General features: G+C 34.9%; 4 protein-coding genes across 4 annotated transcripts; 2 read left to right on the top strand and 2 right to left on the bottom strand.

Annotated features, from left to right (window-relative positions):
- Positions 1-1,721: 1,721 nt before the first annotated feature.
- On the bottom strand, positions 1,722-28,124 carry LOC136024859 (V-type proton ATPase subunit e 2-like). The gene is made up of 4 exons (XM_065700372.1): positions 27,947-28,124; positions 21,883-21,930; positions 18,597-18,687; positions 1,722-1,839 (listed from the first exon to the last, which is right to left on the bottom strand). Exons 1-4 carry the CDS (start codon positions 28,042-28,044, stop codon positions 1,822-1,824), a joined length of 255 nt encoding a protein of 84 aa, XP_065556444.1. The 5' UTR covers positions 28,045-28,124; the 3' UTR covers positions 1,722-1,821.
- A 4,882-nt stretch (positions 28,125-33,006) lies between these two features.
- Positions 33,007-64,642, bottom strand: LOC136024858 (peroxiredoxin-like). The gene is made up of 7 exons (XM_065700371.1): positions 64,480-64,642; positions 50,238-50,292; positions 49,157-49,298; positions 43,665-43,800; positions 38,205-38,333; positions 35,101-35,206; positions 33,007-33,234 (listed from the first exon to the last, which is right to left on the bottom strand). Exons 1-7 carry the CDS (start codon positions 64,492-64,494, stop codon positions 33,140-33,142), a joined length of 678 nt encoding a protein of 225 aa, XP_065556443.1. The 5' UTR covers positions 64,495-64,642; the 3' UTR covers positions 33,007-33,139.
- A 6,413-nt stretch (positions 64,643-71,055) lies between these two features.
- On the top strand, positions 71,056-79,703 carry LOC136024856 (uncharacterized). The gene is made up of 3 exons (XM_065700370.1): positions 71,056-71,188; positions 78,402-78,574; positions 79,587-79,703. The coding sequence occupies exons 1-3, from the start codon at positions 71,179-71,181 to the stop codon at positions 79,641-79,643; spliced, it is 240 nt and encodes a 79-aa protein (XP_065556442.1). The 5' UTR covers positions 71,056-71,178; the 3' UTR covers positions 79,644-79,703.
- A 7,784-nt stretch (positions 79,704-87,487) lies between these two features.
- LOC136024855 (protein Vhl-like) lies at positions 87,488-104,043 on the top strand. Its single transcript, XM_065700369.1, has 4 exons — positions 87,488-87,779; positions 95,069-95,215; positions 99,370-99,468; positions 102,994-104,043. Exons 1-4 carry the CDS (start codon positions 87,630-87,632, stop codon positions 103,093-103,095), a joined length of 498 nt encoding a protein of 165 aa, XP_065556441.1. The 5' UTR covers positions 87,488-87,629; the 3' UTR covers positions 103,096-104,043.
- Positions 104,044-104,245: the final 202 nt, after the last annotated feature.

The raw sequence follows: 104,245 nt of genomic DNA, 5'->3' as shown, positions 1-104,245 counted from the left end.
TTGATACAAATATACTTAAAATACATGTAAAAAATTTTTATAATTAAATCATCGAAAATAAAAAATACTGTTGATTAAAATTTTGAATTTAGCCAATAAGCTAAATTTTAGGATAGGGGGGGGGGGCTTCCCTGGTCAAATCGGCACTTCCAAAGCTGTATAATATAAATCTCAAAAGAAAAATATAAAAATACAAGGCAGAGTCATTCAGCAAGGGGACTACCCCCCCCCCTTATGGACGCCCATGCTCAGATTTAAATGAATAAATACCATTATATATTAAACGTTCAGTTGTTTTCATTAGTTATTTACAGTCATTTTGTTTATTATAATGATTTGTGTTCTTCACTTATGTTTTGAAAAATTAAAGCTTATAATTCAAAATACGTAACCACAATATAACGCAAATGAGGCAACAAACTTTAGAAGGTTTATTGTTAGGGGGGAATACTCAAATTTCTGTTTGTATCATATTCTATTCGTTTTAAGTTTGACTTGAGTACTAATTTTAATTTCTACTCGTTTCTAGATTCATTTTATTCATTTGGTTGCATATGTAATCTTTATATTTGATGTTATTGTCTATCATAATTTCGGTTCGTTTTGGATTTCATTTATTTTTGCTAGAATTCATCTCCTTTCTAAGATTGAATACACTAGAATTTTGTTTCTGCTCGTCTTAGGATTTAATATAGTTCTTTATTTTTTTGAAAAACTCCTTTTTCGGGATTTTTTTTTTTAATAGCAAAACTAAAGAGTAGTGCGACTATCCCCTCCATTCAACAATCTTTCTGAATATAATGGTCGCTATCGTGACACTTGTCCTTTCTCTCATAGATTCGGTCATAAATAGCACTAGGCTATACACAAAACAGTAGTCCTGGATGAAGACCTCTTCTGAGAAGGATACACTATAATAACAAAAGAGTCGTACAATTTAATTCAACATTCGTTACAAATATAATCTTATCTACTCTGTCAATTGCACCTTCCTCCTTAGGGACACAGAAAACACCATTTGAAATGAAAAATAATTTCCATATTAACGGGTCGACCTAGGTACGCAAACAGAGTGCCCCCTTTTACCGAACATCATAAGATTCTTATGAATTACCCAACAATTTCTTACATATCCCACATTTTTCGCTTATTGTGTACGTTTTTTTTAGTTGTCCCCTCTTCGAAATCCTGAACCCCTTCTGAAACAACTTTACGTGCACGTGTCTGGCTGGGACTCGCGGAATTACAAAAAAGAAAAAGAAATCAGATGCAGCCAACTAGGACTGCATTTACTCCAAGGGATACCCAGCATCTCAAGAAGAAGGGGTAAGGATAGCGTGAAAACACAGATAAATTTATTCGAAAAATGAAAAAATTTGGGAAAATCATTAGAAAAATATCGATATCTAGAGGGCGAGTCCACATCAAAGCATATGCCTGCACACACGCTTCTTCAGACATGTCCCAAGTTTTGTTGAATTCACTGCCGACCCCTCAATCATTACCAATAAAAAGATCAAACAGGTATGAATTTTAGAAATAGAGAAATGAAGTATTAAAAAAAAAGAAAAAAAATCCTCGACTGAAGAATTTCTAAAGATTTTCTAAGTCAATAGGCGTTAATATTTTATTCTTTCTTTTTTTGGTGTAGTGTTAAGCTTTCGAAAGTACTTCCTGCTTAAGATCTATAAATATTCAAGACCTATAAAAAATTTATCAAATATTTTTAAAAGACATTTATTCACGACAATAGCGAGCAACGAGATAGACAAGACAAAGTAATTTATTATATTTCTGGAATGTCACAAGGTTCTATGCTGATTACAGATGCTCCACACCCTAAAAAAAAGACAAGGATGTAAATATACAGTTTTGTCAACGTTATTTTCTAAATCCTACGTTACAATATATATGGAAGAACAGGAAAAATTAGCCTATATAGAACACATAAAATTAAAAAGGAGTGGGTTCAGGATATGGGACAGACTACACATTCCCCTCCTCCGCACAATTGTCTGTATTGAGCCACAGTATATTGCTAATACATGGCTTAGAGAAAATAAATGTTGCTTTTTGATCGCACAATTTTTTATTTATTTGTTTTTAACCTAAGGGGGTCAAATAATAATCGACTATTACAGAATGGGATAATGTGAAAAAAAATCACATAGGAACGGCTGAGGATATTCAGTTTAGACTCTCAGGGCATGGTGAGGGGATGTTGAAAAGGGATCAGAGGGCAAACACCCCCCATCCCATGCCCTTTTTAGCTGCCCTCCCACCAAAGAAATTTGATCAAAATTTGAAATAGCCACCTTTTCCAAGGTAAAATAACTATTCCTACGGGGATGCCAAACTCCTCCCAGCCCCCAGGTAAAGCTTTGTAAGTAAGATGAAAAAAAGGGGCACTGAAAATGGAAATTGATGTTTTGAACAGGTTACATGAAAGCTTACAGAGCAATATTAGTCTTAAAAAAGGTATGATTCCCCTAAGTAGCCTAATCAAGTAGCTAGGGAATTTTACTTAGGTTTCTTCACACTGGAATTTTACCGTTTGCACTGGAACATGAGTACTATTTCCGAAAACAACATAAAAGATTAAGCAAACAATCTGAATTTATATTTAAAATTTCTTATAATTCTATTTGGTTGTAACGTAGTATCACCAGTTGCTATAATGACAAAGCTTTCATTAATATTTTTTAGCGACTGAAAGAATACCAATGCATGATCCGTAAAATTCTGTTTTGAAAAGATTTTAGAATTCCACACTTTTCATTTATCAGTTTAATACTGATAAATGCAGAACACCATCGTAGTAGAATCCTCTATACGAGGACAACTGTGGCAGGGCTTAAGATCCGGATCTATGGACAACGGCTTCAGCAAAGGGCGGCCTCGATCCTTTCGGGGTACCAGCAAGACTGGGTACCTTGCGGTCAACTCTACTCCCACTTGAGGAATGGCGTCTTTTGAGGGAATTACAGCCTAGTAAACGACACAGCATTTGCGCAGGATTATGATTAAAAGATAATTCTTCTGGGGGTAGAGTTTTGATGTCTGTTTTGACGGGTGTTTTCGGGCAGAAAAACTTCTTCCTAGTTAATTTATCTACCATAGGTCACCTCCCCATAGTAGTATAATATTTGTAGGTATGAATGTATAATGAGTCGGTCATAATAGGCTTGGGACTGTCTGTGCAGGATTTTAACTCTTGTTGATAGAAGAGCGTCGCCAAGTGCTGAAAACGATGTCGCAACCAAGATGGACCCAAGATTGCACAAAGCCTCCATGAGGTCCCAGGGACTTCTTGCTATCCGGTTCTAACCCGGCTTAAGCGTAGACTTGAGAAGATATGTTGATCCTGTCCTGCACTGGCACCCGGGATCATTGCTTTTCCTGAGTCCAAAATAATCTCAATGATTCAGAGAACGTGAAAATTGGAACTTGGAATGTTACGACGTTAAAAAATGATTATTGCATTAACATTTTGACTGAAGAATCCAGATGATTCGAACTGGACTTATTATAGGTTTCAGAAACTCATATCCAAGGGATAGAAAGCATGAAATTAGGTGATATAGAATTTGTTTCCTCTGGCAGGAAGGATGGGGTACACAGACAGGGAGTAGAGCTCATGATGAACAAGGAAGCTGCTAAGTCTTGTTTAGACTGGGAGGGTAATAATAATATGATACTAATTGCTCATTTCATGACTAAAAAGTCCAAGATATCAGTCATAGTAGTATGTTGAACAGACTGGTGGAGATACTAGTGACTCAGATGAATTTTACTTACAGTTACAGCAGCAAATTGACAGGGTCCTAGGTGGAATATGGTGCTTTTACTAGGAGATTTTACCACCTAGGTCGGTAGAAATATGGATATATGGTATCCTAGCCTTGGTATATTTGGTGTAGGAAAAGAAAACGATAATGGCAACACATTTTTGCAATTTTGTAGGTATAACAATCTAGTTATAACCAATAGGATGTTTTGTCATAAAATGACCCATAAGTTGACATGGTATTCACGTGGTGGTAAGACAGCAAACCTTAAAGATTATGTTATAATAAACCAAAGAATAGCAGGATCAATACAAGATACTAGGGTATATAGGAGTGGTGTTATTGATGTTAAAAGTAAAGATAACCATCTAGTAGTGTCTAGGGTTAATTTAAAGCTGAAATTTCAGAAGGGGTAACTACCTACCGGGAAGTTGTGATGTTCGTAGACTCCAGGATGAGAATTTGAGAGAAGCTTTCCAGGAATCGTAAACTTGACAGTTACAAAACTTGACAATGTGAAGGATGGTTAGAATAATTTTAGAAAAACAATTTGTGATGTTGCTGATGGTGCCTTAGGGAAGAAAGTTAAGACTGCAGCTAGAATAATAGTGAAAAAGCCTTATGTTTAATAGAGAGGAGAAGGAGTTTGTACAAGAACTATCTGAGTGATAGATCATATGAAAAAAATGAATGTAAAGAAAGTGGAGATAGTATTAAAATATGAATTAAGGAGGTGTGAAGTGAAGGCCATGGACAAAATTGCTGAGGATATGGAAGATGCAGCTAGACAGCATAATAGTAAAATACTGTACTGGTATGTTAATCAATTGTGAGGGAGTATTCAATCCGGACTTGTCCCAGTTAAAGAGAGGAACGGAGCCACAATTAGTGATAAGGAAAGACTTAAAGAGAGATGGCAGAACATTTTGAGAATGTGCTAGACCGAGATACAGTTGCATGAAAAGATATAGAGGAAAGTAAAAAAGTTTGTGGCACCTAGGATATGAAGGAAAATCTGTTTTGTGAGGAAGAATTAGCGGCACTACTAAAAGGATTAAAAAATAATAAGGCTTCAGGTGCTGATAGTGTGGTAAATGAGTTTCTTAAATATGGAGGCTCTGAGGTTAGAAATAAGTTACTGAAGATTATGAATATGATTTTTGAAAAAGAGGAGTCACCGAACGATTTTACATTAATTAAACTACTGCATAAGAAAGGCGATAAGATTGGTGTCGAAATTATCGAAGCATTAGTCTGGTCTCTGTAGGTAGCAGACTACTTAGTAATATGACACTTTTTAGACTGAGTGATGCTGTAAACAATGTTTTAAGAGAAGGACAGTGCGGTTTCAGAAAAAGTAGAGGATGTGTTGACCAAATTTTCACTCTTAGGTTAATAGTTGAGAAGTGCCCTAATTGTCAACCACCTTTGGTCCTCAGTTTTATAGATTATGAGCAAGCGTTCGATTCTGTTTATAGAAAAGCTTTAGCAAAGTTCTTATCCTTATATGGTATACCAGACATATATTCATACAGTGATTAGTGTTATGTACAAGAATGATATTGCTGCGGTTAAGTTAGGAAATGAGGTTAGCAGCTGGTTTTGTATTAAATCAGGAATTAAGCAGGGTTGTGTTCTATATCCCTTTCTATGAATTATTTTGATAGACTTCGTTTTAAGGAGCAGAGGAAAGACAATGGGAGACCACGGAATCAAATGCGAAGGACATAGAATAGGTTTGAAAATTAATGGTAAGAAGACTAAGTCACTAAGGCTAGGACTAAGTGAAGATGAAAAGGCGACGTTGAGTAACGAAAAGATTGATCAGGTGGGCAGCTAGACTTACCTTGATAGTATTATTAGTAAAGACGGTGGGAGCAGTGAAGATGTTAAAAGTAGAATAGCCAAGGCTCAAGGTGTTTTTTTCTCAGTTAAAAAAAGGTTGGAAGAACAGGACGATAAGTCTGCAAACCAATATGAGAGTATTGAAGGTACAGTGATGATAATGGTCAAACATGGCTCTGAAGCATGGGCACTCCGAAAAGCGGATGAAGATTTACTAGATGTTTTCCAGAGAAATTGCCAACGGATTGTTCTGGGTACCTGACTGACTGACTTTATTTCAAACAGTAGGCTGTACAAAAAATGTGGATCAACCTTGCTTTCTAGGGCTATAATTAAAGAAAGGTTGAGATGGCTAAGACTCGTTCTGCGGATGAAGGATGAGAGATTGCCGAAGATTGTCCTCCTCGGCCAACAGCCTGGTGCTAAACGAAAAGCAGGTTGTCCTCGTCTGGGGTGGGAGGATGTCATAAAGAAAAATTTAAAGGAAATGGGAACTTCCTGGGAGGGTGTAAAGAGGGAAATTTGAATAGATTGGGAAGGAGGAGGAGCGTGCATGACTCTGTTGGCCTCCGGTGGCTTGGTGCTGCAGTAAGTTGTTAGTAGTAGTAATAGTAAGATAGGTCCTTAGAGGTATTTTTTTTTATTCACTTAGTCCTTCAGAATGCTATGTGTTTTCCCTGACTTTTAACGTTAAAATGCAGAAAAGCATATAAATCAAAGTCAAAAGCAGAAAATTAAAATTGCAGGAATTGGTTGGAAATGCTTGTATCAACAATAATCTATTTCCAAATAATGCCTTTTAATACTATGTATTACAACATTGTATATTCATTTTACATATACTAAAAATGTATGTTCTAAATTCAGATTAAACTAAAGTTTTAAGTAAACTGAAGTTTTATCCCAAATTGATGCTGTATCCAAATTGATAGAGAACACATGTGCTGTTGTTCCAGCGGCAATTTTCCAAACCTTTTCAATAATCTCGATAAGTTCTGGAGAGCATATCTAATCTGACAGGTTTGTTGTCTAAGGTAAGAACCACATTGGTTCAGTTAATTGCACATCACTTGCATAGGTTTAGAAATACCAAAGCTTTGAAAAGAGAAAACTTTCCATTTGACCTCCCAAACAAGGAATTACAGATATATTTTTTTAGCCTAGCACTACATAGTGTCTTTTGATTTGCCTCACTGCCCAACTTAGAATAGATTTTAAGTCCCGTAAGGACTTACAGTATGCACAAACTTAGGCTGACGGGAGAAAGAAAAGCACTCCCAACACAAAATCTATCCCTTTCAAAGATACACAAAATCAATCGGCGAATATTTTATTAATTCAGCAATTCAAAATATTGCGACAGCAAAATAAACAGATTGCTTAAAAATAACTAATTGATATTTAAAGTTTGTATTTGGACAATACTTTCTAATTTTTTTTTTAAGGAATCAAAAGGAAAAATAGAAGAAAAAAAATCTGCCTTTCCCAATAGCGAAACTAAATTGATGTTGTTTTTTTTCCTCTTCTGCAAATCTGTGTTTTTATTTGTTTTGTTTTTTGTGACAAATAAAAAACACACCTTTCAAAATAAATATTAGTGATACCAGTTCGTCTGAAGTTTAACTTGAGTACCATGCTCATTTTAATTCCCAATGGTTTTAGGCTTCATTTATCCATTCATAGCAATAAAAAGGATAAAGATCCTCCAGAGCCCCTGATAGCGCATAGGGCGTCAAATCGACATATCAGTTGCAGGGTCTTTTTTTTTTTATAAAGGAACAGGTAGCAACCGTGTCACCCAGCCTTTTGGCAGGAATCCAGCCTTGGCATCGTATAGACAATCAGAGTCTCCATCTACTATGGTACCATAGCGTCAGTTAATTTTAAGTTTGACTTATTACATAATTTCATTAATGTTCAGTTTAGGTTTTAATGTAGCTATTTACTCTTCCTTTGATTGGTTTTTTTTCAGATAATTTTTTTTTTAGAAATAATACTGTGAATACATTTGCACGCTTAAAAAAAAAAAAAAATGTAAATTATATTAATTATAGAGCTATCGTGTCAATGCGATAGCTCTGCTACTACTAACAAACGAAGGGCATCGCGATAGCTCTGCTACTACAAACAGACCCAGGGCCTTTTGACTATATCAAGAGTCAATTTACTCCCTACTAAGCGGATTAGTGCGCAGCTGCAAGATATTTGTTCCCTTTGCAAACTAATTGCATGTTGGGCCTAAACGAAGGCTACTTTCCGTTTAGCCTTCCTTGTTATTTGAATTTACTATATAATAAAACAATGTCTTTAGTTCACTTATACATATTTTTTTTTGGGGGGGGGGGTGTACCAGAAGCTCAGAGGAAAAATCAAAAAGATGCTGTTATGCATATGACCATCATGTAACAAACAGAGCCAAGTGTAAGAATGGATACAAATTAAAAAGAGATTCTTGACAGTCTTTAAAACCGATCTTTGAACGACTGTCAACATGGAACAATTACAGCTTTTAACCAAAGGAGAGTGGGGGCCATGCAATCCCCAGAGGGAAGTTAATTGGACCTTTGAACTATTTTGAACAGAATGTCAATCTCAACACCTTGATCAAAAGTCACGGATAGAAATAGGGGGGGGGGGGTAGAAAAGGCAAGGAAGCAGGGCTTGTTGCCACCAAACCCTTCGCAAAAAGCAAATTAGGAGTTCAGTTTCCAAACGATTGAGTCCTATACCGAATTTCTAAAACCGCTACTTTCATATGAAGTTGTTGGGGAACAACTTCATAACTTTAGCGTTTTACGCTAAAGTTTGACTCTCTCTCTCAATTCTTCTTTTTAAAACAGTAAAAAACTTTAGCGTAAAGAGCGGGGCGTTGATGAGGAAGCAGCCTCTTTCATATACGAAGTAATTTCTGTGCGTTTTAAGTTTTAATGTCGCTCCTTACTTTCAGTTAAAAAAACTTGTTTTTTTTTATTTAATTTCTGAACGTTTTTGAATGAATGCATGTTTTGATTTTGGCTCTCCGCAGAGGAATAATCAAAACGAAATTTGCATATTTTTTTTTTTGGCTTAATGGCTTTCTCATAATTTTGATCGAATGATTTTGAGAAAAAAAGAGCGGGGGACGAAACCTAGTTGCCCCCCGATTTTTTGGTTAATTAAAAAGGCAACTAGAACTTTTAATTTTTTACGAATCTTTTTATTGGTAAAAGATTTACGTAACTTATAAATTAGCTTACGTAAAGAACTTTTGTATTCTCATGTTTTTATTACATATATGAGGGGATTCGCCCCATCGTCAGTACCTCGCTCTTTACACTAAAGCTTAAATTTTATCCCAATTCATTATGAATGACCCCCTGAATCACAAAAGCCGTAGAATAAGTAGTTGAAATTACTGAAAATACTTTAGCGTAAAGAGCGAGGTATTAGAAGGAGGTGAGCCCCTCATATGGGTAATAATTTCTGTTTGTTTTAAGTTTTATTGCTGTTCCTTACTTCCAGCTGAAAAAGCTTTTTCACTTTTATTTTTTAATTGTTTTTTTTTAAATAATGCTAGTAGCCTACATCCTGCTCTCCCTTCATGGAAATTTTCTTCTCCCATTACAAATTCTCTAAGGAAAGTTCCCCCAGCATATCCCCCTCTTCTCAACCCCTCCCCCAAACCAAAAAAATCCTCCTGAAAACGCCTGTATACTTCCCAATAACCATTACTATATGTAAGCACAGGTCAAAGTTTGTAACTTGTTGCCCCTCCCACGGGGACTGTGGGGGAGTAAGTCGTCCCCAAAGACATAGTTATAAGGTTTTTCGACTACGCTGAATAAAATGGCTATCTCAGAATTTTGATCCGTTGACTTTGGGAAAATAATTAGCGTGGGAGGGGGCCTAGGTGCCCTCCAATTTTTTTGGTCACTTAAAAAGGGCAATAGAACTTTTCATTTCCGTTAGAATGAGCCCTCTTGCAACATTCTAGGACAACTGGGTCGATACGATCACCCCTGGGAAAAAGAAAAAAAAAACAACAAAATAACAAAAAAACAAATAAACACGCATCCGTGATCTGCCTTCTGGCAATAAATGCAAAATTCCACATTTTTGTAGATAGGAGCTCGAAACTTCTACAGTAGGGTTCTCTGATACGCTGAATCTGATGGTGTGATTTTCGTTAAGATTCTATGACTTTTAGGGGGTGTTTCTCCCTATTTTCTAAAATAACGCAAATTTTCTCAGGCTCGTAACTTTTGATGGGTAAGACTAAACTTGATGAAACTTATATATTTAAAACCAGCATTAAAATACGATTCTTTTGATGTAGCTATTGGTATCAAAATTCCATTTTTTAGAGTTTTGGTTACTATTGAGCCGGGTCGCTCCTTACTATAGTTCGTTACCACGAACTGTTTGACAATGTCGTAATTCAAAAACGTTTTCTTTTTATTGGCTTAGAATGTTATACAAAAAACAGGTTATACATATCCTAATTTACGGCATAAAGATAAAACAAGATAATTAAAAGTCAAATTTTTAAATGTAAGTGCAGGACAATTAGCAGGAGCTTTTTCATCTTAAAAAAAAATTAAGATGCAAATACAAAATTGTTTCTTCAAATCTAGAAAGGGAGTTCAAGGCTTGCTAGGCATCGTGGTAGGAAATGTCTGTACTACTCTGAATGATCCTGGTTGCCCGTTTTTGGACTGACTCCAGTTCCTGCATTAAATTGACGGTTCTTAATACCGCGGGCCCCGGACAGGACAGGTGTTTTTGCCATTGGATCAGGAAGCATTTTCAAAAAAAGCGATCATGGCATTTGGAAGCAACATAAAATGAGGAATCTAATGGTGCTGCTTTTATTTTACTAGAATCTTTGCTTTAGATGTGGGCAACCGCAACAAATTTGTCAAAAGGGTTGAGTTGAACTTGGGTTGAGTTAAGCGGGGGCTTGAGCTTCGTTGGACTAAATTAGAGGGAGGTTTAGTCGAACGTGGGCTTGGCTAGATGGGATCTGAGTTTGATGGGGGTTGAATTGGGCAAGGGAAGGAGTTGAGTTGAAGGAGTTTAAGTTAAACAGGGTTGAGTTACTCGCAAAAACTGAATAACTGTTACGGAGTTATTTAAGTAATATATTTACTTTTCTTAAAAATTTTATATTTTTCTATAGTATAGCCATAATTAAACTTTAACTAATTAGGTAAGCGCTAGCAAATTGACCGAGAATAACAAATATTAGAAGCTAAGGCATCTACAATGGCACCTTTTGAAACTAGCAGTCGACAAATCTCCACATTGCCTTTGCATCTACAGTGGCACCTTTTGAAAGTAGTAGATGACAAATTTCCAAATAGCCTTCCGAAGCAGCAAAATGTAAGGCTGTCCTATTTTCCGAGTCTAAGGCATCTACAGTGGCACCTTTTGAAAGTAGTAGTTGACAAATCTCAAAATAGCCTTCCGAAGCAGCAAAATGTAACGCTGTCCTGTTTTTCAAGTTTAAGGCATCTACAGTGGCACCTTTTGAAACTAGTAGTTGACAAATCTTCAAATTGCCTTCCAAAGCAGCAACATGTAAGGCTGTCCAGTTTTCCAAGTCTAAGGCATCTACAGTGGCCCCTTTTGAAAGTAGTAGTTGACAAATCTCCAAATAGCCTTCCGAAGCAGCAAAATGTAAGGGTGTCCATTTTTCCGAGTCTAAGACATCTCCAGTGGCACCTTTTGAAACTAGTAGTTGACAAATCTTCAAATTGCCTTCCAAAGCAGCAACATGTAACGCTGTCCTGTTTTTCAAGTTTAAGGCATCTACAGTGGCACCTTTTGAAACTAGTAGTTGGCAAATCTCCAAATTGCCTTTCAAAGCAGCAACATGTAAGGCTGTCCCGTTTTTCAAGTCTAAGGCATCTACAGTGGCACCTTTTGAAACTAGTAGTTGACAAATCTCCAAATTGCCTTTGAAAGCAGCAAAATGTAAGGCTGTCCTATTTTCCGAGTCTAAGGCATCTACAGTGGCACCTTTTGAAACTAGTAGTTGACAAATCTCAAAATTGCCTTCTCTAGCAGCAACATGTAAGGCGGTACATTTTGCTGGTTTTCCAGAGGAGAAGCCCATGTTCCAAATTCTATTGGGGTGAAAATAAATTCCGTTGCATTCTAAGAGATTTTCAATAATTGGTGATGTTGGTCTCTCGTCACTATATGAATATAGAGGCGACAAATCTTTGATAACTACAGCATTTCGATCCATTGGACAAGAGCCTTTTACTTGTAGCCATTTCTTAATGCAATAGCCACAAAATACAAGCTTACATTTTAAAGTCCGAAGAGGATCCTTCAGTTCATTTAAACAAATCGGGCAAAAGAGACTCCTTTCCATACTCTTCGATACTTCTTATGAAATTAGCTTTTGATACTGAGATGACTTGGTTTAAAGCGTATTTTTATATTAGCTCATGACATCATGGGAAATGACGTCATAATGATAATACAAAGGGAAGTTCAAATAACTAGATTTTTTGTTTTCGTTTGACATCATTGATGGTTGTAACCCACAGTAAATGGCGTAATTCACGTTTTACATCATATAGGGGCCAACCCAAATGCAAAGCATCATGAGTACGTAACAGTCATATGTTTAGCTGCTTGGAAAGGCAATTTTGAGATTTTTCAAATATTAGTCTCAAAGGGTGGCACTATAAATATCTTAGATTCGTTCTCTGTACAACACCCCAGGAAAAAAAACAAAAAATAAACACGCATCCGCGATCTTTCTTCTGAAATAAAACACAATTCCACATTTTCGCAGATATCAGCTTGAAACCTCTTCAGATATTTTTGATTGCATCTAGAATTTTATTATATATTGTCTATCTACAGAAATTCCATATTTTTGTAGATAGGGGCTTGAAACTTTTATAATAGGGTTCTCTAATACGCTGAATCCGATGGTGTGATTTTCATTAAGATTCTATGACTTTTAGGGAGTGTTTCCCCCTTTTTCGGAAATAAGGCAAATTTTCTCAGACTTGTAATTTTTATGGGTAAGACTAAACTTATATTTTTAAAATCAGCATAAAAATCCGATTCTTTTTATGTATTTGTACTACTACTACTACTACTACTATTAACAACAACTCACCGCCGCACCAAGCTGCCTGAGGCCAACACAGCTATGCATGCTCCTCCTCCATCCCAATCTATTCAAAGTCTCCCTCCTTACACCCTCCCAGGAAGTTGCCAATTCCTATAAATCTTTCTTTATGACGTCCTCCCACACAAGACGAGGACAACCTGATTTCCGTTTGGCCTTGAACGGTTGGCCGAAAAGGACAATCTTCAGCAATCTATCCTCCTTCATCCGCAGAACTTACCCTAGCCATCTCAACATTCCTTTCATTATAGCCCCAGAAAGCGGGATTGAACCACATTTTTCCTACTGCCAACGGTTTGAAATACGATTGGTCAGCCGGGCACCAAGAACAATCTGTTGGTAATTTCTTTGGAAAACATCTAGTAAAATCTTCAAGTTCTTTTCGGAGCACCCATGCTTCTGAGCATGGGTGCTCCATGCACCCATTATTCATCAATGATGAATAATATTTCATCAATGTCATCACTGTACCATTAAATATTCTAATCTCCAGAGCCCTGACTATTCTGATTTTAACATCACGGCTCCTACCACCTTTGCTAATAATTAGACTAAAAAAACAAGTTTTTTTTAAATGAAAGTAAGGAGCGACATTAAAACTTAAAACGAACGAAAATTACTCCGTATATGAAAGGGGCTTTTCCTCATCAACGCCCCGCTCTTTACGCTAAAGTTTGACTCTTTCTCTTAAGTCTACATTTTAAAACAGTAAAAAACTTTAGCGTAAAGAGCGGGGCGTAGAGGAGGAAAAGCCCCTTTCATATACGGAGTAATTTTTGTTCGTTTTAAGTTTTAATGTCGCTCCTTACTTTCATTTAAAAAAATTTGTTTTTTTTTGTCTAATTTCTGGACGTTTTTTAATTAATGCATATTTTTTTATCTTGGCTCTCCACGCATAAATAATTAAAACGAAATTTGCATATTAATTTTTTTTTAGGCTAAATGGCTTTTTCATAGTTTTAATCGGAAGATTTTGAAAAAAAGGAGCGAGAGAGGAGGCCTAGTTGCCCTCCAATTTTTTGATTACTTAAAAAGGCAACTAAAACTTTTAATTTTTTACGAACGTTTTCATAAGTAAAAAATATACGTCACTTACGAATTAACTTACGTAGCGAACTTCTATATTCGTATGCTTTTATTGCGTATATGAGGGGGCTCATCCCTCGTCGATACCTCGCTCTTTACAATAAACTTAAATTGTGTCCCAATTCCTTAAGAATGACCCCTGAATCACAAAGGCCGTAGAATAAATAGTTGAAATTACTAAAAATACTTTAGCGTAAAGAGCGAGGTATTACGAGGAGGTAAACCCCTCATATGCGTATTAATTTCTTTTCGTTTTAAGTTTTAGTGCTGCTCCTCACTTTCAGTAGAAAAAACTCTTCATATTTATTTTTTCATTGTTTTTTTTAAATAATGTTAGAAAATCCTGCGCCCCCTCCATTGAAAGTCTCTTCCCCAATAAAACGTTCCTCCATTGAAAAATCCTCCCACGTAACCCCCCCCCCCTTCAACTCTCCCCCCAAACCAAAAAATCCCCCTGAAAACGTCTGTACACTTCCCAGTAACCATTACTATATGTAAACACAGGTCATAGTTTGTAACTTGCAGCCCCTCCCACGGCGACTGCGGGGGAGTAAGTCGTCCCCAAAGACATAATTATTAGGTTATTCGACTATGATGAATAAAATGGCTATCTCAGAATTTTGATTTGGTGACTTTGGGGAAAAAATGAGCGTGGGAGGGGGCCTAGGTGCCCTCCAAATTTTTTGGTCACTTAAAAAGGGCACTAGAACTTTTAATTTCCATTAGAATGAGTCCTTTTTCGACATTCTAGGACCACTGAGTCGATACGATCACCCCTGGAAAAAAAAATAATAAAAAAAATAAAATAAAAACGCATCCGTGATTTGTCTTCTGGCAAAAAATGCTAAATTCCACATTTTTGTAGATAGGGGCTTGAAACTTCTACAGTAAGGTTTTCTGATACGCTGAATCTGATGGTGTGATTTTCGTTAAGATCGTATGACTTATATGGGGTATTTCCCCCTATTTTCTAAAATGAGGCAAATCTTCTCAGGCTCGTAACTTTTGACGGGTAAGACTAATCTTGATGAAACTTATATATTTAAAATCAGCATTGCAATGCGATTCTTTTGATGTAACTATTGGCATGAAAATTCCATTTGTTAGAGTTTTGGTTACTATTGAGCCGGGTCGCTCCTTACTACAGTTCGTTACCACGAACTGTTTGATACTACCAATACTACCAAGGTAACTTAAGCTGTCCACCAGATCAATCTTTTCGTTACCCAGCGTCACCTTTTCACATTCACTTATTTCTGGCCTCAGTGACTTAGTCTTCTTAGCATTAATTTTCAAACCTATTCTAGCACCCCGAATTCGAGAAACCTCTAAAAGTTTATCCATTTTGCTCACACTTTCATCTAGGATGTTTAAATCATCAGCATAATCTAAATCCAGGAGAATTTTTCCTCCCTATTTGATTTCGTGGTCTCCCATTGCCTTTCCTGTACTCCTTAAGACGAAGTCCATCAAAGTAATCCGTGTAAAGAGGGATATAACACAACCCTGATTAACTCCTGATTTAATACAAAACTAGCTGCTAACCTCATTTCCTACTTTAACCACAGCAGTATTATTCTCATATATAGTACTAGTCACTTTGAGGTTTATGTCTGGCATACCATATAAGGATAAGACCTTTACTAAAGCTTGTCTATCAACAAAATCAAAAGCTTGCTCATAATCTACTTAATCTCTTAATCAAACAGTTCGTTAACACGAACTGTTTGATTAAGAGTGATAAAGACAGGGTGAGCTTTTAAGGTACTGAATCCCCTAAACGACACTTTAAAGTTCTAAAGATTGGTCTTTAATTCCTCCCACCCCCCTTTCCAAATGTATCTTCAATCTAGGTACAGAACATAAAGAAAGAAAGAAATAATTTTTGAGATCACACAGGCTAAGCAAAACAAAACGGAAAAAAAAATTGAGAACAAAAAAGGATAATTCCAGCCAGTTAAAATTATTATTTATCCTTTTTTATATTTTTTTTTGAATATATGGTTCATTCTTCGTTGTAATATTTTTTATTTCAACTTGCAAAGAAAAAAAATGCTTCTGTATAATTTTTTTATCAATTTTATGAGACTAATGAAGCATTCCAAAATAGTAAAGGAGAATTATCGGCGCAGAATTTCATTAAAAGGTGTTTCTGAATGTTTCAAAATGTAATTTAAATATTTTTTCCCAAAAGCGATGAATGCCACTAAAGGAGGGCGAAATGGCTATACCCATAGGCACATATATAAGGATTTGTTTCGGAGGAGACAAAACATTTACGACAGGGGATTCAAATAAAAACAAGAGCTAAGAGCTCATATGGCACTTGTGACGAGGCAAGAAGAGCTAAGAGCCAAGAGCTCATATGGTATGAGCTCTAACAAAATTCTAAGAATCAATAGATTGATTTAAAAGGAAAATCAGAGGCTTATTGCCGGCCAGGATTTAAAATAAGACCTCTGAGTCCCGATGTCCTTCTAAATATCAAAATTCATTAAAATCCAATCACCCATTCGCAAGTTATAAATACCTCATTTTTTTCTAATTTTTCCTCTCCCTTTAGCCTCCCACGCCTACCAATTTTCATCGTCCTAGCACGTCCAGAAGCACCAAACTCGCCAAATCACTGAACCCCTCCCCCCAACTCGCCCAAAGAGAGCGAATCCAGTACGGTTACGTCAATCACGTATCAAGGACATTTGTTTATTCTATCCACCAAGCTTTATCCTGATTCCTCCACTCCAAGTGTTTTCCAAGATTTCCTCCTCCAACTCCCCCCAATGTCAAAAGATCTGGTCGGAATTTGAAATAACAGCTCTGAGACATGAATTCCTTCTAAATATCAAATATCATTAAGATCCGATCACCTATTCGTAAGATAAAAATACCCCAACTTTCACGTTTTCCAAGAATTCTGGTTTCCCCCTCCAACTCCCCCCAATGTCACAGGATCTGGTCGGAATTTAAAATAAGAGCTTTAAAGCACAAGATCCTTCTAAATATGAAATTTCATTAAGATCTGGTCACCCTTTCGTAAGTTACAAATGCCTTATTTTTCCAAATTACCCCCCCCCAACTCCACCAAAGAGGGCAGATCCGGTCCAGTTATGTCAGTCACGTATCTTAGACAGGTTTTTATTCTTCCCATCCAGTTTCATCCTGATCACTCCGCTTTAAGTATTTTCTAAGATTTGAATATGAAGTTTCATGAAGATCCGATCACTCCTTCGTAAGTTAAAAATACTTCATTTTTTTAATTTTTCAGAATTAACCCCCTCCACCCAATAGAGCGGATCCGTTCCAATTATGTAAATCACGTATCTAAGACTTCTGCTTATTTTTCCCACCAAGTTTCATCCCGATCCCTCCAATCTAAGCGTTGTCCATGATTTTAAGTTCCCCTCCAAACTCCCCCAATGTCACCAGATCCGGTCGGAATTTAAAATGAGAGCTTTGAGACACGATATCCTTCTAATTATCAAATTTCATTGAGATCCGATCACCCGTCCATAAAGTTAAAAACACCTCATTTTTTCTAATTTTTCAGAATTAACCCCCCCCCAACTACCCCAAAGAGAGCAGATCCGTTCTGGTTATGTCAATCATGTATCTAGGACTTGTGCTTATTTTCCCCACCAAGTTTCATCCCGATCCCTTCACTCTAAGTGTTTTCCAAGATTTTAGGTTTCTCCCTCCCAACTCCCCCCCCCCAATGTCACCAGATTCGTTCGGGGTTTAAAATAACAGGTCTGAGACACGATATCCTTCGAAACATGAAATTTCATTACGATCTGATCAACCGTTCGTAAGTTAAAAATACTTCATTTTTTCTATTTTTTCCGAATTAGTGGGCCCCCACTCCTCCCCCCAGATGGTTAAATCGGGAAAACGACTATTTCTAATTTAATCTGGTCCGGTCCTTGATACGCCTGCCAAATTTTATCGTCCAAGCTTACCTGAAAGTGCCTAAAGTAGCAAAACCGGGACCGACAGACAGACAGATCGACAGAATTTGCAATTGCTATATGTCACTTGGTTAATACCAAGTGCCATGAAAAGCGCAAAGAAAGGAGAACTATACCGAAAAATCACAAAATAAAATAAAATACTTCAAACAGACAAATAAAATAATTCAAACAATATAATAATTCAAACGGACAAATAATACAAACAAAATAAAATACTTCAAACGGAGAGGGGAGGCTCAAAGGCCCTCTATTTTCAATTCTAATTCTACAGCTCAATGCTAAAAGTCGTCAGAAGCAACATAAAAACAGCAACAAGTAAAACAGTAGAAATAATTTTATTTTAGTTTTAAAGAGGGCATTCAATAAAAATTATATTTATATTCAATTTATTTATATTAGTGCTGTGCTGAGGACGACTCTTGGATATGTTCCAAAATGTTCATGTAAGGTTTAAAAAAAATCCCACTCTTATATAATTTCCCTGTTGCTTTATTGGAAAGGTCATTTGGCTTCAGTCCCTATTTACATCTAATGCAACCAGATCCACAATATGATATAACAATATTTTGCTTTTCATAAACATGTTCTTTATTATCAAATATTGGCAAACGTTTTTAATAGGCAACGTTATGTGTTTTCTACACAGAGAGGAAAAATACAAGAAGATTGACTAAAATAGCGGTACATGGTGTTTATAGCATTCTATGATCTCTACAAAAGATTAATTGTATTTGGTCATTTGTGCTAGCTAAAAGACATTAAAATAAAACTTACCCCCCATTCCTTGTATACTAATAGCATAGTTGAGTTATGCAACACTGGACCAATTAATGGGTTCATTTGGCACATGTAGGCACATAACCAGCTACAAAAAAAGAGACAATTTTGGTCACTTAAACTTTTTTTTACCTCTAACTTCTCTTTTTTATCTGTTTAATCTAGGAATGTCTTTTAAATGAATAAACAAAATTATAGCTTATAATTGATTTTAAGTCCCCTCCTAACAAAATCATATCTTACTTTTTAGACGGGGTGCCATTAAACTATTATGATTGGTTTTCTTGAGAACAACGAAACTGAAGGTTTTTTCTAAGCATCTTAGATCTATATAAATGAAATCGAGAAAATGGCTTAGTTAATTATGCGTTATAATTATGCCTTACAGAAAAGCTACAGTTCAAATTATACAATAGCTTCAATCTTCAAAGACCTGGTTTTGCTGCCTCTTAGTAGGAAACAGCTTAATTGATAACTTATGGGGTACAACTCAGTTCAATGTTGGAGCGGTTAACTTCACTTAGCCTTCACAAAGGGGCAAGGTTGTTTGAACTCAAATATTTTATCAACGGATTTTCACAAAGGGGCAAGGTTGTTTGAATTCAAATATTTTATCAACGAATTTTGTCTCCCTTTAAAACATTGAAAATTCACAAGTAAATAAATAAATGTAAAATTAGATAGTCTATTTTTTGTAATCACTATAATTTGATAAAAGCTTCTATCATTTTCTTGATAGATACCAAACTATTTTGAAATATATTTTGAAGATACCAAATGTATCTTCAAATGGTGCTTATTGCTTCAAATGGTGCTTATCAAATGCTTCAAATGTATCAAATGTATCTTCAAATGGATACCAAATGGTGCTTATTTTGAAGATACCAAACTAGACAAAAGATGATACGTTATTTTTCCGCATCAGTAAGAAAGAAACCGGATCAGAAAGAGAAAGAGTCGCAGAAATAGATAGATAGATAGACAAATAGATACAGAGCGAAAGAAAGAAAGAAAGAGAAAGAGATTGTTTTAATGAACCAGTGGTGGCTTCAGGGGGAGGGGCGACTGCCCATTGGCCTAGGTGTATTTTGTCCAAACTAGGTCCAAAAATTATCAGACAGTTATTCTGTTTGGAATATCAAAAGAACTTGTTTAAAATACAACAGTTTCGAATATCATGCTCCATTGCAATGGTTCTGTTTTGTTCCGATTGTTGTGTTTTGTTCTGATCAAATAAAAAAAAACAAGTTATTTTTTAAATGAAAGTAAGGAGCAACATTAAAACTTAAAACGAACAGAAATTACTCCGTATATGAAAGGGGCTTTTCCTTCTCAACGCCCCGCTCTTTACGCTAAAGTTTGACTCTTTCTCTTAACTCTATTTTTAAAACATTAAGAAACTTTCGCGTAAAGAGCGGGGCGTTAAGAAGGAAAAGCCCCTTTCATATACGGAGTAATTTCTGTTCGTTTTAAGTTTTAATGTTGCTCCTTACTTCCATTTAAAAAAAAACTTGTTTTTTTTTATTTAATTTCTGGACGTTTTTGAATTAATGTATGTTTTGATCTTGGCTCTCCGTACATAAATAATTAAAAAGAAATTTGCATATTAATTAATTGCAATTAATCGGAAGATTTTGAGGAAAAAGTAGCGAGGGAGGAGGCATAGTTGCCCTCCAAGTTTTTGACTACTTAAAAATGAAACTAGAACCTTTCGTATTTTTTTATTGCGTATATGAGGGGTTTCAACCTTCGTCACTCTTTAACACTAAAGCTTAGATTTTGTCCCAATTCCTTAAGAATGACGTCTGAATCCCAAAGGCCGTAGAATAAATAGTTGAAATTGCTAAAAATACTTTAGCGTAAAGAGTGAGCTATAACGAGGAGGTAAACCCCTCATATGCGTAATAATTTTTGTTCGTTTTAGGTTTTAATGCTGCTCCTTACTTTCAGTACAAAAAACTTCATATTTATTTTTTCATTGTTTTTTCAAATAATTCTAGAAAATCCTGCGCTCCTTCATTGAGATACTCTTCCCCCATGAGAAGTTTCTCCATGGAAATATCCTTCCACGTAACCCCCCCCCCCCAACTCCCCCCTAAACCAAAAAAAAACCCTGAAGACGTCTGTACACTTCCTAGTAACCATTACTAGGCTATATGTAAACACAGGTCAGAGTTTGCAACTTGCAGCCCCTCCCACGGGGACTGCAGGGGAGTAAGTCGTCCCCAAAGACATAGTTATTAGGTTTTTCGACTATGGTAAATAAAATGGCTATCTCAGAATTTTGATCCGCTGACTTTTGGGAAAAATGAGCGTGGGAGGGGGCCTAGGTGCCCTCCAATTTTTTTGTCACTTAAAAAGGGCACTAGAACTTTTAATTTCCGTTAGAATGGGCCCTCTCGCGACATTCTAGGACCACTCAGTCGGTACGATCACCCTTGAAAAAAAACAAATAAACATGCATCCATGATCTGTCTTCTGGCAAAAAATGCGAAATTCCACATTTTTGGAGATAGGAGCTTGAAACTTATACAATAAGGTTCTCTGATACGCTGAATCCGATGGTATGATTTTCGTTAAAATTGTATGACTTTTAGGGGATGTTTCCCCCTATTTTCTAAAATGAGGCAAATTTTCTCAGGCTCATAACTTGTGATGAATATAACTGATCTTGATGAAACTTATATATTTAAAATCAGCATTAAAATGCGATTCTTTTAATGTAACTATTGGTATCAAAATTCCATTTTTTAGATTTTCGGTTACTATTAAGCCGGGTCGCTCCTTACTACAGGTCATTACCACGAACTGTTTGATTATGCTGTAATTACGGAGCTTAAAAACAGAGAGAAGCTGATTGGAAAAAAAATCACACAAAAGTAAAAAGCAAAGGCAAAACACATTGTTGAATCGTAAGTTTTTTATTTAGATATTGGCTTGTAAAACATTTTAACTGAAAAAGTGGAAAACCTATACATTAAAACGTATACACTTAAACGTAAACGTAAAATGTATGCATTATAACACATTTATTGTTGAAGCACTGTGACAAAAAAAAACACAAATTTTAAAGAGTGGAAGCATAAATTTTAAAAATTTTTCAATAAGATAAATTTTAGTTAGAGTGACGATATTTCTCCCTCATTTATGATGATTTCTGTTCTTTTAAGTCTTAACAATGTTCTTCACTTTCATGTGAAATTTTTTTTTTTTTTAGATTTATTACATTAATATAAAAACTACGCATGAAAATCTAAACATAAAAGAAATAAACATTACTCACAAGATCCAGACACATGCTCCAGTTGTTATTAATACAGTTTGGGTGATCCTAAAATAAAAATAAATAAACAACTAAAATCAACACAAACACACAGCACATTAGGGTAAGGGTCATGACTAATATCTATTATGGGCTAGAGGGGAGGGTAAGATAACTTTTATTTTTACAACGTATACTATGGCACTAGGTGCATCATGGGCAGGAACGTCCGTGTAAATTAGTTCGGTAGGAGGTGGGGGAGTGGGCAATAGCTCAACTGTTATTTAGGGTAATTTGTGTTTGTTATACTTGATCATTAATTTTTGATTTCTGTTAAATGTGGCTTCTTTCATTCATCCATAGCTATTTCTGTTCGTTTTAAGTTCGAATTATTATATGACTTAATCTTTGCTCGTTTTTAATTTATAAAATTTTATTATTGGTTAAACTCAAAAGCATTTTGAAGTATTTTCTCAGTCTTTCTATATAGGAACTAAAATGTTGGATTGTAATTTAAATTTCAGGCAACGATAGAAAATGAAGTCATAGTTTTGTGCAACAGTTTTAAGCCATATTTTTACTATACGGATTTACAGTGGGTAGAGAAGGCAATTTTTATGCATATGGATTGAAAACCTGCACAATTTTTGGTGCCCTATAGGGCAGAAGCCATTCTGAGCAATATCCTATAGATATCCGTAATATACTCATATATTAATCTATGATTTTGTGTTTTAACTGTTTGTTTGTCAAAGTAGATAAATTTGCAAAAAGAAAGTTTTATCTTTTTTTAATAAGAATACACAAAATCAGCACAACTAGATTTGTTCCTTCAGATTTATGCCTCAATGAAGGTTCCCTTTGCCCAGTCTATATGACCGGAAATTTCCATGCAGATCAGCAGGAAAAAAATAAAATTTTTTTGCTGAGCATTATGGCTAAATTTTTCTGCTAAAGTTTGTTCCATTAAGGGCATTGTGGCTCAGTCAACCTACCCTGAAAGTTTCAAGCTGATTGGAGAAAAAGAAAGCTTGGTCCGTTATGGGATCAGTCTTAAGGATCAACACAGTGCAATCTTTGTCATATATTTTCTTCCATTGAGACTTATTTTTCCTGGTGTAACTTTTAGTAGGTTGCAAGCCAATCAGAGACGAAAAAAAGCTATTTTAGGCATCATCATACAACAACTTGTCCCTGATTAGTTTTGCCTTTATTGAGGTCTACTTGTCCCTACATACATCCCTGGTAAGTTTGAGTCAGTCAGGTGAAATATAGTTTTTTAGTCCAGTTTTAGGCGTCACATACCAATACAGAAAAAAAAACTTGAAATGTTTTGTTCTCATTGAGACCTACCTGGCCGTAATAGCTTCAAGCCAATTAGCGGCTAAATAAATTTTAGGTCTATTTTTGGCATCATAAATTAAAATTGACATAACTATTTACTGTTATTTCCAGCATAGGGATACTTGCCCCTAGAACTTATGAATGTAATTTCCTAGCAAATTGGATATACAAAACACATAGCCCCATTTCCATAGATTTCTTAGTCTTTTGGTTTGGGATGAGCAAACACATTCATAGTCTAGTGAGTTCTTTTGGTCTGGGCTGAAACAACATGTTAAAAGTCCTGGACAATTAGAAAAACATGAAAATCGTCTTCAATTTGACATACAAAACATATAGCCCCATTTCCACAGATTTCTTAGTCTTTTGGTTTGGGATGAGCAAACACATTCATAGTCTAGTGAGTTCTTTTGGTCTGGGCTGAAACAACATGTTAAAAGTCCTGGACAATTAGAAAAAAACGAAAATTGTCTTCAATTTGACATACAAAACATATAGCCCCATTTCCACAGATTTCTTAGTCTTTTGGTTTGGGATGAGCAAACACATTCATAGTCTAGTGAGTTCTTTTGGTCTGGGCTGAAACAACATGTTAAAAGTCCTGGACAATTAGAAAAACACGTTGGTCATTTTTGGGTGAAACGAGCTTATTTTTAAGTTTTATTTGTACATAGGGGTTTCTCTGACTCAGGGACTTATGTATAAAGGTTTTAAGCTTTTCAAAAAAACTTGTTACCCCTTTTGTGGGTAAACCAATATTTTGAAGACAACAATATTTGGCCCTCTCATGCCATCCCCTTAACATAAAGTCTGAAGTCACTCTCCCTCCTCAGAACACCCTTAAAGTTTCAGCTCAATTCCTCAAGCTGTTCACAAGATATTACAAATACACAATTTTGTACCCTGGCTACATTTAATGTCTTTTAATTTACCTTGCTAGTTCACCATGTGGTCCCCTTGACCCCCTAATACCCACTGGAAGTCTTGACTTGATTCCTCAAACTGGTTCTGAGACACAGCAGATGCTCGTTTGATAATGAGGGTATATATACTGTGAACAGATTCTAGTCCCACAGGAGCTTATTATGCCAAACCTTTTAGGTGGATTATAGACCCCTTCCCAGAGTCAAAATAGTTCACCGTCCTAAGAAAAAAAACCTTGGAAAATTCAACTTAGTTCCCCAGCCATTGCAGATATAACATACTTTTTGTACAGTCCAACAAGACATAATGTCTTCAATTTATGTTGCTGCTTAACCAAAAATACATTTGAGGTCCAGTATGGACTCAGAGTTACATAAACATTTAGGTTGATTGGAGACAAACTTTTTTAATCCCTCCCTAAGCAAAATTTCAAGTCCCCTTGCCCCTTTCCTTCTGTCACAAGCTCTGAGTCACAAGGTCCTTCTAAATGTCAAAATCCACTAAGATCCGATCACCCATTCGTAACTCAAAAATACCTCAATTTTTCCTCTCCCTTCAGCCCCCCATATGGTCGCATCAGGGAAAATGATTTTATCAAGTCAATTTGTGCAGCTCCCTGACACACCAACCAATTTTCATCGTCCTAGCACGTCCAGAAGCACCACTTGCCAAAGCGCTGAATCCCAAGCCCTAACTCCCCCAAAGAGAGCAGATCCAGTCTGGTTACGTCAATCACGAATCTAAGAAATTTGTAAGCGTTTTCCAAGATTTCCGGTTTCCCCTCCAACTGTCCCCAATCTCAACAGATCTGGCTGGGATTTGAAATAAGAGCTCTGAGACATGAGTTCCTTCTAAATGTCAAATTTCATTAAGATCTGGTCAACCGTTCTTAAGTTAAAAATACCTCAATTTTTCTAATTTTTACAAATTAACAACCCGCAGCTCCCCCAAAGAGAACGGGTCCGTTCCAATTATGTCAATCAAGTATCTATAACTTGTGCTTATTCTTCTCATCAATTTTCATCCCGATCTCTAAACAACATGATCAGGTACCATGACCATAATTTAATGGACCAATTTACAAAAGAACCCTCTATAAACTCTCTCAAAACCCTTTTCTGATATAATTTTAATGGATTTTGTCATGTGGGCAAATAATGACTAAACTGATAGAAATCAATAAAAGACAAATGATCAACATCTTAGATAATTTGAAGTGCATTAACTAAGTCTAATTTATCCCTCCTGAGTTTCAAAGATGGTAGGCTCAAGCATTTTTATCTATACTCATCATAGGCAAGGACTTGAAATAAGGAACAAATTTTGATGCTCATTTTTGTACTTTTTCAATCAGCTGTGGATCATATTTTCTTGTTGGATGCCTTGGGCTATACGAAACCAGGAGAGGGGACCAGGACAAATTATCAAAGACACAGACAAAACCATAAAAATTCAGTTATCAATTCAAAAATGTATCTCTTTTTGTTCTAGCAGGTATCCTGCTGTACAGCTGTTATTCAAAACCTGTATTGACAACAGAAGTGACAATAAAAGTGGAAGGCCTACCATTAGCCTATATTCTCTATTTTAGGTTCTTCTCAATATAATAGTAATTCCTTAGATAAAACAATGTTCTCACACCCCTGATGGTCATATATATCATGCTGACTACTTCTGTATTACTCATGTATTATTATTTACAATGGGTTTGCTGAATTTTTGATTTTCAAACACTAGCCTACTCTATCTAATTGATTTTAATAAAAATAATTGAACTACGTGTCATTTTAGGGTCTATTCAAGGGCTTTGGATAAATATTTAGTTTTGTTTCAAGTGCTAATTCTAGAAGTTTACCCATTTCTGGTTGACCCTTATCCTCCATGGGGCAAACTAAAAATGTATAAAGTGGGCTTGCTTACAGGTAACATTACCTATAGAGCAAAGCATATTAGTCCATGAGACATGTGGGCAGTGGGGCAAGGTCTGTATTCTATTATCAAATAAGCCTTGTTTGAGGGTTTTTTTGGTCAATGTTGGTATTACCTGAACAATTCTTTTGGGTCATGAAACTATTGTTAATAGATACATTTTGACTTTTTTGACATCTTTTCTCTCTTGCAAAACAGCCACAAACTCACCATTATGGATTATTCCAGCCTGAATATTCTTTTATTTATACATATAGAACTGCAATCATTTCTGCTCTCATTGATTGGATATTTGAAATTGCAAATCTGTAATAGTTCAGGTAATACCAACATTGATCTTTTTTTTTAGTTTATCACTCTTTTTTGAATAAAAATAGAATATAGACCTCACCCTGCTGCCCACAGGGCTCATGAACTAATATGCTTTGCTCTATAGGCAATATTACCTGTAAGCAAGCCCACTTTATACGTTTTTAGTCTTGTTGAAAGGGGACTTTAGAAAGCTAAAAAATGGGATAAAATTCTAGTCAATTGGCTTCTTGCTATCTCAGAAAGGGTTTAGGTTAGGAAAATGAAACTTGCAGGGATGAATCTACAGACTAAAGTATGTCCCAGGAAGGTATTTTGAAGCAACTACCTCTACTCCTTCTCCCTCTAGAGGGCTCTGACCTTTAAAGATATGTGTGTTATAAAAGTGAAACCTTGCAAAATAGATTTTCTGCTTAATTGATGTACAACAAAATTGTTTTCAGCTTCATAACTTTGCTCAATTCCATTTTATAAGGTTTTAAAGATATTCAAATACATTTCCTAAATTTTGATAAAAAAAAACATTGATATGTCTCAAAATTCTACTCATATAATAGGAATTGCATTTTCAGAACTAAAGGCAACTAGTAACTGAACATTAAGGTAAAGTGTTGTTTTGTCAAAATTTCAATAGGTATAGACCTGTCATGTAGGCAAATTTCAGGGCCCTCTAGAGGGAGGAGTGGAGCTGGGTACTTCAAAATACCTTCCTAGGATATACTTTAGCCTGTAGACCTATCCCTGAAAGTTTCATTTTCCTAACCTAAACCCTTTACCCTTTCTGAGATGGCAAGAAGTCAATAAACTAGAATTCTACCAAAAATGGATACACTTCTCTAATAATGACAAAAAAACTATGTATAATCATCAGAATCTTGCTATATGGACTAATACACACTTTAGAACACTTGGAATGAAACTAAACATTTACTGGACTTTAAATTGGATTTGTGAGTGAAATGATTATTGCATAGTGTATGTCCATATATTCAGAAATAGCATAAAATAAATAAATAAAGACATTGAGTAGTGTGCCCAACCATATTTAGACCTATGTAGGCCTAATAGAATAGTCTCCAAATATACCATGTAACTACTTATTCATTGTAGAAATGGGGCTGAATCCTGGAATTTGGACCTTATACCAGTAATAGTTATAAGCTTCACATACTGGGGAGGGGCAGGCAAGGTGTGTAAGACTTACAATTGTCTATTAAGTACCCTAGGAGCAAAAATTAGTTATAAAATAAAGAGAACTTATTGCCTAATGTCAAAAAACTACAGGAACAGATGCTTCCCCTCCCAGGCCTGCTGCTTTGCTCAGCCCTCATGAAGCAAAAACCTCACTTTGCTTGGACACAGCAGGATTTTTGCCATCCTAGATACAGGGACTTTTGCAGGCCTAGATACGCTGGCAGCTTGGAATTTAGCTAAATATTTAAAATCATTTTTTATTTGCCAGTAGGTAGCCTACCTGACTATAACTAGCCTAATGGACAAAGTATTTGGAAAGCCTAGTAAAGATAGAATGTCCTGGTAGCCTACTAGAAATTTCATATAAAAATAACGCAAATTATACCCCTGATTCTGTCCTTTAGGCGCAAACCATGGTAAAACAGCACCAATAATCAGGCAAATGCCTGTCATAACAGCAATGGGAACTGCTGATGCACCCATGGTCTAAAATTTTAAAGAATCTGCGCGAATTTTCCAAGGAGATCTCGTGATTTAGGCTGGTATCACATTGCACGACAGCATTTGAGGAAAGATAGTCCCGAAAGGGTAAGATCCTCCGGAGCTATTGATTGCGCGTTGGGCGTCGAATCAAAGTTTCTGTTGCTGGGTTCTTTTTTACGTGGCCTGATAGAAAGCCTGTCATATTGTCTAACGTTAGCGAGGATTGATCTTTGGTGCCTGTATTCCCGAGAAGAGCATTAATCCCTTGCGCTAGTACGAGTTTAGCCCTAGAAGCCGTGCCACAAATGACTTGCATAGTAACATAGACCATATCTATGGCAACAGCATGCCACTTGTGCACAAAAGCTTTTTGGTGTGTATAATTGGTGTTTATGGCGTGTTGCCGATAACAAATAATAAAAGAATACTCACATCCTGGGTTCCTATATATTTCATTATTCGTTTACAAACACGGTTTTTCGGCCAGATATGCGAATATCGCAGCTGTGTGTGAATTTTGGCTATAATCAATCTGTTTTTCCAAAATATCATATAAGTTTATGAATCTCAACTTCTCCGATAATTTTGGTTAATAAATCGCATTGAATCAAAAGGTCGGGCAATACCAAAATGGATTTTGAAAAATTGATTTTGTCATTCAGAAGTTATAGAATATCATACTCTAAAGCTGATAAAGACCATAAGAATAAGTTGCTAGTAATGAAAGAATGGGAGAGAATCTTAGAAGAAGTTAAAGTAGAAGGCAAAATTAGTAAGCCAACTGTGATGGCTAGGCCTAATCTGAAAAATACAAGACAGTTTGTTTCGTTTTATGCGGTATAGCCTGGGCTTTACGCAAAAAGGCCTTCACTGAACATAGCAGCTAAATATTTAGACTAGCATGGGGTAGGTTGATTTTAGCGGTAGTACTCTTGCGTAGTCAATTTGTTTCTGAGCTAGAACAATATCTTTGGACCTTGCTCTAGGCTATTTGAAAAAGATGAATGAATATACTGTTTTTTTTTTCAAATTGGCTTTATTCCTATTACAATCTAGTTATTGGTAATAAACCAGCTTAAGAAAATAAGGGCAAACCTATAAAATCAGTGAACTTTTGTTTATTGCCCAGGCTACGCCCCAAAAAGTTGTATTTATCGAATCCAAAATGGTAGCCAAGGTCGAATCCAGGATTCTTTTCCGGGGAGGAGGGAGTTACAAAAGAATCTTTGAAGGAGGGCGGGGGGTACGAACAACATTAAAAAAAACGCATTGAAAATGTGTTCATATCCACTTTTGTTTTATATTTTTACGAGTCAGACAAATAGTCCAGAATTAAGGCCCAGTTTCTCTGGAGGTTAAGCCCCAGAATCTTGTCTAACATTTTCAGAATGGGATTAGTGATGAATACTATAGAATTTGGGGTTACAAGAGTCTGAATGAAAAATTTGATGCTAGTTGGAGACAAAAGCATTATATCGTTCAAATGAGAATTTTCTTCTTAGTACTGGCTCACTAGTGATTAAACAATGGTCATCAATTTCTCATATCTTAAATAATTCAAAATCCATTGATGTAGCTGTGACCATTAGGCCGTCTCTAGGATAGTAAAATTCAAGCTGATTCCTAAATTTTTACTTTAGAAGCTTTAATGGTTAATCATTGGCCTTTCCAGTTGACAGAACTGGAAAGCAGGACACAAAGAACATTCATGAGTTCCTATTCGTCATCATCGGAAATGAGATTCAAGTCTTCCTGTCCCACATAGCAAACTTAATAGGCGAACTTTGTACAGGAACATACTCTGAAGTAAACTAGAGGTGGTATTCCACCATGAGGGTAAATTTAGTTTTAATGATCTATATTGTTCATCAGTTAGCTCGTCAAGAACTAGAAAAAAACTGGTGACTGGGCATAAATACCAAAAACCACATCTAGGTCACTATATATTTTAATCACGAAGAAATTTTCTGAGCGTTCAAGGTCTATCTCTCAGATGGAGTCTACCCTGTAAGGAATGGTCATCACAATCAATAGAGCTCTTTTCATCATCTCTTTTCTCATAAATTTGAGCTATCGCATAAACTCCTATTAAATTAGGGAAGCGTAATCTCGTGTGATTCCATTCGGTCTAAATAAAAAGTTTCGGAACGTTTGATCTTCTGTCATGAACCGATTAAACTTGTAAAACTAATATTAAAGAGCTTGAGAGCAGCACAACAACCCATCTATATATTTTCAGCTGTGTGGCGATTGAATTTACTTGCGGAGTTGAAGGGGAGGCAACAGTGTTGTGCGTAATAGTTTAAAACCATTCTGCTAATCAACCATTATAGCCAGACTGTTGTTACCTCATGAATTAATTACCGAAATATCGAAAGTTTGACAGACAATTAAAGAATAAAAAAAATCCAGGAAATACAGTAAGGAAGCAGATAGAATAATCAAACTAAACCCAAAGAATACAAGGCCAGCCAGGGCAAAGACATATTTCAACGGGTAGACTAGCTGCATGAGAATATTGGCATGTTTAGCCCTTTATCCTGCTTAAATCTCACCCCTTTTAGGACGGGTTCGTTTTCGAACCCAAATACTTTTTAAGTAGAATTGTATGCTTGTCGTTCCCGGACACCATTCTATCCTTAAGAAACTATACTATTATGTATTCTTACCATCTAGCAGTCTGAAATAATTTTTATCAATTCCTTCCTTCGGGCAAGCCCAGTTAAGACTCGCCTCTCTCAGTACCTATTACAACTCTTTTCTTTCTTCTTCGCTGCGGAGTCTCTGTAATCGCTAGCAATCGAATAAATTTCAAACATTAACTGCTCATGATAAATTGTTCCTGTGTAGTAAAACTAGTAGCTTCAGAAACATTTGGTGTGGCCATATTTTGACAGGCTGCTGCAACTGAACCTTGCGGTGCTGCACCAGCATGCCAAAAATTTTTCGGAAGAAGCTTGCCAATTCGTTTTTGTCCGACCACCTCCGGTCTTAGGCATGACTTCAGGCACTACTCTCTGGCAGTTGGAACAAAAGAGCATGGGAACATGATTGATTGTTGAATTAAGCCTTCCCTGGGCTTTGGCACAAAAAGCTCAAATGAACTGTTCGTTTTCATTTCCTGGGCTCTCACTGGCTACTTAAACTAATTTGGTTATTACGAATTTTCAAGAAGTCATCAAACCCTGTTCACAAATAAAGTATTGGGTGTCATGCCAAAATAAAAGAACTGTCTATTAATATTATAGACAAAGACTTAAAAATGACAAGGGGGCCTGAAAGTCATATATAAGGGCGGAGGGGAAAACCAGAGGCTAAATAAGTGACAACAGAACTCATTTAGTCTGTTCGCGTTTCAAGATTTCCACGAACTTCCAGAAGTTCGGATGGTGGCAGCTAGTGGATGTTTGATTCCAAGATTGCCAGCGATCAAGGGTGTTCTATAGATAAGAAGGAAAAAGGGGGGAGGGGGTGACCTTTAGCTTTCTTGTTAGACAACCTATATAGGTACCCTCGAAGTAGTCCGATAACTCACTAAAATCCCTACCAAGCTCTTCTTAAAGATCTTCAAAAGATGTCACTACGTAACCAACAGGGAGAAATGGCAGAAATGGTATCATACCAACCTTCAGAGAAAACTCAGGGTCACTTGTGATCACTTCCTGAACTTTTCTATAGAAACTCTGGCACAAGTGGGTGAACAACTATTTATCTCTTCTGCAGGAAGCGTCAACTTTAAAGATTAAATGACACAGCTTCGAAATTACCACCACTGAATGGGGGAAAGGGTGGGCAAATTAGTTCCTCCACCTTTAACTCACCCTTCTATGACAAATCAGCCCCCAGAAACACGAAAAGAAGAACTAGAGGAAATAAAATAAAAAAGTAAATCCAAAAGAATATTCTACGCCATTTATCCCTCATGTATTTTAGAATATAGGTGAAGTATTTCAGAGCTTCTTCTTTTCTTCATTCTATTTCTTTGTCTCATTTTCCCTTTGGTTGCTCAGTTTTACAAGAGCGGAGAATTTTCCGAGGGGGAACAGTCAGGGAAGAATCTTCCACAGAAGGGATACATCGGACCCAGACAATTATAGCTTTCTCACGATAAGAAATAGCGCATTGATTTACCCTAACAGTTAGATCCAAAACTGTTGCAATACCACACAAACTGGTGGGAAACCACACATAAAAGTTAGAGAAAGAAAATAAAACAAAAAGAATATTCCACTCTCTTAAGACCTATTCCAAGGACCATTTCTAGGAAAACTTAACACACTTTAAATGTTTTTCCCTAACAAATATCTCCTCTGGATGATCAAGTGAAAATTATAGTCAAAGTTTTAAAATAGAGGAAAAAACGACAAATTATAAATGTTTTTTTTTCTTCACAAATTAGGGAGAGGAGGGTATTCCCAACAATGTTGGCGGAAACCTTGATCTTATTTAAAGACAGTTCGTGATGAGACAATGCCAACATTTTTTCCAAATCCAATTCTAATACCAACTTCACCTCGATATTTCAATTTGACCACGATTCCTGATTCCAAGAATATTTATCATTTTTTTTTGTCAGCATTGAAAACTATTACAAGATCGTTGGGTAGCTAAATCACCTAATAACTATGTTTTTGGAGCAACATGTTTTTGGTGCCACAGTTGACTATGAATCATTTAAATATTACTAATTTCAAGCTTAAAAACAAATAATGAAAAATAAACTTGAAATTTAATCGCATATCACAAATTAAAGGTTCTATTTTCAGAAGTGATACAGCTAAGAAGATAACAAAAGATTTTTAACCACTCAAGGAATGTTTTTCAATTTACTTCTTTCTATATTTCAAGTTCATTTTACTATTTATTCTATAGTCATTTATTCATAAATTTTTAAGGCAGCAAATCTCCAAGATCAAAGGAAAACTTAGGGCAGTAAATACAAGTCTCCTAAATTAAAAATGATTATTTGCCACAACAATTTATTGCATCATATCTAAAAGCATAAATACCAGGTTTCCATGAGATATCATACCGACAATTAAAATCTAAGAAAATATGATCAAGGTACAAGAAAATCGCATATCCACTTCTTCAATCAAGAGTTTTGGTTAACTTTTTCAAAGTATTCTTTAGATTTGATTGGATCGGGCTTGATAGAGGGCTCACCCGGTTTCCATTTGGCAGGACAAACTGAAACAGAAAACATGCATCAGTCACCTTCTAAAAGCTAACTTGAACAACTGGGAAATCTCCGTAGGATATAGAAATATCAGTGTTCAACTGTAAAGTGATTTTTTTATCATTTCTATTGTATTATTTTTTTATAACATATTTAGTACCTACCTATACAATTAGTAAGTTTCAGTAACTCTAAGGAATTCCCGCTAGATAGGAATATATATAAATACACCATAGGGGTAAAACAAACTAACAAGCCAGGCTTGATGGAGAGTACACTGAGTTTCCATTTAGCAGGACATACTAAAAAAGAACAAGCGTGCCCCAATCACCACTCAAAACCTAACTTAAAAAGGCTAAAAACCTACCTTTGGTTAAATAAATAGATAATGACAAATCAGTAGACATAGAAATAACTTCCTCCAACAGTCACTTAGACAAAAAAATTCTTAAAAACTGGTTGGATATTATTCATACTAATTCATCTAACCAATAAAAAACAGAGGGGGCAACAAAAATAATATAAAAAATCAATGAAAAAGAAAAACTTCATGAAAGAAACCTAGAAAAACGTTTTTTGATGCAATTTTTAAGTTGCAGTACTACACTTTCAGCTTGACGAACGGAATCGGGAACGAATTAAAAACTGACGGAAAAATAATAAAAATAAATAATAATAATAAAAGAATGACATAAATTATAAAAATAAGTAATAGTTCCAGATTAAGGAAAGAGAAAAACCTGTTGAAAAATACTGTCAGAAACACCAGGATTTTGCCTAGTGGCCTTCTTATTACTTTCCCTCCCCCCACCATTTTGCTCCAGATCTGCCCCCGAATAGCCTTGATGCCAATGTAGATAAGTAAATAAAGACGGTAGAGACGAAAATCTACTATTATTTTTCATTTCAACTTTCATTTTTCATTTCATTTCAACCAATCATCAATCATTTCTGCTTAAAAAGTTGAAAGTAAAAAAATGCTATCCAATATGGAATAAGTAAATTAGCGTCAAGAAATTTTTTTAGAGTTTTGTAGGAAGAAAGTATTTTGATCATAATTTGGTATCGACTTCAATCATTAGAGGATATCTTTTAAGTTTGGACATGAACCTCATGTGTCATTTACATAAATGAAAGCAATTTTTTTACATTTTTTGCTCCAGATTGCATTATACGGAAAGGGTGGATGTTTGATCCTGGGTGTGTCTGAAACCAAACTCCCAACCAAAACTTATAAAAAGATTCAGTATATAATTTTTGCTTGATTTAAAATTACCTATAAAAAGATTTAGCTGTAACAAACCATACGATTCCAAAAAAATGAGCATCCTCAAAAACGGTTAGGATCCCAATGGGTCCCATACAATGACACCCAACCTCTCTATAAACCCCAGGGCTTCCAGCTCTTTCCTACAGAAATCCGAAATTTCCATTTTCCCCTAGCAGGGTGGTGGCGTGTTCGCGATTATTTGTTAGTTCTTAATCAAGGATAAATCGTGTAAAATCCCAGGACCATTGGTTACAGAATGCTAGGAAAAAGCTATTTCTAAAGGAAATATGAAGTTCTAGTGCCTGTTTTAACCAGCTAAAATTCCACTGGAAAAAAACTACGGGTTGCAGCCCATGGGCGTATGCACAAAATCCTAATGGTGCAACTCCTATTCAATTCCCCTTTCAGAGGATCAAAATATATCTAGTATATTTCTAAAACTCAATATTATATTTTTTTGCAAAGTAAAACTTGTTATGTCATAGCATATTCCCAGGACGAATCTTTCCAGGGTTAGACCCCACCCTCCTTCACCCAATGATAATGCTTCTGATTAAAGCTAGGCTAAATGTTGTCGTAAGTTTCATTTACGTAAATAAAAACATACCTTCGCCGTGTTTTTCAACAAACTGGAACGCCTTTACCAACCTCAAAGTTTCTTCTACTGAACGTCCAACAGGAAGATCATTAATAGTAATCTGCTTGACAACGCCCTAAAAAAGGTTTTACAACGTCAAATCTTTTCTTAAATATCGATTATGGAAACATACATAAGTTAGATACAAACAAACAGGCACGTACATGGGTGGGGAGAATAGAAAAAGGTCCCCTGAAACCTCAGAATTCTTTTAGTTTCCCCTATTACATAAATGTAATCCAGAAAATATAAAATTATCAAATACATACAATTTATAACTGCTATATGGAACATTCAAATTTGCTCCCTTACACAGAAATACCTTTCCATGAAATTGCCCGGACATAAGAGACAGATTTGGTGCATAGAGATTACAATTATCCAATGAATACATTTTAAAATATTGTAATATCTGTAATAGAAAAACTTCCAAGATTTTTGATTAAAAAAGTATAGAAGAACCCACACGGTCTGAAGATTTCATACAAGTTTCACTTTTCTATTAAGATTTTCAAACACGTATAAAAAAAAAAAAACAATGCAGATGTACAATGATTGCTTGAACAGCATAACTAAAAAGTCCCAAATGGTAATATTACCAATATAAGCAAGATGGGTTGTTCCGTAAAGTTATAATTTGAAGGCTATAAAGAGGATGTTATGATATTTGAGGATATTAAGGGAAGTCAAGCTCAGAACAGAGAAATAAACGGCATATCTTTTCTAACCCTTCTCTCATCCAGGAACACACCAGGAGGGGGGGGGGTAAGTTTTTAAATTGCTGGGTAGACATTAATCAAAATATTGTATAAAATATGTTTTTTATTATCCAATAAAATTATTGTTTTCTGTGCGCGAATAAGGACCCTTAATGTTCTAAATTTTCTGAATTTCTGGGTAGTCTTTATTCAAATATTGTATAAAATATATTTTTGATTCAGTAAAAAGTATTGCTTTCTGTACGCGAATAAGACCCGTCATATTCTAGAATTTCTGAATGTCTGTGTAGTCTTTATTTAAATTATCGTATAAAATATGTTTTTTATTATTCAGTAGAAAAATATTGCTTTCTGTGCGTGAATAGGGACCCTTCATACTCCGGTGCTAGGCCACATATTTAGGGTAATGGTGGAAACTAGTTTTGTACAAAGTGAAATAAGATAGAGGAAAGAGTAAAAGGGACCTTTGACCTTGACAATTATACTGGCCAATGGGAAAAAGTTTAAATACGAGCAATTCAAAGCTCCTCGATTTATTTTTCTCAAAAACTCAGGAGACGAGTACCTGCACCACGCAAACAATTGGTTTGTATGTACAGGCCATAATAAATACCACATCTCAATTAAGTTTTTTCTTTCGAGGTTACCAATACTTTTTGACTTTTTTGCGGCCCCTATCATCATTTGTACACTTTAAGGATCTAAAGGCAAAACAGTCACATTTTCAGTGGATTTTTTCCAAAGACAGTCAGACTCGGTGACCGAAAAGCTGTTTTAAATCGGCCGGCTTCGTCAGGAAAAGCTATAATGAAGGAAGGACTTAGGACTGTGAATTCCGTAAACAAAATCAATTTTTTTTCACCGGGAAGAAATTACCGTTTAGCGATTATAATGTCCGGGCAACGAATGCACCAATATTAATTTGGCTGAAAAGCATCCGCGAAATTTTCATCTTCTTCCTTTTAGTTTGTAGTCCAAACTAATCGCTAAACTATTAGTCAAGTATAGTTAAAATAAGAAGTTTTTAAAAGTTTAAATAGTGCGTGTGTTGAAGACTTTGTCTTTATAACAGAGATTAGAGGCAAAAGTACTAAGGAGTATGTTGAAGATTGTGCCATTACGGAGGATATTAGAGGCTAAAGCACTGAGGAGTATACAAGTCTGATTTTCGTCCCTTTTCTTTGGATTATATTATTCCGAATCAATATGGAAAAAAGTAGTAACCAAAAAAGAATTATCTAACCCGTGGCTGAGAAGTTTCGGTCGTGGGCTTTATTCAAGATTATTTATAATTGTAGAATATAGTTTCCCAGATGAAGGTTTTCACAACTCGTAAAAAGTCGCGGTTCTCTAACAGAATCATCTCACTCTAAGTTTTTACACACACTTACAATGGCTATTTTTTACTTCGTTGAATATTTTTTCCTTCACTACTCTAAAAATACTCCCTACTATGCATTAAAAGCACCACTTTATGGAAAACAGTTTGAGCACCTGAGTTGACAATATTTAATTTTTTTTAATTGGTTTTCACATTTAAAGTTTAATTTTACGAGTTAGTTCATATAATTGCATGTACGCGAATCCCTAAATACATTTTGATATTTACTATCCAAGTACTCATGGCTTTCCTGTATACTACATTAAATTAAAACAAAAGTTTTCTCAGCTGAAAGTAAGGAGCAACATTAAAGCTTAAAATTAACAGATATTATTATGTATATGATAAGGGCTCCCCCTCCTTAACACCTCACTCTTCACGCTAACGTTTTTTAGTACTTTTAAAAAAGCTTCTTATTGTTCTAATTTAACAAACCTTGTGTTTCAGGACTAGTTCTTAAAGAACTGGGAGAAAATTCAAACTTTATCATACAAAGCGAGGGTAAAACAATTCGTTACCACGAACTATTAGATGAGAATTTGAGAATTCAAGATAAAGCACCTCAATCTACGCTTGTTCTACACAAAATTAAACATAAAACTGGATGATAAACTTAAATGAGAAATCTGCTGATAATGAGAAACAATTCCTAATGGAAACAGTGGCGTCAATTCACTATTATTTTTTTTTTTTTGGGGGGGGAGGGGGGCAAAATATATTTCTCTATGTCTAAGGGGAGGGCAAAGCTGTAGTTGAAAATGGAAGCCTCAGTTTATGTTTCTCATTAAATTTAAAGCCTCCGAGAACTATAGATAAAAATTAAAATAAACACTTAAAAGCAAAAAAAAAATCAAACTAGATCAACCAAAAGATAATTGGAATTATCAGAATATGCCTAATATGCGTAATACTGACGAATAGCATATTAAAAATAAAATAATATAAATGGCTATAATAAAAAAAAGACAACATACGTTAGGATCAATGATGAAAAGTCCTCTGAGAGCTAATCCAGCATTTTCAATCAAGACACCATAGTCTTTAGCGATTTGCTTGTTGAAATCAGAAAGAAGTGGATATTTTATTCCACCAAGACCGCCTTCCTTGAATAAAAGATATGGGAAAAATTAAATTATGTAACAGACTTGGAATGTAGGGATTTACTAGGGACACTAGGAGAAGGAAGGTACCAAGGATATGTTCCGCCATTTCTTGAAGAACAGTAGCCTTAACGAAAAATAATATAAATACACATAGCTTAGCCCACCAAGGAATTGTACCTGTCACAAGAAATAACTAATAGTTACACAAATTTGAATATCTTGTGACAAGAAATTTAACAGCATACTGACAGCCCTCAGTAGGGACTGGCAACTTCTTGTTTCCCAAAAGCCAGCTTTAAGAAAACAAAATTGTATAATTAAGAAAGCCTACAGTCGAATACAAAGGGAATATTCACTAAGTCAAAAATCCTGCAAAACTTGACTTTAAGCTCAAATATAAAACCAAGAAATGAATGAATTCACACGAAATTTGGCAAAAATAACATTTTTTATTGACATAATCAAACAGTTCGTGGTAACGAACTGTAGCAACGAACTGTACCCGGCTCAATAGTAACCAAAACTCTAAAAAATCGAATTTTGATACCAATAGTTACATTAAAAGAATCGTGTTTAATGCCGTGTTTTCATCAAGTTTAGTCTTACCCATAAAAGGTTATGAGCCTGAGAAATTTACCTTATTTTAGGAAACAGGGGGAAACACCCCTAAAAGTCATAGAATCTTAACGAAAATCACACCATCGCATTGAGCGTATCAGAGAACCCCACTGTAAAAGTTTCAAGCTCCTACCTACAAAAATGTGGATATTGGTGTTTTTTGCCAGAAGACCGATCACGGGTGCGTGTTTTTTTGGTTTTTTTTCCAGGGGTGATCGTATCGACCCAATGGTTCTAGAATGTTGCAAGAGGGCTTATTCTAACGGGAATTAAAAGTTCTAGTGCCCTTTTTAAATGATCAAAAAATTGGATGGCACCTAGGCCCCCTCCCACGCTCATTTTTTCCCCAATGTCACCGGATAAAAATTCTGAGATAACCATTTTATTCATCATAGTCGAAAAACCTAATAACTATGTCTTTGGGGACGACTTACTCCCCCACAGTCCCCGTGGGAGGGGCTACAAGTTACAAACTTTGACCAGTGTTTACATATAGTAATGGTTATTGGGAAGTGTAAATACGTTTTCAGGGGGATTTTTTTGGTTTGGGGGGGGGGGGGGGGTAGAAGTTGAAGGGGGTTACGTGGGAGGATCTTTCCATGGAGGAATTTATCATGGGGAAGAGAATTTCAATGAGGGAAGCGCAGGATTTTCTAGCATTATTTAAAAAAAACAATGAAAAAATAAATATGAAAAGTTTTTTCAACTGAAAGTAAGGAGCAGCATTAAGACTTAAAACGAACAGAAATTATTATGCATATGAAGGGTTCACCTCCTCGTAATACCTCACTTTTTACGCTAAAGTAATTTTAGTAATTTCAGCTATTTATTCTACGTCCTTTGTGATTTAGGGGTCATTCTTAAGGAATTGGGACAAAATTTAAGCTTTAGTGTAAAGAGCGAGGTATTGACGAGGGAGTGAACCCCCTCTAGAAGTTCGTTACGTAAGTTAATTCGTAAGTTACGTATATTTTTTACTAATGAAAACGTTCGCAAAACATTAAAAGTTCTAATTGCCTTTTTAAGTGATAAAAAAATTGGAGGGCAACTAGGCCTCCACCCTCGTTCCTTTTTCTCAAAATCAGCCTAAAACTATGAGAAAGCCATTTAGCCAAAACAAAATTAATATGCAAATTTTGTTTTAATTACTTATGCGCGGAGAGCCAAAATCAAAACATACATTAATTCAAAAACGTTCAGAAATAAAAAAAAGTATTTTTTAACTAAAAGTAAGTAGCGACATTAAAACTTAAAACGAACAGAAATTACTCCGTAAATGTAAGGAACTTTTCCTCCTCAACGCCCCGCTCTTTACGCTAAAGTTTTTACTGTTTTAAAAAGTAGTCGTTTTTCTCGTGGAAGGGGGTAACTAATTATGAGTCGTAGGCCAACACATGCTCCATCTGTAGTTACTAGTTATAGACTTTGGGTAGCCTCTATTCTATTAGGTCACTGTCAGGACGTCTGAGTCCGTTTTAGAAGAAAAATATTCTAAATATGAAGTGCTAAAGGCCTAGACATGAGACCGTTTTTATTCGAGAGCATCTATCACAAGCCGAAAATGTGTTCCATAATGCTAAATCCCTAAATAAAACAACAATGTCATAAGCCAATGTTATGAATCAATATAAAAATGTATACTAAACTCTCTCTCTAAAAAAGAAAAAACCTTCAAAGAAAAGAATACTGAAAAATTTTCTTTTTAAAGAACGATGCTTCTCTTCTACTTTCAAGAAAAAATTCGAACTATCAAGTCTAAGCCTCAAGTCCTACAATAATTAGAACTCGTTAGTGTATTTCAACTGTGTAAAAGAATAAGGAAAAAGAAAGACAGAAACTAGGCCAACTCCCTGAAAAATAACAGAAAACAAGTTAAATATAAGATGAAGCTTCTAGCCTACTAAAGAAATATATATACATATATATATATATATATATATATATATATATATATATATATATATATATATATATATATATATGTATATATATTATATATATATAAACAAAAATTTACCAAGGACATAACCAGAGAGGAGGTGTTACCGGGTTTGAACTCCCTCCCCGAATGTTTCGTCTGACTCACAAAACGCAACACAAATGCATATAAACGAAGTTTGATGTGTCTTAAAGCTTTTTTTAACCCCCCTCCCCCCCCCGCGGAACAAAAAACTAGATAATCCCTTTTAGTATATATACTCATACTAGAAGGTATTGGATAATGTAAGATGCAACTTCTTTTCGGATAATAAATACTAAGCTAGAAAGTGATTACTGAGATTTGACAAAAAAAAAAAAAAAAAAAAAAAAAAAAAAAAAAAAAAAAAACATCAATAGTAAGAAAGGAAAAGAATAGATATAAATAAAGGAAAAAACATATCTACATATATATTTACCCATTCCATAATAGATGGGTCTCCTGTTGTAAACAAGAGCTAAGAGCTCATATGGCACTGGTGACGAGGCCAGAAGAGCCATGAGCTCTGACAAAATTCTAAGAATCAATAGATTGATTTAAAAGGAAAATCAGAGGCTTAATGCCGGTCGGGATTTAAAATAAGAGCTCTGAGTCACGATGTCCTTCTAAATATCAAAATTCATTAAGATCTAATCACGCACTCGTAAGGTATAAATACCTCATTTTTTCAAAGAGGTTTTCCTCTCCCTTCAGCCCACCAGATGGTCGAATCAGGGAAAACGACTTTATCAAGTCAATTTGTGCTGCTCCCTGACATGCCAACCAATTTTCATCGTGCTAGCCCGTCCAGAAGCACCAAACTCGCCAAAGCACTGAACCCCACCCCCTAACTCCTCCAAAGAGAACAAATTCAGTACAGTTACGCCAAACACGTATCTAAGACATTTGCTTATTCTACCCACCACGCTTCATCCCGATTCCTCCACTCTAAGCGTGTCCAAGATTTCCAATTTCCCCTTCCAACTCCCCCCAATGTCAACAGGTCTGGTCGGCATTTAAAATAAGAGCTCTGAGACATGAGTTCCTTCTAAATATCAAATTTCATTAAGATCCGGTCACCCGTTCTTAAGTTAAAAATACCTCAATTTTTCTAATTTTTCCAAATTAACACACCAGCTCCTCCTAGAGAACGGATCCGTTCCAATTAAGTCAATCATATATCTAGAACTTATTTTTCCCATCAAGTTTCATCCTGATCTCTCCACTCTAAGCGTTTTCCAAGATTTCTGTTTCCCCCTCCAATCCCCTGTGGATCTCCAATCTCCATGTCCGCGGATCCAATGCGAGTCGAAAATGGAGCATTTGAGACATAAAATCCTTCTATATATCAAGTTTCATTAAGATCCGAGCACCTATTCGTAAGATAAAGATACCCCAATTTTCACGTTTTCCAAGAATTCTGGTTTCCCCCTCCAGCTCCCCCCAATGTCACACGACCTGGTCAGAATTTAAAATAAGAGCCCTAAAGCACAAGATCCTCCTAAATATCAAATTTCATTAAAATCTGATCACCCGTTCGTAAGTTACAAATACCTCATTTTTTCTAATTTTTCCAAATTATTCCCTCCCCCCTCCAACTCCACCGAAGAGAGCGGATCCGGTCCCGTTATGTCAATCACGTATCTTATACTAGTTTTTATTCTTCCCACCCATTTTCATCCTGATTTCTCCGCTTCAAGTATTTTCTAAGATTTCGGTCTCCCCCCCAATGACGCTGGATCCGGTTGGGATTTAAAATAAGAGATCTGAGTTACGAGGTTCTTCTAAATATGAAGTTTCATGAAGATCCGATCACACCTTCGTAAGTTAAAAATACGTCATTTTTTCTAATTTTTCAGAATCAACCCTCCCCCCCCCCCCAACTCCGCCAAATAGAGCGGATCCGTTCAGATTATGTCGATCACGTATCTAAGACTTCTGCTTATTTTTCCCACCAAGTTTCATCCCGATCTCTCCACTCTAAGTGTTTTCCAAGATTTTAGGTCCCCCCAAACTCCCCCCAATGTCACCACATCCGGTCAGGATTAAAAATAATAGCTTGAGACACGATATCCTTCTAAATATCAAATTTCATTGAGATCCGATCACCCGTTCGCAAGTTAAACATACATTATTTTTTCTAATTTGTCAGAATTAACCCCCCCCCCCAGCTACCCCAAAGAGAGCGGATCCGTTCCGGTTATGTCAATCACGTGTCTAGGACTTGTGATTTTTTCCCACCAAGTTTCATCCCAATCCCTCCAATCTAAGCGTTTTCCAAGATTTTAGGTTCCCCCCCAACTCCCCCCAATGTCACCAGATCCGGTCGGGATTTAAAATAAGAGCTCTGAGACACGATATCCTTCCAAACATCAAATTTCATTAAGATCTGACCAACCGTTTGTAAGTTAAAAATACCTCATTTTTTCTAATTTTTCCGATTTAACCGTCCCCCACTCCCCCCCAGATGTTCGAATCAGGGAAACAACAATTTCTAATTTAATCTCGTCTGGTTCCTGATACACTTGCCAAATTTCATCGTCCTAACTTACCTGGAAGTGCCTAAAGTAGCAAAACAGGGACAGACCGACAGACAGATCGACAGAATTTGCGATCGCTTTGAGCATTTTTTGCGGGGTGGGTGGGTGGGTGGAGGAACTTGGGAATGAAGCACTCGGTTGGGATTCGATACTACTGAGACGCTACTTGAGTAAGAAAAAAGTTTACAAGTCATATAAAGCAAGCAAAATTATTACTTTTCTAGGCGTATTAATCCATGCAAGATGACTGAAATGGCTATCCGTTGACGCACCGACAACTTCAGCGTTAATTGCCTTGAAATCTTCAATGTGATCAGAGAAAGCAATAATTTCTGTTGGACACACAAAAGTGCTAAAAATAATATATATATAATATAATATATACACATATAGATACGTAATAAAATTTAAATAATGAAAAATTTCACAACAGAATATGCCTCTAGTTGAAATCTATATTATAACTTCGGTCAATGTCGGTCTGAAACTCTATGTACAATCAATGACTCAGGAGGTTGATAACTTAGTGTTCTTTTATTATGAAAAAAAAAATTATACAAAAGTTTACTCATTTTTCGTATAAACTGCTTCTTTTAGATTGTTGACACACTGGACTTACCCTAAATTTATTGCATCAGGTACAATAATTCTGCATATTATGTAGTAAGAATTGTTTTCTAACTTCTCCATCGAAAGGGAGATTACTGGTATGATTTTAAAAACAATCAGAAATTAAAGCCTTTTTCAAATGAAAGTGAGCTAAGAAAAATACAAAAATCCCGGATACGCTCTTTGCTGCCTACTTATTTCATTATGTTAAGAAATATGTGTATCTTACAGAAAGCATTTTTTTTTTTTCAAATTCATATTCAGCCAAAAAATATGAATAAAAAAACTTTTTCATACAAAATTATCTTTTTTAATCCTACAGAGATTGTGAAACAAAGAAGGAAAATTTCCTATGAATTTTGCGAAGTTTCTTTCTAGTAATAATCAAGAAAAATAAATCTAATTTTTTTCTACCCTACTAAATATCACGAGCGTCCTAACTTCAAAAGCAATCTTGCTTGGAATCATTTAAGGACAAATTCGTGAAAAGTCTAGAATTATGTGTTTTAATCCAGAGAACGATAATTAAATAATTCTTCTAAATTTCTAGAAAAAATCTAGAAAAGCCAAACCAGAAATTTTTTTTGTAGCGAAACTACAATTCTAACATTTTCCTTGAACTTAACATGTACCCACAACTTGGGGCAAGAGGTAAACAGAGCCAAGTCTAGTTTTTGATACATCTTAGAGGCCATCAAGTGGATGGGGGGGGGGGTAGGTCCTATTTATTATGCATCTACAGGAAGGGCTTTTGTAACTTTTGACCAGATTTTCAAGTTAAGGGCTTTTGACTAAATTTTCAAGCTACTTTCCTAGTTGTTACTTATTATAAAATCACGGTTGAGTCTCTGCTGTGATTGTGGGAGGATAAGGTCCTAGATTCCTGTCATCAATGTATCTACCAGAGGAGACAGGTAAATCTTGACTAAACGTGATGGGAAAAGAGAGCTGTTATTTTAGTTACTTCTTTTTAACCGGACTTTGTTTTTAATTCTAAAGGAACGAAAGAGCGGGTTCGGGGGGGGGGGGGCACTAAATTATTGTCCTCAAGGCATCTAACCAAAGAGGCTGTTTGACTTCAATTTAACCTGATGGACATTATCTAACATGACTTTTGTCAAAGAGGAAATGCTAAAATCTAGTCATCAGAATCAGTAACAAGGAGTAGTTGGATCTTAATAAAATTTTGTGGGAAGTCAGATAAGTATCCCGATTGAGACTCCTGGGTTTTCAGATACAGTTCGTCCCCTGTAAGGGGTAGGGGTTCCTTAACTTACATGGTCTGGACATTTACCAGAAAAGATGGTAGAATATCAACCAAACTATTAGGAAGTCATCATCGTAACCTTAAGAGATTTTAGGGCATGGTAGCTTCTTATTTATGGTAGCTCCTGTTTGCTTTAGTTTTGTCTATTCCTCTTTTTCCATCTGAATAGACGGCCATGAATATTACCTTTTTGAAATAGTAAAACTACATGATTTGTCCCAAATGACTTTTTCAGAAACTTTTTATCATGGAAACTTATCCCTTTTTCTTTTCTTTTTGGACTAAATACAAACGACATATCAGCCTTTAGGAGGGTGGCAACCCGTTGTTAATTTTGGTAGCATGCGTTCATTTTACTTCTAACTTTATTGTTCTTTGTGTAACTCCCTAGATTGCTTTGGAAATATGTAACTCCATGCTTAATTGTGCTAAATTCTGTTGTTTTAAGTTTGACTCACTGTCCATCATAATTAATAAAAAATCTTCCGAAAAGAAGTTTTTCATACAAAAGTAAAACCTAAAACGAGGAGAAAGAAATTCATATAGCTGATCAAACTTCAAGCAAACAGAAATGACAATGAATGAATAAATGAAACCAAAAATGAACAGAAGTTAAAGTGAATAACCAAGTCGAAATAAAAAAACGAACAGAAATTACCACGAAAAATCTTATCACGATCGTGATTTTAACGAAATAGCCCATTTCCCCGATTCAAGCCCTTTGAATTGGAGACCTTTGTCTCATGTTACCTCCAGAGCCCTATTTTTGTACCCTTTGGTGGTTATGATCATGATGGCTATCTTGTTGACTGTTTTTGGGTAACTGGTGCGCCCGGTGTATAAAGAGCACAGGACACCACCCAGTAAGTTTTGCCACATAAAAAGAGCGCCAGATTTCTCTGAATTTACGACCGAAAGAGCGCTCTACCAACTTTCTTCCACTATCTATTTCATGACGAGGTAGGGGAAAACAAGAAAACATTCATTGGAGACTCGCCAGTCTTTACTAAGTCAACGCCATTGAGTGGACTATGTTTATAGACAAAGTCTAGTGACAAAGTGACATTTTGTTCCATTACGATTCAGTATACTCTGTCAGAATCTATACGAAAATACTTTTAGTATTACACAAGACTCAAGATAAATACCCAAGATTAGGAAAAAGATATAGTCACCAAATTTCTCCGAAAAATCTAATATTCTAGACCAATACGGCCAATAGATTTGTAACGCATCCAACAGACCTACTTCTGTTATATTACCTTTTGTTATCATTGCAGAAAATGCAGTGTAAAATAGGTTGTGCATTACGTTTTGAGAATAAAGATCATCCAGAGCCATTGCTGGCGCATAGGGCGTCGAATCAACATTTGAGCTGCTGGATCTTTTTTACATAGATAAGTAGCAAGCCTGTCACACAATCTTGTGGCAGCGGGGATCCATCCCGGGTCTCCGTTTTACGCACCAGAACATCAATCTACTATGCTACCATACGATACATGAAATAGGACAGTCGAATATCACCTAGGCTCAAGAATCGAGGAAAGTTTATGGGTTGTTATAAACCAGTTATTTTCACCAGAACATGAAGGCGCTATCTATATACAAATTACTTGAATTTAGAAGAACAAGAAGGAATTGATATAATTGACCACATATGAGTAATGTACAAACAGCAATAGTGTTGGAAGTTGTAATCTTTGTTTCAGAAGCCAAAAAGGTGAAAGTCTTTTAGTTCTGTCGCCTTCCTCCTTGCGTAAGAAAAAGAAACCTTCCACTTTTGGACGTTTTCATAATCCGTAAAATTGAAAAGTCCAGATAGCCTCTCGAGAAATAAATAGCAGCTGCTGACCAGTAGAAAGGGCCATAAATATATGTTCGTTGAAGGATTTTAAAGAGGTGTTACATTCTTTTGTAATAGTTACACCACAGATTTGATGGACTTTATACTATCGTAATAACCTCTTAAGAGGAATAGCCTCATGAGAAACAAATAGCAGTTGCTGATCCGTAGATAGGGCCATAAATATCTGTTCGTCGAGGGATTTTAAAGAGGTGTTGGATTTTTTTGCAACAGTTACCCCACAGATTTGATGGAGCTTGTACTATCATAATAACCTCTTGAGAGGAATAGCCTCTTGAGAAACAAATAGTAGGTGCTGATCAGTAGATAGGGCCATAAATATATGTTCGTCGAAGGATTTTAAAGAGGTGTTAGTTTTTTTTTCTTTGTAGAAGTTACCCCACAGTATTGATAGATTTTCTACTATCTTAAAAACAGGAAAGAAGAATGTGAAACTTCACTGAGGGATTCTAGACTACAGTACCAGACAATATTTTTTGGCATTTGTCCATAATCGTTATTCAAAATTGCAAAATATTTGGAAGATCAACGAATTCCCTTCAACGTCTTTTGAATAAATGTATAAGAAAACATTTTCAAAAAAGGCAAAGAAGATTATTGAAAAATAAAACTAGGAGAAATAAAGTCAAAAACTTAAGTCAGACTTAAAACGAATACAATTAGCAAAAGTAGCCCAATTCGAAGTAGTTCTACCAGCAGCTTAAACCCTCTAAAAAGCTAGCGTCATTTACAGTTTACTGAAAAGAATTTGCATTTTGAACATTGTTTTTTTTTCATTTGTCATAGCATCAATAACAACAAAAGATAGGGCTAGATATATATGGACGGAGGAAGTACCTCCTCGTAATCCGAAGCCCAATGCTACTTCCTAATAGCCTCAAAAGCTTGAAAGGGTAGCTACGAATAACCGTTATGAATAGCCAGAAAAATCTAGATTATTCATTTAAAGACTCTAGAGCAAGGCCATATATAATAGCTGGAGATCCTATTTCAGAGCTTACCCCTCAAATAAGATCTCTCAGCCCTATGCTAAACAATCAGCTCGAGGGACCAAACACTCTAAAGTTATTTGTTATATAATGTTATATAATATATAATAGCTTTATGGATTTAGGCAAAATATGGATTAGCAACCTCTCCCCGTCTCCCGAAAATCTTCAGGCAAAATTTTAACATAATTTTCATAGATCTACAAAATTTGAGTACAAAATATCCCACAAATAAAATTAATTCAAGTTGGTCTACTTACTTTAATTTTTAAGGAATGGTGATGAAGATATGGTTATTTATTACTAATATGGTTGTCATTTTTTTATTTGTGCTTATTTGTGCTTTATTTGTGCTTAGCAAAAAAGAGTGACTTCAGTCCAATGCTTCTAAGCGGTCACCAAGCACCGTAAATTATTTATCTTTGGGACAATTGAAGCATTGTTTAAAAGAGTTTGGAGATGGTATGCTAGTGATTACTCCTTTTCGTAAGAAAGCGCAAACAAAGTTTTTGAGATTTACATAAGAACAGACTTTTCTTGAGGAATTTAAATAAAAAAAAAACTAACGAAAAAGAAAACATTGTTAAGTTGAACAGCGTGAAGTTTGGTAGTTAGTATTTTACACATAATTATGCTAGTTTACAAAGCATCTTGTCATAATTAAGGCCCTCACTACCAATTATGATGCTTATACACTACAAATATGACCAGCATAAAAGTATATATACGTAAAATTTCTTCACTCTCTAGTTTGTTTTTTGAAAAAAAGAATATATATATTCTTGCGTTTTAGACATTTCTGAAATTACAAATCATACAGCTTTTAAATATACTTTCTTTATAGTTTATTCTGCGGTCAGGAAAATGAAAGTTATTTCAGATATTTCGTCTTGTTCTTTCCTTAACACCTATCTAACATCTACCTAACAAACAGTAGCTTAAAGATGGTTGTAAAATAATAATAAAAGCAGCAACTTACAAGTCAAGAGGATAGAAGAAAAGAACAAGATATTTCCCTTTGTAATCTTCTAAACTAATTTTCTTGAAACTGCCATCAACCACGGCCATTCCCTCAAAATGTGGTGCTTTGTCCTGAACTTGTGCAGCCAATAGCCGCTGAGCTGCGAAAATTAAATATGGCAATAAAATCAAATTAAGCTTCCCAAATTCCGTCAAAGAAGTTTTGGTGTACCAGAGAATTTTTCTCGAAAAAAATTCACACTAGGAATCTCAGTTTCTTGATTTCCAGTAAAACGTTGATTTCTGGATCAGGTACTTTACTTTGGTTGAGTCTCACCTCAAAACTGCCCTTTTTATACTCTTTGCATGTGAAATCCCAATTTGCAAAAACATATAATACAAATATTTGCCTTTTTTGTGAAATTAATCAGACAACTATCACTACTACTATTACTAACAACAACTTACAAAGCCACTAATTTAAAACAACTCACTAGCAGATTTCAGGGTGCCATAATTGAGGACCCTTGATGGAATGCATATTTCATATTTTTCAAATCAAACAAATCAGACTGTGAGTCTCTTTGAATGGACAACATAGTTTTCAAGGGGCAAATAAAATTATGGAAGATTTCTAAAAAGTATAAGTGCTATGCTAGGTAATCACTGGTAATCACTATTATGTATTCAGTATTATAACAAGTATTAGTCTGGGTAATCAGACTACGAGTCTCTTTGAATGGACAACATTGTTTTCTAGGGGAAAATAGAATTCTGGAAGATTTCTAAAAAGTATAAGTGTTAACACACATTCTATGTGTTATAAGCAAAGATAAGCATGCCAGGCTAAGGTTAGAGAATATTTGAATAACCTACTGAATTTCCTACCCCCTACTTTTTCTTTTTAATGAGTTCACCTATAACTGTGTCAATTTTTTGTAAGGTGACCCTAAAATAGATGAGCAGTGTATTTTTTTACCCCAATCAATCTCATAGAAGAAGCCTCCTAAATGCCTTACAGATTTTGTTAGGGAAAAATTAGCACTTCATTTAGTAGTCTTTCACACCATTTAATTGCAATTACAGGAACATACACTCACCTGTAGAGAAGTTTTTGCTAAAGTGTCTTCCAACTGCATTTGAAACAGCAAGTACCTAAAATATAATAAGTACAAAAATACAAATTTATACAATGAATATTGAATACAGTAACTGAATATTACTAATAATGACAAAAATATCAAACCCTTTAGGGTAAGAATATTTTTTCTTCAGGATAATATAGAAAAAACAACTTAATGGCACATTTTTCTTTTTTTTCCAGAGGGGGTCCCTCTGATCAAACTGAAGAGATAGAAGTCTTAAAAATTATACTCCTTACTAGAAGAAGGATAGGAACCTGTATGCACAGGCAAGGCTATTTAAAGGAAGAGAGGAGAAATTCTCCTGGGCCAAGATTTTTGGAAACAATTTTTTTTTTGTGCTTTACTAGAATATACTTTTTATTTCCAAATAAGCCATCAATTTTAGTAAACTGGATGAAAAATCAAGATCAAAAATGGATCTGCTGCTTTCAAATTGTTTGGGAATATTAATTTTAGGCCTACAATACAACCCAAAAATAAAGTTAAAGAGAGGACCAGGGGAATTCCTCACCAGTTGGAAAAAATTAGAAAACTATGATCTAAAAATACTTTTTTTTTATTTTTTTAAAACCACCGCAGAAAAATCCCTTATTTTAAGCAGAAAAGTCTCTGGCCTGACACAGAGATGGCCTCCCTAAACTGAATCTACTCTGATAATATTTACTGTCTGCAATTAGAAAATAATTGTACTTTGAGGTGTATAGCTGGGTGAGTTATAGATTGACATTACAATAAGCTAAAGATATTGAAAAAGGGTGATTATCAAGTGCTTCCATCTACAGGGCTTAATACCAAAACAATTGAAAAAATGGATAATACACTCTAAGATTTTGCTCAATCACATTCCATGTGAATAGAATGATGTCAAGAGTTCAAAATGAAATGTACCAGCAAAAGTAATGATACAAGAGAGCAAGCACCTTGTACCTTATACCTTTTGTCTGTAACTATGATCAAAAGTCAGTGGATGACAGAATGCCTAAATATGATGACTTGATATGTACATCTTGCATTTCGATGTCCCTGGTTTTGACCAAATCCAGAGGATTTGAATCAAAATCATTTGAAGGCCATTTGATCAAATTACTGGTTTTATCATCTTACTGCAAAACACAAAAAGAAGTAAATATTTATTAATAGGGTTATCCTTTTATTGTGGTCTAAACCAGGGCTTCTTAAACTTTTTTATATAGCGACCTCCTTCAAGCTTAGGAAATTTTAAATGACCCCCTCCTCCATATAATGCAATATATTTTAACCGTAGATGTAGATGTAATATCTTACTATTTTACAATGTAAATAAAATAACGATTAAAGAATACGTACCCATTCATTTCACATATATATAATTGGAAACGTTGACGGGATATCGGTCGCAATAAAACACAATAAATAGAATGACATAAAACTATATCTATATATTCAATAGAAAAAATAAACTTTTGTAACAATTTTATTAATAAAAACCATATTATTAACATCAAACAATATTAATGTGACGGATGTGATTGTTTATTTTTACATAAATAATTAAATCTAGGCTCAATTTGAGTTAGTGCAGATCGTAATAAATTTTCAACGTTTATTAAAGCTGAACGGTATTTTGATTTTATGTAAGTTAATCTGGAAAAGACTGATTCACATAAATATGTTGTACAAAATGGCAGTAATTTGTTCATTGCCATTCCCGATAGTAAGGGATATTCTGATTTGATTTCTATTCAAAATTCATGCACAGGCACTTGAGAAAATCTGAGTCGCAAGGTAGTATCACTTGTTAATTTGGCAAATTCTTCTTGTGCTTTTAAGTTTAAAAAATTAATTTCTTCCATTTCAATTGAGAATGGATTGCAAATTCATTGTTGTGTGTCGATATCATTGGGAAAATACCTATGCATGTAAACTTCCATATCCTTCAAATGATTAACTATAATTTTTGTTATAGGAGTATCTTTTTTTGAAATATTGTTACTAATTATATACTCGTCAGTAAATGGAAACATTTCGAGCGATCCACTTTCCACTCTGTTCTTCCATATAAGAATTTTTTTAACAAAGGCCCCAAGTTTATTTTTTAACATAAACATATTAACGCAGACTCCCTGCATTGATAAATTCATATCATCGATTTTATCAAAAATATCTGCCAAATAGCATAGCTTGAGAAGCCATAAATTATCGTGAAAATAATCGGCCAAATTAGAATTTTGCTCTGTTAGAAATATAAGAACTTCATCTTTTAAAGTCAATAATCGTTTCAAACTTCTACCTCTTGATTGTTAGCCACCTAACTTCAGCATGTAGCAATAAACTTGTATAATCCGAATCCACATCAATGCACAAATTTTTAAACAATCGACTATTAAGTGCTCGACTTTTAATAAAGTTAATGATTTTGACTGCATCAAAAAACACAGTGTTTAATTCTGGTGCAATTTTTTTAACAACAAGTGCCTCTCGGTGAATCATACAATGTGTAAATGTAATATGATCATTTCCAGCTTTAACAAATGCTGTAAAACCAAGATCTTGTCCAGTCATTGCTGCAGCACTGTCCATACACACACCAACACAATTTTTCCAATTTCATCCTTCTTTTTCAAAAAACTCATTTACTTTTTATATATATCTTTTCCACAAGTATGACCTCCCAGAGGACGACAAAACAGTATATCTTCATGAATGATTCCCTCATAAATATATCTTACAAACAGAAACAACTGTGCCATTTTTGAAATGTCTACGTCCAGTTGTATTGCAAACTTTGAGCTGTCTTTAAGCCTCATAAGAAGCTGTTGAAATTGATCATTGCTAATGTCTGAAATTCTTTTGGACAGAGTGTCATTTGATAATGGAATTTTACTAATTTCAGCAGCATACTGTTTTCCATGAACAATTTCAGACATTCTTATAGCTGCAGGTAGTAAAAGTTGCTCTCCAATAGTAAAAGGCTTTTTCGTTTTTGCTATCAAATACGAAACTTCATACGATGCCAATAGATATTTATCATTCAAAGTAACATACTTCTCCAAAATGTTCTTTTCTTTATTTGATGTTTGCAAAAGATGCTCAAAATATTCTATTAGATTTTTTGATAACGTTGCATGTTTAGTATTCAAATGTCGTTGCAGTTTTGACGGTTTCATGCTTCTGCAGCCAAAAATTCTTTGCATATTAAGCACACTGGTTGTTCTTCATTGTTGTGAGAAGAGCATGTGATGCCATACTGCAAATATGATTTGTCATCTTTTCTTTTTTTTTTTGTTTTGCTAGAAGTCGGATTTGAAGCACTGCAACTTGGTTGTGACGGCATGGCAGACTTATTAGTTGGAATTTTAATTAGCCATTTATCCATGATGGTTAAATAATAATAAATAATTAAACAAAATATATTTGAACTTTAACGTAATAATTAAAAACACCAACTGAAAATTACACAGTAAATACACACATGTCACTACAAAGACAAAGCTGAGTCCAAACTGAAGTGCAAACAGTATGTGTAAGCTGTAGGGCAATGTGGCGTCTGGGTACTTTTGTATACTAATTTTAAAATTTTATTTATAATGATTGAAAAGTATTAGATCTTTGCGACCCCCTTTCAGTAGTCTCACGACCCCCCTGGGGGTCGCGACCCACAGTTTAAGAAGCCCTGGTCTAAACTATGCGCTGCAAGGTGTTTTCTGACATTTGTCTCTAATTGTTCTCTGTTTCTAAGACTTGGAAGGTTGTATTGATGATAGGTCCTAAATTTAGCAAAAACAATTTGTTCATTAGTGTTTGTCTTAGTCTGCTTTTCTTTGACTCAGCCCCCTGGAATCCTAATCTTGTTTTGAATTTCTGGGCACCTCTTATTCTAATTGTAAAAAAAAAAATTTGTGTATTATTGACCCATCCCAAAATTTATGGTTACCAATCACCCCCTTCTTGTCCAAATGTCTTGTGGAAGTGGCAACTTTTTTTTTGAATGCTTAAAAAAATTCATCAAATTGTGCTAAAAGACAGTATATTAAGTTTGTTTGAAATAGCAGAGGCTACCAAAATATCAAAACAGTGGGTGAGTAATAACCTAAGTAATATTTTCGGCTTGAGCAAGGTCTGTACAGAATTTGTGCCAAGTTTGCTATATTGTTTAAGCAGGAAGTTGCCACTCTACCTTAAAAATGCTGATAAATTTTTTAAATGTTGTATAACCATGGATAAGATAATAAACCAGCACTACAATGTGTAAAACAAATCATGATTAAAAAAGTACATTGCACAAGGCAAAGAAGGTTTGGTGAATAGCTATTTTGAGGGATTCAATGAATTACATTATACAACACTGCTCCTACTACTAACAATTCAAAGCAGTACCAAGTTACCTGAGTACCAAGTTACCAAGTTACCTGCATATGCCCTCTTCCACTCCTATCTATGCAAAGTTTCACTCTTTTCTCCTCCCCTAAAGCTTCAATTTCCTTTAAATACTTTCTTATGACTTCTCCAAATCCTGTTTGGGGTGACTTACTTATGATTTAGCCCCAGACAGACAGACAAAAAGAACAAATTGGGCAAGCCTCATCTATAAAAGATGGGCCATCTATCTCAAACTTCCTCTCGTTCTTGCCCTAGAAAGTGGGATCAAACCACAGTTTTGTCAAGCTTTTTGTTACATATACATTTAGTCAAACAAGTATCTAAAACTATTCTTAACAATTCCTTGATAAATAATAAACAAATCCTCTTCAATCTTTTGAAGCACCCATAGTTCAGAGCCATATATGTCTACTGTTGTTACTATGACTTCCACTATTCCAATCTTAGTTTGCAAACTTATCTTCATATTATTTAAACTTTTTTCAACTACAAACAAGCCTGTACCTTGATTACTGTATTGTTTACATCTTTGCTGCACTCACCATCTTTATTAGTAATACTGTCCAAGTCAGTGAAGTTATCCACTTGGTCAAATTCTGGTTATCTAGTATCAACTCTCTCCTCTTATTAAAGTAATTAAACCATAAATAGAAAGCAGTTCTAACCAAAAAAAGCAATTACCAAATAATTATAGCTTAGCAGCCTATCATTAAGTTAAACAGTTTTTGAGCTATGTACATGAAAGTTTGAGGAATGGCATCTATCCTTGCTTCCATTCTTGCATGGCTATAGACAACCTCTAAAAAAATTTATCAATATACTGTGATGAGTAAAACAGTGCACCTACAATACCTTCCTCAAATAACAACAAAACTTTCCATGTAAAACAAGGTCATCTGGCAAGAGGTTCAATAACCAATGGCCCCTATTAACAAAACTAAAAACTCCTATGCATTGTTCAGATGTTGCTAGGTAAATTTAATGCACTGATGTGTAATCTGATACCTTTAAAATTGAAATACTGATTTTGGATTTATACTATCACTAAAATAGATAATACAGTAAGTTTTAATAAGGTCAGACCAATTCTATCTGAATTCTAAGCTTGACAATTCTAGTGACCTCATCTATATTTGATATGGTATCTTATATGGTGCACCTTTCATGCTCAGTTAACAGATTTGATATCCAAAGGTTCTTTTTAATCCTTATCTACACCTTACAATCCTTTTTCTGAAGTCAATTGGTGCTATTGCCCAAGATGCTGTATTAGTTTTACTAATGTAATTATGAAAGCAGTTTGAGCTACAGTTCAAGCTAATGACACTTCTCCTAAGACTATGATTGTCAAAAAGCAATGATACCTAGTAAATGACATGATCCCACTGCTGCCACCTATATAAACAAGTTTCTCAATTCCTAGGTGCCAGAATACACTAGATCTGTGAAGCATCTATAAAGTAATCATTTTGATCAGCTTGATTCTGCAGTTAATTCAGGGTTGATGCTTGCTAAATAGACTTGATTAGGGTAAATAGCCATACTTCAAATTTAACCCTATTCTAGGTAATATTGGGACAGCCTTGGACAGTTTTTGGCTAAAATTTGGTTTATGGCAGCACTGGTAATAATTAAACAACCCTATTTTCACCAGTTTATAGCAACTTAGGACAAGGTGGCCACTTAATTATTTATTAAGTATTGTCAAATTAAATGGCATTTTTTCTTGTATATATATATATACATCTTTACACTCCTTTTCTTTGGCTTGCTACATGAGCTTATGTAAATATTGAAGAAGTAGTGCATTAGGAATAGCATTTGGACCTAGAATAAAGCACAGTTGCAACTAGTTTTTGACTTAGCATATATTCATCTCAGGCTATAGATAAAAATTGGATTTATAGCAACATTAGTAAATGCCAAGATCTTATTTTTAACTATGTTGTGACATCATTTGGACATGTTTCAGTCAAATGTTAATATGATTTAGACAATAGATGAACAGAAACCTGAACATAAGACAATAGAATGAAACATAGAATGAACATAGACAATAGAAACCTAGAATAAAGACAATAGTTGAATAGTTGAACTGAAGTTAGTTGACAATAGTGAATAGTGACAGTTGAAGGTAGTGACAATAGTTGAATAGTTGAACTGTAGTTGAATAGTTGAACTTGATTGCTGCATTCTCTGAACTCATTTTAAAGCTTGTTGGATAAACACCTCAAAGATGAGATTTACAGCTAATTAAAATTAACAAAGTTGTAATTTATACACATAGACATCAATAAAAAAGGCTCTATTCCCAGTGCCCTGCAAAAACTTGACAAACTAATAGAAAATTCAAAAATTACAATCTTGAAAATCACAGTCTTCATTCAGTCTTTGACCTATATGGATGAAAACCAGTTTATATTGGTTGGTTAACTTACAGAGGATTATTGTTTGGATATTTATTTCATTGCGCAACTATTGAATTTGTGTACAATGCTATATAGTGCTGTGAACAATTTGCTTTTGATAATTGGATAATTAACATCGTGTACGCAACTATTTAAGTTGTGTAACGTGCTGTGAACAATTTGCTTTGAATAATTGGATTTTGGATAATTAAAATTGTGTACGCAACTTCTGAATATATATCTTGTGAGTATTGCTACCTGATTTGCTATTGCTTTTACTGACAACTATTGTGGCCCCGCCCACGAATTTTGATGAAATTTGATCATTTCACCGGATGATGCCAGGTGAAAGACTTGTCTTGAATCCCGTGTTGAATTTCATTTCACGGGCTAGAAATGCAGGTTGTTCAGCTGATAATATTGTAAAAATTGCTTGCGATTTTTTCAAAGGAGATATGTTAATTGAAGCAAAGAAGATTTTGTGGGCTGACGCCTCTATTACTAGGGTAACTGAGCGCCCCAAAGTGACTGATAATGTTAGTGATATGGTTCGAGCCTTTGATCTTTGTGATGAGAAAAAGATCAGCCTACCTCAGTATCTGATTTTCGAGCCAGATCAGGTCCCATGTGTGCCAGGGGAGACAACAGCTACGTTAACTCGAAAGGTTAATGAACTCTACATGGAATTTAAAAGCTTCGCTGAGCACCATAAAGCAAGGTCAGTCGTGCAAACTATTCCTGATATGAAACCTCCCCCACCCGCAAAACCGTCCTATTCAGTTATTGTGAAAAATCCACCAAAAAACTTGAATAATCCTGACGCTCGAAAAGATTTCCTGGATAAAGCTTGTGGGGGTGTCAGTTCAAGCATAGTTGTTTTGAGGCCTAGGAGGGATGCATGGCAAGTAGTTCTGTCGGACAAGGGTGCCGCCAATACTTTGGCAGATGCATTAAGCAAAGGAGACCAATCCATTAATGCTAAAGTGAAGAGTCCTGCCTTTTTCGGTATAGTACGCCGAGTGCCTGACGGAACATCTAAAAGTGACCTATGCGATCTCGCTAATAACTGTATAGAAGTTGTTCAGTTAGGAAGTACGAGGTCTTTTCGATTAAAGTTTGAGTCACGTGACCACCTAAACTATGCCACTGAGAATCCCCTTGTTATTGGTTACGAGCGTCTACCTATAACTGAGTACAAGTTTTTGCCTACCCAGTGCTACAAATGCCAGTGCTACGGCCATACTGCAAATAACTGTAAAGCTTCCCCGAGATACTCTAAATGCGCTGGTGACCACCAGAACTCCAAAGAAAACCCATGTCAACTTGTCATGAAATGTGCTCTCTGTGGCTCCTCCGACCACCCCTGTTATTCGTATAAATGTCCAGAAGCACAGAAACTACTGCTTAAGAAATGAACAGTCAAACAAACACAAGTACAAGTACTTTACAAGATTTTACGTTTCTTAATAATTTGTCACTGTGCAATAATGTTGTTTTTAATTATTACGATGACCAAAATAATCTGTCCACCAACACCTTAGCTAGCCCCGATAGCCCTTTAAACCAAATTAACTGTAAATATCTCGACACTTTTGATTTTGTGAAAAATGTGAAACCTAAGCTAATGGAAGAGACCAAACTTAATGTAATTTGCTTTAATATCAGAAGCATACGGGATAAGTGGGCTAATTTTAAAGATTTAATTTTAACAAATGGTTACTGCCCTTTCGACGTAATTGGAATAACGGAGACGTGGCTTTCAGAAATTGATGATACTAATGAATTTTCCCTCACTGGCTTTCAAGCTATTCATATTGAAAGAAAATTAACCAAGTCCTCTGGTGGCATTTCTCTTTACATCCGATCAAGTCTAAAATTCACCAGACTATTAGATTGTGAATTCTTGTTCTCGCAACCTATAAATAATAGATGCGTTTATTCAATAATCGTCGACATAAGTGTAGACGAGAATTCTTTTATTTTTTCGTTATTTTATAAACCACCCTCATTTCCGACACCTTTCTTTTGTAATCAGTTTGATGATTTTTCTAGTTTTATTAATTTACCACAAAAGAAGGCAATAGTTTTTGGGGACTTCAATTGTAATTTATTAAATGTTAGCAATAACAATGATAGTGATACCTTCTTTGAAACATTTACCTCAAGTGGTCTTCTTCCCACAATCCTTTTTCCTACTAGAGTTGATCCCATGAGGTCTACCGCTACTTTAATTGATAACATTTTTGTATCCACTTCCCTGGGAAACCACCTGTCCTCCAAAATAATATTTTCTGACCTGTCAGATCACTTTCCAATCTATCTTTCCTTACCCTCCCTATCAGCTACTCAACCCCGTAGAACTAATACCCCTACGTCTAATAGAATATATAATACTGTGAATATGAACCGGTTCACGGATTGTTTGAAATCCTTCGACTGGTCCAAGACTTTGGATTGTCAGGATGTTAATTCAGCCACAAGTAGTTTTACACAGGGATTGAGTGATCTTATTAGTTCAACCTTTCCAGTTCGTAAATCGAACCGAAAAACTACCCATATACGCCCCTGGATGTCAAATAGCCTGATAATCTCTTCATACCGAAAAAATGACCTATATAAGTTAGCTTGCAAAACCAGTAGCGTTATTGACCTGACTAATTATAAAAAATACAAAAACATATATACCAAACTCATCCGGGAAGCAAAGAAAAATTATTATTATTCAAAAATCTCTCACTGCAAAGGGAACTTGCAAAAAATTTGGTCTACAATAAATGAAATCCTTTCAAAAAAAAGGAATTCAAGATCTGTTCCTATTAACCTTAGGGACATCAGTGGCAGATTAATTGACCCAATTTTAGTACCGGATGCTTTTAATAATTATTTCACTAATATTCCAAATGCTAACTCCTGTTCCTTCTCACAATCAGTACACCATAGTAAGAATCCCAGATCCATGTTTTTCTCTCCAACTGATCGCAAAGAGGTGCTTCAAGTTATCGAATCTCTCTCTAATAGTAGTACACCTGACTTCTTTGGCATAAGTAATAAGCTTCTTAGGACCGTATCTTCCTATATTTGTGAACCCATTGTGCACATAGCAAACCTGTCTATGACCAATGGAGTCTTCCCAGAAATATTTAAATCAGCAATTGTTATCCCGATTCATAAAAAAGGCGATCCGTCTGAGATAAGTAATTATCGTCCAATCTCACTTCTCCCAGTTATATCTAAGGTGCTCGAGAGAATTATATTCCGACGTCTTTCTCCCTTTGTATTTGGGAATCATTCATCAGATTCGTTGATTTCTCCTCATCAATATGGCTTCCGTGCCAAATTTTCAACTGCTCATGCACTAATAGACGCCACACAGTTTATACGTTCCCAACTTGACCTTAAAAATACTGTATTGGGCTTATTTCTGGATTTTTCAAAGGCCTTTGACATGGTTGATCACTGTGTTTTATTAAGTAAACTCAATAACCTAGGGATTCGCGGAGTTCCTTTCTCATGGTTCGGCTCTTATCTCTCTGGTAGAGTACAGAGTGTGAGACTGGGCGGGGTGTCTTCACATCCCCTACCTGTCCGGAGGGGCGTCCCACAGGGCTCTGTTCTTGGTCCAATACTTTTCCTCCTTTATATTAATGATTTGATTACGGACCTGGGCCCATCAGTGCACCCAGTACTTTTTGCTGATGATAGCAACTTTTTCATCACCGGTCCTAATTTACCATCCGTCGTCACCTCTACTCAAACCCTTCTGAATAGAGTACAGGAGTGGTGTCTCGTTAACTGCATGACCATTAACAGCAAGAAAAGTCAGGTGGTATTATTTCAAACCCCTTACAAAAAAAATGAAGTTCAGCCAGCACTTGGCCTAAAATATTCTACTAATCTCCTCCCGCAGGTCGAAGTTGCCAAGTTTCTTGGTGTCCACATAGACTCCTGCCTATCATTTGCAACACATGTGTCCTATATCAGAGCCATAATTTTGCGACAGGTAAGTATAATTAATCGTGTGAATTATTTTCTTCCTCCCGATATCCTTGTCACCCTTTATTATTCTTTTATTTACCCATACATCTCATACTGCGGATCTGTATGGGGCAATACTTATCCTTCAGTTACCAATAAATTAAAATCTGCTCAAAACCGTGCCGTCAAAGCAGTTTTTCGGTTGCCACGACTATATCCCACCAAGGACTTGTACTCCGATTTTGGTATTATCCCTTTTGAACAAATCATCAAAAAGTTAAATCTATCCCTTGCATACTCCGCTTACCATAAAAATCTTCCTCCCCACTTATTATCTTATTTTAATAGTAATAATTCTGAAGGCCACTGTCTCCGTTCATCCAACCGTTCCTTCATTGTCCCCAGGTGTATCTCTAGTTCCGCCCAGCGATCCCCAATTTATAAATCTATAATTCAATGGAATTTAATACCCTCCAGTGTCGGGCTATCCACAAGTTTTCGGACGCTATATAACAATGTACTAAAATCTTGATATTATATTTCTCTAAATGTTTGTTCAATTTGCTTTAATTACCCTTGTTTTCTCTTTCTTTTTTTTTTCTTTTCTCTCTTTTTCATTTACAATTTTTTGTTGTTTTGGTCCTTAACAAGTTCGCTTCTAGGATCTTTATTATTATTGTTGTTATGTGTTTTCTTTTCTTTTTGAATAAATTGAATTGAATTGAAATAAATTGTGTGGTCAACAGGACTTCAAGGGACTAAAATAATATGAGCCAATAAAAACCTGATTGTAAGAATATTGGCAGTCCTAAACTTCCTATCAATAATGTGAGCATAAAAACTAGTCATTTTCTTTCACTGTATAATGCAGTTTTTGAATTTTGCACATGAAATTATCTGACAGTGATCTGATCTGTCACAGAAATGCTTGAAAAATTTTATCTATCAGTTTTTGCTTGGATGGCAGAAAAAAGCCTTACATTTGGAAATTACATTGATTGGAGTAAGTAAAATTCAAGTTGAACAATTTTTGTTGATCTTCAAAAGCATTTGAGGAAAGTGAGCAAAATTCTTGAAAAGAATGAAGAGCCTCAACAATCCCCTGAGGAGCTATTTTAAAGTACCTCTCTCCACCCCATACCTGCACAAAGGGCACTGGCCTTTGACGACCTCTTATAAACCTTGTGTTGCAATTTTAACACCTTGAAAAATGGATATAATGCTCAAATAAGGCATCTTAAGCTTCACATGTTTTCTAAATCCTGATTTAGCCTATATGGTTTAAAGATTTGGAATACTATTTATCAAGCTCAGGAAAAAACCCTTGATATGGTTCAAGATCCTGTGGAAATATTCAGTGTAATCAAAAATTAGAGCCAATTAAAAAGAGACTGAAAACTCAAAATCAATGCAAATGTTCTAATCAAAATCTAGATAGGTACAAACATAACATTTATGCCAATGCAACCTTCTAAACCTTATAATTAAGGAAAGGATAGAAATAGTGGCATCATAACACCTTACTGGGATATATTTTATGCCCTGGATCCATTCCTAAAAGTTTCATTCTCCTAACTCAACCACTTTCCTAAGAAAGCAAGAAGTCCCTCAACTAGAGCTTTACCCTACTCTTTGGTTATTATACTTTTTCCTTCAAAAGAACCCATAGAATTTTACTAATTATGCTTATTCTATTATTGGACTTTAATAAAAAAAAAAAAAAAAAAAAAAACAGTAATAGACTATCTCTCAGCTGGTTAATTTTTGTTGTTGATAATAATTGGCTTTAGAGAAATGTTTTTCTAATGTGTTATTTGTTAAATGGTAGTAAAATTTTTTGTTTAATTTATAATGCAAGGAGTCAGGTACTCTGGTAGACTAATAATTTTATGATCACTATTCATTTCTCTGCATAGCAACTCAAATTTAGCTCCAATGCATTCAAATCTCAAGTAGATTGTGACTGACTGAAGCAACCATGGAAAACAAAATGGAATGCTGCCAATTTGAATCATTGCCATCACTCACCAGTGACATAACAGGATTTACTGTAGTTACTGGACAATGTGATTTAAGGTAAAAAAAAACACAGGTCACCATAGATTTTTGTACATAATAGTTTTGTGTGTCTTTATGCATAGTACTAATGTACTACACAAGAAACACTTAAGAAGTGAAGTTTGGTTAATGCAAATGAAATAAAACAAAATATGATGAAAATTTAATACTTTATTAGCAAAATTAGGTAAGGCAACAACCCATTATTCTTAAGAAATATGATTGTCTGTTCTTTAGTCCTTGACAAATCCCAAATCATAATGAGAACACACATCCATGGTGAGACACTACATTCTATCATTATGCATTGCAAACTAACCAGTTATTGTCCTATCTGGTCTTTGCAATCTAAAATCTAGAGTGTTTGTCTGATCTTTGTAATCCAAATTATTGCATATTTATCTGATCTTTGTAGTCCAAATTCTTGAGTGTTTCCTGTATAATATTTAAGTACCAGATGTACTCTTATTAAATAGAAATTCTGAAAATTGCTGAAAAGCAGGGTAATTATTGGATAATTTGCTTAAATGACCTACAAATAGTGAACAAACAACTTGATACATTTTCTATGCTCTTTCTAAATATAATAATTGTTTTTGGATGAAACTCAATTTTAACCCTACAGAAAATGTATAGCCTATATTGAATAAGCTAGGCGATTTCCCATATGTTTAGGCCTATTGATTCTCAAATTTAGGCCTATTGATTCTCAAATTGTCAATTTAATTGATGCGGTAAACTGGTTTTTAGCAAGATTAATACTAGCAAAGGTACATAACCTGTATTTACAACAAGAGAAAAGGGCATCATCTTTGGGGGCCTACAAAGGGCTTAAAATTGAATGTGCACCAAAAAAGGTGTGATATTTAGAAAGAACATAAAAAAGGCATTGAATCATACATTCACTTTGATTTGTAAATTATGTAACCTACAATAATTATCTAATATTTACCAAAGTAGACTTGTAGCCTAGTAAAACAAAAATATCTGAGGGCTCTTTTTTTGGGGCCAGCTTCAACAGGTTATACATGAAACTTATAATCTAAAGTTTTAGGTGACATAGGCCTAACCAATTCTGAGTTTTGTCTGTTCCAAGTCCCTTTTAGACAAATTTGAATGAAAAAAGTTAGGCAACAAGACATAGGCTTACTGATTTCTGGTGAGAATTATAGTAACTCACTACTATAGTTTGCCTTCATTTCAAGAAGCAGAAAGTACCATCCCAGGAGATTATGGAAACTCTGGGTTCATTCCTGAGAGCTTCAGCAACCTAAACTAGGCTACTTTCCAGGATAGGCTATCAAAGAGACTTTAAACTTTACCCTATTCAGGCCTAAGGAATGCTTACAGTTTTTAGCACCAGATTTTTATCATTTATAATAGGCAGACATGCTTACAGTTCTCTGCATCATTTTTTTTCTTTGGTATCTTTACCCAAATAAATAAATAAAATTCGGAAAAGCTTTATTAAATTTTTTCTTATAATAAAATGCACGGTTGTCAAGATTTTAATCAATGAATATGTCCCGCGACCATCCAAAAATACGCCCTTCATAGCCAAATTATGTCCACATTCTGTTTATAATATGTCCATCTTGAAATCTCAGAAAATATTTCTTCTCTTAAAAATTTTAAACCTCTTTGAAAGCGGCCTATTGAATTAAAATAAATCGGAAACGAAAAATATCCGTTTAACATATCCATACACAAACAAGTGTGGAATAGCAATAAATAAAACTAAGTTGGAATGTAACCTGACAACTAAAGAGAGACAACATTTGTGTAAGGAGCGAAACTAAAATTTAAAACGAACAGAAATTACTTCGTATGTGAAAGGGGCTGCTTCCTCAGCAACGCCCCGCTTTTTACGCTAAAGTTTTTTACTCTTTTAAAAAGTAGAGTTAAGAGAAAGAGTCAAACTTTTGCGTAAAAAAGCGGGGCGTTGATGAGGAAGCAGCCCCTTTCACATACGAAGTAATTTCTGTTTGTTTTAAGCTTTAATGTCACTCCTTACTTTCCGTTTAAAAAACTTTTTTTTTTTATTTAATAGATGAAAGAATACAAAAATGTTAAAAATTTCAAAAGTATTTGCAGATGGTTGTCTTCAGGAAATAACAAGCAACTCCTGAAACTACAGTATAATATGTAAAAAATTAGTAGAAAGTAATATTCGAGTAGACTTAGTACTAGCCCATTCTTGTTACCTTTCATATAAAAAGGTTTAATTGCTTTATTCTTAAAAATAACGATACAGTTCTTCTTTATAAAAAATAATATTCATAGTTCTCAAAATAACTTCATAACCATCATATTACAGAATTTATTTACCATACTATCTGCAACTGCAGCTATATTATTTTCATTCCTTTTATTACTGTCTCTAACTTCTTATTACAAAATAAATCTTTTGTTTCTTCTTAATTCAAGAAAGTTTCATTATTTATTGTTTTTTTTTTCACAAAATCATCATAGTTTAATGCATTCTCCTATGTTCCTTGTATATCACCTTGATACTTTCATTACTATTAATTGAGACCCTACTCCTACCTTTAACTGGGAAAAGTCGAGGTTTACTAATTCTTTTCAATTTTATAACATGCAAATACAATATTTTACAATTATGTCGTCTGGCTGTATCTTCTAGATCAAGAATAATTCATCCATAGCTTTTATTTCAAATCTCTTTAATTCCCACTTTAAGGACTACTCCAGCTCAACTACTTTCCTCTAATTGCCTTTAGATCTATTACTGGAAACTTATTAAATCCAGAGACTAACTTTCTTCTCCCAAAGAATCTGCTAAGTCAGAAACTATTTTCCTAAAATCAATTCATCAGTCTTGCACACTATACAATATCGTGCTCAATTGTTCTTTGAATGATCCTATCAAATTCTCATCATAGAGTCGATCAGTGCTACAAATATTGAAAATTAGATGATAGATAGTAGAAAGTAGTACTCCCAATTTAAGGACTTCTCCAGCTCACTTACCTTCCTCTAATTGCCTTTAGATCCATCCCTGGAAACTTCTTAACTCCACAGACCGAATCAGCTAAGTCAGAAACTATTTTCTTAAAATTAATTATATCAGTCTTCGACACTATCCAATTTTGTACTCTGCATGATCCTGCTCAATTGTTCTCCGAATGTTCCTATCTAATTCTTATTATGGAGTCTTTAAGCACCACAAATATTGGAAAGTAGATAACCTTCCTGTGTTTCACTTTAAGTCAACTCCGGGAACTACTATTATATGATTGTCCTTATCTCTTGCTTCTATTGCAAGCTCATGACTCGTTTTGCTACTCAAAAAGGCACTAGAACTTAGCATTTGGGAATTATAGAAACGAGGGAATTGAAGTTTGGGCGAAGGGAGCAAATATGGGAGAAAGGTCACCTATTTAACTTTAAAATATTACGAAGACTATGAAATGTGCATGTTCCTAATTATACCTGTAGTAAAGTTTTTATTTTAAACACATTTGCAGATGGTGACAAAACAGTTTGGCTAATTCATCTTAATCATTTATTGCCACTTACCTCACTTAGGTTTAACTGCTTTATATTTTTTAATCTTAAAGTAAGACTAACTAGTAAATTGCTTGTTCAGCTTATAAGAACGACTAATAAGTTAGAATAAAGAAATTAAATGTCTTATTTTCAAGCTGAAAGAAATACCTAGCTAGCAATCCCCCTCCCCTACTTTTACTTTCTTGTAAGCAGCTATTCTCAATTTATATAATTATTCTATGGAAAATCTCAAAGAGAATACATACGAAGATAGGCATGAAAAACTGCTATCACCACTGACAGTTTAGCGTATGGCTATTTCATTGAGAAATTTTTAAATTCCAGGAAAAATAAATGTTATAATGAAAAGAGAAATCACCAATGCAACAGCACAAACATACTAAAAAAAGAAGACAGAAGGAGAAAAGGAAGACTGTTTTCCTACATTAGTGATTAAAATAGATCAGCACTTGAATGAGCACCTTTCAATATATAAAATAGTTTCTTGATGGCAAAAGGACAATAACGCCTTAAAAGACTTAATGACAGCCGAAGTAGCTATATTAAGAGAAGGTTCGAATTATTAGATGAGCAGTTCGAAAATCGTAAAAAGGCAATGATTGCCAAGGATCGTGAAAGACAAAAAAGAAAACCTAACATAATGGTCTTCGGAGTTCTTCCACAAACTGATGATGCCTGATTTGTACGTGATTATTTGGCAAATTATTGTGGAGTCCCTAATGTTACTGTCCTGAAAGATCGCAGACAAGGGAACATAACAACCGCGCTAGGACACAGTACTCAACGTCCTATCCTGATTATCTTCTCATTGGTAAATTTCAAAACAAATTAACTAATCCTTAAGAAAGGGTGCTGTTCAATTTAGAAATGTCGTGTCAAAGCATGATCACGAAAAAAGACAAATATTGTATGAAGAACTGCATAAGAGAAGATAGAGTAGGGAAGTGGATATAGTAATCAGAGGAAATAGGATTGGGTCGAAAAACTTCCGGACCCTTGTGACGTGTCAGTGACCCTCGCAGGAGAATGACATGTAACCATAGATATATCTGGTACCAATTTAAGACTTGTAAATAGTTCTATAAGTAGAGTTTTCATTTGTGATAGTACTAGTGAAGTTGGATCTACAAAATATGCAGAAACTGAATCGTATTTTAGTGCTAAATTGGATAACAGAAATTATGAGCCCATAATGGATACCATTTCTTTTGAATCATGTGATTCTGGATCAAGCAAATCTAATAATGACATTATTATTATTGAGGGACTTACGGTACTATATAGTAATGTAGATGGTATTGCTATGAAGATGAACGAAATTATGTCGGTGATGTCAACGAGGTACGAAGTAAGTGTTTTTGCCTTCACTTAGGTGAAACCAAAATATACTGTATTTACTCTTACTACACGCAAATTCAAGTACCTGAGTTTGAGCTACTCACCAATCTGTCAACGCCAAATGGTAAAGGGATAGCAGTGTACGTCAGATCTCCACTACAGGTAAGAGCTCTTGCAGTAAATTTAGATTACAAACCTTGGGGTAAGGAAATATGAGTAACGATTCCACAGTGAAGTCTCCCTGTGGTCATAGGCTGTTTTTATTTGAGTCCAAACTCCCCTTGTCAGATAACTTGAATTCTAGCAATTGCATATTCTATTAATAATGTGATGAAGCAATATTATAAGAACTTTCTTATTATTGGAGATTTTAATTTACTGGAGTTACATTGAATTGATGGGTTTGTTGTCACAGAAGAGGTTGAAAACCCAAAAGACCCACTTCTAGAGTGCCTTCATGAACATTCGCCATACCAAGCAATTGATTTTCTGACCAGGTATAGAAGTGGACAGAACCCAACACTACTGGACCTTTAGTTTATTAGTGACCACGAGACGCTCGTTAGTTGTTAATTCAGAACCACCATTCGGAGCGAGTGACCATGTTGCAATTACTTGTAGGCTTAGGTTATACCCACAAAGGGATAATTGGATTAAACATGTGTGCACAAATTACAACCAGGTCAGACAAGAATCGGCACAGCATGATTGGTCATTCATTGATGTTAAAAATATGGAGGAGGCTTGGCTTGAAATAAGAGGGTTTTAATTAAACCAACAGAAAAAAATACAATAGTTTCCTGGAAAAGAAGACCCAAAACCCTACCATTTATCACTCTTGATGTCAAGCAAGCTGTGCGTAAAAAGAAGAAGCGTTGGAGCAAATACAAAAGCAACCTATCCCATGAGAACTATGAGAAATTTAAACAGACCCGAAATAAAGTTAGGTATCTCACGAGAAAAAAAAAGACAGAATATGAAGAGGGATTGGAATTTGATTCAAAATCTAACCCTTAGAGATTTTGGAAGTATTCTTCAGCAAGGAAACCAGAGAGACACTCAGCTACGGAGCTACTTGTGAATGCCAATAAAAATTAGTACCCTTGTACCCCGAAAGAAATAGCAGCTGAATTGAGTAGTCAATTTAAGTCAGTGTTCACGCCTCTAAACGAAGCCCCCTTACCAGAAGCACCAGAATTTCTTATTGGGGAACCTCTGCAAACGATGACTGTGGTTGTCTCTGATGTGGAGAGTTGACTGAAGTTGTTCCTAACGAATGCGTTGGCCCTGTCGAAGTTCACCCCCGAGTGTTGAAAGAAGCTTATGCAGAAATATCCCTTCTCCTTACGAGCATGTTTCAGAAGTCTCTTGATGCTAAGCAGATTCCTCAGGACTGAGGGAATACTAACGTTACACCTGTACACAAAGGAGGCAGCTACAACAGCGTCTCCAATTATCAACCCATTGGTCGTACATCTGTAGCTGGTAAAATCTTCGAAATAATCGTGAATACTAACATTGTCGGACAGCTGACCACCAATGAGCTGCTCCGTGATAGTCAGCATGGCTTCAGACATGGACGCTCGGACTAATTTGATTGGTGCGTATGATTATATTACTGGGCATCTAAATAAAGCGATCCGTGTCGACTTGGTTCTATTGGATTTTGCAAAAGCCTTCAACAAAGTATGTCACCGTTCACTGAGGGCCAAGAGCAGCTTGCACAAGATCGATCAACATGGTCCAAGAAGGTCTCTAAGATCATCGATGCCGGGCGAGGTGGAAACGCCTGATTCCCGCCACAAGTACAAGTAAGTAAAGTAAGTACACTGAGGGCCAACTTATTTGCAATTAGAATACATAATGAAATCGTAAAGTGGGTGCTCCAGTGTCTTTCCGGGAGAAAGCGAAGTGTGACAATATTTAGAAAAATGAACAGGTATTCTTTTCAGAAGAAGTGGAAGTTTTACGTGGAATGCCCTAGGGAACCACCTTGGGATCAACACTATTTGACATTTATATTAATGACACACCAATCACAGTCAAAAATAAAATAAGTCTTTATGCTGATGACTCCAAACTCATTAGACCTGTCGATACACCCGATAAAAGAGCCTCTAGGTAAAATGACTTATGAGTACTTTCCCACCGGGTAACTTTGTGGAGGCTTGAATTCCATGTAAACAAATGTTGAACAATCCACTTTGGAAAGAAAAATGAGAAATTCCCTTATCGTATGTTAGGTGATGGACAGATCAAGACAGACTATCATCACGTCTGAAACGGAGAGATACTTGGGGTTCATATTTGATAAAAAATTAAAATGCATTATGCACTCCAAACCTTTGGCATTATAAAAAGAGCAATCACTAGTAGTTCACTCATGGTAATGAATAAATCATAAAAGGCTTTGATCAGGCCTAATTTGGAGTTTAGCATTTGTGTTGATAGCCCCCTCAGAAAAGGTGACCAACAGAAATTAAAATTCCTTCAGAGACGATCTATGAAAGTAATTGACGGATGTGAATACTTAAACTACTCATCCCGTCTGAAGAAGCCGAAATTCCCCGCTCTTGCTTACATACGTAGAAGGGGCGACATTATTATGACGCATAAGCCCCTGAATTTTAAATTTCCATTAAATATGCCATTTCAACTTGACTAGTCTGTCAGAACTAGGGGGCATAGTCAGAAACTATATCAGAAGAGAGCTGCCACTAGACTACGCAAAACTTCTTCACTAATAGAATAGTGAGTATGTGGAATTCGCTCACCGAAGAAGCAGTCACTACCCACAGCACTGCTGCCTTTAAAAGATCCGTTAATGGAAAATGGTCACCGAAGGAGTGGCAAGCTAAGTGGGATACTGTTGAGACGTCAAACTATCGTCATGACAAAAATTTTAGAATACTAAAAACTATAATCCTTATTTAGCTGGACAATCCAATTTAGGGTAATTGACCTATAAAAAGGATCAAGAAAACTGTTTTTCCTTTCTAATTTTAAGCCCAAATAAATCATCTTCTATTTCCAATCATTACATTGTATAAGATAACAGACGCAATCATACTTCAAATATTTTATTATTCTTACCTGAGCACCGAGCCGATCATTGCTACGAGAGCTACCTAAAAAAAAAAAAAAAATGCTTTTTTAGATGGTGATGCTGAACTAAATTTAATTTTCTATCTTTCTAAGTGTTCATTGATCAAATAAAATTTTCAGAAATGTTTTCTGGTAATTTTCTGTTTTTGCCTTTATATTATCATGATTATTCCGATTAGAATGTATGTTTCTAAGAACTTGGTTATAGAGAATAAACTCTCCCCTCTCACAGCATGTCTGAAATTCTTGATGCCCCTTTTTTGCCAGTTTCAAAGGCTGAGCAAAGGAAAAATCCACAATTGTATAGAAAATAGGAGGATATTTGCATATGATCCCACCTTGGCTGCAGCCAGTGTACTTGATCTGCTTTTTGATGCAAACTCAACGACACAGGATGAGTTTGTGGACACAGTATGTTGAATCAATGAGCTTGTTATATTTTCCTACAATTTTGGAAGGATGGGGATTCATTAAATAAAGAATCTGATTCTGACTTTGTCTGGGTCTTGTTATCTGACTGGGCCTTAAACACAGAATTTTCTAGCTGCATCTCCAAAAGTAGCCCATCTTTCAAATTGAAAGCTGTCAAATTGCCAGCTTGTTGGTGAGCCTTTTTTTTTTTTTGCAAAGTTGGTGCTTACAGGTTTAGCTGTAAAAATCTCAACAATTTGTGTTACCATAGCCTCCTGCAATGTGCTCTGGTCAGGTCACAAAATAGTACAACCCAGGGTAAAATTCTAGTTAATTGAGTGACTGATAGACTGTTAGAATTTTGTTCACTGTTTCTTGCTTGATGTGATTTCTATGCTGGGCTGGGTAAAATTCTAGCTAATTGACTTCTTGCTATCTTGGGAAGGGTTTAGCAAGCTTAGGAAAATGAAACTTTCAGTGATGAATCTACAGAATAAAGTATGTCCTGGGAAGGTATTTTCAAGCAACTACCTCTGCTCCTTCTCCCTCTAACGGGCCCTGACCTTTGATGACCTTTAAAAATATGTGTGTTATAAAAGTGAAACCTTGCAAAATTGATCTTCTGCTTAATCAAAGTACAACAAAATTGTTTTCAGCTTTATAACTTTGCTCAATTCCATTTTAGGCTGTAAGGTTTAAATGATATTGACATACATTTCCTAAATTTTGAAAAAAAAAACATTGATACTGATCAGAATTCTACAGACCTGTCATGTAGGGGAATTTCAGGGCCCTCTAGAGGGAGAAGGACTAGAAGTGGGTACTTCAAAATTCCTTTCAAGGACATACTTTAGCGTGTTGACCTAACCCTGAAAGTTTCATTTTCCTAACCTAAACCTTTTCTGAGATAGTAAGAAGTTAATTATTTAGAATTTTACCCAATCCAGCATAGAAACCACATCAAGCATGAAACAGTGAACAAAATTCTAACTGTCCATCAGTCACTCAATAGCAAAAAAAAAATGAAAATCATATGCAGCTTCAAAAATGCCTAGAAATCACTATGAAAGGCCAGAGAGGATTTTCATGCTGTCATATTGTCTTCCTATCAGTAGTTCACTGCCATGTGATAGTGAAGATCATCTGGTAGAAGAAGATCTGCCAGACATAGCATTTGAAGATGCACCATATGAAGAGGAGCAGTAGCTCTGGATTATTTCTTATAAATAATTATCTGAAGCCTAAAGTGTAGTTTTTTATAATTTCGCCCCATGGGAACAAAGTAGGAAATAAACAGATAATATGATTCAAAAATAATATTTTTCTTATCTATCAGACAGAGAAGATAAAATATTTTGTTTTAAATTCATGAGTATTTGAAACTTACCACATATGCAGTAAATTATCAAAGTTACCATTACCTTATTCAGAAAGAGTGAGTTTTAAAACTTACTGGTCAATCTTGCATGCTACCTTAGATCTTGTATGTTAATATTTAGTAATTGGCCTCTTCACAAGGAAATATACTAGCTTATATAAATAAAAGTAGTACTATTAGATTCCTTATTTTATATTATTTCTGAATACAATGGTTGCTTTTTTGACAATGTACCCTTCTAATGGTCCCAAATATAGCCCTTGGAATTTATAAAAAAAGACACTAAAAAAAATAAAAACAATTCTTTATAATGTACAACATGTTTCTATTTTCAGATTATCATGTTTCCTTTTGTTATTATTCAATTTTAAAAATCATTTCACATTGTTTGTGCATTCACAATTCTACTGTCAAAAAATTGACAGTGTTAAAAAACACAGTGTTTTTACAGTGTTTACTGTGTTAAAAAACACAGAGCAAGCCATAGGCTTGTCTCATTACAAAAGACAATAAACAGAATTGAACACCTGGGTATTGAATGGTACCAAAATGGTAAATAAACTCTTTTGACTAGACACATAACAAAAGTAAGCAAATACACCAGAATGCACAAAGAGACAAATTTATGAAGCTTTTTAGGGCACTGAATAAAACAGATCACACAAGTGCCATAAATATTATGGTCCTATATACTCCTCTTCATAAAAAAAGGTTCCAAACAAAGCTGTTTTAAAAGCTGTAACATTATTTGTTGAAATAATATAGTCAAATAACATGTTCCTTTATCTAATGGACCAATTTATAAAAGGACCCTGTCAAACCTTTCTTAAAACCCTTTTCTGATACAATTTTAATGAGTTCTGCCATGTGGGTGAATAATGACTTAACTGAAAGAAATCACTAAAAGATAAATTATCAACACCTCTAATAATTCAAAATACATTAACTAAGTCCAATAATATCAATCCTGAATTGTAGAGATTGTAGGCTCAAACATCTTAGCCTACACTCATAAGGCAAGTGCTTCAAATATGGAACAAATTTTCATGCCTGTTTTTGCACTTTTTCAATAATCTTTGTTTTAAATTTTCTTGTTGGAAACCACACAGATATGTAGTATTCAACTATTGGCTCCATCATTGTCTTATATAGTATAGTAAAGCTTTTGCTGGTTAAACATTTTTTTGATACAAAGCAAGCTGTAGTTTGCTTTATGTAAAATACCTGTTTACCAAACCTCAATTGGTAATCAAAAACAATACCAAAGTCCCTAATGGAATTAATAGAACATATCACTACACCACCAATAGAATACTGGCATGCTACTGCATTCACTAGATAAATCACCACATGACATATTCCCTAATTAATAATCATTGTATTTAGATTGCACCAGTTAACTAATGCATTTTGATCATCCTTTAGAAGAGCAACATCAACTGGGGAAGATACACCCCAATAAAGCTTTATATCATCTGGAAACATTTTGATTTTTCTATGTAGTACTTCCAATTTTACAGTAATATCAGGAACAAGAAATTTGTTAATAAGAACCCGTTTTTTTTTGTCCAATGAGGAAGACACAACAGGAATTTACAAAATGTAAAATAATTAATCTAGATTCCTTCCAATTCTTTTTTCTTAAGAATGTGGGAAATTCCAGAAGGAAAAAGAATTGAATCTTCACAAAAAGTTGAGTAGAGCTTGGCCATTGCAAGTTTGCTACATCTACTTCTGTTGGCAACAATCTGTTGGCATATCCTAGTTGGCTTTTTCTTATTAATGGGTAGCCAATATCTTTGCCAGAGAGATAGGCAGCCAATTTTGTTTCCAGAACTGCTGAAACACATAATTTAAATAGGGCTGGAGATAAAACTCAACCTTGCCTTAAACCTCTTTTCACTTTAATAATAGAACCTGGCACTGATTTCAGCCAAAGAAAAGAAGTAACAAAGAAGCATTATAACCAATAGATTAACACTACAACCATGAAGAGCAGAAAGAAGCTGACTCTGACATACACTATTGAAATCTTTTGATAGATCTAAGGCACAAAGATGGATACTCTTTCCCTTAGAAGAGTTTCCAAAGAGCACAGAAGATAATACACAATGTACATGCTGATAACCTGCTCTGTGCGGAAATCCAAACTGGTTATCTCTCTCAAGTAGATTATTAGTCACAAAAGGTAGTATTAATGATTTGTATATGAAGAACCCTAGAAGTACAAAGACACATCTGGAAAAGTAGGTGTATACAGTCAATAAGGGGGAGGGCAAACTAATAAAAGATAAAGTCTAGATATACCTTCAGTTTCAACATGTCTGATTTGAGTTTCTTAACTGCTTCAACTATGGACAAAAGAGAAAATGGGAATACAAAGGCATTGTGATAGGGGGAGGGGTACAAAAATGGCAAAAAAGGAATGAGTATGCTAAGAATGACATGGTAATTAAATTAGAAAAAATAGACAAGTAATGATCTTGCCTAGCAGATGGAGGGTGGCAATAACTACTTGGTGTATCACTTGTACTTGACTCAGAATATCTTTTTGCCATTCTCTCTTTGACACTGGAAAATCCATACCACAATATTTTGACTATTTTTATAGTCAGTCATTTCAAGTTAAAAGTAGATATTTTTTATATTTATTGTGCATGTTATGCATAAGGTCAGATATAATTCCACAATGCAGTCTATTAAGTTTGTTCCGTGCTGCAAACCACAGCTTTGATTTATTTTCTACAGGTTTTAAATTATAATGTAAATACCAAATAGGTTTTTGCATACCAGATCTAACATGTTGCAATAGAACAGCAACTGCCTCAGTATCTTTTAGACATTTTATTCTTTGATTATAATAGCAATCCAGGTCCTTTTTACAAGTCACTGGTACAATGTGCTGGAGCAGATGATTGGGAACTTTTATGGCAGACAGAAGGTTTGCCAGTGTAAAAATATAGAGAGAGAAATCAGCTTTCTTCCAAAGGTTTAAGAGTCAATGAAATAAGGAGATGGTCTTAATTTTGTTCATCAGTATGTACAGACACTATTGCTGTATTAATGCTAGGTGAGCAAATAATGTGATCAAAATTGCTCTTACTGCCTAAATGATGAATGTAAGAAATCCATATTAAGGTCACCAATGATCATATAATCTAGCAAAATAGACAGAACTTTTTCCACTAAAGACTTCAATATGTTACATGCTTTGGCATATCTAGTCATCAATCTGGCAGAATGATCATCATAAGGCAGATAAGAATCTATGAAAACTGTAGTGCCCATACAAACTGCCAAAAAAAATTCATCTGAGTAAAAAGTAACAGGAGAAGCCAAATTTGGATTGCACTTAAAACACAAGCTAGCCCACTGGATGGGCAGCCACTTGTGGGTTTTGTAGTGGCAAAAACACATCATGATGAGGGCTCCACTGCAAAAGGTTAATGGTAAAGTCTATAAGAAGAAGCTGCTGCAGACAGACCAAATCAAAATCATTGTAGAGCTGATCAATAGCAAAGTCATGTCCTTAGTACAATGAATATTATGCAATATTGTTGAAACCACCAAAGTCATTGTGAAATGGCTAACCATAACGTTAGTTCCTTAGCTACTGAGTAGGACACACTATAAGAACCATGATTTTTACCACAGTCATCTTATTTACTCAGACTGACTGACTTATTGCATATCCCTTTTTTTTCTTTTTTTTTACTCAGACAGGAAATGACAAAGAGGTAGTCTGACAGAACAATGTCAGCATAAGCTCAAAGAGGTTATAACCATGCATTGAATCTGATGAATAAAAAATTTTTTATGACTGATTTTAGCCAAGTGGTAGCTCTCATAGGGATGGATTTGTTTCAGTTGGGAGCATTTTTGTTCATCAAAAACTTAAACTTACCACTTATGAAACTTACCAGTAAGTTTGACAGTGGTAACTTACATCTTGTACACTAGGCTCTGCTTAGTGATATTTGGGGTGTCAAGGAAATATCAGCTTGCTACTTGTGTGGAGGCAGTAAAAATTTTAGTTTGGAAGAGAGTGAGCCCCCTCTCACCTGCGAAGTATTCAAATCTGTTCTGCATGACGAGCTTGGGGAGCGATGGTGAAAAAATACATGGGAGGCACTCAGATGCCGTGTGAGGGTGCTCACAGGCCCATGGTTGTTAAAGGCATATCAGACTGTCCTCTTATTTAGGACAGTGTAGCTTTTAATTTGCAACTGAGTGAGGTTTCTCTCAAGTATCTATGACCATCCATTCTATGTTATGAGTTCAGGCAGAGAAAGAAAAATGCATAGGAGACATTTCTCTTTACTAAGTCAATGCTATCGTGTTGAATACGATTATGTTCGATGACATGGTCTCTACAGCTCTGCCATAATAAAGAATTTTTGCTTATAGTGTGATCTTTTAAGCACTGAACAAGCACACGATCAAACAGGGGGGGGATTGGTGCACCCATGATTAGTCAAAAGCTTCTTCCTCTAGAAAAATTCAAAACTTTGTGCTTTAGAATATAATTCTATTTTTACTCTTCCTTCCCTGGAAACACATTTCTGTTGCTATTTAGGCTATATCGCTTGCTTGAATTCCATGCTTGAAGTTCATATTAATGGAATTTTGTTTGCCCAATTTAATAAAAAAAAAGGAGGTATGAACCACAATGATATGTTGCAAAATCTTTCATTGTGTACGTTTATGAAATCATTTATGGTTTAGATTTGTTTATTCTCAAAACGTAGAACAAAACTCCAAATCCCAATATAGAAATACATTTTTGGACAACAGGACTACAAAAAAACATAAATAAATAATCAAATATAACATATTAACATGCTGGTCATTCATGTTACAATAAACAGTAAAAAACAACAACAACGAAAAGAATAGAACATTTTCTCATTAGCTTGCTACCCCTAGAATCATCCATTCATTTGTAAAAAAAAAGTCGATGAAAAAGCCTTTAAAGATAAATATAAATTACGTTATAAAAATAGAAAAGCCCATAGAGAAAAGGGTAACAGATCAAAAAGTAAACCAGGACCAAACCATCTCAGTTTTCCAAATTGATTTTCTTCTTTTCAGACTGCAGAGAAAAGTTATAAAAACTTTTAAATGATAATACAGTTTTGAGTTTATGCTCTGACATTAGAATTAACCATAACTAATTAAATTCAACACATTCTGGCTGCAATTACAGATTCCTGAATTTTCAAGAGAAGATTGAGATTAAATGCAATGTGTTTAGTTAGAGGTTCACCTAGTCTGAAATTATAAAAGGGATTAGAGGTTGTAGTTACAACTATCAGAGAAGTCCTTGGTTAGAGAATAGGCATCTCCTTAAGATTCTGCTGCTGGAAGAAAAAACCCAAACTGCCAACTTTGCTAAGTACAATAGAAAAGAAACAAGTTTAGTTCTAAGAAACTAACGTTTTGATTATGTAAACAAAGATGAGGGTGTTGGAAAGAAGCTATTCAAAACCTTGACTGTTATTGAAAATTTTGACTGTGCACATCTTTTCTCTAATGTAGTAAGCTCCTTTTTGCTAGGTATTCAAAAAAGGAATGGGTCGTCTGCAGCTCATCTCCCATTCAAACCCGTCACAATGAATGACTTACCTGTCCCTGAAGGATCTTGGGAAGTTTTGCATAGAGCAAGACAAGCAAGATACAATAAGCATTTGCTTGGAGGCCTAGCTTTCTCCCTCTTAACTGCAGTTGCTGTAAGTATTGAAAAATTATATTTATCTTAATTTGTCACTGTTCCTTTTATTTAATACTTGAAGCTTAGACTGTTAGAAAGTGCATCAATTTTTCTATATAATGAACCACAAATGATTTTTTGGAAGTTATATTCCCTGTCTATGGTTTCTCATACTGAGAATATTTTTCAAAAACCATTAAAAAATGATTCTTCCTAAATTTTCTAAAGATAGGTTGTGTACATGTTGGCCATATTGCATCCACAAATAGTCCAAGAGATGTGTTTCAAGCATAGCTACGTATTTTAACAATAAAATTGTTAGATATTTCATTGTCAAGATTCCTGGTAAAACTTTCCATGCCTTAATGTTTAGCCCTCGCAAGTATATCCCTAGACGCTTGTCATCATGACATCTCATTTTTTTGGTCCTTAATGCTTTATGACCCCTGGTCCTCACCTTGGACCCTCCAAAGTGAATCATATAGACCGAAGATTCTAAAAAGAATTATTCCTATGAGATCTAATAAGTTCTCCGTTTGTGAAAATTTCTTCTTTTGTTGAGCTTTGTGAAAATTTCTACTAATTAAAGGCTTAGGACATCTAAATTGTACAACTAGCCTCAGATTTGCAATCAACAAACTAAAAATCTTTAAAAGAATCTTTTGTTTGCGATCCAACTCCATTTATGAAGTGTTAATTTTAAGGTGTTTAAACAGTAATACTCCACCTGCAATCTTAATGTTTTTTTAACAATTAACTATTAATCACTTCGGATCATTACCTAAATAATTCTTGCACAAGAGCAGATAGGTAGCTTACTCTGAACATACAAATGCACCCTTGATTATATATACATATATATATATATATATATATATATATATATATATATATATATATATATATATATATATATATATATATATATATGTGTGTGTGTAGTTTTTCTATAATCAATAATATATATTTAGAGTATAATCAATAGCTTTTCTGGCACATATCCTTTTTTTGCTAATAATTTTTCTTTTTAGGCTTGGCAGTCGGGAGCTTTGTACCTAGGATTTAAGCCCACATACAAGAACAAATGAAGTTCCCAAGTATTTTATTATATATCTAGGACCAAATTAAATCTTAAAGTAATGCATAAAGGAGTTTGGCTTTTTTCCGTTCTATATAGGAATACAGGACAAAAAAAAAATTGTATAACGCTTGGTAATAGGCATTCCGCGGAAAGGGGAGAGTCCGTTACAGGTGATGGTCCACAAGCATTTCCGCAATCGGGGGAATAAGCAAATATCATACTATTGTGTTAAATACCAGCTACCACATTTAAAAAGCAGTTTTTACTTCAAAACTATGAGAAGCTTTTTCTATTGATGAAGTTTTAAGAGAAAAATAGTGTTATTATAGGAAGAGTAGAGTATCTATGACCAAATTTCATGCTTTGAATAAGAATTGAGAAGTGTCTGAACCCTTACATGCCTTTAGTCCTAATTTTATAGATTACTAGCTGTTGGGGTGGTGCTTCGCGCCACCCCAACACCTAGTTGGTGGGGCGCTTCGTGCCCCCCCCCAAGACCCCCCCGCGCGCGTAAGTCGTTACGCGCCATATTAGTTACGCGCCATTGTAGTTGTGTCCCTGTGTCCCACCTGTGAATATAGATAGATTTATATATGTGTTTCAAACTACGTAAAAATTGCGAATATACAACATTCTTGGCTTTCCCATTGTCTGTCCATATACAAAGCCGTATGTACTAATAATGACGTCATATGCAAACGCTCTTTTTACAAACAAACAAACATGCATACACACAACTCGTTTTTATATAGATAGATAGATAGATAGATACAATACAAATTAACTACGTAAAACTTGTGAATATACAACATTCTTCGCTGTCCCATTGCCTGTGCGTACCATTGCAAAGCTTTGGTGGGTTGATATTTCTTAAAAGTATTATTGGTACGCCTATTTTTAGTTGTAGCACGTGTGGTGGAAACCCTGAAGGATCTATGGAATTTAAAAATTCAGATGGATAATTAACCGCTTCATTTGGTTCCAAAATACAAATTAACTGCGTAAAACTTGCGAATATACAACATTCTTCTCTGTCCAATTGTCGCTGCATATAAATAGATTGTCAGGTTTACCGACCCTCGAACATGCAACGTACAATTGTCCATGGGAAAAACAATCAGTATTAAGATCTATACCACATTTTTCTAATGATTGACCTTGAGCTTTGTTAATGGTGATTGCAGATGCTAATCGAATTGGGAATTGCAATCTTTTAAATTGAAAAGGCAGATCCGTTGGAATCATGGGAATGCGAGGAATAAGAACAGCCTCACCCTCAAAAGGCCCTGTCAAGATTGTGGCCTCTATTAGGTTTTCCATTGTTTTTTTTACGGCAAGTCGTGTGCCATTGCAAAGCTTTGGTGGGTTTATATTTCTTAAAAGTATTATTGGTACGCCTATTTTTAGTTGTAGCACGTGTGGTGGAAACCCTGAAAGATCTATGGAATTTAAAAATTCAGATGGATAATTAACCGCTTCATTTGGTTCCAAAACTGTGTCGACTGACTTGTAAAGGACTGCCTGGTCTCGAATCTTGGTCAAAACAATATTGTTGATTTCGTGGACGTCTATATTTTTGGGTGCGAGAATCGCTCTTTCACTTAGCCATTTATTATTTTTATAATTTTTTAGAATATTCGGAAATACTTTTTCAATCAATTCATTTTTGGACGTCACTAAATTACAGAAATCAGCAGGTAGTTGTATACGTCCTGAAATTGAGTCTACTGGGAGCTTTCCGTTTCCCATTGCCAGCAATTGATCTGAAAATGTTTGACCAGAGTCATCGTTTTGCAATCGGACACGCATATTTGTAGTTAATTTTAATGTTTTTACGTGTGCCCATAAATTAGAATTTTTCAGGCAAGCATTCATTTCGTCTGCACGAGTTGATCTAGGTATTATAGGTAATGTTTGCCTGAAATCTCCCGCAAGCAATATTAATGTGCTGCCAAAGGGTTTCGACTTCCCTCGCAAATCTTTCAAGCATTGATCCAGAGCCTCGAGTGATTTTTTGTGTGCCATTGTGCACTCATCCCAAATAATAAGTTTGCATTGCTGCTATACTTTACCCATCCCAGATGATTTGGAAATATTGCACGTGGGAGTTTCTGTAGAATGCAAGTTCAGAGGCAATTTCAAAGCGGAATGAGCAGTTCTTCCACCAGGCAGCAATGTTGCGGCTATTCCGGACGACGCAATTGCCAACGCTATATCATTTTTTGATCGAATTGATGCCAGAATCAGTTTTATCACAAACGTTTTACCAGTACCTCCTGGCGCATCCAAAAAGAAAATTTCTCCAACGTTGTTATCGACACAATGCATTATCGTATCATAAATGTCTTTTTGTTCCGACGTTAACTTGGAAATGTTATTTTGTACATACGACAATAGATCACTCGTACTGTAACTTTGTTCACGATCCAATTCTACACATGTCGAAACAGCAGCGATACGGCTAGGTGAAGGCATTCCCAAATCCTGAAGAGGTTTGTTTGCCAAACGTACGCACAAATCTTCTATAACAACTAAAGTGTAGTTATAAATTTCTGATGTAAAATCAAAAGTCATATCTGACGTCTCTAACTGTTTTCGATGGAGTATATCTTCGGACATTTTTGACTTATATTTTCCCATAACTCTGTAGGAGCTGATGGAGAGCAAGTTGTTAAAATGATGCCAAACAATGCACGAATTTGACTTGGGGTTGACGTTTCGCACGCGTCATTGATGCAGTTATCCCAGTGTTGGTCATTCTCCAATAAATTCAGAGCTTGGCATGCACTACGGTAAGTGTCATGTATAGTACCATTTACAGTCCTCAAATACTCAAAGGATGTCGGACCGGGTACATTCACCAAAAGCAGGCGTAGAAAGAAGCATTCATGTTGATTGGGGTGAACGGTGTAGAGTCTTCCTATCGTGGTATCTTTGAAGATGGTAGGTTGGCCGTCGACTGACTTACCCTGTTTTCGACGTTCAAATACTTTATTTTTAGTATTCCACGTGTAATACGAAGGCACTTCAGTATACAGCAGTTTTTTTGCAAAAGAATCATTTTTGCAAAGCGAAAAAAAAGCTGTTAATGTTTTATCCGGTGGATTCAGGACTCTTTGTTGCACGTTGGTTTCCGTGAAATAAACACGTTGACCATTCTGTAAATGTACCGCTAAGTGAACAACAGCTCGACTACGTTCATGTATCGGAAATGAAAGAATTCGCCAAACAGCTTCATTACTGCTTATGTATCTTCCAGCCTGATATTGTACGATTTCATCGAAATCTTTGATTTCGGGCTGCAAGCCAAAAACTGCCATGTCACTGCCTTTGTTGACGTATTTACATATGTATTTGATTGCCTTTACGGAGTTACAGTATTCAACGTTTATGTGTGCATTAAATGTTTTTGATAATAATGGGGAATATGGAACAACCCACTGGTTATCTACTTCGATGGTGGTACCGTTACGCTTCTTTATTATTGCTGTTTTACCGCCATCTTCAGTAGATCTTCTTCTATATTGTGGGTAACCATCATTGCCAGTAATTGTGTTTGATACTAAAAGTCGAGGATATTGCTTTGTGCACCTTCCTTTGGCCATGCATGGTGAATTTTCGTTCAGTGCACCGCAAGGTCCATGTATCATATTTTTTACAATAATATCATGTAACCCCTTATCGACATTTTTATCAGGTATTTCAGCGGAAATCACATCATCAATTTCGTTCGAAGTAATTTTTTAATGTAGCCAGATTAGTATATGTGCGTGTGGCAAACCTCGTTTTTGCCATTCCACTGAGTACATCCAGCATCGCACTGACCCAAACACTTCAAGTTTTACAATGTAGTTTATCAGTGATTTCAACTTTTGCCGGAAGACACGGGCCGTAATGTCATGCCTATGAACCGCCGATTGTCCTTGAAGTAAAAGCTGCAGTATCTCGTCCCAAGATTGATTACATGTAAATGTAATAAATAAATCTGGACGACCATAGAGACGAACATACGTAATAGCATCTTGAGCATATTCATGCATATGACGGGGACTGCCAGCATATGACTTTAATATTAAAGTGATAGCCGTCGGCTCCATCCCAAAAAATGATAGGATATTGTAGGGCATCGTAGCATCGATGAGTTTCAGCAATTCTTAACAACTGAGCGTTTCGCTTATGAAGAATAATATCTCGAGGTAAAAACTGATCACCGACCATAACGATTGCCACTTCGTCGATAGTTGGAGCATTGTATCTACGCACATGTTGGCCAGGAGGCGTTTTGTCAGCGGAAATAACAATTTTATGCGCATCAGTAGGCATCAAATCGATGGCTGTTTTGAACAGACACACTAAATTATTATTTTCGTGGAAAAGATGTTGCAATTGGGAAACGATTGTCCTTTCAACGTTGGGAGAAATTTCGCAACGTGCATTCAATTCAGAATTTCTATCACTGATGAAGTACAATTGTAAAAATTTATGATTCTCGCCTGAGAATGGTAGAAGGGACCCTGCTCTATGATAAATTTGCCCTTTTACTTTGAAAGTAGACATAAATTGATCTGGATTTTCGATTTGGGCTCCAAACGACGTCATTTGGAAACATGAGTTGTATTTTCTGATTTTTGACAAAAAACGCTTAGATTCTGACGTAGTTCCAGTAAGGAAAGTCTTCAATGGCTCTGGTGGTGCAGCCAATAGAGGAAGTTTAACTTTTCCTGAGGCGCAACACATTCCCATTGTTTCACCATTGAATTTCAAGGCCTTGCAATAGGGACAAATTTTAGACATTGTCCCGATTTGAACACATCTACTCAAGCTATAATCATCGACTGGGTTGTACCTGAATGCCAGGCGATAACTTTCAGGTTGCTCTGATTCCTCGGCACGCTTTCTTTTCTTACTTTCTCTATCAGCAGCAAGCCTGATTTCTTGCTGTTCTTGTGATACCTCGGCACGCTTTCTTTTCTTACTTTCTCTATCAGCAGCAAGCCTGATTTCTTGCTGTTCTTGTAATTCCTCGGCACGCCTTCTTTTTTCACTTTCTCTTTTAGCAGCAAGTCTGCTTCCGCGTTGCTCTGGTAGTTCCTCGGCACGCTTTCTGTTCTTTCTTTCTCTATCAGCCTCAAGCCTGTTTCCTTGCTGTTCTTTTGATTCCTCGGCACGCTTTCTGTTCTTTCTTTCTCTATCAGCCTCAAGCCTGTTTCCTTGCTGTTCTTTTGATTCCTCGGCACGCCTTCTTTTTTCACTTTCTCTTTTAGCAGCAAGTCTGCTTTCGCGTTGCTCTGGTAGTTCCTCGGCACGCTTTCTTTTCTGACTTTCTCCATCAGCAGCAAGTTTTTTGGCATAGACTCTTTGAGCATCTTCATCGGCTTTTGCCATGGTAAGTTCATCAGTCATTGTAAACTTAAACATTAATAGATTTCTACGTGAACATATGTCTTAAATATCTTGAATGACGTCACCGTCAAAGCAAAAATGACGACAAGTAATTTCATGACGTCAGTCAACACAGAAACATGACGTCACCTGATCCACAGACAGACAACTTGTTTGTATATATATAGATTAACAGGTATTTGATTTACCTAATGGAAAAGCTTCTATTAAGATCCTATCCTTGTATGGTACACCCGATAAGTACATTAAATGGATTAGTGCTATTTACAAGAATAATATTGATGTAACTATAGTAGAAATTGATGTTAGTTGTTGGGTTGCCATGGAATCAGAAGCTAAGCAAGGTTGTGTCCCAACCCTATTTATAAAGATTATTTTGATGGGTTTTGTCTTAAGGAAGACAGCAAAGGCTGTGGGAGAACATGGTTTCAAAAACTTTAACAGTTCTAGATGCACAAATGTCTCTGAAAATTAATGTTATGAAGACCAAGTCATTTGATTAAAAATAAACGAAGATGAAAAGGAGATGCTAGGTCGAGAATGGTTTTCCCGTTCTAGGAGAAAACAGGAAAGTCTATCATGCAGCTAGCTTTATTTGCCTAGCACAGTATGATTTTTAGGTGTTGAAGAAAAGTTTAGAAAGAATAGGGAGACGGGTTTGAAGTAATAATATGATATTAGAATGCATGCTTAACGCATATGAACTATTGGTCGAACGTGTCAAATCCCAAACAACAGGATATTGGAAGCCGCGGTAATGACAGTAATCAAGTGTGTCTGACGCGTAGATGCTTTAAGAGGCTAAGGAATATATGGTAGATTTTTTCCTGGGAATTTTCCAGGGGAATCCAGGATAGTTATAAGTACTCGTTCGACTGACCGTATATCAAACATTAAGCAGTACGAAAATTTGTCTCCGTCCCACCGTCTGGGACTATCATGGAAGAAATTGTTTGGTTACAGTACACTGGTGAAGGATAACAGGTTACGAAAAGTCATGCTCTTTGGCCATCCATTTGGGACCAAGCTAATTTGCCCCCGAATGGGGTAAGAAAAGCAGAAGAAAGTGAAGTGTAACGCTTGGATCAGACTAGGGTAGCTTGTGCAGATGTCTCCTGGTTCCCTAATGAGGCTGTGGGTTAATATTAGTTGTAGCAGTATTTAGGTGGCTTGGATGGAATTAGCAGTAGTAGTTGAGATACTGTTTGAAAGGGTAGCCCGTCGTTCTTGATAAGAAATCTATTAAAGTCTAAAACTAACGAAAACAGAGGAGTAAATTGAAAAATAACCCAAAAAAGCACTTAGCTTATCAATGGTTGATAGAACACTGATAAGATAGTGGTCTATTACATATGAGAATAAGTCCATAACCTTACATATTAGTAGTCATACGTTAGTCTGTAAAACATTCGTCCTTTCTTCACTAGCGTTTAGGCATAAACAAGTTATATAAAGCTGACCGGGTTGAACCAAAAGGGAATTTGAACTAATACATAGCGACATTGTATCTCAAGCACTAGCAGCCGAAAAAGTTCGTTCAGCCTTTTTTGGGGTGATTGTAAAAAAAGGTTCCCCAGCCATTTAAGATTTGCAAGCTGTATCTGCATAAGAAGATTTTTATTAAGATGAACTATAAATAAATTCAAAAACAGTAAATAAATTCGATAGATAATTAGAAAAAATGACACGAAGTTATTTTCTAATACTTATTTTCTATTGACACTGGAATTATAAGAGGTACCACAAAAGGTGATTGAATTGTATTTAAGACAAAGTGATATGGAATTTCCGTTTTGTAAGAATTGTCCTCATGGAATAAAATATGTAAGCTCAGCAACAAAGCAAAAATACAACTCAAATGGAATTAAGTTTTATCCACTGAATGTTAGTTTTTGCTGCCTTTTCTGATGGACTCCCCGAAAATAAAGCTGAAATGTCAAATAAGCTTTAATAAATGCAATAGATAAAAAATTATCTCAATCAATATGAAGAATCATTTCCTGTATTTATATGTATGTAGGGGATTGATGACGCTTCTTGGCTGCTAAGGTCTTTTTGTCAGCCCTAAAAAAAGATGTTGTCTTAGAAACACAAAATTCCATACGAGTCTGCAGGAAACAAAAGACCAATTTATAAGTTTCTCAATATTTTTGCAGTGAAAATGTTAGTTATAATTTTTAACATACCACTAAAGTTTTGTAAAAAACCAAACCAAGCTTAGTTTTCAGCAAAGTTGCACTTTTTGAAATGTAAAGATGTCGGAAAATGACCCAAGTGAGTTTATTTAAGCTTATTTTGTAGATACGTAATCTCAGAACCAGTAAATTTTGCTTGGTTTAAGTTTCATCTTTGCTCGTTGCTTCTGTAAGAAAACTGATTTTAAAAACTAATTGATTTTAACTTTTGTCATTCATTTACTAATAGCGCTACCTCTTTAAACCGCAATACGTTATTTTCTTTGCATAGAAAAAATTATAAATTCACCTAATTTATGTAACTCTTAAGCAAAATATTAGATTTAGGCTATATCAGTGTGAGATGGATATGAACACTTATTATATATGAATGTGAGATACTATGAACACTTAAAATGACCTCGGATGCAGTTGTTTCGAGGAACGAGGACAATATAAGGTCCCAAAATAGTAGAGTTTATGCTTATGTGAGATTTTATAATAAAACTCAGAGGAAAGTTGATGTTATTTGGATCAATTATGAAGGAATTGGAGTAAAATATAAGGTAAGTAAATGATTTTAAAATAATACTTAAATTATTAAATTGTAAGAAAAGGGACAGATTTGAAGGAGGCCCTGAGGATGAGGTAAAATACCCAGTAAGCTTTCCTAACAGCTATTCACAACTTCAACCCATAAATCTCTATTGTAATACCTAGAATATAGAATGTGGTAAAATTCTAATGAGGAGATTTTGTCTATCTTTTAAAGGAGTTAGGTTAGGTGAAAGAGACTCACAGGGATTAATTCAGAGCCTCATTCATACCCTAGGGAAGGTAATCTCCCTTTAAAGTACAGAGCCATTCTTGTGAAGAGGCAACTAAGGCACTTGTTTTGAGTGCTTTGGCTGAGGAATTGGCCTCTTTGCTTCAGTTTTTTACTTTTATTTGGCTTTTTAGGTTATATTTGAGTTGAAAGGGGGGCAATGTCACCTGGGTCCAATTTTATTTTGTTTATTTATTAATGATCTGCCTTCCTCTGTTCAGCATTCTACTGTCAAGATGTTCACGGATGATGTAAAACTTTATCTACCAGTACGAGACCAAAACAATGTGCAACTTTTACAGGAGGATCTTGACTCTAACTTATCGGTGCAAATCTAATTCCATGTTCATAAACCCTTCTAAGTGTGCTGTTCTAGACTATGCTCATAAACTCCCACCTGTGCATACTTACCAGCTGTCTGGTATACAAATCCCTTCTAACAAAATAGTGCATGACCTTGGTATTTACTTTGATACCCAATTGAAATTTGATAAGCATGTTTTGGAAATTGTAAAGAATACAAATTATTGTTTATCATCTATAAGGAGAAGCTTTAGTAGGTTTAACCTTTGTAATTTCTTACTACTATACAAATCAATGGTCTGCTCTCTTCTTGAGTATAATACTTCTGTTTGGTTTCCATTAAGTCTAACGGATGAGCACAGGATAGAAAAGGTTCAGAGAAGGGCCACTAGATTGGTCCCATACCTTCAGCTCCTTTCTTATCTGCAGAGACTTTCTAGGCTTCAACTCCCATTGTTGAAGTTTCATAGACATTGCAATGACCTTGTAAATGTGTTTTGTATAATTAAAGGAGTGGATGATGTTGATCCAAATTTATTTTTTAAATTTAGCCATTATCACTCTACTCGTCAGCATGATTATAAATTACATCCCCCAAAACCACTGAAAAAAATTGGTCAATTATCTTTTGTTAGTAGAGTTGCCAGACCATGGAATGGTTTGCCTTTGGAGGTTGTTGAGGCAGAGAGTGTTCAAAATTTTAAGAGTGCATTAGTAAATATGCCTTTTTATTTAGATGCTTTTGTTGTGTAGTGTTGTTTTATTTAGAAGTTTTTGCTGTTTAGTTTGTTGTTGCCAATTTACATTAGATTAGTATTATGATTTTGTGTTTTTATGTTTTTGCAACAAGCATTGATGCTTACCGCTATTCATAATAATAAATAAATAAATATAATTAATTTTGGCCTGGGCAATACCAACCCTAGGAGCAGCTCTGCTAAAGGGTGTTGGATGTAAGCCTAGTATAGAGGCTCTTGAGAAGGGAACATGTAAGGAAAACAATTCCTAATTTATAATGTGCAGAATAACTAGCCTATAGTTAATACATCCTGTATACAGCTAAGCTTTGTCTTCATTTATGAATGGGGTTTTCCACTTCTTTTTTAAACAAGTTTATCCTTTTTTTGCAGTAGTATTACTTCAATTTTGAAAAGTTTTCTAAATATAGGATTTTCAATTCAAGATTCTGGCTTTTTTTCTGCAACAAAATGTTTTCTGTTGTTATTTCTCATAACATGTATTAATAGAATAGCAGTAGAAAATAAGAACTTAATGAAAATTTGAATGATAAAATAGAGACTTAGAATTACAGAGTTTGTGAGGAAAGAGTGTTTTAAGTGTGAAAATAAAGTTGTATCACTTAGAGCATTAACATTTAGAATAAAAAATATAAAGTACAACTATAAACAATCTATTCACAAAGGAATTTGGTATGAGAATTTCAACCTTTCATTAAGACATTACAGAAATTATCATTATTTTTAGTAAAATGTCCACATTGAGCAATATACAAAAGTTTTTGATAGACAAAATTCATGTTTCAAAACAAACTGCTACAGGGTGGCAAAATTTCTGTTGGGAAGTGTGTTTAGACTTTGTTAGGCAAAAATGATTATGATTTTTGGTAAAATCTCTACTTTAAGCAATATACAAGAGTTTTTGATGGACAAATAATGATTAGATCAAGTGGCTCCTCAAAAATAGTAGAAATTGGCAAAGCATAAATCAGAAAAAGTAAATATAACAGGGGATAATATATTGAAGGGTTGAAGGTTTTTGGGGGCATCAGGAGACACTCAGAAAAACTCTTCATTATTCCTGTTCCAGACTACTCAGCAAACATATTGCTTAGCATTATACATGATTGGATTACTCCCAGCACCACTAGAATGTTGGATTGCTAGAGAGAGTATAAAAGCATGAACCATCAAGGTTTTATTCACTGTACAGTGAACTATTCTTTAAATTTTGTAGACCCTATGACTAGTGCTCACACAGAACATTGAATGTCTATAGTGTTTTAATACATAAAGTAATCCCTAAAAGTAGGAAAAAGGATAGACATATGGCAGACTAGCCAAATTCTATTAGAAGAATATTTCCAAACAAATGCAGCATTTAATGCTTCATGCAGCTGACTTATATAAGCCAGATATTAAAAATATGAAAGTTCACCAGGCCCCATGTTAATCCTTGTCATTAAATTTTATTCCATTTTATTTTTGTTTTGACATTTATTTATTGTTTTATTTATATCATTAATTATCTATTTTTTTTATAGTTTTATTTCATTTACTATTTATTATAATTTTTTCTCACTAGACAGTTTTTTTAGAAACTCATTTTTTAGGTTTTGGCTACAATGGAGTCAAAATTAAATCTTCCACAGTAGCAATTATTGAATCATGAAAGAGAAGAAATAAAAAATGAAAGAGAAAGAGATAAAAAAGACCTCAAGCAATGTATTCACTTTCATCCTAGGATTCCTTGCTTAGATTCCTCCCTAGGATTATTTTGAAAATTGTAACAAGATGCCAATAAAAGATAAACCAAAAACCCAAAATCAAGGTAAAACAAGTTTATTTTTAAATACTTTATGAAAAAACTCTCAAATAAAGCAATAACATCACAAGGATTCCTGGGAAAAGTGATCACTTTATTTGATAAATTATGTATTTCATTATTGTGCTAAAGAAAATCAAACTCACAGCAAAATTACAGAAATATTTATTGCTTTGGTAATTATAAAAGATGTAGACTTGTCTTTATGCAATATCTCATACCTTAGAATAGTTTACAGTAGGATTAGAGATACTCCTATCCATCTGTCAGATTTACCCTCTTTCTTTTTATTGTCTATCCAACTTAACTATCCATCTGTCTGATTTACCCTCTTTCTTTTTATTGTCTTATTCAACTAAATAAACTGGACAGGTTCAAAAAAATTTGTGTCCCATAAAAGTCTTATCAAATATTTTGTGATAAAAACCTGGGAGTAAAAAATGGTATGATTCTCACTTAGGGTGCAAGAAGTCTCAGATTCAAATCCTGAACCACTCCAATTTTTACATGAAGAAGATCCAAAACAATATGTGATCAATATAGTGATTGCTGAAAGTTGGCAGGCGTATAAGGGACCAAATCAGATTAAATTAGAATTAGTCATTTTGTCAATAAGACCATTTGGGGAAGGTGAAATGACAGTTAATTCAGAAAACTAAAAAAAATGAGGTGTTTTTAACTTATGAATGGGTTATTGGATCTTAATCAAATTTAATATATAGAAGGACCTTGTGTCTCAGAGCTCTTATTTTAAATCCCAACCCGGATCTGGTGATACTGGGGGGAGTTGGAGGAGAAAACCTTGGAAAATGCTTAGAGTGGAGAGATCAGAATTAAACTTGGTGGGACAAACATTACAATACTGAACAAGAAGAAACTACAGGAACACTGCATTGGCAAGTTTTTCTTTGTAATAATTGTCAATAAAAAAAGAACAGCAAAATTGATAACTCTAGTACCAACTCCAATTTAGGTTCCAACCTTGTCACAAGTGCCATATAATCTCTTGGCTCTTCTGACCTTGTCACAAGTGCCATATGAGTTCATTTCTCTTGTTTTTTGCCATGGCCCTGTGTTTTTTGTCGAACACACTATACTTCTAACTGCTATGAATTGTAGTGATGGGTCCAGCAAAGCTGTTTCAGCTGCCGCATTGAGAGAGATATTGGTATCCTAGTAAAAAACGAGTTGGATTTTCATATTCATGCTCAAGCAACTATTGCAAACGCTAATCAGACACTTGGCTTAATCACAAGAACATTTACTAGCAGATATCCAACTGTTATGTTTACTAAGCTATAAAAGAGTTTATTTGACTAAGAAGGCTAGGGTTTGAAATATGTGTTGCATGCACAATCAACAAGACTGACAAAGCAGCAATGGAATCAGTCCAGAGGAGGGCAACAAATATATTGAAGACTTTTGTAATGTTCTTATCCATCAGTTCTTTGTAAGTCCCTTCTCTGTTGCACTGTTTGGGTTGCCACAGAGAACTAACTATCATCACTGAAGCTGGTGGACACAAGATTTTTCCTATCACTAACAAGTGCGATTTAAGGTAATACACACTATTGTTTCATTGTTTTTATTTTTTGTATTTCTTTAGAAACATGTTTCTAGATGTGTTAAAAGTATTATGCCTTTTGACTGTAAAAGGATTTAAGATATCAAATTACCTTAAATCTCTTTAATTTTGCTCAAACACTTGAAAGTGCTTGTCCACTCAGCAGATATAGTGGGTTCAGAGATGTGGTTTTATAGTTTGGTAAAGTTATTTCTTACTTTGTTAGTACAATGCTGCATCAGAAGTTCCTTTACATGGCCTCTAGTCATACAGTTTAAGGTGTATGCAAGAAGAGCAGGAATGGTGTTTTTAGATACAATTTTATTGGTGAAATCATATCCCCTTGTTTCCTCATATAAGATAGTATGGGGAGTTTAGGTAGTGTTGGTGTGCTTTAGAAGACATGCTGCAATCCACGTATACACATTTATAATGTTTCAAGCATAACAGAAATTAGTTTGTTTAAGTCCCTAATTTTGAAATTACATATGAATCTCAATCAGTACTTCAAATATAGTGAAAATTAAGCTATATTTAGTACTAGTAATGTATAGCACAGTTTACATTTGGTGCTGTTAATCTAGGTGACTACTTAATGTTGTACTCAGACAACCCAACATGAAATGCAAGCTGTTCAACTTATCTTAAAGTGTCACTAATAAAAAACAAAAGGCATATATTTGTTTTAAAACTGGAACTCTTTAAGTTATAGATAGTTTCTGTTCTCATAAATATCATAATGGCCTCCTGGAGTCAATTCCCCTACTGCTTGAGGTGTATTTTTCCCACAATTTCCCTTAAATGACAAAACATAATATCCATGTTCCATCTTATCATTATGTATTGCCTCTTCAGTTCCTTCATCCAGACTCTCATAATCACTTATAAGAAGATATTCTGCTTGATTAAGAGACAAACTTTGTTGTAAAAATCTACTGCTTTTGCAGCATTTTTGGTAATCTTAAGCTCTTCACCATTTTTTCCCTCTACAAACTCTTTTACAAGCTGGCTAGTAGCAACAATAGGCCTACTCTTGTTTTTCTTATGCTTGGTGTTATTTTTCATATACTGTGAATATATTTGTTCTTGCATGATAATTTGAAATGCTTTTATTTCTGGTATGTTTGCATGTATATCTTAAGAAATGCCTGGCTATGGCGAAGTGCTTTCCCACAAGTTACTTGGCAATCAATAGACTTGAATTCAAAATGGTTTGATTTCAAAATCAAATCACTTGACCATCTTATAACTGGCAAGTGTGATAAGGTAATTCTGCTATATTATCTGTTATGATAAGTTAGTCAGGGTGGTTCACCCTCCAGGTACCAGCAGCAGTTTTTTTGGTTTGTCAACAGATCCATCAAGGGAATGAAACTTGTGATCTGAGCCGTGGGATGGCTAAAAGTACACTTCAGTTAGCTTTAGAATATTCAAGGGGCTATGGGCTGACTTTGCTAACGGGACTGTACATAATCAGTATGACCTGTGAAGAAGCATTATATCAAGTCTACTTTTGAAAGCAGACAAGGTTTTCTATGCACCTATACTTGTACAGAGGGGTAGAAGTTTTTTCCCCTCTGGTAAACTCATGGAGATTGAACTAGGTCTATCTGGAAAAATAAAACTTCTGAAAGAATTTGAGCTTCTTAGTCTTACAAAGTTTGGCGGGGTCAGCAGCTTTAGCAAGAAGTTTTGCCTTAATTTCTAACTGCTTGGCAGTAATGTTTTCTCCTTCTCATTTTATTTTTTCATTCCTACACTTTTCTCCTTACGCTCCCTACTTTAAGGAAATTGTTCTATTGACTATATTTTTTAGTAATTTCTATTGAATTTTTTTCCAGCTTGTGCTCTTATTTTTTTTTAATATTATCTGTATTATGTCTTTTTTTCACAGTCTTAAAAGTATGCATCAACTCTTTGTTTTTTGCCATGATATTATCTTTGCTTAGTTCAGTGTACTACTCTTTTTTTTAGCTGAATGTGTGCATACAGCTAGTTTATAGCAATACTATACTTCCATAGGTATACACAGATAGAATTTTTGGCAGAGTTTGTCAGAGGATGTTTGCAGTGTGGTAGGCAGAAAATGAGCCTGAAATGCCAATTAATTTTTCTAGAAACTGTTTTTCAATTATAATAGGAAAGGGTTCTTTCAATTTCCTCAATTATAAGTGCCCCCTCCCATCTGTGTAAAGGTATATGTAGTTCTTTTACGGCTTAATTCTTCAACTTAGTCTTGGAAGACTCTTCTTTTGGAAAGAGGTTAAATGTCCTGTATAATATATAACATTTATCCATTACTACACTTTAAAAAGAGAAGATTTTTTATGCCATTGGGATAACTATTATGACAGCTGATTTGTGCAAGATCTGATTTTCATGGCTCTTATGGACACGATGTAACTAAAAATTTGACTAGTAACCTCTTGTTGATTTTCAGCCATGTTGTACTGGTATATATGTGAGAACAGAAATTTCTTTTTCCAATCTGAAACTTGGTGAGTAATGGTCATCACATTAGGATAATGTATGTTCATTTTCTTTTTGTTTCACATGTATGCATAAATCAAGTTTCTCTCTTACTCAACTCTCTTTTGTAGACACTTGAGCCCAATGAATATTTTGATGCAACTACGTTTGTTACCCACCCATGGATATTCCGAGACTCAGCTACCCGAGAAAAATTGGTTGCAATAGCACCAGCAATTACCTGTCAAGAAGTATTTTTTGCCAAGCCATGGTGGGAGGTATGTTTTATTTAAGGAAATACCTACAGCCTCTCAATGACTAGTCTAAACTTTAATTGGTCTGTTGTTTGTTAGGCAACAGGTATGCAACAAGTTCTAAGCGGCCAGTAGAAGAACTTGACAAAATTCCAAGAGCTACTGACAAATTTTAAGATTATGGAAGCACTAGTATTTATTGATAGAATTTGCCAATAAATTTCACTAGGCCATATAAAGTACCAAGAAGCATGGCTACCATGCTACTCCACTTTTTGCACGCCAGTTAAGTAGTAACGTAATTGTAATGGTTTGTAACGTTTGGTGCTTTGCAAACATTAATATTTGTCCCTTTTTTGTATTATTCCAACTTCTATAGTAAAGAATGATTGATTGCTTCCCTAGGGGGGTGGGGGGGGGGGGGTATTAGCAAGATTAAATTGCTTCCCATGCTCTTTACCTTTATTGTATAGTTTAAGTTACCAAGAATAGTGAAAATGGCATTTGATTAAAAAAAATATAAATTGAAACTTACATAAACACACACCCATATATATATATATATATATATATATATATATATATATATATATATATATATATATATATAGTGGCACCACACAACATAAAAAGGTTTAGTTTCCTTTGGTTTATGTTTAAAGTTAAGATGTTTAAAAATCAACTTATTTTTACTGTTTGAATTTTTACAGACAAAAATATTGTCAAATATAACTAACTAATTGTTTTCATTTATTCTCATGGTCTAACTGACAAAAATGTGTTGCTGTCCTAAAAACTACAATCTTGAGACTAAAAAAAGGACAAAGCTTAGAAAATTGTTTGTTTTCAGTTACCATATAAATAGACCTAAAGGGGGGTTGAGGGGACAGAAAATATTTTTATTTTGATGTTCTTAGTACTCTAAAGATGCAGAATTAGCAAAAACTTATTATAGTTTAATGGGCAAGATCCAAATTAAAACCTAAATCAAGCATAAATAAAGTCATGTAGTAATTCAAACTGAAAATGAACAGTAATTACCATGAATCAATAAATGAATAATCGCTTCTAACGTAAAGATAACAAATGGGCTACTCCTAAGAATGAATCAAGGAATCCTAGGAGGAGTGAATAAGAAATTAAAGTGATGAAGGAGTAAGAAAGTGAAACTAAACACAAACAGAAGTTACCACAAATAACAATAAGATTATTATTACCCTTAACTTTCGAAAGATATGATGTTCATCTTACCAAAAATAATTTTCATTTCAACTAGTGTATTTCTTTTATTTGTCAAAATATCATTAACAACCCAGAAACAAAATAATGCCACAAGACTAATCAAGATTGATAAATAAGGGTTTGACCACCCCTTATTATCCACCCCTTTGGTTATTATAACCACCCCTTTGTTACTCAAGCAGTGTTGCTTTTTTTTTGTCACAATATCAAAAATAGTAGAAACAACGAAGGAAAACACAATAAAAATCAAAATCAGGGAAAATATATTTCGTGAACAATTAAATTTCTGACATTCAATGTAATTATACTATATTAAAAGGACCCTTTTTTCAGCACTTTTGATTTGTTTCTTTCAAACGTGGAAAACAAATAAAATTTAAATTAAATAATACCATTAATTAATGGCATTAATAGTTTATAATAATTTAATAACATATAATGGCATTAATAATTTTTAATGGCATTACATAATTTATAAGATTAATAACAGCATTAAAATAAATAAATAAATTAATTTTAAATTAAATTAATCAATTGAAAAACTAATTATTTAATAACGTGAGTAATAAAATTAAATTAAAAGCTTTTTATTTATTTTATTTCTTTTAAACGTAAAAAAATTAATGCCCAAACAAAAGATTTCAGGGTGAAAAGTGGCTATTTTCGAAGCAATATGTTCAGTTTGTTCAAGGAACATTTGAATTGACAAGTCAATAAATGACTTCGCTATTGATATTCTGTACATTTGAAATAAATGTATTCAAAAGTAAGAGAGAATAACTACGAATTAATTGTATATCAGACTAATGAAGCTAGATTGATCATTTAGCATATACACTAATATACATGATCATTCATGGTCATGATCATGATCATTCAATATACATGATCATCTAATATACATAATATACACCGATCATTTAAGATACACTAATACCTGGAAGTCTAAACAATTTTTTATTTTCAATGTTTTGAATATAATCAGTTTTCAGTTAAGTGCAAATAATGCTCTGAACTTTAGCATGTAGCATGTAGGTATGCTGAATGCAAATGTTTTATATGCTAAAAAACTAAAAGTTAGGATTGTAATTTAAGTTTTGGGCAAAATATTGAATATTCAGTCGAAGTTTTTGATCAGCAGTATTTTTGTGTAATAGCTTATGCATATTGCATAAGCATAATAGCTTATGCATATGCGTTATAGCTTATGGAATAACGTTTCAATAATATAATTACTGTTCAATCTGGGTGATTAGGAAGTGGTATTTTTGGTCATATAGTTTGAAAATCTGCAAAATGTTTGGATGTTCTATTGGGCTGAAGCCATCCTGTAGATACCCTTGAATGTATATCATTTTATTTGAAAAGTCATTTCACCTTCTCTTCTGTTGTAACTGTTTGTTTAGATATATGTATTTTAAGGTTATATGTAAAGAAAAGTTTTGTTATCTCAAAATAAGAAAGAAATTTGATGTCACAATTGGATAATACCACGCTTGTTTCCCTCATGTTTGTCTTATTAAAGATTTCCTTGGCCCTGTCTATATGTACTGAAATTTTCAAGCAAAGCAAAAAATCGCCTTTTTTGTGCTGTGAGTCAATACAACCAAATTGTTCTTCCAAAATTTCTTGTCCTCATTAAGGTTCCTTTAATTTAGTCTACTTACCTTCAAAGTTTCATGCTGATTACTGAAACGCAAGGCTTGACTCATTTTGGTATGTTTCAATATTTTCCTCTTCGGCTCAATTAGACCATTGTGTATGCCCAGTAAGCTGCAAGCCAATCAGACACAAAGCAAATATAGGCTGATTTTGGGAGTTACGAGTCAAAATAATAAATCATTTTCATTATTGTTTGTCTTCATTGAGGCCCCCTTGTCATTAGGCTCTGTCCCGCTTTTGGGCGTCACGAATCGGTACAACCGTAATAAGTTGTATTTTTGTCCCCTATCACTCCTTTCCCTCATAACTAAAAATGCGTGGCCCCCTTATCCCAGGCAATGATCCTAGAAAGTTTTAAGCCAGTAAAGAAAAGTTTTTTGGTCCCTATTCTGGAATATGGTGGGTGACCGTGCCCTTTAATTAGAATGTTTGTGTACATGAGGGTTCACTGGGCCCAGAAACTAACGTTTTACATTTCGATCTCTTAAGAAGAAAAGAGTTTTCGGCCCCTGTTTTGGGGTAAAATATCAAGAAAACCAATTCTTCTTCGTTTTCTCCTTTTAATCAAGGTCCACTTGGCCGAAGGCTTAACATATAATTTCTAAGCAAACTAAAAAACAAAACAATGTTTTTTAGCCCATTTTTAGGGTGCTCATACCCCAGTCTAAATGTTTTGTTAATTAGGGCCTCCTTGGCCCAGTAAATTACAGGTGTTAGCTTCTAGTCTTTCAGAAAAAGAATAGTTTTGGGGGGAACACGCCAATAATTTTACTTATTTTTTCTCGTGCAGTATCCAGCGGCGTTTCCTTGGTCCAAGGACTTGAGGATATAAGTTTCGGAGCGGATAAAAAAATAGTTTATGCCCTTTTCTTGTCCCTTTTTTTAAGGGGTCGTGCCACCAAACTAAATTTTTTGTATATTAGGTCCTCTTGTCCCATGGACTTCCCATCCTAAGTTGCAAAATGATCTGGGCCAGCAAATCTTTTGGCCTGGTTTTGCCGCACCTTCCCCTCCAAACGAAATATTTTGTCCTATTAACCCAATTCCGAACTTAGAAAGTTTAAGCCCATAGAAAATAGGTCTTTCTGGTCCTTTTTAGACCACAATTTTAAGGTGAGTGTGCCCCCGAACAAAATGTTTTTTTTTTGTACATTAGGTCTTAAGACTAAGGTCTTAAGCAATTCAGGAAAAAAATATTATTGGTCTTTATTAAGAAACCCATATTCAGGTGATCATATATTTCTCTTCTTTTTTTTTATTATTTTTATTTTTAGCATCGAGGTCAATCAGATCCTGAAAATCGAGGAAGAATTGAAAGGGTTCCGGTTTTCATTCGGTACCCACTTTTGACCTTAAGGAAGGCGTCTTTGCTGGTAATAGATATTTAATTTAGTTCTAGGCTTTAGAATATTTATTTGTGAGCGTGAATAATTAGATATTCTTCAGAAAAATAAAACAGAAACTGGAAAGGCTGTTTGACAGTAAATATTCTCCAATATATTACTGCGTATTTAAACGTATAAGAATATCAATACTTGCTCTCTGAAAGCGTTTGCTGAGGATCAAGGATTAATCGACCATTTTTTCCCTGGAAAAACTTCAATCAGAAGTGATAAATCGGTCCGCTCGATATCAGACAGGGCTCTGAGGTCAAGCATTGAGGGTAGGGAGGGAAGGATAGACAAGGAGGGGAATTCAACAGAGTATCATGTGGTGCCAAGCAATTATGGAGCTTCGTGGGAGTAAGAATGTTGGGCTTCTAAGACAGGAAAATATGAAAATGTGACATTGCTAAAACTAAGACTAAGACCCGCTTTCGAAGTTTGTGACAAAGTAGCTCTCCCTCCTCCTTCTCTGTTCTTACTCTCTGGTAAAGCTAGGATAAACCAAATGCACCTTCGGAATGAAATCCGTACACATTTTATGAGTGGCACAGCATATTTTTACAGTCAGATTCTAGTTCTTTATTAACTCAAGCTACCAATGAAACCTCGAATTACTGCTGATGCTAATAGTGCCTAAAGTTGTCATGGTAGCCTGTTCTCAAAAGTTTGCCTTATTGAAAATAATAACAAATGACAATGAAATTAAAAAAAAAACTCTTAACTATAGTTGAAGTGAACTTGAAACTTATTAAGACATATTGTTGGAGTATAGGAAATGAAAAAATGATCCTAGCACAGAGGTCAACTATGTGGCGACCGAAGCTCACGTGATTTAGGGTGCCAAAATTTGATTTTAACTTTCAAACCACGTTTTCATTAAATTCAATTAAAGTCAAATTATTAAAAATAATATGGAAGTACCAAAGTTTTTTTTTCTATTTGATTCCTACATGGATTAACCTAGAACAAGTTAAACAGAATAATACAGTTTAAGTATGCCCAAATTTATCATAGAAAAAACTCTTATTTCCCATTATCCTTTTCCACTTAATTTCAATCCGTTTGCTCAAAAATTCTAGAATTTGCTCAAAAAACTGTCTAGCATGAAGCTGGCAAATACTCCTATCATACCTGTTCCCACCCCACCTAATTCAGTCTCCTCACGATAAACGGAAAACCAGCTATTACACGCCCTCTAAAATACGTTGTTTTTTTCTGTTTCTTTATTGAATCAAAGTAATTTAACCAACTAAAAGATTAAGGTTTTAACAACCCGTTGCTGATAAGAAAGAAGATATCTGAGGATCAGGACGTAAGCATTTAAAGAGGTATGTACTGGTACGGTAGCTGGGAAAATCAATCGAGGGGAAAATGAAGGGAAGGTGCTCTTTTTTTGTCCTATGAGAGTTCTTGATTAAACGTCCTAACTTTGTTCTTTTACACCTCCAGAAGCGAACAGCGATGTCTGGTAACCCTGTCGAATTTTTAATAAAATTCTTAATAAAGCTTTTTTTGTTTATTGTGGTACATCAAGATGGAAAGCAGTTTTAAGGAATATAGACTGGGAAGTTTCTGAACTGTCATCTCCAGAAATTTTTTTTTTGTGTGTGTAGTTAGTTTCTTAACTGAATGATAAAACAAAATCATTGACTGTAAATCATTTAAATCATTGACTGCAACCCATGTCTAGATTTTACCACTAAAACGGGGGGGGGGGGCAATATTTTAAATTTTCCTTGGTGGTCAAATTCCAACTATGCTATTCGTCCCAGGAATGTCTGATCTCTTAGGAAAGGGGAAAGGATGAATGGTGGTTCCATTGGCCCTTCTTTGAAATTCTAAGGACAATCTATCTAAGGATCTGGGGATTTGAATATTTTAGAAAGAGGAGCAGATAGGTCCTCGGTGTCAACAAGAACCTTTTAGTTCTAAGATCTTCAAATAAAAATTGTCTAGTATGAGGCTGGTCCCAATGTAGCTTCTACCACTAATCTACACATCCCACCTACAAATTACCTCATCAACCCTGACAAGCTATTAAAGAATATATGAGTTGGACGGAGGAGTTGGCAAGGAGGAGCCGGAGGAAACGAGTGCTTGCTTTCTTTCTGTCAACAAGACAGAAAGAAAGACAGACTTTCTGTCATCAGGAGTGCTTGCTTTCTTGCTTTCAACAAGAGAAATCTTAGCTTCAAGAGTGTCTCTTCCCTTGAGGCTAATTTTTCAGTTACTCAAATTGTCTTCATAATAATTTATTTGTACTCAGAGGCAGCCATACTCTTTTGTGTGTTAATACGGCATTTTAGAGATTGCTCTTGTGAGCTTAGAAAGTAAAGGATCAGTGAAGGCCTTTGAAGCTAATTAAAAAAGGTGAAGTTTATCAATGTGCTTTCTGCATACCTGATACACCCATTTTCATAGTTAATAACATTCTTTTGCAGGCCCCAAAATTAATATTTATATGTAATGTAAAAGATTTATATATTTTTTCTTATTATTATTCTAATGTGTTATTTTTGTAAGAGAAAGAATAGTTCTTGAAATTCAAGATGGGTCAGGTCAGTTCTTCTATACATAACATTTAAACGTGGTATTAACACTAATTGACTCACAGAAGAATTACTTGACTCTGAGTCACTCAGATATAAGACACAATTACAAGTGATTCAAATAAATTTTATGGTTAATTTTTCTAATAAATAATTGGTTAAATAAAAACATTTGCAATAAATATTTAATTGGATAGATTATATTGGATAGTTTTATTACACAAAAAAAAATATTTGATTAAATTTTATTAAAAAATATTTGGAATAAATAAATAATAGCCTGTAGTAATAATGTGATTACATAAATAATTTTTGAATAAATTCTACTCAAATATATTTAATTACATACACAAATATCTAAATAAGTACTGTTTGGGAGTGGGTTTTTATGGAATAAAATGGCAAGTATGATGATGTATGGGCTTGTGGTTAGACTGTTTAGAACTTAAACTGGTAAAAAGTGGTTTAAATTGTTCTTCTTCTAAGTAAGCACTTCTTTTTTGTTTATAGTAGTAATCGTTAGACTTTTTGGGCTATTTTCTTTTTTGAATATAAGATTTCTTCCGAAAAAAAAAACAACTAATAATTAAATTATCTGAAGATCATCCAATATTTTTGGCCAGCTGTTTAATAACATGTTTGTATAGTACTTTTTCAAAAACTTAGAATTGCTTGTTCCGTTCCCTATAAACAGCAGCAACCAGTCATTTTGCTCCCAGGATGTCTGCTCAGGAATTGCTTCCATTTCATCTATGTCATCAGCACATCAGTCAACTTTCTCTGTAAACAATATCTTATAGGAACACACAAACAAAATGGCAATTTTCAGATTAGCGTAATTGGAAGTGGTAATCCTGAGAAATGGTTTGTTCTTGCTGACAGGAGAGAACCAATTTATCGAAATTTATTTTCGATTAAGAATTTTCATATTCTTTTTGTTTAATAACACTGTTGTGATCTTTAGGCTGTTCGCCGTTCCTTGGCAAATCCAAAAGACGCTTGCAGGCTAGATCTTCCAAAGATTCTACAAAAGGACATTGCTGAATGGTCAGATGATGTGAGGTAACAGTGACAGCTCTGTGTATTGATTGTACAAAAATTATGAAAAACTGGAGGAAATAAAGCATTGGAAATGTGGTTTGTAACATCTCCCGGTAAAAGTTGTGTCTTATGGGATATGGCGAAACTGTTTCTATTCTGATTGGGATCAATTATACAATGCTCTGATTTTCAGTTGACTAGAAATTCCACCTCCTGAGACAATTACTGTTGCTTTTTTTTTTTTTTACAAAACATGTAAAAATGTACTTTTCCTTGGAGTACATTAGTGAAAATACATTAAGTACGCTAGTGAAAGTGTTTAAAGGCCCATTCACAATGAATTTTTGCTAATTGTTCAAATGTGATAGCTAATTATGAAAAACTGTGATTGTCTCAATTAACGGTATCTAAACCTTGGCATTAGTAGAATCACATTGCTAATAAGCCTTAAGTATACCATACTCATTAAAATTATTAAGTTCTATTCTGCTTCTACCTTTATTTGCCAATGAAATGATGAACTTTTTTCTTTTTTGCAACCAATCATAGTTTTTCACCGAAATCTATCTGATTTTAGACAATCATTGAGCTAAAAAAAAAGAATATTTGCGCGGATGATCAGCCTAGTCAGACTGTCTGTACCAGCCTTTTTTTTCAAAGTACTTAGAATTGCTTGTTCCGTTTCCTATAAACAGCAGCAACCAGTCATTTTGCTCCCAGGGTGTCCGCTCAGGAATTGCTTCCATTTCATCTATGTCATCAGCACATCAGTCAACTTTCTTTGTAAACAATATCTTATAGGAACACAAAAACAAAATGGCAATTTTCAGATTAGCGTAATTGGAAGTGGTAATCCTGAGAAATGGTTTGTTCTTGCTGACAGGAGAGAACCAATTTATCGAAATTTATTTTGTGATTTTATTACTGTTATAATTCTTTATGTTTGGCTGTTCATAAACCTTACATACTTGTGTGTTTTGCTTTGTTTTGTTTTTTTTTTTTTTTTTTTGGGGGGGGGGGTGAATGGCAACAAACGGGCCTGTCGACATTGAACAGAATTAGCTTAGCAATGAACAACCTAATATAATAAAATGATCATAATTTTTTTTTAAATACTTCGAAACCTGACCCAAACATAAGCCGTGAGAAAAGCGGCATGAACAAGGGGTATGTGC

This window comes from Artemia franciscana, chromosome 3 (genome assembly GCF_032884065.1).
Source record: "Artemia franciscana chromosome 3, ASM3288406v1, whole genome shotgun sequence".
In the NCBI taxonomy this organism is placed as follows: Eukaryota; Metazoa; Arthropoda; class Branchiopoda; order Anostraca; family Artemiidae; genus Artemia; species Artemia franciscana.
Note: the sequence above shows the minus strand (reverse complement) of the source record. Positions and strands in the feature narration are given on the sequence as shown.

Bases quoted from the DNA above. Each gene is read 5' to 3' on its own strand.
- LOC136024859 (XM_065700372.1), bottom strand. From the start codon at position 28,044: ATGGGTGCATCAGCAGTTCCCATTGCTGTTATGACAGGCATTTGCCTG. The intron at 21,931-27,946 runs GTATAATTTGCG...TTTTTATTTTAG, and splicing joins CCTAAAGGACAGAATCAGGG to GATCACCCAAACTGTATTAA. The intron at 18,688-21,882 runs GTGAGTAATGTT...CTTTTTTTGTAG, and splicing joins GGAGCATGTGTCTGGATCTT to CTGGTTATGTGCCTACATGT.
- LOC136024858 (XM_065700371.1), bottom strand. The intron at 38,334-43,664 runs GTAATAATTTTG...CTTTTATTCAAG, and splicing joins GGATTAATACGCCTAGAAAA to GAAGGCGGTCTTGGTGGAAT. The intron at 33,235-35,100 runs GTATGTTTTTAT...TTTCTGTTTCAG, and splicing joins TGTTGAAAAACACGGCGAAG to TTTGTCCTGCCAAATGGAAA.
- LOC136024856 (XM_065700370.1), top strand. The intron at 78,575-79,586 runs GTAAGTATTGAA...TTTTCTTTTTAG, and splicing joins CCCTCTTAACTGCAGTTGCT to GCTTGGCAGTCGGGAGCTTT.
- LOC136024855 (XM_065700369.1), top strand. From the start codon at position 87,630: ATGACCTCGGATGCAGTTGTTTCGAGGAACGAGGACAATATAAGGTCC. The intron at 87,780-95,068 runs GTAAGTAAATGA...TCTCTTTTGTAG, and splicing joins GAATTGGAGTAAAATATAAG to ACACTTGAGCCCAATGAATA. The intron at 95,216-99,369 runs GTATGTTTTATT...TTTTATTTTTAG, and splicing joins TTGCCAAGCCATGGTGGGAG to CATCGAGGTCAATCAGATCC.